Source organism: Rhipicephalus microplus, chromosome 6, assembly GCF_043290135.1.
Source record: "Rhipicephalus microplus isolate Deutch F79 chromosome 6, USDA_Rmic, whole genome shotgun sequence".
Taxonomy (NCBI): domain Eukaryota; kingdom Metazoa; phylum Arthropoda; class Arachnida; order Ixodida; family Ixodidae; genus Rhipicephalus; species Rhipicephalus microplus.
The window spans coordinates 14,999,650-15,143,828 of NC_134705.1; the positions used below are offsets into that span (position 1 = coordinate 14,999,650).

Consider the following 144,179-nt stretch of genomic DNA (forward strand, 5'->3'; position numbering starts at 1 on the left):
TTCAATAATGCCCTTCTGCAGCATGTCGTTGACCTGATCGGTGATCACTTTCCTCTCTGACGGGGATACACGATAGCGTTTCTGGCGTATCGGTGTAGTATCTCCTGTGTTGATGTGGTGGTGCATACGGGATTCGGCCCACTTGGAATAACGCTTGTCGTGAGCGGAATCAAAGACTCCCGCGTAGCGTGTAAGCACCTCCTCGAAGACATCCTGCTCTGAAGAAGGCAACGACTTGTTGATCATGCATTTCATCTCGACTGAGTAGTTGGGTGCCGTCTGACTGATGGCTGGAGACTCTTAGACCATTCTGACGTCAACTGTGGCCTGCTCTTCAAACGTTCCCAGTTTAAATCTGGTTGGTAGGACATGGGCTCTGATGCGGCCTTGAGTGCCCGCAAGTGCAGGGTCCTGAGCGGACATTAGAAGAGCACACTGGTAAAAACACTGCTGTCCGAACAGGGATCATTCCATCTTCAGACAACGAAAGCGCATCGATGGGCAGAGTCGGAAAATCGCCAACTATTGCAGCGGGCAACGTACTTTGTAGAAGAATCTCTCCAGTTCCACAGTCAAGCGTAGCGCCGCATTCATGAAGGAGGTCTATCCCTATAATGACGTCATGAGTTGCGCGAGCCAGTACAGTAAATTCAACTCGGAAATTTTGTCCACCAAACGTGAGTACAGCTGAACAAATACCAACAGGGCAAAACGCTTCGCCTCTAACTCCACGAAAAGTTTCTTTCCGATTCCACGCGAACATAACTTTGTGACCCAAGAAACGATGTCTGAAACGATTGCTCATAACCGACACAGCAGCACCAGTGTCTACAAGAGCAAGAGTATCTACGCCGTCTATACACACGCGCACTTTGTTCATCAACATCACAGCAGAAGGAGGAATTGGCGAAACTGACCATCCCGCGACCGCAACTCCATCGGTCGCACCAGTTAGTTTCCCTGATGATGCGGGGAAGGTGACCGACGACGCGAAGACGGCGACCAGTGGGACCGTGTCGGAGGCAGCGTCAGGCTTCGCTCGGAGGCGGGGGACTCACTGCGAAATTCGTTAGGCCATTGCTGTCGGGGACGGTGGTCGGCAGGGTGCGAGGTCCAGGTTTTGTGCATACGAGGTGGGTGCGTCGAAAAGCGTGGCGGCATAGGCGTTTCGTACATACGAGCCGAGTATGTCGAAAAACGTGGCGGTGCAGGTGGCCGTCTGGGACAGAAGCGCGAAAAATGTACTGGGAGACCACATGTGTAGCAAGCGGGGACTTGTCGGCTTACATTGGCAAGAGCTGAGGTGGCAGAAGTACGCGGAGACGGGTCGTGCTCAGCAGGAACATTTTGTGATGACGCATTGTAATCTTCTGGTAGAGGCCTGGTTGACGACGGTCGGAGGTCCGCAGCGGTACGTCGAGATGATAACATCCGGTGGTGGCTAGGGCCCGTCGGGGAAAACGGAAGCCGCGGGCTAAAATCTGCAGTTTCTGTGCGTGGTTGGTTTTCGACGTGGCGCTCTCGCGTCCAGTAGGGAGATAATTCGGGGAACGCGGCGAACGAGCATTGGTGGTGAACGTCACCTGCTTGAAGTCGTACGAGCTCTTCTCGAACTACCCGACGTCCTCGAAGATGCCTTTTAACAAATGACCGACTTTGTCTTCGTCAGACATATTTGCGTTGACAATCCCGCAAAGCTTCAATACTTGTTCAATGTAGGTTGTGCACGTCTCGCCGGGCAACTGAGCCCTACGTGACAGCGTTTGCTCAGCTTTCTTTTTCATGGAACTCGTGTCCCCAAAGCAGGCCTTCAGTTCCTTAACAAATATATCCCAAGTGGGGAGGATATGTTCATTGTTCTCAAACCAAAGCAAAGTGGTCCCGGCAAGGAAGAATACTACGTTCACAAGCTTCGCCGGTGCGCCCCAGTCGTAGTAGCGTCTCACTCTGTCGTAGTGTTTCAGCCAAGCATGCACGTCTTCGTCAGTTTTACCTGAGAATATCCGTGGTTCAGGAGCCCAGTAGTCTGGTTGTCGAAGTCGACGGCCACCTTTTGCCATGTCGGTGACACTGGCGGATGCAGCAGCGTAGTACGTCAACAGGATTGCTGTGTCATCGTTCATGCTCATGTCATCGTTCATGGACTATTGTGTGCTGAAACTTTCGTTGTGTGTGAATTACGCTCCTTTCTACACTATTAGAGCCTGCGTGATACTTTCTATAGCCCTTCACATATATATATATATATATATATATATATATATATATATATATATATATATATATATATTTTATGATATGGGTGACAGGTGTTTATTGTACCGGCGGGATGATAGATGGTTGCAGCCGTCACGCCTGGCACAGACCACATTCACTTCTTTCTCCTTTACCCCACTTCAACGAAAGTCCGGTATCGTTTCCGCCGTTGCAGACGATGCCCACTGAGCGAGTTATAGTTATGTGTGGTATGGCTTCAAACGGGTGACGTCTACGACGTCAGTTTTCCTGGAGTGATGGCCAGAAGATGTGAGGCGTGATATCACGTATGTAACGTCGCTAAGGCACGACAAAACTACGAAGGGACCTGTATAGCGGGCCAGAAACTTTTCATAAAAACCGATCTTGCGATTTGGAGTCCACAGCCACACCATATCACCTTCGCTCTACAACACATTTTGATGTCGCTTGTCGTGGCGAGCCTTTGCATGGTCTTGGGCTGCGAAAGTCCGGAGACTTGCGATGCGCCGTGCCTCTTTTGCGCGACAGAGTGTCTCTGCAAGTGATGGGTTTTCTTGCGCTGGAAACGGGAGAATTGTGTCGAGGGTAGTACGTGGCTCACGGATGTAGAGATGGTAAAACGGGCTAAAGCCGGTGGTCTCTTGTAGCGCAGTGTTGTAGGCGTAGGTCATAAACGGTAAAACTTCGTCCCAGTTTTTATGCTTCGAATCAACGTACATAGCGAGCATGTTAATGAGCATCCGGTTGACACGCTCAGGCGAACCGTTGGTCTGTGGATGGTATGAAGTGGCGTGACGAAACTGGGAAGCAGACTTGCGAATCAGCTCTTCCACGACGTCGGGGACAAACTCGGTCGCTGATCACGGTCGCTGATCAATGCACGAGGGGACCCATGCCGGAGGATGATGTAGCGTAGCAGGAAGTCACAAACGTGATCGGCTGTTGCGGCTGAGATCACTGTGGTTTCAGCATTCCTATGAGGTGGTCTACACAGATTATAGTCCAGCGATTCTCAGTGATATATTGTGGAAAAGGGCCCATCAAGCCAATACCGACGACCTCAAAGGGAAAAGGTGGAGGCGGTATGGGATAAAGAAATCCTGGCGGCGCACTCTTTGTACTCTTGTACCGTTGCTCTTGTACCGTTGCTCACAGCTGGTCACGTATTTAGCGGTAGCCTGACGCATGCAGGGCCAGTATAAGCGTTTAAGTGAGCGACGATAGGTCTTGGCGAATCCCATATGCCCAGAAGTTGGATCGTCGTGCATAGCTTGCACCACGTTGGGTCACAATGATTTAGGGACAACCAAAAGTAGGCGGGCCCCCTGTGCAGTGATATTTTGCTTGTAAAGAATGCCATCCTGCATGACGAATGGGCTCTGTTGTGGCTTATTGGCGGCAGGTGAGAAAAAAGGAGCCAGACTACGGTCTTGAAGTTGTTCTGTACGGAACGCTTCCAAATCTGGAAAACTTGAGTAAATAGCGGCCAGACAGTCGTCTAAATGATCAACATCGCATTCAGTCGTGGGAAAGGGAAGTCGCCATAGGCAGTCAGCGTCCGCGTGACAGCGGCCACTCTTGAAGTAAACAATAAAGTCATATTATTGCAAACGGAGCACCCATCGTGCCAGACGACCGGTTGTATTTCGTAGACCAGTGAGCCAACAAAGTGAGTGGTTGTCTGGGACGATGAAGAATCGGCGGCGATAGATGTACGGGTAAAACTTGTGCACGGCAAAGACAGCTGCCAGACATTCTTGCTCTGTAACATTGTAATTGTATTCAGCTTTGCTCAAAGAACGGCTCGCGTAGGCAATGACATACTCGGTGGCGCTGTGACGCTGAACTAATACTGCGCCAATACCAATTTTGCTCGCGTCGCTGTGAACCTCTGTTGGGGCTGATGCGTCAAAATGACGAAGAATTGGCCCAGAAGTGAGTAGAAGCTTCGGCTGCAAAAATGACGACTCGCACTCTTTCGTCAACTTGAAGGGTACATCTTTGTTGAGCAGATGAGTAAGAGGCTCAGCAACATCCGCGAAGCTAGGAACAAAGCGCCGGAAATACGAACACAGGCCCAGGATGCTTCTGAGTTCTCTTAATGAGCGTGGTTGAGGGAAAATGCTGACCGCGGTCATTTTGTGGGAGTCAGGCCGAACGCCGTGTTTGTCTACGAGATGGCCAAGAACCACACATTCACGATCACCAAAATGGCGCTTTTTTAAATTCGAGGTATTGGAGGAGGAGGATTGAAAGAGAAAGGACAGAGAGGTTAGCCTGTCCTTTCTCTTTGAATCCTCGTTCTCCACTTCGAGGTAAGTGCTGCTTTATCAAGGCACGGGAGAACGACCTCAAGTCGACGATTGTGTTCTTCAAACGTGCGGCCAAAGATTACAACGTCATCAAGATAGCAAAGACATACTTTTCATTTTAAGCCACGGAGAATTGTGTCCATAAAGCGCTAAACGTGGCTGGAGCGTTACATAGACTAAATGGCATGACGTTGAACTCAAATAAACTATCTGGAGGTATAAAAGCCGTTTTTCTTTATCGGCAGAGTCTATAGGGGTTTGCCAATATTCCGAACTTATGTCTATAGAAAAAAGTACGAAGAAGAGTGCAAACAATCGATAACGTCGTCGATGTGTGGCAGCGGATATGCGTCTTTTTTTTGTAACAGAGCTGAGCCGCCGGTAATCTACAAAGAATCTCCAGGACCCTTTCTTCTTTTTTACAAGTATAACTGGTGCTGCCCAGGAGCTATAGACGATTCTTGTATAACTTTCTTATACAGCATTTCTTCCACCTGCTCAGCAATAACTTTATGCTCTGACTGAGTTACTCTATATCGTCTCTGACGAATGGGATGGGTGGAAACAGTATCAATTGCATGACGAGTGCGTGAAAGTGTTGCAGAAAATCTACGGCTATTGAGTGCGAAATCAAAAACGGATGCATGGTTGGAGAAGACTCGAACTAACGCTTGTCTCTTCTCTGGCGATAGCGTCTTATTCACCTTATTTACTAATATGTAATCACTAGGACAAGCCACATCAGACGCATTTTTCTTTTTCCTGTCGTCGCTAATGACTGCAATGATAACGTTGCTCCTGACGTCGAACTCAACACAGCCAGCCTCATTCAACCAGGCAGTACAATCGGCTCGAAAGAGGAGTTGGCCACCCAGACTAAGGCTTTGCCACTGCTTTCAGAAATCACGCCGTGCGGCACAACCACATTCTTCTTCGCACAGTTCAGCTGAATTGGGTGAACTATAACGTCCACTTTATCCGCTGTGATACAACAAACATCCACAGGCACTTGAACTATGTCATCAACTACTGCGATAGTCTATTGACAGTCTGTTTGGTAGTAGCCGATTGGTGGCCAGCGATAGTTTCTCCGAGTACTTGCACGCGGCGAAAATGCCGGGGGTCATTGATAATGCGGCAGAGGTGACCAATGTCGCTCTGAGCAGAAGCGGGCTATATGTCCACGAACGCCGCAGTAAAAGCACACAGGTTCTTCACGCCCCACTCGCTGCTGAAGATGGTCAGCGGGATAATCCTGCCACGCTGCCCTATCGGGGGATGACCTTTGCGCGGAGTTGTTTCGCAGATCAGGCTTATAGGCATGACGACGCCAATGTACCGGCGTCCTTGATTTGACGAGGCCCGCAGCGTTTATGAACGCATGCGGAAGGCCGTATGGCGTATAAGAACCGTGGACATGTGCTATCGAATGCGCAGCAGTGTCCCGCCGATCAAAGTTTTCGCCAGTATCTCTCGTATTGTGGACGCCAGATTGCTGGGTGAAGGGACAATGTCGATGCTTGCGACCGTTGTGACGTTGGGGAGTCTACCAAACTTTGCTAAAATGCGCTGAGCTTTAAGGACCTCAAATGTTCGATAATGTCGGTTGATGTCGTTGGCCGACTGCAAGCCAACCTTTCCTATAAGGTAGTGATAGATATCCTCCGCAATGCCCCTAAGGAGATGCCCGACCTTATCCTATTCAGTCATTATTTGGTCCACACTCTTGCAAAGCTTTAGAACTCCTTCACTATACATCTTACATGTCTCCCCAGGGACTTGAGCACGTTGCCTGAGGGTCTGTTCAGCATGCTTTTTTGTCGTGGTCGGATCTCTAAAACACTTCTTGATTTCGTCCACAAAATTCGCCCACTTAGTCAAATTTTCCTCATGATTTTCGTACTACATAAACGCGGTTCCCCTAAGAAAAAGTAGTACGTAGTTGCGCTCGCCGGTAGTGTACCAGTGGTTATACAGACTTACCCGCCGATAGTGCTTGAGCCATTGATTGACGTCCTCTCCAGCTTTCCCAAAGAACGGGCGCGGTTCCCTGTACTGGTTTCCGTAGATGTTAAACGCAGCTGGTTGGATTTCGCCGTTCCTGATGACTGGTAGTGGCGCAAGTCCTGTGAGTCTGCGGCTCCGGCGAAGCTCCAGGGGTGTGTCTTTCGCCGTACTTGTCCAGTGCTCCAAGGCTTTACCCAGCACTCTCCACCAATTATGCTACGGGGCTTTCGTAGCCCAAGACCATTGAAAGGCTCGCTACAATGAGCGACATCGAAATGTGTTATGCAGCGAAGGTGATAAGGTATGGCTGTGGACTCCAAATCGCAAGAGCGGTTTGTATCAAAAGTTTCTGGCCCACTATTGAGGTCCCTTCGTAGTTTTGTCGCACCTTAGCAACGTTACCTTCGTGGGTCACGCCTCACATCTTCTGACCATCGCTCAAGAAAAACTCACGTCGTACATGTCGCCCGATTGAAGCCATACCACGCGCGACACTAACTCGCCCAGTGGGCATCGTCTGCAAGGTGGGAAATGATACGAGACTTTCGTTGAAGAGGATTGAAGAAGAAAGAAGTGAATGTGTTCTGTGTCAGGCCGGACGGCTGCAACCATGTTCCCTGGTCACAGCTGTGTGGGCCGTTCACGTTGGGTCGTCGCTCTGTTCCTTCAGACCTTTTCGAGTTCCTGTTCAGCTGTCTGCGGCGTCTGGGTACATCCTTCCGGGGTGTGCGGCCATTGCGGGCAGTGCTGACTTGAGCTCAGTTGACTGATGTCTGTCGCGTCTCCCGGCCAGCCAGACTCTGCCTGGTTGGCATCTCTCACTAATGAGAATTTACTCATTGATCTTTTCTTGCGCAGCAGTCTCAGCAGCATTCCGGTGGCTCTGGTCCCAACAAATGGGGATTCTATTCACATGAAAAAACCACAAGAGCATCCAGGAGGAGCTACGGAAGGTGACCGAACACTTCCAACTCATCACCGAGGTGCGGCAGTTTCGTCGTGGTGGTATTTTGTGCTGTTCCGTAGATCAAGCCAGTGTATTAGATCTGCTGAAATGCCATCGTTTGCCTCTCTCTTGGTGAGCCCTTTTGTTCCTCCTCACTTGGCCTGTGTGAAAGGTTTGGTTTGTGGGGTAGACTTGAGCCTGTCTCCGCCCGAAATTCTATAGATGTTTTCTGCTGCAGGCGCGGTGGCAGTTTTTCGCTGTTCACGTAGCGCTGACGAAAATGAGATCACGACAGAGTCAGTGATAGTTACCTTTTCTGTAACTACTAGGCTAACAGAGACAAAGCGTGGTCACTTATATATCGGGTCGAAGTGCTATCTCCTCGTCCACTGCAGTGGCATAGGTGCTGGCGTTTTGGGCATAGCATAAAGCGTTGCCGATCAGTAGAGCGGTGTCAAATGTGTGCAGGACAACACAACTCTAAAGAATGCACAACTCAGGAAAGGTCTTGCTGTCTCTGCGGTGGCCCTCACCCATCTGATGATGGCACATGCCCTGCGAGAGCTCAGGAGATTCAAATTATGGAAATAATTTAGGTAGAACGTTGTTCAAGACGCGAAGCTCAAATCGCCATTGCATTGCACTCTCGTGGGTGCGCAGTTGATGTTATTCGTAATAACCTTGTCATGAACTCGTCACTCTCAGACGTGATAGCCTCGACCGTTGAGAAAACAATGACAAAGCTATTGAACAACTTTTTTGTCACGCTGACGAAGTCATTTGCTCAAATAGTAAGCGCACAAATCGCTAAGGTCCTCACGAATGTTAATCATTCACATGCAGCCTGTACCCTTTCTTCAGCTAAAGAGGTGAATGCAAGATCTGTAGAAACAGGGCCTTCTGAACCAAGCCACTCGATAACAACACCTGTTGAAGAGTTATATTCATCAAAAGCTGGTCCGTCGAACTGTGGCCGTAAAATAACCCCCATCAAACATCTGGATTGTAGCTGTGATTTAGTTTCGCAGGACTCACAAATGGAATTCGACACACAAAATATGAAACGGTTGGTGTGGCCACAAAAAAATGAATTTTTTGTGGCGACACCCACCGTAAAAAGTTAAAAAATACCGGAAAAATAAGAAATTAAAAAAATATCAGTGATAATAAAAAAGTAAAAAAAAAATATTAGAAAGAATAAGCATCAAAACGGGATTTTTTGAAAGATAGCTTATTGCAGAAGGCAGTGAATGCTGCCGGCATATCCTTAAAATGGGTGGATTAAGAATCTTGCATTAAAATTGCCGGTCAGTTTTTTTTCGCAACCACTGATTTATTTTGCTTTTGTATTCAGCATTCCCCAGATGCTATAGTGTTGCAAAAAACTTGGCTTTCTAAAGAACAAACCTTTCATCTTAAAAATTACCGAACATTTCGCTTAGACCACCCCTCTCAAGGAGGTGGTTTAGCAGTATTCATCTCTTCAAAAATGTCACATCGGGTAAAAGTTACGGGTCGAATAATGAATTTAGAAAGTGAAATTTTAACATTATATATCGCTCTTCTAGGACACCTTCCCTTTTTGCTAGTAAACGCTTATTTTCCGTGAGGTGTTCAAAATTTTAGTGTTTTAGATACCGTAATTTCGTCTTGCAGAAAAGACTTAATAATGGTAGGAGACTGCCATTTTCGTCACACTTCGTGGGGATTCAGAAAAGATATGAGGGGGAAGCGCTTGTGGAATATTGTTGCTAAAAATAACTTCACATGCATTAACCAGCGAACCCCTACGTTTGTATGCAATCAGTCTCATTCTGCGATTGATCTGACTTTCTGTAGTCCTAGCCTCTGTATTTCTCCATGGTCTACTTTAAACTCGCGTACAAATAGCGATCATTTTCCCATATTGTTTGAGCCTGTATGTCTCGTGACTTCAAAATTCAAGCAGCCCACTTCTCACATCAACTTTAATACAATTGAACAGACACTACGTGTGGCTTTGTCAAAACGAACCGATGTAAATAAGGAGCGAATTGTTATCAACTTTCAGGATGTTATAAAACAATCTTTAAATAAAGTTAAATTCACATTTCAGGTCTCTGAACAACGCCCTTTGAATCATTGGTAGAACTCTGATTGTTGGCGTCATTACAGACTAAGAAAGGCAGCAAGGCGAAAACTGCAGCAAGGCGAAAACTGCTCCATTTTTTAGTGCCCTAAAAAATGGAGCAATTACAAATACGCGGCCGCAATTTTTAAGCGAAGAGTTGTCGCTGCGAAAGATAACTATGATAGCCAACATTCCGAGTTCCTTTCAAAGCCTGGTCACAGGAAATCTTTTTTTCAACTTCCTTAAAGCCCAAAAAGTAATCCCACCATCAACAAACCTCGAATCGATAGTTTCAACGCCACGTGAGTTGCCTACTTTTCTGGAAAATATTATTCAAGGGTTGGAAAGCCGCTTCATGGCTGCTAACTTTCACCACTCGCCATGCCCTGTTAACAGCGACGACTCTGAAAAGGTTACAGCATCGGAAATAGCACAAATAGTGGACATTTCGCCCGATTCTGCTCCAGGTCCCGATGGAATAACTGCATCGGTAATAAAAATAATGCATAAAGTATCACCTCAAGATTTACTTGCAATAGTTAACCACTCCATTAGACATTCGTGCATTCCGCCTGAGTGGAGAATCTCGAAAATGATTTCTTTATTAAAGAAACCTGGTACTGGGTTCACTTTGGATAACATTAGGCCTATTTCACTCACATCTAGTCTGCTAAAACTAAGCAAAAGACTCCTACACATTAGGATAGACAACTGGTTGGATGAAAATGCAATTTGAAGCCAATGCTAAATTGTATTCAGGCGTGGCTGCTCCATTTGGTGTGCCAATGTTGATCTGGAAAGCAGGATACAACGAGCTCATTCTAAGAAACAGGTTTCCGCCTTAGTAACTTCAGATATTGCAAACCCTTATGGCAGTGTGGAACACAATAAACTAATAAATTCGCTAACACACATCGGGTTACCAATTTATATCGTCGCATGAGTTTACTCCTGTCTAAACGATAGAGAATTCTATTGCTCTCAATCTAGCATGTCGTCTTGAAAGTATAAACAAACTAGAGGTCTCCCCCAAGGTTCGGTACTTTCAGCTTTATAGTTTATTATTTTATTGTGCACAATTTTAGTACAACATGATGTAAGGTGTATGTATGCGCTGATGACATCACTTTTGCTACAGCTACAGATATACATACATTATATCAGATGCTTCAGTTTTATATGAACGCTCTGGACACATGGTTAGACGACATTAATCTATCATTGAACATCAGAAAATGTGCAGTCGTAAATTTTTCTATAAGTTTTCCAGCGCAGGTTTCCGTACTTTAAAGATAGGACTTTATCCCGCAGGTAAAATTGATTAAATACTTAGGAGTTACTTTTACTGAAAACTTATATTGGAGTCCGCATATAGAAAATATGGCAGCTAAAGGTGCACAGGCGCTTGAGACGCTTCGTAGACTCAGCAATAAGCGTTGTGGTTTACGTCGTGATGTGCTAGTAATGATATATTGTATGTATCTTCACCCGATATTGCAGTTTGGCTGTGTCTTGTTTTCTGGAGCACCCGCCTACAAATTTAGACCTCTGGTAATAGTAGAATGCGACGCGTTACGTTTATGTCTTGAGCTCCCCAAATTTGTCACAATTAATATGTCACATAAGGAAGCGCGTCTGCCTTCTCCTTTCTTCGTGCTAGGTTCCAAATACTGGCAGTCCGTACCTTCCTAAAAATATACGAATCCCCACATAGGAGCTCTCAATATGTTTTCAATAATGAGCCGACGTACTTTTTTAACCAACAGTGGCCTATATTGAAGTGTCCACAAGTCATCTTCGTACAGACGTTCTTGAAAACATTACAAGTTAACCTTAGTGAAGTACGCGAACTAAGAACACCTATTCAAACAATGAAAATAGAGTTTGACAATATTTTTTTCTAATAATTGCAAAATTCTTCCCTGTAGATATCTAAATGCCATTCTGAAAGACCACCTGGGAAATTAGACATAAAGATTGTAATAGCAACTGATGCTTCAGTTCACGAAGAGGAGGCAGGAGTCGGAATTGCATCTTCAGTGTTGGATTGGTTTTTTTCGATTCGTTTACCCCATTTTAGACCTATTGATCAAGTGAAATTACTGGCAATTATTTTAGCGTTACTAAAATTACCTCAATCAATACGAGATGCTAATATTCTTTCAGACTGCTTGTCTGTGTGTAGTTCATTAACTGCGCCTAATGTGTCCAATGCTTTGAACGTATTTTACGACCTTGCCCCATGACATTTACGACTCATTCGCTTGGTTTGAATACCAGGACATAAAGGTTTAACCCTCAATAAATGTGCAGATGCCCTCGCAGTGACCTTACATAATTTTCCCATAATTTCTATATTGCCGACGCTAGCATTTATCGCCGCGGCACGCTTTGAAAAATTTGTCAGCTCTTTGTCCGGCATCGTCCGAGCTAAAGTTCAGCAGCCGCTACGAGAACCGTCTGGTAAGACAGAGCCGCGGTCCCTAAATGACTTCTCTCGCATGTCGTATGCGCAAACTCTGCTCCAGCCAGCACCACTTTGGGCTCCGCTTATCATCGCGGCTCCTGCCATGCTTCCGGCAGACCAAACTGTGCGCCAACCTGCACCAAATTTAACTCGGCCTTACACCACAGCCCCAGCCATGTTTCAGGCAGTTCAAGCGGGCCCGTACCTCAGCAACCACCTACCGATTGCGCGAAAGTCAGACGTGTGGCGGGCCCCCGATCGACGTGTGTTTTGCTATCACTGTGGCGAACCTGGGCACGTGTATCAACAGTGTACTAATCGAGAACTGGGACTTCGTGATATTTTTGGCCAACTCCCCACCTCCTATAATTGGCCAGCGGCCTCCGGAAATCACTGACTACGTTGCCCATCAGCGTGGATAGACATCTCGGCACCACTGTCCATCACCGCGGTAGTTCTCGCCGAATCATCGCATCTATTCGGGCGTGGCGCAGGGCCGGTCACCTAGCCCGCGTCGGGAAAACTAGCCTTAGTGACCTTCGGGGGCAAGACCACTCAGACTGGTCATGCTCAAGGCTCCCTGTCAATGCGGACTGAAGATATCGACGATACAACGAGAACGACCTCATTGGCTGATTGTGGAAGAGTTTCCTTAGATAACCCTGTTCTGCTAGTTGGTCGCGAAGTCAGCGCTTTAGTGGACACTGGTGTGGACTACTCCATAAGTAGCGAAAAACAGGCCGCCCCTCTGAAGAAAGTAGTGACGCCTTGGAACCGAACGCCAATTCGTACAGCTGGAGGCATATCGTCATGCCACTCGGTATGTGCATGGCAAGATTGCAAGTCCGCGGTTGTATATTTGTAGTGAGTTTGAGCGTTCTGTGGCAGTGTTCTTGAGACCTGATCATTGGCTTGGATTTTCTCAAGGAGCATGGTGCTATAACTGACATTCGATGACGGGTAGTCACTTTTGCGACCACAAATGCCACAACAGCTTACGCAGACCCCAGCCACTCACGAGTGTCTCTTCACGTCATCGACAACGCTGTCTCGTTACCACACCGTGCAACTGTGTTGGTCCAGTTGGCATGGGACGGAGTGATGGACGGTGAAACAGTCGCAGAAAGCAATCACTAGCTTCTGCTGTCTCAATATGTCTGCGTAGGGAGAAGTTTTGTTGACCTTCGTGATGATCACTGCGAGGTTTTCGTCACAAGCATCAGCTACGAGCACCGGCGCTTTTTCCCTGGAATTGTCACTGCCTACGCCGACCAAGTCGCTAATGTCACCGAGTGTTTTGCTTCCAATGCCATCGGTACCGCTGAAGCGCCTTTCCGAAGCGTCGACATCAATCCAACACTTTCTGAAGCGAAGAACAAGCAGCGTTTGAGCGAGCTGATGCTAGTGTTCCGCACATGCTTTGCACGTTCTTCGAAGATACGTCAAACACCGATAAGGAAACACCATATTATCACATATGATGACGCGCATTCCATACGGCAGCAGCCTTATCGTGTTTCGCCAACCAAACGGCTCGTGATTCAAATACAGGTCAAGGAAATGCTTGATCAATTTGATTGATATCTGTGGTTTGACGTCCCAAAATCACCTTATTATTATGAGAGACGCCGTATTGGAGGGCTCCGGAAATTTCGACCACCTGGGGTTCTTTACCGTGCACCCAAATCTGAGCACACGGGCCTACAACATTTTCGCCTCAATCGAAAATGCAGTCGCCGGAGCCGGTATTCTATCCCTCGACTTGCGGGTCAGCAGCCGAGTACCTTAGCCACTAGGCCACTGGGGTCAGCAAGGAAATGCTTCAGGATGACGTGATACAGCCTTCAAGCAGCCCTTGTTTATCACCAGTCGTTCTTGTGAAAAAGAAAGACGGCACGCTTCACGTTTGTGTCGACTACAGGAACTTGAACAATGTCATGAAGAAAAACGTGTAACCGTTGCCCAGAGTCGATGATTCTTTGGACAAGATGCGGTGCGCGAAGTATTTTTGTCCGTCGACTTGAAGAGCCGTTATTGGCAAATACAGGTCGATGAACGTGACCGGGAAAAGACCGCTTTTCTAATGCCGGATGTCCTTTACGAATTCAAAGTGCTCCTTTTCGGCATCTGTTCCGCTCCAACCACATTCCAGTGAATGATGGAAACCGTCCTGGCAGACTTCAAGTGGAAAAGCTGTCTCGTCTACCTCGATGATTTCGTTGTGTTTTCAGAAACGTTTGACGAGCATTCCGGGTTTGTGCCGCCATCGAAGATAGGACACGTTGTTGCTCCAGAACCAAGGAAAATTGCCAGCATCTGCGCAACCTGAAGAAAGACGAGCCGTTAGTGACTGACAGCCATGCCGGTGCCAGATCCCAAAGTGGGTGGTTGCAGTAGTCGCTTAAGTAGCCCTGCGCCGTCCTGTAGCGTCCCGGGTTGCCAGACGAAGTAACGGTAGCCGGACGGTGCCGACAGCGCTAGCACATCCAGCGGTGAGGAGCAATCCGACAGCAGTTGAAAAGCCGGGCAGATATCCGGGTTTGTGCCGCCATCGAAGATAGGACACGTTGTTGCTCCAGAACCAAGGAAAATTGCCAGCATCTGCGCAACCTGAAGAACGACGAGCCGTGAGTGACTGACAGCCATGCCGGTGCCAGACCCCGTAATGGGTCGGGAAAACCCTTTCTTTACGCACGCCATCACTGACCCTCCCGGCACTGCGGCGACAATCTTGGGTGGCCCGACACACGTCGAGAACTGAACAGCACGTGATAAGAAACGTATGTGGACGTACACGAACAGTTGGTTTCGTTCTCAGTGTTGACAGTGGTTATTCCTCTTGTTTACTTTCTTTCTTTTCTTTCTTTTTCTTTTTTCTCCCCCTTTTTGGTTTTTTGGTTTTCTTTCCCTTTTTTTAGTTTCCTCTCACTCTCGCAAACATGTTTCAAGGCGAGAGGGACGCGGCAGCAACGAAGTTTGGAAACTCATGTGAGTATAACTCATAACTCATCCCCTGATGAAGGGAGGACCCCTCCCGAAACTGTTGGGAAATAAATATATTTATCCTTGTTGACAACGCTCCCGTTGTGCCATATCCCATACCTTCACGAAGACTAACTGACCCATTGAATTATTACTCCCACTTTATATATATATATATATATCTATATATATATATATATATATATATATATATATATATTCACGGGGTTGTGACGTTGCCAAAGACAGGAAACTTTTTGTTGGGATTTAACTGTTTATTTGGGCGAACCTGTGCCCGGTAAACAGAAAGTCCAATTACAGCAGCAGTCTCGCACAGATAGCAGTCTCAGACTGATAGCGGCGAACGGAGCGTCGGCCTTCGATCAACAACTACTGACAAGTGGCGAAGCGCGTCGGCATTTATACTCTTGCCATCGAATGTTCTAGCGTTATCGCTGGCGGTGGTGTAGGTTCCAGAACAATCTCTACCGTTCGTACAGTGGGCGTGATCTTATCGAAATGATCTACTACAGTCCGGAACCTTCTGGAAAACTGCAGGCGCGGTTTGCGCGGAGAATCGTGTGGTGTTTTGGGACGATAACGAAAACTTGAGGAATGGAACGTGGCATTGCGCCCCTCTGAAAAAAGGCATCGTCCCGATGCTTTAACTAAAGATGAAGGTACAATAATAATGCAAAAAAGTACAATGAATAAATTACGATGGAACACTAATAAAAAAAACACTGTTTCAGTTTGTTAACGCGCATGAAACGGCTTGAGGCGCGCGACATGCACGACTTTAGGTCGTGATCGGCGTCGTTGAGAGTTCGTGATGCCGTCGGGGACAACCTCGTAATCAAGTGGGCCGAGACGTCGAACCACCCTGTACGGTCCGAAGTAGCGTCGCAGAAGCTTTTCACTTAGTCCACGTCGGCGTATCGGCGTCCACACCCAAACACGTTCACCAGGCTGGTATTCCACGAAGCGTCGTCGAAGGTTGTAACGGTGGCTGTCTATCGTCTGTTGATTCTTGATACGGAGACGCGCAAGTTGTCGGGCTTCTTCGGCACGTTGAAGGTACTCGCTCACATCGAGGCTTTCTTCGTCGGTGACGTTGGGTAACATGGCATCAAGCGTCGTTGCCGGGCTCCTTCCGTAGACCAATTTGTATGGAGATACCTGCGTCGTCTCCTGCACCGCCGTGTTGTATGCGAAGGTCACATACGGAAGATTGGCGTCCCACGTCTTGTGTTCGACATCGAAGTACATTGACAGCATGTCGGCGATCGTCTTGTTAAGCCGCTCGGTGAGGCCGTTGGTCTGTGGGTGGTACGCTGTCGTCCGGCGGTGGTTTGTTTGGCTGTATGCCAAGATCGCTTGAGCTAAGTCGGCAGTGAATGCCGTTCCTCTGTCGGTGATAAGGACCTCCGGAGCGCCGTGACGTAGGACGATATTTTCGATGAAGAACTTAGCTACCTCGGATGCACTGCCTTTTGGCAGGGCTTTTGTCTCGGCGTAGCGGGTGAGGTAGTCGGTAGCTACCACGATCCACTTGTTTCCGAAAGCCGACGTCGGGAACGGCCCTAGTAGGTCCATACCAATCTGCTGGAAAGGTCGACAAGGTGGATCAATTGGCTGCAGAAGTCCCGCTGGCCTTGTCGACGGTGTCTTGCGTCGCTGACAGTCCCGGCATGTCCTCACATAACGAGTGACGTCGGTGGTAAGACGTGGCTAGTAGTACCTTTCTTGTATCCTCGCGAGCGTGCGAGAAACACCGAGGTGCCCTGCCGTCGGATCGTCGTGTAGGGCCTGCAGGAGTTCTGGTCGCAGAGCTGAAGGCACCACAAGGAGGTACTTAGCTCGAAGCGGTGAAAAGTTTTTCTTTTGTAGAAGACCGTTTCGTAGGAAGAACGACGCAAGCGCGCGCTTGAATACCTTCGGGACTTCGGCGGTCCTGCCTTCGAGGTAATCTATTAGGGCCTTTAGTTCCGGGTCAGCCCGCTGTCGTTCAGCGAAGTCGTCTGCAGTTATCGTTCCCAAGAAGTAGTCGTCCTCCGGGTCGTCAGGTAGCGGTTGGTCGACAGGCGCACGAGAGAGACAGTCGGCGTCGGAGTGTTTTTTGCCGGACTTGTAAATGACAGTAATGTCATATTCTTGAAGTCTCAGGCTCCATCGTGCGAGGCGACCTGAAGGGTCCTTCAAGGTGGCTAGCCAACACAAGGCGTGGTGGTCGCTCACAACTTTAAAGAGCCTGCCGTAGAGGTAGGGGCGAAATTTCGACGTAGCCCAGATGATGGCGAGGCACTCCTTTTCTGTTGTGGAATAATATGCTTCTGCTTTGGATAGCGATCGGCTGGCGTAACCAATAACCCTTTCAAGTCCGTCAGCCCTCTGCACAAGACCGGCGCCAAGACCTACGCTGCTTGCGTCAGTATGTATTTCTGTCTCGGCGAATTTGTCGAAATGGGCAAGTAACGGAGGCGTCTGGAGGCGATGTTTAAGCTCCTGGAAAGCGTGTTCCTGTGGCGTTTCCCACTTGAATTCCACGTCGGCCTTGGTAAGGTTAGTGAGAGGGTCGGCGATGCGGGCGAAGGTTTTCACGAACCGCCTATAATAGGCGCACAGGCCCAGAAATCGGCGCACGGCCTTCTTGTCAGTGGGCGGCGGGAAGTTGGCGATGGCGGCTGTTTTCCGCGGATCGGGACGAACTCCAGACTTGCTGATAACGTGCCCCAGAAACAAGAGCTTCTCATACGCAAATCTGCACTTTTCTGGCTTCAGTGTAAGTCCGGACGTCTTGATGGCTTGAAGTACAGCTTCAAGGCGCCGAAGATGCTCGTCGAAACTCGAGAAAAACACGACGACGTCGTCCAAGTACACAAGGCAAGTCTGCCACTTCAATCCTGCCAGTACTGTATCCATAACGCGTTGAAAAGATGCAGGCGCTGAGCAAAGGCCGAAGGGCATCACCTTAAACTCGAAGAGGCCGTCCGGTGTTATAAACACCGTCTTCTCTCGGTCTCTTTCGTCGACTTCGATTTGCCAATAGCCAGTCTTGAGGTCCATTGACGAAAAGTACTTGGCGTTATGGAGCCGATCAAGTGCGTTGTCTATTCGTGGGAGAGGATACACGTAATTTCTTGTGATTTTGTTCAGGCGGCGATAATCGACGCAGAAACGTAGGGTCCTATCCTTTTTCTTCACTAACACCACGGGGGACGCCCATGGGCTCTTGGACGGCTGGATAATGTCATCCCGCAGCATTTCATCAACTTGTCTCTTCATGGCCTCACGTTCTCGTGTGAAAACCCTGTACGGACTCTGACGGAGTGGTCTGGCATTTTCCCCCGCAGGGGCGCCTGCGCAAGTAGGCGTTTGGTGTGTAGCGACACCACGGACCCGAGCTAACGGGGGAGTTTTGACTCCCTCCCACGCCTAGCCGTGCGTGGCTTTGCCGTGTCCGGGGAAAAGGGGATCCTGGGGGTTGAGCCGACGCTGGGTGATTGGACCTTTAAGGCCCCCCGGCAGAGGCAACACACCCCTTTGGCCCCGGCTTCACGTAGACGGCACCCCTGGGCTGACCCATCCAGGGGAAATCGGCAGTCGCCTTTTCCTATCTCTCTCTTCCTACATCTTCGTCTGTATCTCTCTCTTTTTATCTGTCCTGTCATCTTCTCTTTTCCGTTTACTTCCGAATTTCCTGGCGGCGAGGGTTAACCCTGTGTAGTTACCCAACCTTGGGTAGTTATATTCGGTTATAGCGGCGATGCATGGCTGGCGTCTCCAAGTGTTCACTAGTCAACCTTGTAGCGTCCCCTTGTTGGGCTCGGTGGTGGGTGGCCACCATCGCCGCCGAACTTTACAGTATTTTTATGGCAAAAGCTTTTCCCCTCCTTCCTGATCGCTCCCTAAAAAGGTGGCGCACCGATGATACCTTCCTGCTAAACACACCAAAGCCGACATTCCCAAAGTACCATGTAATCCACAGTCAAAATGAAAACAAGACAGTCCGAGCCATTTCACCTTTCCTCGTTTCCAAAACTCTCACAGAAGCAATAGGCCCAGGTTATAAAGTGACAAAGATGGGAAGTGGCGATCTTCTTTTGGAGGTACGTGACAAAGCCCAGTATGAAAAGCTGTCTAAGCTTGTAGCCTTTGGGGAAACCCCTGTTTCGGTGGGCCCACACAGGTCCATGAACACTGTCCTTGGCGTAGTTTCTGATGATGACCTTACTGAGCTTTCTGAAAGTGAGCTGCTCGAAGGTTGGTAGGACCAGAACGTGGTCAAAGTCCAACGAATAACAATAAGGTGCAACAACAAACTTACCCCTACAAAACACGTAATAATTACCTTCGGAACAAGTGACCTACCAGAATCAATCGAAACCGGCTATTGTAAGCTTCGTGTAAGACCATACATTCCCAACCCTCGTCGATGTTTCAAGTGCCAACGTTTCGGTCATGGATCGCAGAGTTGCAGAGGGCGTGCCACTTGCGCAAAGTGCGCATCCATTCAACATATATCAGACAACTGCACCTCAGAAACATCTCATTGTTCGAACTGTGAAGGAGATCACGCTGCCTACTCACGATCATGCCCCGCATGGAAAAAAGAAAAACAAATAGTAGAACTCAAGGTTAAATTCAATCTCACATTCCAAGAAGCACGCCAACGTTTCGCAATACACAACCCGTCTTATCCCTCCTTTGCAGATGTGACGCGCCGGGGCGCCGCGCCACATGCCTCGGCACCCGCGAATGTCACACAGTGTGTGGCCGCGGTCGTGCCGCCAGCGCCCCCGGCTGGAGCAGCCTGTACTGCTCCGGCACCTGACAAACAGGGCCGGCAGACCCCGGTGTCTGCCGAACCTGGGACCACTGCAGGCGCAGTTAGGTCCAAAAGTTCAGTGAATGTGCCTGCCCAGCAGGCACCATCCACCACCTCACAAGAGGTGATGGATACAAGTCCCACTCCTCCGGCGCCTCAGACGCCGAAGGATAGGCGCAACTCCTTAGAGCGCGCCAAAAAAGAAAAACCTCGAATCACGGGGCCCTCAAAAGGCCCTGTAAACTAACGCAACACCTCTGTACACACAGCACCACACTACATTAAAATGACACAAATACTACAGTGGAACGTCAGAGGACTGTTGAGAAACCTCGACGATATCCATGAACTTTTACACAAACATACACCTAAGGTGCTGTGCGTACAAGAGACACACCTGAAACCTAAACACACCAACTTTTTACGTCATTACGTTATCTTTCGGAAAGACCGGAAAAATGCCATTGTGCCATCCGGTGGTGTTGCCATTATAGTCAATCAAGGGATTGCATGCACACACCTACCACTACAAACATCCCTCGAGGCGGTGGCTGTTCGAGCAGTTCTTTTGAATAAGCTCGTCACCATCTGCTCTCTCTACTTACCTCCGCAACACCGTCTTGAAAAGCATGAACTCGAGTCCCTCATAGAGGAACTTCCAGAACCTTATATCCTCCTTGGAGATTTCAATGCACATAGCAATCTATGGGGTGACTCTCGCTGCGATGCTCGAGGTCGCCTGATTGAACAGGTCCTGTTTTCTTCCGGTGCGTGCCTGCTGAATCGGAAAGAGCCAACATATTGCAACATCGCTAACAATACGTACTCAGCAATAGACCTCAGCATAATATCCCCATCACTCCTGCCTCTACTTAAATGGGAAGTCATTAATGATCCATATGGTAGTGACCATTTTCCTATCGTTATTAGCACATCAATAACAAATACATGTCCTGCACAAGTTCCCAAATGGCTCACCGACAAAGCCAATTGGGAAAAGTTTCAAAAAATGACTTTATTATCTTGGACTGACATGGCGGCATTGAGCATAGAGGATGCTGTATGCTACTTCACAGCTTTCTTGGTTGATGCAGCAACAAAATGTATTCCCCAAACATGTGGACCGTCAAGCAAACGACGAATACCATGGTGGAATAATGAGTGCCGTGATGCTCGAAAAAAACAAAATAAGGCATGGAGGTTGCTTAGATACTCGCCCACAGCCGAGAATCTTGTAAACTTTAAAAACGTCAAGTCGCAAGCAAGGAGGACGCGCCGACGGGCGAAAAGAGAAAGTTGGCACAAATTTGTGTCGGGCATTAACTCATACACAGATGAGTCGAGAGTCTGGAGTATGGTTGGTAAGGTGGCAGGACGAGGATCACATTCGCTTCCTCTAGTGAACCCCCAAGGGGAGAGTTTGGAAGACCAGGCAAACACTCTCGGAGCACACTTTGAACAGGTCTCCAGCTCAACACACTATAGTGAAGCGTTCCGACGATATAAAACCGCAATAGAAAAACAGAGATTAGAGCGCAAGCCCAGAACACATGAGGCATACAACGAACCTTTCTGTTTGGCTGAACTGCAGGCCTCACTTGCCTGCTGCAATAAATCTGTCCCAGGCCCGGACCGTGTGGCATATGAAATGTTGAAACACCTGCCCACTGAAACCCAGAAAGCTCTCCTCTCTCTCTATAATGCGATATGGTCTTCTGGCGAGCTACCCTCAGCCTGGAAGGAAGCTATTATTATCCCGATTCTAAAACAAGGCAAGGACCCGGCCTCAGTTTCCAGCTACAGGCCAATTGCATTAACCAGCTGTATTTGCAAGGTCTTTGAAAAAATGATTAACAGGCGCCTGATGCACTTCCTTGAAATTAGTGGCCTACTTGACCCATACCAGTGTGGGTTTCGAGAGGCTCGGTCCACCACTGACCACCTTGTCCGTATCGAAGCACAAATTCGCGATGCTTTTGTTCATAAGCAATTTTTTCTGTCTGTGTTCCTCGATATGGAAAAGGCATATGACACTGCATGGCGCTTCGGCATATTGCGAGACCTGTCACATTTAGGTGTGCGGGGTAGAATGCTGACAGTTATCGAAAGCTACCTGTCCAACCGTACATTCCGTGTCCAAGTTGGCACCGTCTTATCTCGAGTATTTGTCCAAGAAACAGGAGTGCCACAAGGAGGTGTATTGAGCTGTACACTTTTCATAGTTAAGATGAATTCCTTGCACCTGTCTCTCCCACGAAATATTTTTTACTGCATATATGTCGATGATGTGCAGATTGGTTACAAATCGTGCAACATCTCAATGTGCCAACGTCAAGTTCAACTAGGGTTGAACAAGGTATCTCAATGGGCAAACGAGAATGGTTTTATACTCAACGCGCAAAAGAGCACTTGTGTCTTGTTCAGCCGAAAGAGGGGCCTCCATCCTGACCCCGACATTGACCTGCATGGTCAACCTCTGCCAGTGAAGACCGAGCACAAGTTTCTTGGTCTCATATTAGACACTAAGCTAACCTTCATCCCACACATCAAGTATTTAAGGGACAGGTGCTTAAAAACAATGAACATTTTGAAAGTGTTGTCACGCACTACATGGGGTAGCGACAGGAAATGTTTAATTAACTTATATAAAAGTCTCGTACGCACACGCCTAGATTACGGTGCTATAATTTATCAGTCGGCAACACCATCAGCCTTGAAAATTCTTGACCCTGTCCACCATCTAGGCATTCGCCTCTCTACGGGTGCTTTCCGCACCAGCCCTGTGGAGAGCCTGTACGTGGATTCGAATGAATGGTCGCTCCACCTACAAAGATGTTCCCTGTCCTTTTTGTACTTTTTGAAGGTGAAGGCAGACAAGAAACACCCTTCCCATTTCATAATTAATCATTTGTCTTGTTCTGGTTTGTTCGAGAACCGTCCTTCGTTTAGGCAGCCCTACGCGCTGCGTGTAAGGAGCCTGGCCGAAGAAACAGGTGTGCCTCTTCTTGAACCCAGTTTGATGGCTCCTGCAACATATCTGCCACCGTGGCAGTGGCAGCTTATAGACTGTGATATCTCTTTTGTTGATGTCACAAAGCACGCACCACTTGCACACATACATACATACTTCCTAGAACTACAACATAAATACACATGCCCTGAGTTCTTTACCGATGCGTCAAATTCAAACACTTCTGTGTCATATGCAGCGGTAGGCCAATCCTTTTCCGAGGCTGGCGTTCTTCATCCTAATGCAAGCATTTTCACAGGAGAAGCTTACGCAATACTGGCGGTCGTAAAACACATTAAACAGATAAAATTACAAAAGGCGGTAATATACACAGATTCCCTAAGCGTGGTCAAAGCCCTGAAAACTCCTAAAAAACACAAGAACCCCGTGCTGGTGTCACTCTACTCACTTCTGTGCACACTCTACACATCAAAACAGCATGTCGTTGTCTGCTGGGTTCCAGGGCACCGTGAAATACAAGGAAACGTTTTGGCCGACAATCTGGCTGCTTGCGCCAATGTCACTACTGCCAATGCATCAACACCAGTCCCTGCACTTGACCTAAAACCTTTTCTAAAACGAAAGCTCAGGGAGTATTGGCAGAAGATGTGGGATAAACACACAGATAATAAACTTCATGCTATTAAACCGCAACTAGGTTATTGGCCGCCACTATCAAAATCACGACACACAGAAGTAATACTAACAAGGCTTAGAACAGGACACACACATTCCACACACTCATTTCTTCTGTCTTCTGGTGATCCACCATATTGTGAGAGATGTGGAGACCCCCTTACGGTTCTCCACATTCTTGTCCAGTGCAATGAGCTAGATGCTCTTAGAAAAAAGCACTTTTTACTGCCCTACCGACAGCAGCTCCCTCTACACCCTGGGATGCTCATCGGTAGGGATCCGCTTTTTAAACCACAAACACTTTTTACGTTTTTAAAAGATGTGCAAAGCTTTCACCCGATATTTCGAGGTCACCCGTAGCACGACCTCTATAGTGTGGTCGTGGCTGCGGTGACTATATCTTCACCATAGTTTTATTATCATGACATTTTGCCATCAGCTATCACCACACATATGTCACGCCACTGTCATAATTTTATTACTTTCATGTTTTAACCCGCGTTAGAGCGAGGAATTTTAAGGCCCCTTTACAGCCACGCACCATATCATTGTTCATATCTGTAGTCAATTGAAATGGCGCTCTTTGGCCATCAATTGGCCCTTGCGCCACTAAACTCTACTCATCATCATCATCTGGCATTTTCTTCGGTTATGATGCGATGTTTCGTGATTGGGGTCTGCCGAATTTTTGATGACGACGAAAAGCAATCTTCGTATTGCAGAAGCAGGGCCTTGAGCTGTGCTTGCTTATCGTTCGGAAGTCTGGGATTGACGTCGAAAGCTATGGGAGGGGCTTGGTTCCTCTGAGCAGGTTCCGCAGAATCGGCGAGGGCGAAAGCACTGGTGGCTTCGACAATTTCTTCGATGTATGCGACCGTTGTTCCTTTGTTCACATGTTTGTACTCATTGCTGAAATTCGTGAGCATAACCGTTGCTTTGCCTCCCCGCAGCTCTGCAATTCCTCTTGCGACGCAAATATTTCGGGTGACCAACAGATGCTGACTGCCTTCAACGACGCCTTCCAAGTCAGGTGATTTAGGAGCGCCGACTGAAATAATGACGCTTGAGCGAGGCGGAATGGTGACTTGTTCTTCCAGCCCATTCAAGGCATGGTGTCCTGACGGCGTGCGCGGCGGTAGTGCTTCTTCTGTGGATAACGTTATCGACTTTGTTTTTAGGTTGATGACAGCACCAGGGAGGCATAAGAAGTCCATGCCAAGGATGACATCTCTCGAGCAACGCTGTAGGACTACGAAGTCTGTAGGATAAATACGGCCGTTAATGGTGACTCTCGCTGTGCAGATTCCTGCAGGCGTTACGAGATGACCTCCAGCTGTTCGGATTTCAGGGCCTTTCCAAGCTGTCCTAACTTTCTTTAACTTCGCGGCGATCGACCCACTGATGACAGAATAGTCAGCTCCAGTATCGACGAGAGCGGTCACACTGTGGCCGTCGATAAGAACGTCGAGGTCGCTAGTTCACCGTCTCGAATTACAGTTAGGGCGTGGCATCGGGTCACGGCTGCGTCGGCTTGTTCCGCTGCTTCCATGTTGCGTCGTCAGGCCACCTTCGGTAAGTAAGCTTTCGCCGTCAGGGCTTTGCCTGGTTGGCGTTGTGTTCGGAAAGCTCCGTCGCGGCGTCGTCGTCGTCGGAGGATCTTCGGTAGTTCGTCGCACAGCAACCGCACCTCCACCGGTTGCTGCCCTTAGTTTCCCGGATACGGGCTAGGAGACCGGCCCCGCGTTGGGCCGGAGTACTGCCGGGGGTGCGGTGACATGCGGCGGCTGGGCGACGGCGAACGGGAAGCACTTTGTGGTGTCCATTGAGTTTCTGTCAGGTAGTCGGCGATGTCACGTGGCCGTTCCCCTGGCTGCGGACGTGGTGCATCGACGGCGAAGCCACGCAGTCCCATCTGTCGGTACTGGCAACGGCGGTAAGTGTGCCCGGCCTCGCCGCAGTGGTAGCACAGTGGGCGGTGGTCAGGGGTGCGCCAGACGTCGGTTTTCCTCGGCGCACTGCGCTGGCCCGCTGGCGAACGGTAGGTCGTTGGTGGGGGTGGTGGCGGCGGTGGTGTCTGGCGACGGAAGTGCGACGGAGCGGCGTTTCGGCGTGGACGGGGAGGAGCGTTGTGGCGCACTGCAGTGGCGTAGCTCATAGTTTCTGGCTCGGGCAGTGGTGTTTGGGGAATTCGAAGCGATTGCCGAACTTCTCGCACAATGTCGGCGATCGAATCCACTTGAGGGTGCGCCGAAGGCAACAGTTTGCGCAGCTCTTCCCGCACGATCGCTCGGATCGTTTCACGCAGGTTGTCGGAGTCACTGGTTTGAGCAGCAGCGCATTCTGGAGTCAGGCGACGATTATACTGTCTGGTGCGCATGTCAAGGGTTTTTTCGATGGTGGTCGCCTCGGATACAAATTCTTGGACGGTGTTCGGTGGATTCCTCATTAGTCCGGCGAAGAGCTCCTGTTTGACCCTTCGCATGAGGAAACGAACTTTCTTCTCCTCAGGCATGTCTGGGTCAGCGTGACGAAATAGGCGGGTCATCTCCTCTGTGAAAATTCCAACCTTATCATTTGGTAGCTGAACCCGGGTCTCTAGTTGAGCAGCGGCCCTTTCTTTGCGAGCGACGCTCGTGAACGTTTGCAGAAATGCGCCGCAGAAGACATCCCACGTTCAGAGCGTGGACTCACGATTCTCTAGCCAGGTCCTTGCGGTGTCTTCCAGGTAGAAGTACACACGACGGAGCTTTTCTTCGTTGTCCCAGTGGTTGAGGGCGGCCACACGGTCGTATGTTTCTAGCCAGGATTCCGGGTCTTCGAACGACGACCCACGGAAAATTGGTGGTTCCCTGGGTTGATGCATGACCATCGTGGGCTGGGATGCGGCGGTTGTCATTGTCGCTGCAGTCGCGGTCATGGCCTTGGTCTTCCGCGCCTTGTCTTCTAGAAGCCCGTACTCCAGTGGTAGCCCTTGCTGTCGGCGGCTTGTTCGCTGCTCCTGGTTGGCGTCGGTGTCTTCTCCGCGACGAGGGCTGGGTTCACGGCTTGAAGGGGGCGTCCGGTACATGAACGAAGCAGCACTTCCACCAGATGTCACGGGGTCGTGACGTGGCCGAAGACAGGAAACGTTTTGTTAGGATTTAACTGTTTATTTGGGCGAACCTGTGCCCGGTAAACAGAAAGTCCAATTACAGCAGCAGTCTCGCACAGATAGCAGTCTCAGACTGATAGCGGCGAACGGAGCGTCGGCCTTCGATCAACAACTACTGACAAGTGGCGAAGTGCGTCGGCATTTATACTCTTGCCATCGAATGTTCTAGCGTTATCGCTGGCGGTGGTGTAGGTTCCAGAACAATCTGTACCGTTCGTACAGTGCGCGTGATCTTATCGAAATGATCTACTACAGTCAGGAACCTTCTGGAAAACTGCAGGCGCGGTTTGCGCTGAGAATCGTGTGGTGTTTTGGGACGATAACGAAAACTTGAGAAATGGAACGTGGCAATATATATATATATATATTTATTTATTTATTTATTTATATTTATATATATATATAAGGGAAAGAAGTGTATGCCTAAGGGCTCGTTTTTTTCGTCTTTTGACACAATATTATTGATATCTAACAGACAGTAATCCCAAAGAATGTATAGGGGAAGTTATTAGAACAAATGAAATGTAAATAGGAAGAAAAAAAGTGGGTGAAAGACTAACCAGGCGTGAGCAGGAATCGAACACACGACCTTCGAATAACGCGCTCGATGCTCTAACTACTGAGCTATCACAGTGGCCTCCCCTCCAGCCACTTTTTGGGTTTATATGTGAATTTAAAAGTAGGAGTGTCAGTCTTCACTATCTATAAGCCAAGCGGCGAGTGTGAAACACGCTTTTTTGTGCGCATGTGTGGCGTCACGTAGCACATGAACTTATTACGAGCGGGCAGCTGACCAATGCACCTGGTATACAATCTAATGACACCAAGTCTGCCCCCCGCAGGGGCGCCTGCGCAAGTAGGCGTTTGGTGTGTAGCGACACCACGGACCCGAGCTAACGGGGGAGTTTCTACTCCCTCCCACGCCTAGCCGTGCGTGGCTTTGCCGTGCCCGGGGAAAAGGGGATCCTGGGGGTTGAGCTGACGCTGGGTGATTGGACCTTTAAGGCCCCCCAGCAGAGGCAACACACCTCTTTGGCCCCGGCTTCACGTAGACGGCACCCCTGGGCTGACCCACCCAGGGGAAATCGGCAGTCGCCTTTTCCTATCTCTCTCTCCCTACATCTTCGTCTTTCTTACTTTTTTACCTTTCCTGTCTACTTCTCTCTTCTGTTTACTTCCAATTTTCCTGGCGGCAAGGGTTAACCCTGTGCAAATAGCCTACCTTGGTCTAGGCGCATTGGGTTATAGTGGCGTTGTACGGCTGGCGTCTGCAGTTTTCAGCATCTGTAAACTTGTAGCGTCCCCTCGTTGGGCTCCGTGGTGGGTGGCCGCCAACGCTGCCGAACAAAAATAAGACCGGCATGCATGGAGCATTCCCTCAACTGTCTGATCGTACCGGCCTAAAGCGGGTACGCACCGACGACATAAACTTCTTCAACCAGCCAGTAGAAACTTTTCCCCACTTCCACGTCATTCACTGCGAAAAAACCGGAAAGCAAGCCAGGACCGTATCTCCTTTCGTAGTTGCCAGGTGTCTTAATGAAACTCTCGGGGCTGGATACAAAGTAACCAAAATGGCTAGCGGAGACCTTCTTCTCGAAATTCGGGACAAAGCACAATTTGTAAAGCTAGACAGCCTCTCAACGTTTGGTGACGTGCCGATCACCGTAACACCACACAGATCCATGAACATCACTCGCGGAGTAGTATCTGATGCAGACTTACTTGAACTCACCGAAACTGAACTTTTGGAAGGGTGGAAGAGCCAAAATGTCAATAATGTACAGAGAATTATAATCAGAAGAGATAATAAGGAAATACCAACGAAACACTTGATACTCACGTTTGCATCCAGTAAACTACCAGATTCCATACAAACAGGGTACACAAAGACATCTATCAGACCGTATATACCAAACCCTCGTCGTTGCTTCCAATGCCAGAGGTATGGCCATGGCTCTAAAACCTGTCGTGGTCGCCAGACTTGTGCACAATGTGGAGTCCTAGGCCACGTGTCTGAGAACTGCAAACAACCGCCACACTGTGTAAACTGCGAAGGAAACCATGCCGCATATTCACGCTCCTGCACGTACTGGAAAAAAGAAAAAGAAATAATTACATTGAAGGTGAAGGAGAACATTACGTTTAAGGAAGCACGGCGAAGAGTCGCTCCATTCTATGGACCTACATACGCTGATGCGGCGCGTCAGGGGGCACCGCCGCACCAGCCCTCGCCACACCTTCGGCCCGCGCATACCGAGCCGGCGGTTGTGGCACCTGCCCCCAAGGCGGCTGTAGCCCAGGCTACACCGCCTGCTCCCAAACAGAGGCCGGAGACTCCAGAGTCTTCGGGTCTCAAGGCCTCCCCTCACCAGGCGAGGCCTAAAATCCGAACTAACAGCCCGCACGTGCGGGCATCCAGTGCCTCCGAGGAGGCAATGGATACGTCGGCACCCTTGGTGCCGAAAGAGCGGCGCGGCTCCTTGGAGCGCGCCAAGAAAACAAAAAAGCAAATAACAGGGCCTGGTGATGGCCCTGTTAAGTGAACCCAACTCCCCGTCTAAACAGCCACTCGCTCTTCGTACACACAGCATTATTTTACATTCACCATGAACACTCAAATTATACAATGGAACGTCAGGGGCCTTCTTAGAAACCTTGACGACATCCAAGAACTCTTACACGAACACACACCAAAAGTGCTGTGTGTACAAGAAACACACCTTAATTCAAAACACACAAATTTTCTTCGCAAACACGTTATTTTTCGAAAGGACCGTGATGATGCCATGACATCATCCGGAGGTGTTGCCATCATAGTGAAACAAGGAACTGCATGCACACACTTACAACTACAAACATCCCTTGAGGCAGTGGCTGTTCGAGCGGTTCTTTTTGATAAACTGATCACAATCTGCACTATCTACATTCCTCCTAGCTATCAGCTGCAAAAACGTGATTTACACTCTTTAATTGATCAACTTCCGGAACCTTATGTTCTCCTTGGAGACTTTAATGCGCATAGCAGGCTATGGGGTGACTCTCGGTATGACGCGCGAGGTCGGCTGATCGAACAGTTCCTTATCTCATCAAGCGCGTGTCTCCTAAATCGAAAAGAACCAACCTATTATAACCTCGCTAATAACACCTACTCCTCTATAGACCTGACCATAGTATCTCCATCTCTTGTGCCTTTACTACAGTGGAAAGTCGTCAGTAATCTGTACGGAAGTGACCACTTCCCCGTAGTTTTGAGCACAACGACAGTAACTGAGTGTCCACCACGCGTTCCCAAGTGGCTCATAAACAGAGCCGACTGGGAACAGTTTTATACTATCGCTTGTCTAGGTTGGAATGACATCTGTACTTTGAACATTGATGTTGCTGTGAACTACTTCACAGCGTTTTTGATTGATGCTGCAACAAAATGCATCCCACAAACAAATGGACACCCTGGAAAACGATGTGTGCCATGGTGGAACGATGAATGCCGAAACGCGCGCAAACAGCAAAACAGAGCTTGGAGGCTTCTTCGTAACTCACCGACAGCCGAAAATCTTGAAACCTTCAAGAAAATAAAGTCTCAAGGCAGGAGAACGCGTCGGCAGGCCAGAAGAGAAAGCTGGCAAAAGTTTTTATCAGGGGTTAATTCATACACACAGGAGGCTAAAGTATGGAACATGGTCAGTAGGATAGCAGGAAAACAAGTACATGCACTTCCACTCGTAAACACTCAGGGTGATACCTTGGAAGATCAGGCAAACTTCCTCGGTGCACACTTCGAACAGGTATCCAGCTCGTCCCACTATACTGACACTTTCCAAAAATACAGAACAAGAATAGAAAAGCAGAAACTCGAACACAAATCCACTAGATACGAGGCATATAACCAATCTTTCAGTCTAGCTGAGCTCCGAACATCTCTAAACTCCTGCAGTACTTCTGCCCCAGGCTCTGACCGTGTGATGTATGAAATGTTAAAAAACCTACCAAACGAAACCCGAAAAACCTTGCTTTGTTTGTACAATGCTATTTGGTCTTCTGGCACTATTCCTACCGCCTGGAAAGAGGCCATTGTTATTCCCATTTTGAAAGAGGGCAAGGACCCTTCTTTACCCTCGAGTTATAGGCCTATAGCACTTACAAGCTGCTTGTGCAAAGTCTTCGAAAAAATGATAAACTGCCGACTTGTACATTTTCTTGAAACAAATAATTTGCTCGACCCATTTCAGTGCGGGTTTCGAGAAAGTAGATCCACCACAGACCACCTTGTTCGTATCGAGGCACAGATCAGAGACGCCTTCGTTCATAAACAATATTTTCTCTCTGTGTTCCTCGATATCGAAAAGGCTTATGATACAACATGGCGTTTCGGAATTCTAAGAGACCTGTCACACCTTGGCGTGCGCGGAAGAATGTTTCATATAATCGAAAGTTACCTGTCAAACCGGACATTCCGTGTCCGTCTGGGCAGTGTGCTCTCTCAAACATTTATCCAGGAAACAGGCGTGCCACAAGGTGGTGTGCTTAGTTGCACACTTTTTATTATTAAAATGAATTCTTTGCACTTGTCCATTCCCCGCAATATGTTCTATTGTACATATGTCGACGACGCTCAGCTTGGCTTCAAGTCATGCAACTTGGCCATGTGTGAGCGGCAGGTTCAGCTGGGTTTAAATAAGGTCTCCAAATGGGCAGATGAAAACGGATTTCGGCTTAACCCACAAAAAAGCACGTGTGTCTTGTTTTCTCGAAAGAGAGGCATGCACTCGGAACCCGACATTCGGCTGAACGGGCAACGTCTGTCCGTCAAAGCCGAGCATAAATTCTTAGGCTTAATCGTGGACAACAAGTTGACCTTCGTACCCCACATAAAGTATTTAAAAACAAAATGTTTAAAAGCCATGAATGTTATAAAAGTGTTGTCGCATACTACGTGGGGTAGTGACAGGAAATGCCTCATGAACCTGTATAGAAGCCTAATTCGCACCCGCTTAGATTATGGGGCCATTGTTTATCAGTCTGCGACTCAAAGTGCTTTGAAGATGCTGGATCCCGTGCACCATTCGGGCATCCGCCTTTCTACGGGTGCTTTTCGCACCAGCCCCGTAGAAAGCCTTTACGTTGAGTCAAATGAGTGGTCGCTTCATCTGCAAAGAACCTACATGTCCTTTGTATATTTCCTTAAGGTGAAGGCAGACAAGAGGCACCCCTCATACTCTACTATTAATGACTTGTCGAGCTCCATTCTTTTCCAAAACAGGCCTTCGATGAGGCAGCCCTTCGCAGTTCGCCTGAAAAGTTTAGCTGAGGAAACTGGAGTCTCACTTGAACATAGTTTAATGGCTCCTGTAGCATATCTGCCACCGTGGCAATGGCAGACTATAGACTGTGATGTGTCCTTTCTTGAAGTTACAAAACATGCGCCTATTGCCCATATCCGAACATACTTCCTGGAACTTCAACACAAATACACACGTCCTGAGTTCTTTACAGATGCCTCCAAGTCTAACTCCTCTGTGTCCTACGCTGCTGTCGGCCCATCCTTTTCGGATGCTGGCCCTCTACATCCAGGCACAAGTATCTTCACAGCGGAAGCCTACGCGATACTTGTGGCGGCTAAACACATCAAGCAATTACAAATACAAAAAGCAGTAATTTATACAGACTCCCTCAGTGTAGTAACGGCTCTGCACACTCTTAAAAAACACAAAAACCCAGTCCTTGTCTCACTTTACTCCATTTTATGCACACTATACACACTCAAACAACATGTTGTAGTGTGCTGGGTGCCAGGGCACCGTGAGATCCAAGGCAACGTGAGGGCGGATCAGCTCGCTGCATCCGTCCATGAGAGCACCGCCATTACATCCATATCAATCCCGGCCTGTGATCTTAAGCCGTCTCTCAAACTAAACCTCAGGGACTACTGGCAGAGCAAGTGGGATACACAAACACAAAACAAACTACACATTGTTAAGCCACACCTTGGTCATTGGCTGCCCGTATCGAAATCGCGTCATACAGAGGTAATACTTACAAGACTCAGGATAGGACACACATACACGACACACACACATCTTTTGTCCGGTGGGGATCCACCATTGTGTGACAGATGTGGTGAAGGATTAACAGTCCTTCACATTTTAATTCAGTGCAAACAATTGGACGCTCTAAGAAAACAACACTTTCCGTTACCCTACCGACAACATATACCTTTACACCCTGCAATGTTCGTCGGTAGGGAACCGCTTTTTAGTCATAAGTCATTATTCGCGTTTTTAAGAGAAATTCATAGTTTTCATATCATATTCCCCGGCATTCCGTAGCACGACCTCTCCTGAGAGGTTTTCGCTGCGGTGGCTACACAAGAAAGCACTTGCCTCACCGCCCTTGGACGCAAGGGCATGAACGGGTGAGGCACTTGTGCTAATGCCATACATATCCACCATCGTCTTTTATTATCACCAACTTTCATCACCTATTCACACCACACACCTTTCACGGCATGGTCATGATTTTACTACTTGTATGTTTTTACCCGCCTTACCGCGAGGAATTTTATGGCCCTTATACAGCCGCTAATCACAATCATCGTCCACATTCCTTGTCCCATGAACTGGCGCTCTTTGGCCATCAAATGGCCCTTGCGCCAAAAAACGCCATATATCATCATCATCACCAAGTCTGCCAGTACGAGACTCTCGTTAATGAATAAGGGAAAGAAGTGTACCCTTAAGGGCTCGTTTTTTCCGTGCTTTAACACAATGATAGTGAAATTTAACAGACAGTAACAACAAGTATTGTATAGGGGAAGGTATTAGAAAAAAATGGAATGTAAATAAGAAAAAAGAAAAGTGAGCGAAAAAATAACCAGCCGTGAGCAGGAATCGAACCAGACCTTCGAATAACGCGTTCGATGCTCTAACCACTGAGCTTTCACAGCGGTCTTCCCTACATCCACTTTTTTGGTTTATATGTGAATTTAGAAGTAGGAGTGCCAGTCAGCGCCATCTATAAGCCATCCGGCCAGTGTGGAACACCCTTTTTTATGCGCATGTGTGGCGTCACGTAGCACGTGAACTTAATACGAGCGGGCAGCTGACCAATAGTCTTTCGTATACAACTAAAGACACCAAGCTTGCCAGTAGGAGACCCTCGTTAATAAATAAGGGAAAGAAGTGTATACCTATGGGCTTACGTTTTCTGTATTTTGACACAGTAATAATGAGATCTAACAGACAGTAATGTCAAGGAATGTATAGGGGAAGTTATTAGAACAATTGGGATGTAAATAAAAAGAAAGAAAAGTGCGTGAAAAAATAGTCAGCCGTGAAAAGGAATCAAACCTACGACCTTCGAATAACGCGTTCGACGCTCTAACCACTGAGCTATCACAGCACCCTTTCTACATCCACTTTTTGGGTTTATATGGGAATTTAGAAGTAGGAGTGTCCGTCAGCGCCAACTACAAGCCAAGTGGTGAGTGTGGAACACCCTTCTTTGTGCGCATACGTGGCGTCACGTAGCACATGAACTTACTACGAGCGGGCAGCTGACCAATAGACGTCGTATACAATCTAATGACACCAAGCTTGTCAGTACGAGACCTTCGTTAATGAATAAGGGAAAGAAGTGTATACCTAAGGGCTCATTTTTTTCTGTGTTTTGACACAATAATAATGATATCTAACGTATATTAACGCCAAGGAATGTATAGGGGAAGTTATTAGAACAAATGAAATGTAAATAAGGAGAAAAAAAGAGGGTGAAAAAATAATCAGCCGTGAAGAGGAATCGAACGTACGAACGCTCTAACCACTGAGCTATCACCGGCCTTCCCTCCATCCACTTTTTTGAGTTTATATGTGAATTTAGAAGTAGAAGTGTCAGTCAGCGCCATCAATAAGCCAAGCGGCGAGTGTGGAACACCATTTTTTATGCGCATGTGTGGCGTCGCGTAGCACGTGAGCTTATGAGCAGGCAGCTAACCAATAGTCCCTCGTATACAAGTCTGCCAATACGAGACACTCGTTATTGAGTAGGGGAAAGAGGTGTATACCTAAGAGATCGTTTTTCCGTGTTTTGACACAATAATAATATGTTCTAACACACACTAATGCCAAGGAATGTATACGGGAAGTTATTAGGAGAATTGAAATGTAAATATGAAGAAAGAAAACTGGGTGAAAAAATAACCAGCCGTGAGCAGGAATCGAGCCTACGACCTTCGAATAACGCGTCCGATGCTCTAACCAATGAGCTATCACAGCGGCCTTCCCTCCATCCACTTTTTTGGGTTTATATGTGAATTTAGAAGTAGGAGTGTCAGTCAGCACCATCTAGAAGGCCAAGTGGTGAGTGCGGAACACTCTTCTTTGTGCGCATGTGTGGCGTCACGTAGCACATGAACTTATTACGAGCGGGCAACTGACCAATAGACCTCGTATACAATCTAATGACACCAAGTCTGCCAGCACGAGAGAGAGAGAAATAACTACAAGGAAGAGACAGGGAGGTTAACCTAGACGAACTGGTTTGCTACCCTGCACGGGGCTGGAGAAAAGGGTAGGAAAAAGGATATATATAGAAAGATATAAAATACATTAGAAAAAAAAACACATGCGCACACATTCAGGGAGGTCTGATCACAGTCGTTTGGACAGGCCGGTTGAACGCAAGAAGGGCATGAGCGCCTTCACAGCCTTTTTCTTCAACATAAAGTCCTGTCGGCAGCGCAGGATTCTTTCTTCCGAAAGAGGCTGGTTGTCCAGTTCATCTAGTGCATTGCAGAGGGACTGTCTCTGCGAGCAGTATTGTGGGCATTCACACAGAATGTGCCAAGTTGTTTCACCACTGCCACAATGGTCTCATGCAGCAGTGTCAGCCATTCCTATGCGGAACGCGTACGCATTGGTAAATGCGACGCCCAACCATAATCTTCACAGCATAGTAGCGTCTTGTCGGCGTAACTTGGGAGGAATTCGATGACTGAGAGTTGGGTCTAAATACCTAACCATGCATGGAAGAACTGTGACTCGTTTCATTGTGACGTGGTGCGCTTGCGAGCAAGCATGTGGAGTTTCCGTGCAGCGTCAGTTCTGGAAAGCGGAATTGATATTTCATCGCTTTCAGTATGGGCAGAACGGGCAGCTCGATCGGCCCGTTCATTGCCAATTATTCCACAATGACTTGGCATTCATTGGAGGGCTATTTCATGTCCTTCTTTAATGAATTGGTGAGTCTTTTCTGCAATCTCAAGTACCAGCTGTTTACGGGCCATGGCGTAAAGGGGATAGAAGAGATTGCAGTGCTGCCTTTGAGTCACTGAAAATTGTCCATTTTTGTGGCTGTTGATTGCTGATAAATTGCAATGCGGCACGAAGAGCCGTGAGCTCTGCTCCCGTTGATGTCGGAAGGTGGGAAGTCTTGAATGTTCTTGTCGTGTCATTTATCGGTATAACAAATGATGCCGTTCAACTCTTCTGTAAAACAGAGCCGTCGGTGTATACGTGTATAAAGCCTTGATACGTCTCGTATAACAAGAGCAGAGCAAGCTGTCTAAGAGCAGGTGACGACATGTCTGCTTTTTTTTTGATGCCAGGTATAGTTAGCCTGATATTAGCCTCAGTCAGGCACCAGAGAGGAGTCGAAGGCCTCGCGGGCGGGTGTGAAGCATGTTGGCAAAGAATCGCGGATTGTGGTGACTGTTTGGCAAAAAGACGAACGTGGTCTGTCTGCTGGTAAAGAGGCTAGGTGGTGGCAGCGTGTCCGAGCAATATGCCTTATATGTGTCCGGAGTGCCTGAACGTCGATATGTGTCGTGATGAGGTGGTCACCGGCGATAGCTATAGTAGCCATTGTTGACGCACTACGAGGCAAGCCGAGGCAAATCCGGAGTGCCTGGGACTGAACACTCTGTAGCGTTTGAAGGCTTGTTTTGCTTGCATTGGTCAATGCCGGTAAACTGTACCACAGGAAACCGAGAAAAAGCACTCTGTGCAGCTGTAGAATTGCACTGGGAGACATTCCCCAAGTCTTCCCTGCAAAGAACTTCAGTATATTACAAATGTCCATTAACCGTTTCTTCATGTACGAAACGTGATCGCTCCATGATAAATTCCTGTCAATTATGACGCCCAAAAACTTGTGCGATTGAACGTATGGATGGTACAGTTTGACCATTGATGCTTATAGTGTACGTATCCGTAGGCTTTCGTGTAAAAGCTACAAGGGCGCATTTCTTGGAAGAAATTTCTAAGCCTCGATTTCGGAGGTAGCATAATGTTTCAGTGGCAGCTTTTTGAATTCTCCCTCGTAACTGCAAGCGTGTTACAGCCGATGCCCAAACGCAGATGTCATCTGCGTACAATGATAGCCTGACCGTGCTTGGAAGATGCTCAATGAGAGAAATTTACATAAGATTGAACAGCACAGGGCTGAGTACGCCACCCTTGGGGACGTCAGGGTGGCTGTAATGTGGAGAGGTTGGACCGTCTCCAGTGCTCACAAAGAAGGATCGCATTGACAAATAATTACGTATCCAGCGATACATCCGACCACCTACTCCTATATCTTCGAGAGCGGTGAGAACAGCTTCATGCGTAATGTTGTCATACGCCCCTTTGACGTCTAGGAACAAAGATGCGCAGAGACGCTTATGGCCTTTCTCGTGTTGGACATAAGTGACCAGGTCGACTACGTTGTCAATCGATGCTCGACCACGCCGAAATCTTGCCATGGCATCTCGGTAGATGTTGTTACACTCCAAGAACCACTCAAGGCGTCCCAGAATCATAGTCTGCATAACTTTGCCTACACAACTGGCCAATGCGATCGGACAATAAGATGAGAGGTCCAACGGTGACTTGCCTGGCTTCAGAAGTGGAACTAGGCGACTTGTCTTCCAGCTTGTCGGGAGCGTTTCATCTTGCCAGAATTTGTTGTACAACTCCAAAAGGAGGATTCTCGCGCGTTCACCCAGATGACACAAGGCCCTGTAAGAAATTTTATCGGGCCCTGGTGCTGACGTGCGTCCACACAAAGCTAGTGCTGCTCTGAGCTCCTCGATGGAAAAAGGCATATCCATGCGTGAATCCAGTGTTTTTAGACAGTTAGTCGAGGGTAATAGGCTATTGGGCACTGCGAGTGGCCCAGATACTCTGGCACAGAAGTCTTCTGCCACGTAAATGCTGCGTCTCTGTTCAAAAAGTGCGAGAGCCCTGAATGGGGACCACTGAGTAGGTTTTGTGCGGGGACCTCGCACCGTCTTCCACAATTGAGATTGAGGTTTTCGTGGGACAAGTGACTCACAAAAAGCTGTCCAACGTTGTGATTCGAGTTTACTTATCCGGCGCTGAATCTTATTTTGTATACGTCGAGCAATCCGTAAGTCTTTTATTGCCTCCGTGAGTCGGTATCTTCATTCAGCACGCCGTCGGATTGCTCGAAGTCGTTCTAGCTGGATGTCGAATTCCGTTACTTTCGGAGAGCAGGTGAGGGTACACGTAGTATTGTGTTTTGTGCTTTTAATTATCTCCTCTATGTCGAGGGATATGTTCGCTTCACATTGCTCTTCCATGCGAGACTGGAATTTCAACCAGTCCACTCTCTGAACACTGTCGCGTATCTTAGCATAGGAATATCCTTCGATTTTGACGTAAATGGGAATGTGGTCATTTCCATGCCTTTCTATGTCTGGAAACCACTCAGCATGCCTGACGAGGCCTCGTGAGACAAAGGCCAGGTAAAGGCACATGCTATACCTTGAACCACGTAGGAACGTTAGACTGCCATCATTTAGCAAGAAAAGTTGGTTGTCAGAGGCAAAGAACACTAACTTTCTCCCTTTAACATTGGTCTTCGAACTTCCCCAGATTGTATGATGGGCGTTGAAGTCGCCAATTATAATGCATGTGTGAGAAGTTGCTGACAGGATACCTTGTAGTCTTGTATGGTCGAAACGACTTGACGGAGAGAGGTAGGCACCCACAACCGTGATGGTAAGTCTCCTTTTCACTGTTATAATTATATATTGATTGTCGTCGTGGGGTGACACCGGATAATGAATATAGGTGAGGTCACGGCGAATAAACATCAGAACTTTGCTATTGTCCACAGTTGTAGATGACATGAATGACTCATAACCAGAAAGTCTGATTTCTTTCTGCAAATTTGGCTCGCAGATGACAATGATGGGGAACTTATTGGTGTGCACGAACCGACGGTAATCGGCGAAGCGTGACCTCAGTCTCCGGGCATTCCATTGAATAATCGCTGCTTTTCGGACCTCTTCTCTGAAAGACAGTGGCTGGTGAGCCATTATTTACTCAAGCGCTGCGAGTACTGGACTCAGAGCGTCCAGTAATTGCTATGCACTTCTTGCTGACGGGGTGTGCAAGTTGCTTAACAACAAGCGGATGGCGTTAATTAAGGGTCGCAAAATATCTATCACATGCTGATCTGTGTTCCGCAAGTCCTCCATTACAGCAGCTTGCTCTGAAGAAGACGGCTTCTGCTGCGGCTCTTGTGAGCGTTGTGTACGCGTACGTGGAGGCCACTCTTCTGTAGAGACTGGTCTGCCCCTTTGCTCTTTTACAACGTCTGCGTTTGCCGTGCTGTAAACTGCAGCTGGCGATCTTTCCTGATGCGTTGACTTATCGCCTGAAGTTGGCGCTCTCCGACGTGAAGACCTTCAACGGCGACGTCGTCCTCGCCGGATTTTCTCGGCAGCTTCTTTGTGGGTTGAGCTGTCTCGTACCATTTGCTTCAGAATAGAAAATTCTTTCTTTATGTGCGGACACTCTTTCGAAAAAGGCTTGTTAGCACCCTGACAGTTAGGACACTTCAGTGTGGTAGCGCTACAGTTGTCTTCCGCGTGTGGTTCGGCGCACCGGGGGCACGCTGCGGAGCTCCTGCAAACAGCCTTTACATGGCCGATCTTTTGACAATTGAAGCATTGCACGGGTTTAGGAATGAACGGTCGAACTTGTTGACGAAAGTGGCCAACATTCACGTATGCGGGAAGACAGTCACCTTTGAACGTTACTCTCACACAGCGTGAGATACCAAGCCATCCAATGCTGAAAATGACGGTCTCTTGACTCGCTGGTTTTATAAGTATTTGAAGGTCTGCGTTTGGGATTTTTGTATTAATGTCGTAAATGACTCCTGATGTGGTCGCACCATCGGCTGGTATGATGGACCTAACTGCAATGTTTCCCAGTTGTGTTACTTGTTGCAGCGTGCTCAGCGCACTCGGGTGCCGCACATCGACAGACAGGATGTTTCTTCTTGTATTAAGCCGTAGGTCTTTAATCTCGTTCGGCACAGTGTTCTCAAAAAAGAGCGAAAGCGCTTGCTTGTTCAGAACACGCAGACTATCGGTAGCGTTCTATGGCACAAACAGGATGAAATGGGGTCATCGCTGGGGTGCCGTCTTCACAGTGGCTGTACTTGACACCGGCGACGGATTGATGATTCGTCGCTTGGCCTTGCGGTGCAGGACAGGTTGAAAGCCGTCGTCTGAGGACTTGTCCCAAGAATCGGAGTACAGCTCAGTGTCATCGCTCTCACTGGATGTGTTTCCTCGCTTCCTCGAGGTTGTGGCCGCGGTCGAAACGAAGTCAGACGTTGCCTCGTGAGGTTGTACATCCATCACCGCAACCTACGGTGCAATACACCCCACAACTGCAGCAAAAGTCTAGAAAAACACTGAGACGAGGTAGATGTGTTCTACAAAGAATCACTTCGTCTTCCTTCCCCCTCAACCAATACGACACCCTCGTTAATGAATAGGGGAAAGAAGTGTATACCTAAGGGCTCGTTTTTTCACGTTTTGATGCAATAATAATAAGTTCTAACAGACAGTAATGCCAAGGAATATAAAGGAGAAGTTCTTAGAACAAATGGAATGTAAATAGGAAGAAAAAAAGTTGGTGAAAAAATAATCAGCCGTGGGACGGAGTCGAACCTACGACTCCTTCTGACGGCTGATTTTTCCACTTTTTTGGGTTTATATGTGAATGTAGAAGTAGGAGTGTCAGTCAGCGCCATCTATAAGCCAAGCGGGGAGTGTGGAACACTCTTTTTTATGCGCATGTGTGGCGTCACGTAGCACGTGAACTTATTACGAGCGGGCAGCTAACCAATAGTCCCTCGTATACAACCTAATGACACCAAGTCTGCCAATACGAGACCTTCGTTAATGAATAAGGGAAAGAAGTGTATGCCTATGGGCTCGTTTTCCTGTGTTTTGACACAATAATATTAAGATCTAACAGACAGTAATGCCAAAAAATGTATACGGAAAGTTATTAAAACAAATTAAATGTAAATAGGAAGAAAGAAAAAAGGGTGAAAAGATAACTAGCCGTGAGCAGGAATCGAACCTACGACCTTTGAATAACGCGTTCGATGCTGTAACCACTGAGCTATGACAGCATCCTTCCCTTCATCCACCTTTTTGGGTTTATATGTGATTTCAGAAGGAGTGTCAGTCAGCGCCATCTATAAGCCAAGAGGCGAGTGTGGAACACCCTCTCTTATGCGCTTCTGGGGCGCCACGTAGCACGTGAACTTAATAAGAGCAAGCAGCTGACCAATAGTCCCTCGTATACAACCAAAGACACCAAGCTTGCCATTACGAGACCCTCGTCAATGAATAAGAGAAGGAAGTGTATACCTAAGAGGTCATTTTTTCTGTGTTCTGACACAATAATAATGAGATCTAACATACAGTATTGTCAAGGAATGTATAGGGGAAGTTACTGGAACAAATGGAATGTAAATAAGAAGAAAAAAGTGGGTGCAAAAATAATCAGACGTGATGAAGAATCGAACGTATGAACGCTCTAACCACTGAGCTATCACAGCGGCCTTCCCTCCATCCAATTTTCTCGGTTCATATTTGAATTTGGAAGTAGGAGTGTCGATCAGCGCCATTCATAAGCCAAGCGGCGAGTGTGGAACAACGTTTTTTATGCGCATGTGTGGCTTCACGTAGGACGTGAACTTAATACAAGCGGGAAGGTGACCAATAGTTCCTCGTATACAACCTAATGACACCAAGTCTGCCAATACGAGACGCTGGGTAATGTATAAGGGAAAGACGTGTATACCTAGGGGCTCGTTTTTCCGTGTTTTGACACAATATTATTGAGATCTAACAGACAGTAATGCCAAGAAATGTATACGGCAAGGTTTTAGAACAAATGAAATGTAAATAAGAAGAAAGAAAATTGGGTGAAAAAATAACCAGCCGTGAGCAGGAATCAAGCCGACAACCTTCGAATAATGCGTCCGATGCTCTAACCACTGAGCTATCGGAGCGCCCTTCCCTTCATCCACTTTTTTAGGTTTTCATGTGATTTTAAAAGTAGGAGTGAAGGTCAACGCCATCTATAAGCCAAGCGGTGAGTGTGGAACACTCTTTTTTATGCGCATGTGCAGCGTCACGTAGCACGTGAACTTAATAAGAGCAAGCAGCTGACCAATAGTCCCTCGTATACAACGAAAGACACCAAGCTTGTCATTACGAAACCCTCGTTAATGAATAAGAGAAGGAAGTGTATACCTAAGAGGTCATTTTTTCTGTGTTCTGACACAATAATAATGAGATCTAACATACAGTATTGTCAAGGAATGTATAGGGGAAGTTACTGGAACAAATGGAATGTAAATAAGGAGAAAAAATTGGGTGAAAAAATAATCAGACGTGATGAAGAATCGAACGTATGAATGCTCTAACCACTGAGCTATCACAGCGGCCTTCCCTCCATCCACCTTTTTGGGTTTTTATGTGAATACAAAAGTAGAAGTGTCAGTTAGCGCCATCTATAAGCCAAGAGGCGAGTGTGAAACACACTTTTTCATGCGCATGTGTGGCGTCACGTAGCACGTGAACTTATTACAAGCGGGAAGCTGACCAATAGTTCCTCGTATACACCCTAATGACACCAAATTTGCCAGTACGAGACCCTCGTTAATGAATAAGAGAAACAAGTTTATACCTAAGGGCTGTTTTTTCTGTGCTTTGACAAAATAATATTGAGATCTAACGTATAGTAACGCCATGGAATGTATAGGGAAGGTTATTAGAACAAATGGAGTGTAAATAAGGATGATGATGATATATGGTGTTTTTTGGCGCAAGGGCCATTTGATGGCCAAAGAGCGCCAGTTCATGGGACAACGAATGTGGACAATGATTGTGATTAGCGGCTGAATAAGGGCCATAAAATTCCTCGCAGTAAGGCGGGTAAAAACATACAAGTAATAAAATCAAGACCATGCCGTGAAAGGTGTGGGTGGTGTGAATAGCTGACAAAAGTTGGTGATAATGAAAAACGATGGTGGACATGTATGGCATTAGCAAAAGTACCTCACTCGTTCATACCCTTGCGTCCAAGGGCCGTGAGGCAAGTGCTTTCCTGTGTAGCCATCACAGCAATAACCTCTCTGGAGAGGTTGTGCTACGGAATGCCCGGGTATATAATATGAAAAGTATGAATTTCTTTTAAAAACGCTAACAATGATTTATTACTAAAAAGCGGTTCCCTACCAACGAACATTGCAGGGTGTAGAGGTATATGTTGTCGATAGGGTAATGGAAAGTGTTGTCTTCTTAGAGTGTCTAACTGCTTACATTGAATTAAAACGTGAAGAACTGTTAACGCCTCACCACATTTATCACACAATGGTGGATCACCACCGGACAAAAGATGTGTGTGTGTCGTTTATGTGTGTCCTATCCTGAGTCTTGTTAGTGTTACCTCTGTTAGACGTGATTTTGATACTGGTGGCCAATGGCCAAGGTGTGGCTTGATAACGTGTAGTTTGTTTTGTGTGTGTATCCCACTTCCTCTGCCAGTAGTCCCTGAGGTTTCGTTCGAGAGACGGCTTAAGATCAAGGGCCGGGATTGATATCGATGTAATGGTGGTGCTCTCATGAACGGATGCAGCGAGCTGATCCGCCCTCACGTTGCCTTGGATCTCACGGTGCCCTGGCACCCAGCACACTACAACATGTTGTTTGAGTGTGTAGAGTGTGCACAAAATGGAGTAAGGTGAGACAAGGACCGGGTTCTTTTGTTTTTTAAGACTGTGCAGAGCCGTTACCACACTTAGGGAGTCTGTATATATTACTGCTTTTTGTATTTGTATTTGTTTGATGTGTTTAGCTGCCACAAGTATCGCGTAAGCTTCCGCTGTGAAGATACTTGTGCGTGGATTTAGAGGGCCAGCATCCGAAAGGATGGGCCGACAGCAGCGTAGGACACAGAGGACTTAGTCTTGGAGGCATCTGTGAAGAACTCAGGACGTGTGTATTTGTGTTTAAGTTCCAGAAATTATGTTCGGATATGGGCAATAGGTGCATGTTTTGTAACTTCTAGGAAAGACACATCGCCTTCTATAGTCTGCCACTGCCACGGTGGCGGGTATGTTACAGGAACCATTAGACTGTGTTCAAGGCACACTTCAGTTTCTTCAGCTAGACACTTCAGGCGAACTGAGAAGGGCTGCCTCATCGAAGGCCTGTTTTGAAACAGAGTTGACCTCGACAAATCATTAATTGTAGAGTATGAGGGGTGCTTCTTGTCTGCTTTCACCTTAAGGAAATAAACAAAGGACATGTAAGTTCTCTGCAGATGAAGTGACCACTCATTTGACTCAACATAAAGGCTTTCTACGGAGCTAGTGCGAAAAGCACCCGTAGAAAGGCGGATGCCCATATGGTGCACGGGGTCCAGCATCTTCAAGGCACTTTGAGTAGCAGACTGATAGACAACGGCCCCATAATCTAAGTGGGTGCGAATGAGGCTTCTATAGAGGTTCATGAGGCATTGCCTATCACTACTCCACGTAGTACGTGACAACACTTTTATAACATTCATGGCTTTTAAACATTTTGTTTTTAAATACTTGATATGCGGTACGAAGGTCAACTTGTTGTCCAAGATTAAGCCTAAGAATTTATGCTCGGCATTGACGGACAGACGTTGCCCGTTCAGTCGAATGTCAGGTTCCGAGGGCATGCCTCTCTTTCGAGAGAACAAGACACACGTGCTTTTTTGTGGGTTAAGTCGAAATCCAGTTTCATCTGCCCATTTGGAGACCTTATTTAAACCCAGCTGAACCTGCCGCTCACACATGGCCAAGTTGCATGACTTGAAGCCAAGCTGAACGTCGTCGACAAATGTACAATAGAGCATATTGCGGGGAATGGACAAGTGCAAAGAATTCATTTTGATAATAAAAAGTGTACAACTAAGCACACCACATTGTGGCACGCCTGTTTCCTGGACAAATGTTTGGAAGAGCACACCGCCCACACGGACACGGAATGTCCGGTTTGACAGGTACCTTTCGATTATGTGAAACATTCTTCCGCGCACAACAAGGTGGGACAGGTCTGTTAGAATTCCAAAACGCCATGTTGTATCATACGCCTTTTCGATATCGAGGAACACAAAGAGAAAATATTATTTATGGACGAAGGCATCTCTGATCTGTGCCTCGATACGAACAAGGTGGTCTGTCGTGAATCTACTCTCTCGAAACCCCCACTGAAATGGGTCGAGCAAATTGTTTGTTTCAAGAAAGTGTACAAGTCGGCAGTTTATTATTTTTTCGAAGACTTTGCACAAGCAGCTTGTAAGTGCAATAGGCCTATAACTCGAAGCTAAAGAAGGGTCCTTGCCCTCTTTCGAAATGGGAATAACAATAGCCTCTTTCCAGGAGGTAGGAATAGTGCGAGAAGACCAAATAGCATTGTACAAACAAAGTAAGGTTTTCCGTGTTTCGATTGGTAGGTTTTTCAACATTTCATACACCACACGGTCAGAACCTGGGGCAGAAGTACTGCATGAGTTTAGAGACGTTCGCAGCTCAGCTAGACTGAAAAGTCGGTTATATGCTTCGGATCTAGTGCATTTTTGTTCGAGTTTCTGTTTTTCTCTTCTTGTTCTGTATTTTTGGAAAGTGTCAGTATAGTGAGATGAGCTGGACACCTGTTCGAAGTGTGCACCAAGGAAGTTTGCCTGATCTTTCAAGGTATCACCCTGAGTGTTTACGAGTGGAAGTGTGTGTACTTGTTTTCCTGCTATCCTACCGACCATGTTCCAGACTTTAGCCTCCTGTGTGTATGAATTGATCCCTGACAAAAACTTCTGCCAGCTTTCTATTCTGGCCTGCCGACGCGTTCTCCTGCCTGGAGACTTTATTTTTTTGAAGATGTCAAGATTTTCGGCTGTCGGGGAGTTCCGAAGCAATCTCCAAGCTCTGTTTTGCTGTTTGCGCGCGTTTCGGCATTTAGAGTTCCACCATGGCACACGCCATTTTCCAGGGTGTCCATTTGTTTGTGGGATGCATTTTGTTGCAGCATCAATCTAAAACGCTGTGAAGTAGTCGACAGCAACATCAATGTTCAAAGTACATATGTTATTCCAACCTAGACGAGCGATGGTATAAAACTGTTCCCAGTCGGCTCTGTTTATGAGCCACTTGGGAACACGGGGTGGACACTCAGTTGCTGTAGTTGTGCTCAAACCTACGGGGAAGTGGTCACTTCCGTACAGATTACTGACAACTTTCCACTGGAGTAGAGGCACAAGAGATGGAGATACTATGCTTAGGTCTATGGAGGAGCAGGTGTTATGTGCGAGATTATAATAGGTTGGTTCTTTTCTATTTAGGAGACATGCGCTCGACGAGAGAACAAACTGTTCAATCAGTCGACCTCGCGCGTCGCAACGAGAGTCTCCCCATAGCCTGCTATGCGCATTGAAGTCCCCAAGGAGAACATAGGGCTCCGGAAGTTCATCAATTAGAGTATAAATCACGTTTTTGCAGCTGATAGCTAGGAGGAATGTAAATACTGCAGATTGTGATCAGTTTATCAAAAAGAACCGCTCGAACAGCCACTGCCTCAAGGGATGTTTGGAGTTGTAAGTGTGTGCATGCAATTTCTTGATTTACTATGATGGCAACACCTCCGGATGATGTCATGGCATCATCACGGTCCTTTCGAAAAATAACGTATTTACGAAGAAAATTTGTGTGTTTTGAATTAAGGTGTGTTTCTTGTACACACAGCACTTTTGGTGAGTGTTCGTGTAAGAGTTCTTGGATGTCGTCAAGGTTCCTGAGAAGGCCCCTGACGTTCCATTGTATAATTTGAGTGTTCATGGTGAAGTAAAATAGTGCTGTGTGTACGAAAAACGAGTGGCTGCTTAGACGGGGAATTTGAGTTCACTTAACAGGGCCGTCACCGGGCCCTGTTATTTGCTTTTTTGTTTTCTTGGCGCGCTCCAAGGAGCCACGCCACTCTTTCGGCACCAGAGATACCGACGTATTCATTGCCTCCTCAGAGGCACTGGATGCCCGCACATGCGGGCTGTTCGGATTACGGGCCTCTTCTGGTGAGGGGAGGCCTTGAGACCCGAGGACTCTGGAGTCTCCGGTCTCTGTTTGGGAGTAGGCGGTGTAGCCTGGGCTACAGCCGCCTTGGGGGCAGGTGCCACAACCGCCGGCTCGGTATGCGCGGGCCGAAGGAGTGGCGAAAGCTGGTGCGGCGGTGCCCCCTGACGCGCCGCATCAGCGTATGTAGGTCCATAGAATGGAGCGACTCTTCGCCGTGCTTCCTTAAATGTTATGTTCTCCTTTACCTTTAATGTAATTATTTCTTTTTCTTTTTTCCAGTATGTGCAGGAGCCTGAATATGCGGCATGGTCTCCTTCGCAGTTTGCACAGTGTGGCGGTTGTTTGCAGTTCTCAGACACGTGGCCTAGGACTCCATATTGTGCACAGGTCTGCCGACCACGACAGGTTTTAGAGCCATGGCCATACCTCTGGCATTGGAAGCAACGACGAGGGCTTGGTATATACGGCCTGATAGATGTCTTGGTGTACCCTGTTTGAATGGAGTCTGGTAGTTTACTGGATGCAAACGTGAGTATTAAGTGTTTCGTCGGTATTTTCTTATTATCTCTTCTGATGATAATTCTCTGTATATTAGTGACGTTTTGGCTCTTCCACCGTTCCAAAAGTTCAGTTTCGGTCAGGTCAAGTAAGTCTGCGTCAGATACCACTCCGCGAGTGATGTTCATAGATCTGTGTGGTGTTACGGTGATCGGTACGTCACCAAACATTTAGAGGCTGTCTAGCTTTACAAATTGTGTTTTGTCCCGAATTTCGAGAAGAAGGTCTCCGCTAGCCATTTTGGTTACTTTGTATCCAGCCCCGAGAGTTTCAGTAAGAAACCTCGCAACTACAAAATGAGATACGGTCCTGGCTTGCTTTCCGGTTTTTTCACAGTGAATGACGTGGAAGTGGGGAAAAGTTTCTATTGGCTGGTTAAAGAAATTTATGTCATCGGTGCGTACCCGCTTTAGGCCGGTACGATCAGACAGTAGAGGAAATGCTACATGCATGCCGGTCTTATTTTGTTCAGCGGCGTTGGCGGCCACCCACCACAAAGCCCAACAAGGGGACGCTGCAAGTTTGCAGGTGCTGAAAGCTTGCAGACGTCAGCCGTACAACACTGCCATAACCCAATGCGCCTAGACCAAGGTAGGCTATTTGCACAGGGTTAACCCTTGCCGCCAAGAAAATTGGAAGTAAACAGAAGAGAGTAGAAGACAGGACAGATAGATAGTGATAGATAAAGACGAAGATGTAGAAAGAAAAAGATAGGAAAAGGCGACTGCCGATTTCCCCTGGGTGGGTCAGCCCAGGGGTGCCGTCTACGTGAAGCCGGGGCCAAAGAGGTGTGTTGCCTCTGCCGGGGGGTCTGAAAGGTCCAATCACTCAGCATTCGTTCAACCCCCAGGATCCCCTTTTCCCCAGACACGGCAAAGCCACGCATGGCTAGGCGTGGGACGGAGTCAAGACTCCCCCGTTAGCTCGGGTCCGTGGTGTCGCTACACACGAAACGCCTACTTGCACAGGCGCCCCTGCGGGGAGTGTAAATAAGGAGTAAGAAAAGTGGGTGAAAAAATAATCAGCCGTGAGAAGAAATCGAACGTACGACTTTAGAAAAACGCGTTTCATGCTCTAACCACTGAGCTATTACAGCGGCCTTTCCTCCATCCACTTTTTGGGGTTTATATGTAAATTTAGAAGTAGGACTGTCAGTCAGCGCCATCTATAGGCCAAGCGGCGAGTGTGCAACACCCTATTTTATGCGCTTGTGTGGCGTCACGTAGCACGTGAACTTAATACGAGCAAGCAGCTGCCCAATAGTTTCTCGTATACAACGAAAGACACCAAGCTTGCCATTACGAGACCCTCGTTAATGAATAAGAGAAGGAAGTGTATACCTAATAGGTCATTTTTTCTGTGTTCCGACACAATAATAATAAGATATAACATACAGTATTGTCAAGGAATGTATAGGGGAAGTTACTGGAACAAATGAATTGTAAATCAGGAGAAAAAAGTGGGTGAAAAAATAATCAGACGTGATGAAGAATCGAACGTACGAACGCTCTAACCACTGAGCTATCACAGCAGCCTTCCCTCCATCGACTTTTCTCGGTTCGTATGTGAATTTGGAAGTAGGAGTGTCGGTCAGCGCCATTCATAAGCCAAGCGGATAGTGTGGGACAACATTTTTTATGCGCATGTGTGGCGTCACGTAGGACGTGAACTTAATACAACTGGGAAGGTGACCAATAGTTCCTCGTATACAACTTAATGACACCAAGTCAGCCAATACGAGACGCTCGGTAATGTATAAGGGAAACACGTGTATACCTAGAGGCTCGTTTTTCCGTGTTTTTACACAATATTATTGAGATCTAACAGACTGTAATGTCAAGAAATGTATACGGGAAGTTATTAGGACAAATGAATCGTAAATAATAAGAAAGAAAATTGGGTGAAAATTAACCAGCTGTGAGCAGGAGTCAAGCCTACGACCTTCGAATAATGCGTCCAAAGCTCTAACCACTGAGCTATCAGAGCGCCCTTCTCTCCATCCACTTTTTTAGGTTTTTATGTGAATTCAAAAGTAGGAGTGTCAGTCGGCGCCATCTATAAGCCAAGTGGTGAGTGTGGAACACGCTTCTTTGTGCGCATGTGTGGTGTCACGTAGCACATGAACTTATTACGAGCGGGCAGCTGACCAATATACCTCGTATACAATCTAATGACACCATGTCTGCCAGTACGAGACCCTCGTTAATGAATAAGGGAAAGAAGTGTATACCTAAGGGCTCGTGTTTTCTGTGTTTTGACACAATAATAATAAGATATAACAGACAGTAATGCCAAGGAATGTATAGGGGAAGTTATTAGAACAAATGAAATGTAAATAAAAAGAAAGAAAAGTGGGTGAAAAGATAACCAGCCGTGAGCAGGAATCGAGCCTACGACCTTCGAATAACGCGTCCGATGCCCTAACCACTGAGCTATAAGAGCGGCCTTCTCTCCATCCACTTTTTGGGGTTTTTATGTGAATTTAGAAGTAGGAGTGCCAGTCAGCGCCATCTATAAGCCTAGCGGTGAGTGTGGAACACTCTTTTTCATGCGCATGTGCAGCGTCACGTAGCACGTGAAACTATTACGAGCGGGTAGCTGACCAATAGACCTAGTATGCAATTTAACTACACCAAGTCTCCCAGTACGAGACATTCTTTAATGAATGGGGGAAAGAAGTGTATATCTAAGGGCTCGTTTTTTCCAGGTTTTGACACAATATTAAAATGTTCTAACAGACAGTAATGCCAAGGAATGTATACGGGAACTTATGAGAAAAAATGACTTGTAAATAAGAAGAAACAAATTTGGGTGAAAAAATAACCAGCCGTGAGCAGGAATCAAGCCTACGAGCTTCGATTAACGCGTCCGATGCTCTAACCATTGAGCTATCACAGCGGCCTTCTCTCCATCCACTTTTTTGGGTTTATATGTGAATTTATAAGTAGAAGTGTCAGTCAGCACCATCTATAAGCCAAGCGGTGAGTGTGGAACACGCTTCTTTGTGCGCATGTGTGGCGTCTCGTAGCACATGAACTTATTATGAGCGGGCAGCAGACCAATAGACATCGTATACAATCTAATGACACCAAGTCTGCCAGTACGAGACACTCTTTAATGAATGGGGGAAAGAAGTGTATATCTAAGGGCTCGTTTTTTCCAGGTTTTGACACAATATTAATAAGTTCTAACAGACAGTAATTGCAAGGAATATATATTGGAAGTTCTTAGAACAAATGGAATGTAAATAAGAAGGAAAGAAAGTGGGTGAAAAGATAACTAGCAGTGAGCAGGAATGAAACCTACGACCTTTGAATAACGCGTCCGATGCTCTAACCACTGAGCTATCACAGCGCCCTTCCCTCCATTCACCATTTTGGGTTTATATGTGAATTTATAAGTAGGAGTGTCAGTCAGCGCCATCCATAAGCCAAGCGGCGAGTGTGGAACACGCTTTTTTATGCGCATGTGTGGCGTCACGTAGCACGTGAACTCATTTCGAGTGGGCAGCTAACCAATAGTCCTTGGTATACAAGTCTGCCAATAAGAGACCCTCGGTAATGAATAGGGCAAAGAGGTGTATACCTAAGGGCTCATTTTTTCCGTGTTTTGACACAATAAGAATAAGTCTAACACACAGTAATGCCAGAGAATGTATACGGGAAGTTATTAGAAAAAATGAAATGTAAATAAGAAGAAAGAAATTTGGGTGAACAAATAACCAGCCGTGAGAAGGAATCAAGCCTACGAGCTTCGATTAACGTGTCCGATGCTCCAACCATTGAGCTATCACAGCGGCTTTCTCTCCATCCACTTTTTTGGTCTATATGTGAATTTATAAGTAGAAGTGTCAGTCAGCGCCATCTAAAAGCCAAGCGGTGAGTGTGGAACACGCTTCTTTGTGCGCATGTGTGGCGTCACGTAGCACATGAACTTATTACGAGCGGGCAGCTGACCAATAAACCTCGTATACAATCTAATGACTCCAAGTTTGCAAGTACGAGACACTCTTTAATGAATGGGGGAAAGAAGTGTATATCTAAGGGCTCGTTTTTTCCGTGTTTTAACACAATAATAGTAAGTTCTAACAGACAGTAATGCCAAGGAATGTATACGGGAAGTTATTAGAACAAATGAAATGCAAATAGGAAGAAAGAAAATTGGGTGAAAAGATAACCAGCCGTGAGCAGGTATAGAGCCTACGACCTTCAAATATCGCGTCCCATGCTCTAACCACTGAGCTATAAAAGCGGCCTTCTCTCCATCCACTTTTTGGGTTTATATGTGAATTTAGAAGTAGGAGTGTCAGTCAGCGCCATCTATAAGCCAAGCGGTGAGTGTGGAACACTCTTTTTTATGCGCATGTGCAGCGTCACTTAGCACGTGAAACTATTACGAGCGGGCAGCTGACCAATAGACCTAGTATACAATCTAATGACAGCAAGTCAGCCAGTACGAGACACTCGTTAATGAATAGGGGAAAAAAGAGTATATCTAAGGGCTTTTTCTTTCCGTGTTTTGGCACAATAATAATGAGATCTAACATACAGTAATGCCAAGGAATATATAAGGGAAGTTATTAGAACAAATGGAGTGTAAATAACGAGAAAGAAAAGTGGGTGAAAAAATAATCAGGCGTGAGAAGAAATCGAACCTACGACCTTCGAAAAACGCGTCTGATGCTCTAACCACTGAACTATCACAGCGGCCTTCCCTCCATCCACTTTTTTGTGTTTATATCTCAATTTAGAAGTAGAAGTGTCAGTCAGCGCCATCTAAAAGCCAAGCGGTGAGTGTGGAATACGCTTGTTTGTGCGCATGTGTGGCGTCACGTAGCACATGAACTCATTACGAGCGGGCAGCTGACCACTAGACCTCGTATACAATCTAAAGACACCAAGTCTGCCAGTACAAGACACTCGTTAAAGAATGGGGTAAAGAAGTGTATATCTAAGGGCTCGTTTTTTTCCGTGTTTTGACACAATAATAATAAGTTCTAACAGACAGTAATGCAGAGGAATATATAGGGGAAGTTCTTAGAACAAATGGAATGTAAATAATAAGGAAAAAAAGTGTGCGAAAAGATAACCAGCCGTGAGCAGGAATTGAGCCTACGACCTTCGAATAACGCGTCCGATGCTCCAACCACTGAGCTATAACAGCGGCCTTCTCTCAATCCACTTTTTGGGGCTTATATGTGAATTTAGAAGTAGGAGTGCCAGTCAGCGCCATCTATAAGCCAAGCGGTGAGTGTAGAACACTCTTTTTATGCGCATGTGCAGCGTCACATAGCACGTGAAACTATTACGAGCGGGCAGCTGACCAATAGACCTAGTATACAATTTAATGACACCAAGTCTACCAGTACGAGACCCTCGTAAATGTATAGGTGAAAGAAGTCTATACCTAAGGGCTCGTTTCTTCCGCGTTTTGACACAATATTAATAAGTTCTAACAGACAGTAACGCCAAGGAATATATAGGGGAAGTTCTTAGAACAAATAGAATGTAAATAAGAAGGAAAAAAAGTGGGAAAAAGATAACTAGGCGTGAGCAGGAATCAAACCTACGACCAGTGAATAACGCGTCCGATGATCTAACCACTGAGCTATCACAGCGGCCTTCCCTCCATTCACCTTTTTGGGTTTATATGTGAATTTAGAAGTAGGAGTGTCAGTCAGCGCCATCCATAAGCCAAGCGGCGAGTGTGGAACACGCTTTTTTATGCGCATGTGTGGCGTCACGTAGCACGTGAACTCATTTCGAGCGGGCAGCTAACCAATAGTCCTTCGTATACAAGTCTGCCAATACGAGACCCTCGGTAATGAATAGGGCAAAGAGGTGTATACCTAAGGGCTCATTTTTTCCATGTTTTGACACAATAACAATAAGTCTAACACACCGTGATAGCAAGGATTGTATACGGGAAGTTATTAAAAAAATGAAATATAAATAGGAAGAAAGAACATTGGGTGAAAAAATAACCCGCCGTGAGCAGGAATCAAGCCTACGAGCTTCGATTAACGCGTCCGATGCTCTAACCATTGAGCTATCACAGCGGCTTTCTCTCCATCCACTTTTTGGGGTTTATATGTGAATTTATAAGTAGAAGTGTCAGTCAGCGCCATCTAAAAGCCAAGCGGTGAGTGTGGAACACGCTTCTTTGTGCGCAAGTGTGGCGTCACGTAGCACATGAACTTATTACGAGCGGGCAGCTGACCAATAGACCTTGTATACAATCTAATGACACCAAGTCTGCCAGTACGAGACACTCTTTAATGAATGAGGGAAAGAAGTGCAATCTAACGGCTCGTTGTTTCCGTGTTTTGACACAATTATAATAAGTTCTAACAGACAGTAATGCAGAGGAATATATTGGGGAAGTTCTTAGAACAAATGGAATGTAAATAAGAAGAAAAAAAAGTTGGTGAAAAATAACCAGCCGTGAGCAGGAATCGAGCCTACGAATAACGCGTCCGATGCTCTAACCAGTGAGCTATAAAGTCGGCCTTCTTTCCATCCAGCTTTTGGGTTTATATGTGAATTTAGAAGTAGGAGTGTCAGTCAGCGCCATCTATAAGCCAAGCGGTTAGTGTGGAACACTCTTTTTTATGCGCATGTGCAGCGTCACGTAGCACGTGAAACTATTACGGACGGGCAGCTGACCAATAGACCTAGTATGCAATAAATGACACAAAGTCTACCAGTACGAGACCCTCGTAAATGAATAGGGGAAAGAAGTGTATACCTAAGGGTTCGTTTTTTCCGTGTTTTGACACAATATTAAAAAGTTCTAACAGACTATAATGCCAAGGAATGTATACGGGAACCTATTAGAAAAAATGAATTGTCAATAAGAAGAAAGAAATTTGGGTGAAAAAATAACCAGCCGTGAGCAGGAATCAAACCTACGAGCTTCGATTAACGCGTCCGATGCTCTAACCTTTGAGCTATCGCAGCGGCCTTCTCTCCATCCCTTTTTTGGGGTTTATATGTCAATTTAGAAGTAGGAGTGTCAGTCAGCGCCATCTATAAGCCAAGCGGTGAGTGTGAAACACTCTTTTTATGCGCATGTGCAGCGTCACGTAGCACGTGAAACTATTACGAGCGGGCAGCTAACCAATAGTCCTTCGTATACAAGTCTGCCAATACGAGACCTTCGGTAATGAATAGGGCAAAGAGGTGTATACCTAAGGGCTCATTTTTTCAGTGTTTTGACACAATAATAATAAGTCTAACACACAGTAATGCCAAGGAATGTATACGGGAAGTTATTAGAAAAAATGAAATGTAAATAGGAAGAAAGAAATTTGGGTGAAAAAACAACAAGCCGTGAGCAGGAATCAAGCCTACGAGCTTCGAATAACGCGTCCGATGCTCTAACCATTGAACTATCACAGCGGCCTTCTCTCCATCCACTTTGTGGGGTTTATATGTGAATTTATAAGTAGAAGTGTCAGTCAGCGCCATCTAAAAGCCAAGCGGTGAGTGTGGAACACGCTTCTTTGTGCGCATGTGTGGCGTCACTTAGCACATGAACTTATTACGAGTGGGCAGCTGACCAATAGACCTCGTATACAATCTAATGACACCAAGTCTGCCAGTACGAGACACTCGTTAATGAATGGGGGAAAGAAGTGTATATCTAAGGGCTCGTTTTTTCCGTGTTTTGACACAATAATAATAAGTTCTAACAGACAGTAATGCGAAGGAATATTAAGAGGAAGTTCTTAGAACAAATGAAATGTAAATACGAAGGAACAAAAGCGGGTGGAAAGATAACCAGCCGTGAGCAGGAATCGAGCCTACGACCTTCTAATAACGCGTCCGATACTGCAACCACTGAGCTACGTGTACTCAGATTTAGGTGCACGTGTAAGAACCCCAGGTGGTCAAAATTTCCGGAGCCCTCCACTACGGCGTCTCTCATAATCAAATGGTGGTTTTGGGACGTTAAACCCCACAAATCAATCAATCAATCAAGCAGTGAGCTATAAGAGCGGTCTTCTCTCCATCCACTTTTTGGGGTTTATATGTGAATTTAGAAGTAGGAGTGTCAGTCAGCGCCATCTATAAGCCAAGCGGTGAGTGTGGAACACTCTTTTTATGCGCAAATGCAGCGTCACGTAGCACGTGAAACTATTACGAGCGGGCAGCTAACCAATAGTCCTTCGTATACAAGTCTGCCAATACGAGACCCTCGGTAATGAATAGGGCAAAGAGGTGTATACCTAAGGGTTGAATTTTTCCGTGTTTTGACACAATAATAATAAGTCTAACACACAGTAATGCCAAGGAATGTATACGGGAAGTTATTAGAAAAAATGAAATGTAAATTGGAAGAAAGAAATTTGGGTGAAAAAATAACCTGCCGTGAGCAGGAATCAAGCCTACGAGCTTCGATTAACGCGTCCGATGCTCTAACCATTGAGCTCTAGCAGCGGCCTTCTCTTCATCCACTTTTTGGGGTTTATATGTGAATTTGTAAGTAGAAGTGTCAGTCAGCGCCATCTAAAAGCCAAGCGGTGAGTGTGGAACACGCTTCTTTGTGCGCATGTGTGGCGTCACTTAGCACATGAACTTATTATGAGCGGGCAGCTGACCAATAGACCTTGTATACAATCTAATGACACCAAGTCTGCCAGTACGAGACACTCGTTCACGAATGGGGGAAAGAAGTGTATATCTAAGGGCTCGTTTTTTCCGTGTTTTGACACAATAATAATAAGTTCTAACAGACAGTAATGCCAAGGAATATTTAGGGGAAGTTCTTAGAACAAATGGAATGTAAATAATAAGGAAAAAAAGTGGGTGAAAAGATAACCAGCCGTGAGCAGGAATCGAGCCTACGACCTTCGAATAACACGTCCGATGCTCCAACCACTGAACTATAAGAGCGGCCTTCTCTCCATGCACTTTTTGGGGTTCATATGTGAATTTAGAAGTAGGAGTGTCAGTCAGTGCCCTCTATAAGCCAAGCGGTGAGTGTGGAACACTCTTTTTATGCGCATGTGCAGCGTCACGGAGTACGTGAAACTATTACGAGCGGGCAGCTGACCAATAGACCTAGTATAAAATTTAATGACACCAAGTCTACCAGTACGAGACCCTCGTAAATGACTAGGGGAAAGAAGTGTATACATAAGGGTTCGTTTCTTCTGTGTTTTGACACAATATTAATAAGTTCTAACAGACAGTGATGCCAAGGAATATATAGGGGAAGTTCTTAGAACAAATGGAATGTAAATAAGAAGGAAAGAAAGTGGGTGAAAAGATAACTAGCCGTGAGCAGGAATCAAACCTACGACCTTTGAATAACGCGTCCGATGCTCTAACCACTGAGCTATCACAGCGGCCTTCCCTCCATTCACCTTTTTGGGTTTAGATGTGAATTTATAAGTAGAAGTGTCAGTCAGCGCCATCTAAAAGCCAAGCGGTGAGTGTGGAACACGCTTCTTTGTGCGCATGTGTGGCGTCACGTAGCACATGAACTTATTACGAGCGGGCAGCTGACCAATAGACCTCGTATACAATCTGATGACACAAAGTCTGCCAGTACGAGACACTCTTTAATGAATGGGTGAAAGAAGTGTATATCTAAGGGCTCGTTTTTTCCGTGTTTTGACACAATAAATATAAGCTCCAACAGACAGTAATGCCAAGGAATATATAGGGGAAGTTCTTAGAACAAATGGAATGTAAATAAGAAGAAAAAAAAGTGGGTGAAAAATAATCAGCCGTGAGCAGGAATCGAGCCTACGACATTCTAATAACGCGTCCGAAGCTCCAACCACTGAGCTATAAGAGCGGCCTTTTCTCCATCCACTTTTTGGGGTTTATATGTAAATTTAGAATTAGGAGTGTCTGTCAGCGCCATCTATAAGCCAAGCGGTGAGTGTGGAACACTGTTTTTATGCGCATGTGTGGCGTCACGTAGCACATAAACTTATTACAAGCGGGCAGCTGACCAATAGACCTCGTATACAATCTAATGGCACCATGTCTGCCAGTACGAGACACTCGTTAATGAATAGGGGAAAGAAGTGTATACCTAAGGGCTCGTTTTTTCCGTGTTTTGAAGCAATAATAGTATGTTCTAACAGACAGTAATGCCAAAAAATGTATACGGGAAGTTATTAGAACAAATGAAATGCAAATAGGAAGAAAGAAAATTGGGTGAAAAGATAACCAGCCGTGAGCAGGTATAGAGCCTACGACCTTCCAATAACGCGTCCGATGCTCTAACCACTGAGCTATAAAAGCGGCCTTCGCTCCATCCACTTTTTGGGTTTATATGTGAACTTAGAAGTAGGAGTGTCAGTCAGCGCCATCTATAAGCCAAGCGGTGAGTGTGGAACACTCTTTTTATGCGCATGTGCAGCGTCACGGAGTACGTGAAACTATTACGAGCGGGCAGCTAACCAATAGTCCTTCGTATACAAGTCTGCCAATACGAGATCCTCGGTAATGAATAGGGCAAAGAGGTGTATACCTAAGGGCTCATTTTTTCCGTGTTTTGACACAATAATAATAATTCTAACACACAGTAATGCCAAGGAATGTATACGGGAAGTTATTAAAAATAATGAAATAAAAATAAGAAGAAAGAAATTTAGGTGAAAAAATAACCAGCCGTGAGCAGGAATCAAGCCTACGAGCTTCGATTAACGCGTCCGATGCTCTAACCATTGAGCTATAAGAGCGGCCTTCTCTCCATCCACTTTTTGGGGTTCATATGTGAATTTATAAGTAGAAGTGTCAGTCAGCGCCATCTAATAGCCAAGCGGTGAGTGTAGAACACTCTTTTTATGCGCATGTGCAGCGTCACATAGCACGTGAAACTATTACGAGCGGGCAGCTGACCAATAGACCTAGTATACAATTTAATGACACCAAGTCTACCAGTACGAGACCCTCGTAAATGAATAGGGGAAAGAAGTGTATACCTAAGGGCTCGTTTCTTCCGTGTTTTGACACAATATTAATAAGTTCTAACAGACATGTTGTGAGAAGAGAAGAGCCTGCACCACTACTGTATCACAGACATTAATGCCAAGGAATATATAGGGGAAGGTATTAGAAAAAATGAAATTTAAATAAGACGAAAGAAATTTGGGTGAAAAATTAACCAGCCGTGAGCAGGAATCAAACCTACGAGCTTCGATTAACGCGTCCGATGCTCTAACCATTGAGCTATCGCCGCGGCCTTCTCTCCATCCACTTTTTGGGGTTTATATGTGAATTTATAAGTAGGAGTGTCAGTCAGCGCGATCTATAAGCCAAGCGGTGAGTGTGGAACACTCTTTTTATGCGCATGTGCAGCGTCACGTAGCACGTGAAACTATTACGAGCGGGCAGCTAACCAATAGTCCTTCGTATACAAGTGTGCCAATACGAAACCCTCGGTAATGAATAGGGCAAAGAGGTGTATACCTAAGGGCTCATTTTTTCCGTGTTTTGACACAATAATAATAAGTCTAACACACAGTAATGCCAAGGAATGTATACGGGAAGTTATTAGAAAAAATGAAATGTAAATAAGAAGAAAGAAATTTGGGTGAAAAAATAACCAGCCGTGAGCAGGAATCAAACCTTAGAGCTTCGATTAACGCGTCCGATGCTCTAACCTTTGAGCTATCGCAGCGGCCTTCTCTCCATCCACTTTTTGGGGTTTATATGTGAATTTATAAGTAGAAGTGTCAGTCAGCGCCATGTAAAAGCCAAGCGGTGAGTGTGGAACACGCTTCTTTGTGTGCATGTGTGGCGTCACGTAGCACATGAACTTATTACGAGCGGGCAGCTGACCAATGCACCTCGTATACAATCTAATGACACCAAGTCTGCCAGTACGAGACACTCGTTAATGAATGGGGGAAAGAAGTGTATATCTAAGGGCTCGTTGTTTCCATTTTTTGGCAAAATAATAATGAGATCTAACATACAGTAATGCCAAGGAATGTATAAGGGAAGTTATTAGAACAAAAGGAATGTAAATAAAGAGAAAGAAAAGTGGGTGAAAAAATAATCAGGCGTGAGAAGAAATCGAACGTACGACCTTCGAAAAACGCGTTTGATGCTCTAATCACTGAATTATCACAGCGGCCTTCCCTCCATTCACTTTTTTGGGTTTATATCTGAACTTAGAAGTAGAAGTGTCAGTCAGCGCCATCGAAAAGCCAAGCGGTGAGGGTGGAATACGCCGCTTTGTGCGCATGTGTGGCGTCACGTAGCACATGAACTTATTACGAGCGGGCAGCTGACCAATAGACCTCGAATACAATCTAAAGACACCAAGTTTTCCAGTACGAGACACTCGTTAAAGAATGGGGGAAAGAAGTGTATAACTAAGGGCTCATTTTTCTGTGCTTTGACACAATAATAATAAGTTCTAACAGACAGTAATGATAAGGAATATATAGGGGAAGTTCTTAGAACAAATGGATTGTAATTAACAAGGAAAAAAGTGGGTGAAAAGATAACAAGCCGTGAGCAGGAATCGAGCCTACGACCTTCGAATAACGCGTCCGATGCTCCAACCACTGAGCTATAAGAGCGGCCTTCTCTCCATCCACTTTTTGGGGTTTATATGTCAATTTAGAAGTAGGAGTGTCAGTCAGTGCCATCTATAAGCCAAGCGGTGAGTGTGGAACACTCTTTTTATGCGCATGTGCAGCGTCACGTAGCACGTGAAACTATTACGAGCGGGCAGCTAACCAATAGTCCTTCGTATACAAGTCTGCCAATAAAAGACCCTCGGTAATGAATAGGGCAAAGAGGTGTATTCTTAAGGGCTCATTTTTTCAGTGTTTTGACACAATAATAATACACCTAACACACAGTAATGCCAAGGAATGTATACGGGAAGTTATTAGAAAAAATGAAATGTAAATAGGAAGAAAGAAATTTGGGTGAAAAAATAACAAGCCGTGAGCAGGAATCAAGCCTACGAGCTTCGATTAACGCGTCCGATGCTCTAACCATTGAACTATCACAGCGGCCTTCTCTCCATCCACTTTGTGGGGTTTATATATGAATTTATAAGTAGAAGTGTCAGTCAGCGCCATCTAAAAGCCAAGCGGTGAGTGTGGAACACGCTTCTTTGTGCGCATGTGTGGCGTCACTTAGCACATGAACTTATTACGAGTGGGCAGCTGACCAATAGACCTCGTATACAATCTAATGACACCAAGTCTGCCAGGACGAGACACTCGTTAATGAATGGGGGAAAGAAGTGTATATCTAAGGGCTCGTTTTTTCCGTGTTTTGACACAATAATAATAAGTTCTAACAGACAGTAATGCGAAGGAATATTAAGGGGAAGTTCTTAGAACAAATGAAATGTAAATACGAAGGAACAAAAGTGGGTGGAAAGACAACCAGCCGTGAACAGGAATCGAGCCTACGACCTTCTAATAACGCGTCCGATGCTGCAACCACTGAGCTACGTGTACTCAGATTTGGGTGCACGTTAAAGAACCCCAGGTGGTCAAAATTTCCGGAGCCCTCCACTACGGCGTCTCTCATAATCAAATGGTGGTTTTGGAACGTTAAACCCCACAAATCAATCAATCAATCAACCAGTGAGCTATAAGAGCGGTCTTCTCTCCATCCACTTTTTGGGGTTTATATGTGAATTTGTAAGTAGAAGTGTCAGTCAGCGCCATCTAAAAGCCAAGCGGTGAGTGTGGAACACGCTTCTTTGTGCGCATGTGTGGCGTCACTTAGCACATGAACTTATTACGAGCGGGCAGCTGACCAATAGACCTTGTATACAATCTAATGACACCAAGTCTGCCAGTACGAGACACTCGTTCATGAATGGGGGAAAGAAGTGTATATCTAAGGGCTCGTTTTTTCTGTGTTTTGACACAATAATAATAAGTTCTAACAGACAGTAATGCCAAGGAATATATAGGGGAAGTTATTAGAGAAAATGAAATGTAAATAGGAAGAAAGAAATTTGGGTGAAAAAATACCCAGCCGTGAGCAGGAATCAAGCCTACGAGCTTCGATTAACGCGTCCGATGCTCTAACTATTGAGCTATAAGAGCGGCCTTCTCCCCATCCACTTTTTGGGGTTTATATGTGAACTTATAAGTAGAAGTGTCAGTCAGCGCCATCTAAAAGCCAAGCGGTGAGTATAGAACACTCTTTTTATGCGCATGTGCAGCGTCACATAGCACGTGAAACTATTACGAGCGGGCAGCTGACCAATAGACCTAGTATAGAATTTAATGACACCAAGTCTACCAGTACGACACCCTCGTAAATGAATAGGGGAAAGAAGTGTATACCTAAGGGCTCGTTTCTTCCGTGTTTTGACACAATATTAATAAGTTCTAACAGACAGTAATGCCAAGGAATATATAGAAAAATTCTTAGAACAAATGGAATGTAAATAAGAAGGAAAGAAAGTGGGTGAAAAGATAACTAGCCGTGAGCAGGAATCAAACCTACGACCTTTGAATAACGCGTCCGATGCTCTAACCACTGAGCTATCACAGCGGCCTTCCCTTCATTCACCTTTTTGGGTTTATATGTGAATTTATAAGTAGAAGTGTCAGTCAGCGCCATCTAAAAGCCAAGCGGAGAGTGTGGAACACGCTTCTTTGTGTGCATGTGTGGCGTCACGTAGCACATGAACTATTACGAGCGGGCAGCTGACCAATAGACCTAGTATAGAATTTAATGACACCAAGTCTACCAGTACGAGACCCTCGTAAATGAATAGGGGAAAGAAGTGTATACCTAAGGGCTCGTTTCTTCCGTGTTTTGACAACATATTAATAAGTTCTAACAGACAGTAATGCCAAGGAATATATAGGGGAAGTTCTTAGAACAAATGGAATGTAAATAAGAAGGAAAGAAAGTGGGTGAAAAGACAACTAGCCGTGAGCAGGAATCAAACCTACGACCTTTGAATAACGCGTCCGATGCTCTAACCACTGAGCTATCACAGCGGCCTTCCCTCCATTCACCTTTTTGGGTTTATATGTGAATTTAGAAGTAGGAGTGTCAGTCAGCGCCATCCATAAGCCAAGCGGCGAGTGTGGAACACGCTTTTTTATGCGCATGTGTGGCGTCACGTAGCACGTGAAACTATTACGAGCGGGCAGCTAACCAATAGTCCTTCGTATACAAGTCTGCCAATACGAGACCCTCGGTAATGAATAGGGCAAAGAGGTGTATACCTAAGGGCTCAATTTTTCCGTGTTTTGACACAATATTAATAAGTCTAACACACAGTAATGCCAAGGAATGTATACGGGAAGTTATTAGAAAAAATGAAATGTAAATAAGAAGAAAGAAATTTGGGTGAAAAAATAACCAGCCGTGAGCAGGAATCAAGCCTACGAGCTTCGATTAACGCGTCCGATGCTCTAACCATTGAGCTATAGCAGCGGCCTTCTCTTCATCCACTTTTTGGGGTTTATATGCGAATTTGTAAGTAGAAGTGTCAGTCAGCGCCATCTAAAAGCCAAGCGGTGAGTGTGGAACACGCTTCTTTGTACGCATGTGTGGCGTCACTTAGCACATGAACTTATTACGAGCGGGAAGCTGACCAATAGACCTTGTATACAATCTGACACCAAGTCTGCCAGTACGAGACACTCGTTCATGAATGGGGGAAATAAGTGTATATCTAAGGGCTCGTTTTTTCCGTGTTTTGACACAATAATAATAAGTTCTAACAGACAGTAATGCCAAGGAATATATAGGGGAAGTTATTAGAAAAAATGAAATGTAAATAGGAAGAAAGAAATTTGGGTGAAAAAATAACCAGCCGTGAGCAGGAATCAAGCCTACGAGCTTCGATTAACGCGTCCGATGCTCTAACTATTGAGCTATAAGAGCGGCCTTCTCTCCATCCACTTTTTGGGGTTTATATGTGAATTTATAAGTAGAAGTGTCAGTCAGCGCCATCTAAAAGCCAAGCGGCGTGTGTGGAACACGCTTTTTTATGCGCATGTGTGGCGTCACGTAGCACGTGAACTCATTTCGAGCGGGCAGCTAACCAATAGTCCTTCGTATACAAGTCTGCCAATACGAGACCCTCGGTAATGAATAGGGCAAAGAGGTGTATACCTAAGGGCTCATTTTTTCCGTGTTTTGACACAATAATATTAAGTCTAACACACAGTAATGCTAAGGAATGTATACGGGAAGTTATTAGAAAAAATGAAATGTAAATAGGAAGAAAGAAATTTGGGTGAAAAAATGACCTGCCTAGAGCAGGAATCAAGCCTACGAGCTTCGATTAACGCGTCCGATGCTCTAACCATTGAGCTATCACAGCGGCTTTCTCTCCATCCACTTTTTTGGGTTTATATGTGAATTTATAAGTAGAAGTGTCAGTCAGCGCCATCTAAAAGCCAAGCGGTGAGTGTGGAACACGCTTCTTTGTGCGCATGTGTGGCGTCACGTAGCACATGAACTTATTACGAGCGGGCAGCTGACCAATAGACCTCGTATACAATCTAATGACACCAAGTCTGCCAGTACGAGACACTCTTTAATGAATGGGGGAAAGAAGTGTATATCTAAGGGCTCGTTTTTTCCGTGTTTTGACACAATAATTATAAGTTCTAACAGACAGTAATGCCAAGGAATATATAGGGGAAGTTCTTAGAACAAATGGAATGTAAATAAGAAGAAAAAAAAGTGAGTGAAAAATAACCAGCCGTGAGCAGCAATCGAGCCTACGACATTCGAATAACGCGTCCGATGCTCCAACCACTGAGCTATAAGAGCGGCCTTCTCTCCATCCACTTTTTGGGGTTTATATGTAAATTTAGAAGTAGGAGTGTCTGTCAGCGCCATCTATAAGCCAAGCGGTGAGTGTGGAACACTGTTTTTATGCGCATGTGTGGCGTCACGTAGCACATAAACTTATTACAAGCGGGCAGCTGACCAATAGACCTCGTATACAATCTAATGACACCAAGTCTGCCAGTACGAGACACTCGTTAATGAATAGGGGAAAAAAGAGTGTATCTAAGGGCTTGTTTTTTCCGTGTTTTGGCACAATTATAATGAGATCTAACATACAGTAATGCCAAGAAATGTATAAGGGCAGTTATTAGAACAAATGGAATGTATATAAAGAGAAGAAAAAGTTCGTAAAAAAATAATCAGGCGTGAAAAGAAATCGAACGTACGACCTTCGAAAAACGCGTTTGATGCTCTAACCACTGAACTATCACAGCGGCCTTCCCTCCATCCACTTTTTGGGGTTTATATGTGAATTTATAAGTAGATGTGTCAGTCAGCGCCATCTAAAAGCCAAGCGGTGAGTGTGGAACACGCTTCTTTGTGAGCATGTGTGGCGTCACTTAGCACATGAACTTATTACGAGCGGGCAGCTGACCAATAGACCTCGTATACAATCTAATGACACCAAGTCTGCCAGTACGAGACACTCGTTAATGAATAGGGGAAAAAAGAGTGTATCTAAGGGCTTGTTTTTCCGTGTTTTGGCACAATTATAATGAGATCTAACATACTGTAATGCCAAGGAATGTATAAGGGCAGTTATTAGAACAAATGGAATGTAAATAAAGAGAAAAAAAAGTGGGTGAAAAAATAATCCGGCGTGAAAAGAAATCGAACGTACGACCTTCGAAAAACGCGTTTGATGCTCTAACCACTGATTTATCACAGCGGCCTTCCCTCCATCCACATTTGGGGTTTATATGTGAATTTATAAGTAGAAGTGTCAGTCAGCGCCATCTAAAAGCCAAGCGGTGAATGTGGAACACGCTTCTTTGTGAGCATGTGTGGCGTCACTTAGCACATGAACTTATTACGAGCGGGCAGCTGACCAATAGACCTCGTATACAATGTAATGACACCAAGTCTGCCAGTACGAGACACTCTTTAATGAATGGGGGAAAGAAGTGTATATCTAAGGGCTCGTTTTTTCCGTGTTTTGACACAATATTAATAAGTTCTAACAGACAGTAATGCCAAGGAATATATAGGGGAAGTTCTTAGAACAAATGGAATGTAAATAAGAAGGAAAGAAAGTTGGTGAAAAGATAACTAGCCGTGAGCAGGAATCAAACCTACGACCTTTGAATAACGCGTCCGATGCTCTAACCACTGAGCTATCACAGCGGCCTTCCCTCCATTTACCTTTTTGGGTTTATATGTGAATTTAGAAGTAGGAGTGTCAGTCAGCGCCATCCATAAGCCAAGCGGCGAGTGTGGAACACGCTTTTTTATGCGCATGTGTGGCGTCACGTAGCACGTGAACTCATTTCGAGCGGGCAGCTAACCAATAGTCCTTCGTATACAAGTCTGCCAATACGAGACCCTCGGTAATGAATAGGGCAAAGAGGTGTATACCTAAGGGCTCATTTTTTCCGTGTTTTGACACAATAATATTACGTCTAACACACAGTAATGCCAAGGAATGTATACGGGAAGTTATTAGAAAAAATGAAATGTAAATAAGAAGAAAGAAATTTGGGTGAAAAAATAACCAGCCGTGAGCAGGAATCAAGCCTACGAGCTTCGATTAACGCGTCCGATGCTCTAACCATTGAGCTATCACAGAGGCTTTCTCTCCATCCACTTTTTGGGGTTTATATGTGAATTTATAAGTAGAAGTGTCAGTCAGCGCCATCTAAAAGCCAAGCGGTGAGTGTGGAACACGCTTCTTTGTGCGCATGTGTGAAGTCACGTAGCACATGAACTTATTACGAGCGGGCAGCTGACCAATAGACCTCGTATACAATCTAATGACACCAAGTCTGCCAGTACGAGACACTCTTTAATGAATGGGGGAAAGAAGTGTATATCTAAGGGCTCGTTTTTTCCGTGTTTTGACAAAATAATTATAAGTTCTAACAGACAGTAATGCCAAGGAATATATAGGGGAAGTTCTTAGAACAAATGGAATGTAAATAAGAAGAAAAAAAAGTGGGTGAAAAAAAATAACCAGCCGTGAGCAGGAATCGAGCCTACGACATTCGAATAACGCGTCCGATGCTCCAACCACTGAGCTATAAGAGCGGCCTTCTCTCCATCCACTTTTTGGGGTTTATATGTAAATTTAGAAGAAGGAGTGTCTGTCAGCTCTATCTATAGGCCAAGCGGTGAGTGTGGAACACTGTTTTTATGCGCATGTGTGGCGTCACGTAGCACATAAACTTATTACAAGCGGGCAGCTGACCAATAGACCTCGTATACAATGTAATGACACCAAGTCTGCCAGTACGAGACCCTCGTAAATGAATAGGGGAAAGAAGTGTATACCTAAGGGCTCGTTTCTTCCGTGTTTTGACACAATATTAATAAGTTCTAACAGACAGTAATGCCAAGGAATGTATACGGGAAGTTATTAGAAAAAATGAAATGTAAATAGGAAGAAAGAAATTTGGGTGAAAAAATAACCTGCCTAGAGCAGGAATCAAGCCTACGAGCTTCGATTAACGCGTCCGATGCTCTAACCATTGAGCTATCACAGCGGCTTTCTCTCCATCCACTTTTTTGGGTTTATATGTGAATTTATAAGTAGAAGTGTCAGTCAGCGCCATCTAAAAGCCAAGCGGTGAGTGTGGAACACGCTTCTTTGTGCGCATGTGTGGCGTCACGTAGCACATGAACTTATTACGAGCGGGCAGCTGACCAATAGACCTCGTATACAATCTAATGACACCAAGTCTGCCAGTACGAGACACTCTTTAATGAATGGGGGAAAGAAGTGTATATCTAAGGGCTCGTTTTTTCCGTGTTTTGACACAATAATTATAAGTTCTAACAGACAGTAATGCCAAGGAATATATAGGGGAAGTTCTTAGAACAAATGGAATGTATATAAGAAGAAAAAAAAGTGAGTGAAAAATAACCAGCCGTGAGCAGCAATCGAGCCTACGACATTCGAATAACGCGTCCGATGCTCCAACCACTGAGCTATAAGAGCAGCCTTCTCTCCATCCACTTTTTGGGGTTTATATGTAAATTTAGAAGTAGGAGTGTCTGTCAGCGCCATCTATAAGCCAAGCGGTGAGTGTGGAACACTGTTTTTATGCGCATGTGTGGCGTCACGTAGCACATAAACTTATTACAAGCGGGCAGCTGACCAATAGACCTCGTATACAATCTAATGACACCAAGTCTGCCAGTACGAGACACTCGTTAATGAATAGGGGAAAAAAGATTGTATCTAAGGGCTTGTTTTTTCCGTGTTTTGGCACAATTATAATGAGATCTAACATACAGTAATGCCAAGGAATGTATAAGGGCAGTTATTAGAACAAATGGAATGTAAATAAAGAGAAAAAAAAGTGGGTGAAAAAATAATCAGGCGTGAAAAGAAATCGAACGTACGACCTTCGAAAAACGCGTTTGATGCTCTAACCACTGATTTATCACAGCGGCCTTCCCTCCATCCACATTTGGGGTTTATATGTGAATTTATAAGTAGAAGTGTCAGTCAGCGCCATCTAAAAGCCAAGCGGTGAGTGTGGAACACGCTTCTTTGTGAGCATGTGTGGCGTCACTTAGCACATGAACTTATTACGAGCGGGCAGCTGACCAATAGACCTCGTATACAATGTAATGACACCAAGTCTGCCAGTACGAGACACTCTTTAATGAATGGGGGAAAGAAGTGTATATCTAAGGGCTCGTTTTTTCCGTGTTTTGACACAATATTAATAAGTTCTAACAGACAGCAATGCCAAGGAATATATAGGGGAAGTTCTTAGAACAAATGGAATGTAAATAAGAAGGAAAGAAAGTTGGTGAAAAGATAACTAGCCGTGAGCAGGAATCAAACCTACGACCTTTGAATAACGCGTCCGATGCTCTAACCACTGAGCTATCACAGCGGCCTTCCCTCCATTTACCTTTTTGGGTTTATATGTGAATTTAGAAGTAGGAGTGTCAGTCAGCGCCATCCATAAGCCAAGCGGCGAGTGTGGAACACGCTTTTTATGCGCATGTGTGGCGTCACGTAGCACGTGAACTCATTTCGAGCGGGCAGCTAACCAATAGTCCTTCGTATACAAGTCTGCCAATACGAGACCCTCGGTAATGAATAGGGCAAAGAGGTGTATACCTAAGGGCTCATTTTTTCCGTGTTTTGACACAATAATATTAAGTCTAACACACAGTAATGCCAAGGAATGTATACGGGAAGTTATTAGAAAAAATGAAATGTAAATAAGAAGAAAGAAATTTGGGTGAAAAAATAACCAGCCGTGAGCAGGAATCAAGCCTACGAGCTTCGATTAACGCGTCCGATGCTCTAACCATTGAGCTATCACAGCGGCTTTCTCTCCATCCACTTTTTGGGGTTTATATGTGAATTTATAAGTAGAAGTGTCAGTCAGCGCCATCTAAAAGCCAAGCGGTGAGTGTGGAACACGCTTCTTTGTGCGCATGTGTGAAGTCACGTAGCACATGAACTTATTACGAGCGGGCAGCTGACCAATAGACCTCGTATACAATCTAAAGACACCAAGTCTGCCAGTACGAGACACTCTTTAATGAATGGGGGAAAGGAGTGTATATCTAAGGGCTCGTTTTTTCCGTGTTTTGACAAAATAATTATAAGTTCTAACAGACAGTAATGCCAAGGAATATATAGGGGAAGTTCTTAGAACAAATGGAATGTAAATAAGAAGAAAAAAAAGTGGGTGAAAAAAAATAACCAGCCGTGAGCAGGAATCGAGCCTTCGACATTCGAATAACGCGTCCGATGCTCCAACCACTGAGCTATAAAAGCGGCCTTCTCTCCATCCACTTTTTGGGGTTTGTATGCAAATTTAGAAGAAGGAGTGTCTGTCAGCGCCATCTATAGGCCAAGCGGTGAGTGTGGAACACTGTTTTTATGCGCATGTGTGGCGTCACGTAGCACATAAACTTATTACAAGCGGGCAGCTGACCAATAGACCTCGTATACAATGTAATGACACCAAGTCTGCCAGTACGAGACCCTCGTAAATGAATAGGGGAAAGAAGTGTATACCTAAGGGCTCGTTTCTTCCGTGTTTTGACACAATAATAATAAGTTCTAACAGACAGTAATGCCAAGGAATATATAGGGGAATTTCTTAGAACAAATGGAATGTAAATAAGAAGGAAAGAAAGTTGGTGAAAAGATAACTAGCCGTGAGCAGGAATCAAACCTACGACCTTTGAATAACGCGTCCGATGCTCTAACCACTGAGCTATCACAGCGGCCTTCCCTCCATTTACCTTTTTGGGTTTATATGTGAATTTAGAAGTAGGAGTGTCAGTCAGCGCCATCCATAAGCCAAGCGGCGAGTGTGGAACACGCTTTTTTATGCGCATGTGTGGCGTCACGTAGCACGTGAACTCATTTCGAGCGGGCAGCTAACCAATAGTCCTTCGTATACAAGTCTGCCAATACGAGACCCTCGGTAATGAATAGGGCAAAGAGGTGTATACCTAAGGGCTCATTTTTTCCGTGTTTTGACACAATAATATTAAGTCTAACACACAGTAATGCTAAAGAATGTATACGGGAAGTTATTAGAAAAAATGAAATGTAAATAGGAAGAAAGAAATTTGGGTGAAAAAATAACCAGCCGTGAGCAGGAATCGAGCCTACGACATTCGAATAACGCGTTCGATGGTCCATTACTGAGCTATAAGAGCGGCCTTCTCTCCATCCACTTTTTTGGGGTTTATATGTAAATTTAGAAGTAGGAGTGTCTGTCAGCGCCATCTATAGGCCAAGCGGTGAGTGTGGAACACGCTTCTTTGTGCGCATGTGTGAAGTCACGTAGCACATGAACTTATTACGAGCGGGCAGCTAACCAATAGACCTCGTATACAATCTAATGACACCAAGTCTGCCAGTACGAGACACTCTTTAATGAATGGGGGAAAGAAGTGTATATCTAAGGGCTCGTTTTTTCCGTGTTTTGACAAAATAATTATAAGTTCTAACAGACAGTAATGCCAAGGAATATATAGGGGAAGTTCTTAGAACAAATGGAATGTAAATAAGAAGAAAAAAAAGTGGGTGAAAAAAAATAACCAGCCGTGAGCAGGAATCGAGCCTACGACATTCGAATAACGCGTCCGATGCTCCAACCACTGAGCTATAAGAGCGGCCTTCTCTCCATCCACTTTTTGGGGTTTATATGTAAATTTAGAAGAAGGAGTGTCTGTCAGCGCCATCTATAGGCCAAGCGGTGAGTGTGGAACACTGTTTTTATGCGCATGTGTGGCGTCACATAGCACATAAACTTATTACAAGCGGGCAGCTGACCAATAGACCTCATATACAATGTAATGACACCAAGTCTGCCAGTATGAGACCCTCGTAAATGAATAGGGGAAAGAAGTGTATACCTAAGGGCTCGTTTCTTCCGTGTTTTGACACAATAATAATAAGTTCTAACAAAGAGTAATGCCAAGGAATGTATACGGGAAGTTATTAGAACAAATAAAATGCAAATAGGAAGAAAGAAAATTGGGTGAAAAGATAACCAGCCGTGAGCAGGTATAGAGCCTAGAACCTTCGAATAACGCGTCCGATGCTCCAACCACTGAGCTATAAGAGCGGCCTTCTCTATCCACTTTTTGGGGTTTATATGTAAATTTAGAAGTAGGAGTGTAAGTCAGCGCCATCTATAAGCCAAGCGGTGAGTGTGGAACACTCTTTTTATGCGCATGTGCAGCGTCACGTAGCACGTGAAACTATTACGAGCGGGCAGCTAACCAATAGTCCTTCGTATACAAGTCTGCCAATACGAGACCCTCGGTAATGAATAGGGCAAAGAGGTGTATACCTAAGGGCTCATTTTTTCCGTGTTTTGACACAATTAATAAGTCTAACACACAGTAATGCCAAGGAATGTATACGAGAAGTTATTAGAAAAAAAGAAATGTAAATAAGAAGATAGAAATTTGGGTGAAAAAATAACCAGCCGTGAGCAGGAATCAAGCCTACGAGCTTCGATTAACGCGTCCGATGCTCTAACCATTGAACTATCACAGCGGCCTTCTCTCCATCCACTTTTTGGGGTTTATATGTGAATTTATAAGTAGAAGTGTCAGTCAGCGCCATCTAAAAGCCAAGCGGTGAGTGTGGAACACGCTTCTTTGTGCGCATGTGTGGCGTCACTTAGCACATGAACTTATTACGAGCGGGCAGCTGACCAATAGACCTCGTATACAATCTAATGACACCAAGTCTGCCAGTACGAGACACTCGTTAATGAATAGGGGAAAAAATAGTGTATCTAAGGGCTTGTTTTTTCCGTGTTTTGGCACAATTATAATGAGATCTAACATACAGTAATGCCAAGGAATGTATAAGGGCAGTTATTAGAACAAATGGAATGTAAATAAAGAGAAAAAAAAGTGGGTGAAAAAATAATCAGGCGTGAAAAGAAATCGAACGTACGACCTTCGAAAAACGCGTTTGATGCTCTAACCACTGAACTATCACAGCGGCCTTCCCTCCATCCACTTTTGGGGTTTATATGTGAATTTATAAGTAGAAGTGTCAGTCAGCGCCATCTAAAAGCCAAGCGGTGAGTGTGGAACACGCTTCTTTGTGAGCATGTGTGGCGTCACTTAGCACACGAACTTATTACGAGCGGGCAGCTGACCAATAGACCTCGTATACAATGTAATGACTCCAAGTCTGCCAGTACGAGACACTCGTTAATGAATGGGGGAAAGAAGTGTATATCTAAGGGCTCGTTTTTTCCGTGTTTTGACACAATAATAATAAGTTCTAACAGACAGTAATGCCAAGGAATATATAGGGGAAGTTCTTACAACAAATGGAATGTAAATAATAAGAAAAAAAAGTGGGTGAAAAGATAACCAGCCGTGAGCAGGAATCGAGCCTACGACCTTCGAATGACGCGTCCGATGCTCCAACCACTGAGCTATAAGAGCGGCCTTCTCTCCATACACTTTTTGGGGTTTATATCTGAATTTAGAAGTAGGAGTGTCAGTCAGCGCCATCTATAAGCCAAGCGGTGAGTGTGGAACACTCTTTTTATGCGCATGTGCAGCGTCACGTATCACGTAAAACTATTACGAGCGGGCAGCTGACCAATAGACCTAGTATACAATTTAATGACACCAAGTCTACCAGTACGAGACCCTCGTAAATGAATAGGGGAAAGAAGTGTATACCTAAGGGCTCGTTTCTTCCGTGTTTTGACACAATATTAATAAGTTCTAACAGACAGTAATCCCAAGGAATATATCGGGGAAGTTCTTAGAAAAAATGGAACGTAAATAAGAAGAAAAAAAGTGGTTGAAAAGATAACTAGCCGTGAGCAGGAATCAAACCTACGACCTTTGAATAACGCGTCCGATGCTCTAACCACTGAGCTATCACAGCGGCCTTCCCTCCATTCACCTTTTTGGGTTTATATGTGAATTTAGAAGTAGGAGTGTCAGTCAGCGCCATCCATAAGCCAAGCGGCGAGTGTGGAACACGCTTTTTTATGCGCATGTGTGGCGTCACGTAGCACGTGAACTCGTTTCGCGTGGGCAGCTAACCAATAGTCCTTCGTATACAAGTCCGCCAATACGAGACCTTCGGTAATGAATAGGGCAAAGAGGTGTATACCTAAGGGCTCATTTTTTCCGTGTTTTGACACAATAATAATAAGTCTAACACACAGTGATGCCAAGGAATGTATACCGGAAGTTATTAGAAAAAATGAAATGTAAATAGGAAGAAAGAAATTTGGGTGAAAAAATAACCAGCCGTGAGCAGGAATCAAGCCTACGAGCTTCGATTAACGCGTCCGATGCTCTAACCATTGAACTATCACAGCGGCCTTCTCTCCATCCAACTTTTGGGGTTTATATGTGAATTTATAAGTAGAAGTGTCAATCAGCGCCATCTAAAAGCCAAGCGGTGAGTGTGGAACACGCTTCTTTGTGCGCATGTGTGGCGTCACTTAGCACATGAACTTATTACGAGCGGGCAGCTGACCAATAGACCTCGTATACAATCTAAAGACACCAAGTCTGCCAGTACGAGACACTCGTTAATGAATGGGGGAAAGTAATGTATATCTAAGGGCTCGTTTTTTTCGTGTTTTGACACAAAAATAATAAGTTCTAACAGACAGTAATGCCAAGGAATATATAGGGGAAGTTCTTAGATTAAATGGAATGTAAATAAGAAGGGAAAATAGTGGGTGAAAAGATAACCAGCCGTGAGCAGGAATCGAGTCTACGACCTTCGAATAACGCGTCCGATGCTCCAACCACTGAGCTATAAGAGCGGCCTTCTCTCCATCCACTTTTTGGTGTTTATATGTGAATTTAAAAGTAGAAGTGTCAGTCAGCGCCATCTATAAGCCAAGCGGTGAGTGTGGAACACTCTATTTATGCGCATGTGCAGCGTCACGTAATACGTGAAACTATTACGAGCGGGCAGCTGACCAATAGACCTAGTATACAATTTAATGACACCAAGTCTACCAGTACGAGACCCTCGTAAATGAATAGGGGAAAGAAGTATATACCTAAGGGCTCGTTTCTTCCGTGTTTTGACACAACATTAATAAGTTCTAACAGACAGTAATGCCAAGGAATATATCGAGGAAGTTCTTAGAACAAATGGAATGTAAATAAGAAGGAAAAAAGTTGGTGAAAAGATAACTAGCCGTGAGCAGGAATCAAACCTACGACCTTTGAATAACGCGTCCGATGCTCTAACCACTGAGCTATCACAGCGGCCTACCCTCCATTCACCTTTTTGGGATTATATGTGAATTTAGAAGTAGGAGTGCCAGTCAGCGCCAACCATAAGCCAAGCGGCGAGGGTGGAACACGCTTTTTTATGCGCATGTGTGGCGTCACGTGGCACGTGAACTCATTTCGCGCGGGAAGCTAACCAATAGTCCTTCGTATACAAGTCTGCACGAGACCCTCGGTAATGAATAGGGCAAAGAGGTGTATACCTAAGGGCTCATTTTTTCCGTGTTTTGACACAATAATAATAAGTCTAACACACAGTGATGCCAAGGAATGTATACCGGAAGTTATTAGAAAAAATGAAATGTAAATAGGAAGAAAGAAATTTGGGTGAAAAAATAACCAGCCGTGAGCAGGAATCAAGCCTACGAGCTTCGATTAACGCGTCCGATGCTCTAACCATTGAACTATCACAGCGGCCTTCTCTCCATCCAATTTTTGGGGTTTACATGTGAATTTATAAGTAGAAGTGTCAATCAGCGCCATCTAAAAGCCAAGCGGTGAGTGTGGAACACGCTTCTTTGTGCGCATGTGTGGCGTCACGTAGCACATGAACTTATTACGAGCGGGCAGCAGACCAATAGACATCGTATACTATCTAATGACACCAAGTCTGCCAGTACGAGACACTCGTTAATGAATGGGGGAAAGAAGTGTATATCTAAGGGCTCGTTTTTTCCGTGCTTTGACACAATAATAATGAGATCTGACATACAGTTGTGCCAAGGAATGTATAGGGGAAGTTATTAGAATAAATGGAATGTAAATAAAAAGAAAGAAAAGTGGGTGAAAAAAAATAACCAGCCGTGAGCAGGAATCGAGCCTTCGACATTCGAATAACGCGTCCGATGCTCCAACCACTGAGCTATAAAAGCGGCCTTCTCTCCATCCACTTTTTGGGGTTTGTATGCAAATTTAGAAGAAGGAGTGTCTGTCAGCGCCATCTATAGGCCAAGCGGTGAGTGTGGAACACTGTTTTTATGCGCATGTGTGGCGTCACGTAGCACATAAACTTATTACAAGCGGGCAGCTGACCAATAGACCTCGTATACAATGTAATGACACCAAGTCTGCCAGTACGAGACCCTCGTAAATGAATAGGGGAAAGAAGTGTATACCTAAGGGCTCGTTTCTTCCGTGTTTTGACACAATAATAATAAGTTCTAACAGACAGTAATGCCAAGGAATATATAGGGGAATTTCTTAGAACAAATGGAATGTAAATAAGAAGGAAAGAAAGTTGGTGAAAAGATAACTAGCCGTGAGCAGGAATCAAACCTACGACCTTTGAATAACGCGTCCGATGCTCTAACCACTGAGCTATCACAGCGGCCTTCCCTCCATTTACCTTTTTGGGTTTATATGTGAATTTAGAAGTAGGAGTGTCAGTCAGCGCCATCCATAAGCCAAGCGGCGAGTGTGGAACACGCTTTTTTATGCGCATGTGTGGCGTCACGTAGCACGTGAACTCATTTCGAGCGGGCAGCTAACCAATAGTCCTTCGTATACAAGTCTGCCAATACGAGACCCTCGGTAATGAATAGGGCAAAGAGGTGTATACCTAAGGGCTCATTTTTTCCGTGTTTTGACACAATAATATTAAGTCTAACACACAGTAATGCTAAAGAATGTATACGGGAAGTTATTAGAAAAAATGAAATGTAAATAGGAAGAAAGAAATTTGGGTGAAAAAATAACCAGCCGTGAGCAGGAATCGAGCCTACGACATTCGAATAACGCGTTCGATGGTCCATTACTGAGCTATAAGAGCGGCCTTCTCTCCATCCACTTTTTTGGGGTTTATATGTAAATTTAGAAGTAGGAGTGTCTGTCAGCGCCATCTATAGGCCAAGCGGTGAGTGTGGAACACGCTTCTTTGTGCGCATGTGTGAAGTCACGTAGCACATGAACTTATTACGAGCGGGCAGCTAACCAATAGACCTCGTATACAATCTAATGACACCAAGTCTGCCAGTACGAGACACTCTTTAATGAATGGGGGAAAGAAGTGTATATCTAAGGGCTCGTTTTTTCCGTGTTTTGACAAAATAATTATAAGTTCTAACAGACAGTAATGCCAAGGAATATATAGGGGAAGTTCTTAGAACAAATGGAATGTAAATAAGAAGAAAAAAAAGTGGGTGAAAAAAAATAACCAGCCGTGAGCAGGAATCGAGCCTACGACATTCGAATAACGCGTCCGATGCTCCAACCACTGAGCTATAAGAGCGGCCTTCTCTCCATCCACTTTTTGGGGTTTATATGTAAATTTAGAAGAAGGAGTGTCTGTCAGCGCCATCTATAGGCCAAGCGGTGAGTGTGGAACACTGTTTTTATGCGCATGTGTGGCGTCACATAGCACATAAACTTATTACAAGCGGGCAGCTGACCAATAGACCTCATATACAATGTAATGACACCAAGTCTGCCAGTATGAGACCCTCGTAAATGAATAGGGGAAAGAAGTGTATACCTAAGGGCTCGTTTCTTCCGTGTTTTGACACAATAATAATAAGTTCTAACAAAGAGTAATGCCAAGGAATGTATACGGGAAGTTATTAGAACAAATAAAATGCAAATAGGAAGAAAGAAAATTGGGTGAAAAGATAACCAGCCGTGAGCAGGTATAGAGCCTAGAACCTTCGAATAACGCGTCCGATGCTCCAACCACTGAGCTATAAGAGCGGCCTTCTCTATCCACTTTTTGGGGTTTATATGTAAATTTAGAAGTAGGAGTGTAAGTCAGCGCCATCTATAAGCCAAGCGGTGAGTGTGGAACACTCTTTTTATGCGCATGTGCAGCGTCACGTAGCACGTGAAACTATTACGAGCGGGCAGCTAACCAATAGTCCTTCGTATACAAGTCTGCCAATACGAGACCCTCGGTAATGAATAGGGCAAAGAGGTGTATACCTAAGGGCTCATTTTTTCCGTGTTTTGACACAATTAATAAGTCTAACACACAGTAATGCCAAGGAATGTATACGAGAAGTTATTAGAAAAAAAGAAATGTAAATAAGAAGATAGAAATTTGGGTGAAAAAATAACCAGCCGTGAGCAGGAATCAAGCCTACGAGCTTCGATTAACGCGTCCGATGCTCTAACCATTGAACTATCACAGCGGCCTTCTCTCCATCCACTTTTTGGGGTTTATATGTGAATTTATAAGTAGAAGTGTCAGTCAGCGCCATCTAAAAGCCAAGCGGTGAGTGTGGAACACGCTTCTTTGTGCGCATGTGTGGCGTCACTTAGCACATGAACTTATTACGAGCGGGCAGCTGACCAATAGACCTCGTATACAATCTAATGACACCAAGTCTGCCAGTACGAGACACTCGTTAATGAATAGGGGAAAAAATAGTGTATCTAAGGGCTTGTTTTTTCCGTGTTTTGGCACAATTATAATGAGATCTAACATACAGTAATGCCAAGGAATGTATAAGGGCAGTTATTAGAACAAATGGAATGTAAATAAAGAGAAAAAAAAGTGGGTGAAAAAATAATCAGGCGTGAAAAGAAATCGAACGTACGACCTTCGAAAAACGCGTTTGATGCTCTAACCACTGAACTATCACAGCGGCCTTCCCTCCATCCACTTTTGGGGTTTATATGTGAATTTATAAGTAGAAGTGTCAGTCAGCGCCATCTAAAAGCCAAGCGGTGAGTGTGGAACACGCTTCTTTGTGAGCATGTGTGGCGTCACTTAGCACACGAACTTATTACGAGCGGGCAGCTGACCAATAGACCTCGTATACAATGTAATGACTCCAAGTCTGCCAGTACGAGACACTCGTTAATGAATGGGGGAAAGAAGTGTATATCTAAGGGCTCGTTTTTTCCGTGTTTTGACACAATAATAATAAGTTCTAACAGACAGTAATGCCAAGGAATATATAGGGGAAGTTCTTACAACAAATGGAATGTAAATAATAAGAAAAAAAAGTGGGTGAAAAGATAACCAGCCGTGAGCAGGAATCGAGCCTACGACCTTCGAATGACGCGTCCGATGCTCCAACCACTGAGCTATAAGAGCGGCCTTCTCTCCATACACTTTTTGGGGTTTATATCTGAATTTAGAAGTAGGAGTGTCAGTCAGCGCCATCTATAAGCCAAGCGGTGAGTGTGGAACACTCTTTTTATGCGCATGTGCAGCGTCACGTATCACGTAAAACTATTACGAGCGGGCAGCTGACCAATAGACCTAGTATACAATTTAATGACACCAAGTCTACCAGTACGAGACCCTCGTAAATGAATAGGGGAAAGAAGTGTATACCTAAGGGCTCGTTTCTTCCGTGTTTTGACACAATATTAATAAGTTCTAACAGACAGTAATCCCAAGGAATATATCGGGGAAGTTCTTAGAAAAAATGGAACGTAAATAAGAAGAAAAAAAGTGGTTGAAAAGATAACTAGCCGTGAGCAGGAATCAAACCTACGACCTTTGAATAACGCGTCCGATGCTCTAACCACTGAGCTATCACAGCGGCCTTCCCTCCATTCACCTTTTTGGGTTTATATGTGAATTTAGAAGTAGGAGTGTCAGTCAGCGCCATCCATAAGCCAAGCGGCGAGTGTGGAACACGCTTTTTTATGCGCATGTGTGGCGTCACGTAGCACGTGAACTCGTTTCGCGTGGGCAGCTAACCAATAGTCCTTCGTATACAAGTCCGCCAATACGAGACCTTCGGTAATGAATAGGGCAAAGAGGTGTATACCTAAGGGCTCATTTTTTCCGTGTTTTGACACAATAATAATAAGTCTAACACACAGTGATGCCAAGGAATGTATACCGGAAGTTATTAGAAAAAATGAAATGTAAATAGGAAGAAAGAAATTTGGGTGAAAAAATAACCAGCCGTGAGCAGGAATCAAGCCTACGAGCTTCGATTAACGCGTCCGATGCTCTAACCATTGAACTATCACAGCGGCCTTCTCTCCATCCAACTTTTGGGGTTTATATGTGAATTTATAAGTAGAAGTGTCAATCAGCGCCATCTAAAAGCCAAGCGGTGAGTGTGGAACACGCTTCTTTGTGCGCATGTGTGGCGTCACTTAGCACATGAACTTATTACGAGCGGGCAGCTGACCAATAGACCTCGTATACAATCTAAAGACACCAAGTCTGCCAGTACGAGACACTCGTTAATGAATGGGGGAAAGTAATGTATATCTAAGGGCTCGTTTTTTTCGTGTTTTGACACAAAAATAATAAGTTCTAACAGACAGTAATGCCAAGGAATATATAGGGGAAGTTCTTAGATTAAATGGAATGTAAATAAGAAGGGAAAATAGTGGGTGAAAAGATAACCAGCCGTGAGCAGGAATCGAGTCTACGACCTTCGAATAACGCGTCCGATGCTCCAACCACTGAGCTATAAGAGCGGCCTTCTCTCCATCCACTTTTTGGTGTTTATATGTGAATTTAAAAGTAGAAGTGTCAGTCAGCGCCATCTATAAGCCAAGCGGTGAGTGTGGAACACTCTATTTATGCGCATGTGCAGCGTCACGTAATACGTGAAACTATTACGAGCGGGCAGCTGACCAATAGACCTAGTATACAATTTAATGACACCAAGTCTACCAGTACGAGACCCTCGTAAATGAATAGGGGAAAGAAGTATATACCTAAGGGCTCGTTTCTTCCGTGTTTTGACACAACATTAATAAGTTCTAACAGACAGTAATGCCAAGGAATATATCGAGGAAGTTCTTAGAACAAATGGAATGTAAATAAGAAGGAAAAAAGTTGGTGAAAAGATAACTAGCCGTGAGCAGGAATCAAACCTACGACCTTTGAATAACGCGTCCGATGCTCTAACCACTGAGCTATCACAGCGGCCTACCCTCCATTCACCTTTTTGGGATTATATGTGAATTTAGAAGTAGGAGTGCCAGTCAGCGCCAACCATAAGCCAAGCGGCGAGGGTGGAACACGCTTTTTTATGCGCATGTGTGGCGTCACGTGGCACGTGAACTCATTTCGCGCGGGAAGCTAACCAATAGTCCTTCGTATACAAGTCTGCACGAGACCCTCGGTAATGAATAGGGCAAAGAGGTGTATACCTAAGGGCTCATTTTTTCCGTGTTTTGACACAATAATAATAAGTCTAACACACAGTGATGCCAAGGAATGTATACCGGAAGTTATTAGAAAAAATGAAATGTAAATAGGAAGAAAGAAATTTGGGTGAAAAAATAACCAGCCGTGAGCAGGAATCAAGCCTACGAGCTTCGATTAACGCGTCCGATGCTCTAACCATTGAACTATCACAGCGGCCTTCTCTCCATCCAATTTTTGGGGTTTACATGTGAATTTATAAGTAGAAGTGTCAATCAGCGCCATCTAAAAGCCAAGCGGTGAGTGTGGAACACGCTTCTTTGTGCGCATGTGTGGCGTCACGTAGCACATGAACTTATTACGAGCGGGCAGCAGACCAATAGACATCGTATACTATCTAATGACACCAAGTCTGCCAGTACGAGACACTCGTTAATGAATGGGGGAAAGAAGTGTATATCTAAGGGCTCGTTTTTTCCGTGCTTTGACACAATAATAATGAGATCTGACATACAGTTGTGCCAAGGAATGTATAGGGGAAGTTATTAGAATAAATGGAATGTAAATAAAAAGAAAGAAAAGTGGGTGAAAAAAGAATCAGCCGTGAGAAGAAATCGAACGTACGACCTTCAAAAAACGCGTTCGATGTTTTAACCACTCAGCTATCACAGCTTTTTTTTTCTTTATTGCCTTGCATATCATGACTGTTCACATTTTAAATATTTACATATTGGTCCAAATTCAAGTGCGTCACAACTTCCGACCACAGAATTCATTGAGGTACCGTCAGCTTTTTGCTGACTATTAATCATTACTTGGGCATTCGTAATAATCGCTCAATGCACCCAATCCAGTCTGGCACATACTCTTGGCTTTTCAGCATTTCAAGGAAATGGCACACAGATATGCAAAAATATTGTCGCATAGCTAGCACTTCTACATCCGCGTTTTCAAAGGCACATCGGGTTTTCCATATACTGTGCAGGCCCAGAAGCATGATAAGGTCATAAGGTACACCTGCCTCGTTTTTAACCGAAAGAAAACGGATGCCATGTGGACCTAACGGTAAATCTTTTTTCGAGGTTCTTTGCAGTATGTTTCCTAAAAGACCCCGCTCCAGCAATCTATAAACACGTGTTCAATTGTTTCCGGTTTATTAGACAAGCGGCAATTTTGCTCCATGGCACGAATATTCCCTTACCCTGCAACCACGTTTTAACTGGTAAGGTACCAGTATGTAATTTAAAGAAAAATGTTTTGACCCCTGGTGCTACAAGCGTTCTTTTAACACGTTTCAGAACATCCTGTCCTGGGCCTGCACGATATAGCTGACGGTACAATGGTACAGGCTGTAAAACATCGACAAGGTCTTTATACAATTTTTTACGTGGTACTTCAGCGAGATACTCTAATGAAAATCTCACTGACAAAAAGCGGAAAGACAAAACAACTTCCTTTAAATACCCTTGTATGGGTCCTTGCATATTTGATGATGATACGAGAAATCCCGGCAGCACTCTAGATAACCTTAGTCGTATAACAGTTCTCAAAAATGGGTCATCTACATCATGCAGAAAAAGGAAACGATTGGCAAGTTGTCTTATATACAAATGAACTAATCCGAGCCCGCCATCTCTAACTTTTCTAAACAGGTTTGTTCGGCTTGATCTTTCCTATACAGAGCTCCATATGAAAATTGCAAATACTCTGTGTATTTTCTGTACACTTACTCTACTGCAATGCAAAACCTGCATTACGTACCAGAGCTTGCTCACCAGAAAAAAGTTGCACGTTGTGGCCCGTGCGAGTATGGAAATACCCCAACCTTTCCATTTTTCTACATCACTGCGCAATGCCTGTGTTTCTTTTTTCCAATACGGTTCACTCTCATGATAGAACTGCAGCGGCACTCCTAAATACTTCACTGGTGTTTCCTGCCATTTAATGTTTAGAAATACTCTTGGCGTGACGTCACATTCCCCATGCCAGAAGCCAAGGCACTTATCCCAGTTCACGTCACTACCATTCGCCTGGCAAAAGGTTTTTACGGCATTTACAGCATGCATTATACTCTCATAAATGTGTACAGAAAACGGCAATGTCGTCTGCGTATGCAAGGAGGCTAACCTCAGCTTCATGCAAATTAAAGCCGCTTATTGCAGGGTTAGTAATTACACTTAAACAGAAAGGTTCAATAAAAATAGCAAAAAGCAGAGGCGATAGCGGACACCCCTGTCTCACTGACGCAGCCCAGGTATACGCTCCCCACAGTTTTATTTATTACCAATCTCGTCGTGCATCCAGTGTAATTGATGCGCACTCCGTCGCTAATCAAACTCACCACGTTAATGTGTTCAAGTAATGAAAGGAGCAAGTCATGCGGCACGCGATCAAATGCCTTTTCGAGGTCAATTTAAAGCATGGCAACATTGAGATGCATAGCGTCACAATTTTCTAGGATTGATCGTGCTATGTTTATGTTGGTCATTATTTTCCTTTCCTTTATGCCACAAGTTTGGTGGGGCCCAATCAGTTTTGTCATAAATGTCTGCAGTCTTCTGGCCAATATTTTCATCAATATTTTATAGTACACATTAGTTAGGCTAATTGGTCTATATTGACGCGTGTGTACTGGTGGACCAAACGAAAATAAGGGGATTTGGCGGACACCAGGTAGTGGAGCTCTGGCTAATTGAAGATAAAGAAGGCGATCTTGCTATTCGGCTGCTGAGAGTCGCTGTGTCAACGTTTATCTGCCTTTGGTTCGCGCTGTACCGCGACAGTGGCGGAAGTGCTGGGACGCAACCCTACCTAATGCTCCATACTCCCACTGGGAGCAGATCATCTAGCTCAGACGCATTGTCACTCATTGCAACTCCCGTGCACCGGTTCAGTCGGCGGCTGATAGGCCTCGCTCCAGAGTTCACGCCTTCTATGGAACCTCGCAAGTGCCGATTACCTCTCCAAATGGCCAACGCCAGTCCGCAACCGCCACCCCAAGGCCCCCCGCCAACACAGCCTTCACAGGTAACCACCTTTCAACCGCTGGTTCCCTATCACTTTAGTGGCGGCGCCCATGAAGACGTGGACGACTGGCTTGAGCACTACGAGTGTGTCGCCAAGATTAATCTGTGGCCTGAACAAGAAAAGCTCTCACGCGCCTATTTCTACTTTGGCGGCGATGCGAAAATTTGGTATGAGAACAGAGAAGCTAGTCTGTTAACTTGGGGCGACTTCCGACAACAGCTTGTCGATACGTTCACCAATGTCGATCGACGCGACCGTGTGCAGCAGCTGTTGAAGCTACGGGTTCAAAAACCCAATGAAAGCGTTACTATGTTCGCTGAAGATATGACTCGTCTTTTTCGTCGAGCTGACCCGAACATGAGTGAAGATAGGAAGTTAACCTACCTCATGCGCGGCGTTAAGGAGCAACTTTTCGCCGTGCTACTGCGCCACCCTCCAAGTACCGTAGTTGACTTCATCAAGGAGGCTGCGGCTATCGAGCGGGCGCTCCATCAATGATGCAGGCAGTATCATCGAATGTCTAGCAGCACGCCAATCAATGATGCCGCCCTACCTGACGATCAAAGCTCCCTGCGAGACCTCATTAGCGAGATAGTTCGCGAAGAACTGCAAAAGTTCCGGAATTCAGTTGCTCAAACCCCCGTTGCGTCCGTCGCTGAACTTGTACGCGACGAAATTCGCCACGCATTTTCTACCGCTGGTCCTGGTGACGAGCACCGTCCCATGAGCTATGCCGATGCTCTGCGACGTCGACCTTCTGGTACATCGCCACCATATCACCCAGTGCCGACGGCCCCTAGGTCACCGCGGCAAGAGCAGACCCTGAGCCGACCGCCAAGCCAACCGAAGTACCACCAGGCGTCCACAGCAGCCCCATGGACATCGTCGCAGAAAGGGAGGCTCAGACGTCCACCCCTCCGAAGAACAGACGCATCATGGCGCACAATCGATCGACGTCCACTATGCTTTAACTGCGGAGGTGCTGGTTATATTGCCGGTCATTGCTGGCACCGCAGTGATTCGTCCCGCCCTCTTCGAACATGGTCTGACGATCGACGTGCGAACGAAGAATACATACCACGCCGGGAGGACGCCTCTTTCCATGGAGCCCGTTCTCACTTTTACGAATTCCGTACTTCTGACGAGGAGGCAATACCTACCCGCCAGCCAGGTTTGGGTCGTCAATCCCGCTCTCCTTCTCCTGCTCATTCACCTTCGTCACACCGACGTACCTCTGCGGACCTTAACGCAAGAAGGTCACCCAGCCCGCGACGGAGAAACTGAGGGCGGCGACCTCCGGGGGTAAGGTTGCAGGCCATGAAGATGACGACGAAAATCCCCCATTACACGACGCTGTAATTCCGACAAGACGTGAGAGCGATGACATTGTGACCGCTGACCTGAGTGTTTTTCTTGACGGCCAGAAAGTAACAGCCTTAGTCGACCCCGGTGCCGACTTTTCTATCATCAGTCAGGACCTCGCCATCCGCCTCAAGAAATTGGAGACACCGTGGACAGGCCCTCAAATAAGGACGGCAGGTGGTCAGTTATTGATGCCCTCTGGAAGATGCACAGCGAGAATTGACATAGAAGGTTCTTCTTTCGTCGCGTCGTTCGTCGTTCTCACCGCACGCTGCAAGGATCTAATTATTGGTATGGACTTTTTACGAGAGTACGGCGCCGTCATCAATATCCCAGACAGTTTGATTACATTCCGCAACAGTTCGGGCGCACCTGATTGTACACAGGCGTGACCAAATCAATTGCGTCTAACTGATGACGATGTGGTTCTCCCTGCTCGGTCATACACGCTTGTTTCTGTGGCAGCCGCTGTCCAGTTTGACGGCGAAGGAGTAGCAGACCGAATAACCTCGCTCCTCTTCACACACGGCATTTCCGTCACAAGAGGTATCGTCAGTGTCGCCGCTCAACGCACGGACTTGCTTCTGACAAATTTTAGTGATGAGCGCCGGCACCTTCCAAAAGGCATGGCCGTCGCTTACTTCTACAATATCACAGACGCAGAAGGCTGCTTGGCAGTAGCCGAAGAGGCGCCAAAACTTGATTCGACGCCAGTTCTTAACGTTAGCACTGCTTTGCCTAAGAACGAGCGAAAGAGGCTTCTTGAGCTACTGGCCGAATTCAAAGACTGCTTTTCGACAACATCAAGAGTTGGCCGCACGCCTCTCACCAAGCATCAAATAATTATCGAGGACATGGCGAGACCAATTCACCAAAAGCCCTATCGCGTGGCTGCAAAGGAACGCGAAGTGATACAAGAGCAAGTCGACAAAATGCTAGAAGATGACGTCATTCAGCCCTCAAAAAGCCCCTGGGCGTCACCTGTAGTCATCGTTAAAAAAAGATGGCAGCCTGCGCTTTTGTGTAGATTACCGAAAACTCAATCAGGTGACAAAGAGAGATGTGTATCCTCTTCCTCGTATAGATGAGTCTTTCGACAGACTTCGACATGCTCGTTAATTTTCATCGATGGACTTAAGGAGTGGGTATTGGCAAATCGAGGTAGACCCAAGAGACCGCGAGAAGACTGCTTTTGTGACACCGGATGGCTTATATGAATTTAAAGTCTTGCCCTTTGGTTTATGTTCAGCGCCTGCTACCTTTCAAAGACTTATGGATTCCGTACTTTCTGGGTTGAAGTCGAAAACCTGTTTGGTCTACCTTGAAGATGTCGTAGTTTTCGCCGCAACATTTGACCAGCACCTTAAAAGACTTGAGGCAGTTTTACAAGCCATACGGTCTGCGGGCTTGACGTTGAAGCCTGAAAAGTGCCACTTTTGCTATAAAGCGCTGCAATTGCTTGGCCACGTTGTCAGTCACGCAGGCGTTCGTCATGATCTTGAAAAGATCGCAGCTGTTGCGCAGTTCTCGGCGCCGACTGATAAGAAGGCTGTCCGACAATTCCTTGGACTATGTGTGTATTATAGGTGATTCATCGCAGACTTCGCACGCATCGCATCACCGTTGACCTGCCTCACGAGAGAAGACGTTGCTTTTCAATGGAGCAACAAAAAGGAAGCTGCTTTTAAGAACCTCCGCAAGCGACTACAGACGCCTCCAGTGCTTGCCCACTTTGATGAGAAAGCCCCAACGATGCTACACACTGATGCCATCAATATTGGTTTGGGAGCTGTGCTTGTGCCGCTGAAAAAGGGCCCAGAAAGAGTAATCGCCTATGCAAGCCGAACACTAACACATGCCGAGACCAATTACTCCACGACTGAGAAAGAATGCCTCGTCGCGGTATGGGCAGTCACAAAATTTCGCCCGTATTTATACGGCCGCCCTTTCAAAGTCATCAGCGACCACCACTCACTGTGTTGGTTGACAAATCTTAAAGATCCTACCGGGAGATTAGCGCGTTGGAGTCTCAGGCTGCAGGAGTACGACATGACTGCCGTACACAAGTCAGGAAAGCGCCACATAGACTCTGACTGTCTATCCCGCTCTCCCAATGAATCAGCAACTCTATCCTATGAGGAGGAAACAGCATTTCTCGGTGTGCTTGACTCAACCGCTATTGCACAGCAACAACGTGGCGACCCTGAGTTACTTGCCCTAATTAATTACCTGGAGCGAAGATCTCAGAAGGCCCAATCTGTTTTCGTAAGAGCGCTGTAATCATTTTGCTTACGGAGCGGAGTACTATACAAAAGAAACTTCTCTTTGACAGGATCTGCGTATTTGCTCGTCATCCCAGCAGCCCTTCGCTCCGAAGTACTCGAAGCATGCCACAACGAGGTGACTTCAGGCCACTTAGGTTACACATGAACGTTAGCCAGAGTACGGCAGCGCTACTTCTGGCCATGACTGACCATAGCCGTAAAACACCATGTTCGTACTTGCCTCGACTGCCAGCGACGGAAGTCACCGCCGACTAAACCAACTGGCCTCCTGCAGCCCGTGCAGGTCCCAAAAAACCATTCGACCAGATTGGCATGGATATTTTGGGCCCACTTCCTACTTCTATTGCTGGAACCCGCTGGGTTATTGTAGCGACTGATTACCTTACCCGTTATGCTGAAACAAAGGCTATCCAGAGAGGAGGTGGCACAATTTTTCATCGAGAACGTTGTCCTGCGGCATGGTGCACCAAGCGTCGTAATCACAGAGAGGGGAACCGCATTTACGGCAGCTCTTTTGGAACAAGTCCTCATGCTGAGTGGAACAACCAATCGTAAGACCACCGCTTACCTTCCGCAAACGAACGGGCTTGCAGAGCGTCTGAACAAAACAATTGAAGACATGCTTTCTATGTACGTAGACGCCGAACACAAAAAGTGGGACGAAATCTTGCCATATATCACGTTTGCATACAACACTGCCAAGCAAGAAACAACCCAGATGACCCCGTTCAGCCTACTTCACGGAAGGGAAGTACGAACCAAGTTATATTCGATGCTAGCGCACGAATGCGACGACATCGAACCGGACGCCATGATGTTTACAGAACGAGCAGAAGAAGCAAGACAACTAGCACGCCTGCGAATCTAGCAACAACAAGAGTACAACGCGAGCCGCTACAATTCTCGCCGCAGAACAGTCGTTTACCAGACCGGCGACAGAGTATGGGTTTGGACGCCCATACGGAAACGAGGACTCTCTGAAAAGCTCCTAAGGAGATACTTTGGGCCATATCTAGTACTGCGACGACTGAGTGATGTTACCTACGAGGTCGTCCCCGACAGTTCACATAGTACGAAGCTTCGCCAGCACCGTCCTGAACTAGTTCACGTTGTGCGCATGAAGTCTTATGAAAGGAAGTGACTGCGCAAGACACTTCTTAAAGAACAGAAAAAAAACTGCACTACTGGTTTAGCATCGGGGCGATGCTCATTAAGAGGGGGGGGGGGGCAAATGACGCGTGTGTACTGGTGGACCAAAACGACGATAAGGGGATTTGGCGGACACCAGGTAGTGGAGCTCTGGCTGATTGAAGATAAAGAAGGCGATCTTGCTGTTCGGCTGCTGAGGGTCGCTGTGTCAACGTTTATATGCCTTTGGTTCGCGCTGTACCGCGACAATATGCAGTAACGCTTCTTAACTTCGCGGGATCTTCCGTTTTAGGTATTAAGACCGTGTGGGCTGACAAAAACAATGGTGGAAGTTGTTTACACTTAAAAGCCTCGTTAAATACCTCCCTCAAAATAGGTGAAACTACGTGTTTGAATTCCTTGTACACTGCAGCACTCAGGCCATCAGGTCCTGGAGACTTACCATTGTTTAACTTATCAATTGCTTTTTCAACTTCTCGCTTTGTTATAGGCAATTCTAAAATTTCCTTTCTTTTATCATCAAGTCTTGGCATTAATGAAATGAAGTCGCTATTAAAACGTCCTGCGTGTACACTGGTTGGTGTGAATAACTCTTTGTATTATTCGAGAAAAGCACCGGATATTGCTTCTTTCGTATGGCACCTTGTTCCTTTCTATTCTAATTCTCTTATTTGATTTTTACAGGCATGTCTCTTCTCAGCTCCAAGAGCTCGTTTTGTTGGCATTTCTCCTGCTAAAATTTTTCTGCTCAAGCTCGGATCAACGCTCCACGATAACGTTCTTGGTCTATAAACTCTAGCTTCTGTTTAGTTATGTTTATCTCCTCTGAAAATTTTCTGGCCTGAGTACATTCATCCGCTACTAACTGTTGCAAGTTTTCACGCAAGCGCACTTCAAGTTCTTTTTCAGCATGTCTCAGGATACTGGCTCTCTCAAGTGCTTTCAGTTTAATGGTCTGTTTAAATATCTCCCACTTCTGTCCCCAGGATTCAAGTGTTCTAGCCGTGAGCAGGAATCTCCCACTTATGTCCCCAGGATTCAAGATAACTAGCCGTGAGCAGGAATCTAACCTACGACCTTCGAATAACACGTTCGATGCTCTAACCACTGAGCTATCACAGCAGCCTTCTCCCCATCCACATTTTTGGGTTTATATGTGAATTTAGAAATGAAAGTGTCAGTCAGCGCCATCTACAAGCCAAGCGGCGAGTGTGGAAGACCCTTTTTTATGCGCATGTGTGGCGTCACGTAGCACGTGAACTTATTACAAGCGGGAAGCTGACCAATTGTTCCTCATATACAACCTAATGACACCAAGTTTGCCAGTACGAGACCCTCGTTAAGGAGTAATGCAAAGAAGTGTATACCTAAGGGGATCGTTTTTTCCCTGTTTTGACACAATAATATTAGGATCTAACAGACAGTAATGCCGAGGAATGTATAGGGGAAGTTATTAGAACAAATGGAATGTAAGTATGAAGAAAGAAAAGTGGATGAAAAGATAACTAGCCATGAGCAGGAATCGAACCTACGACCTTTGAATAACGCGTTCGATGCTCTAAACACTGAGCTATCACAGCGGCTTTCCCTCCATCCACCTTTTTTGGATTTATATGTGAATATCAAAGTAGGAGTGACAGTCAGCGCCATCTATAACCAAGCGGTGAGTGTGGAACACGCTTCTTTGTGCGCATGTGTGGCGTCACGTAGCACATGAACTTATTACGAGCAGGCAGCCGACCAATAGACCTCGTATACAATCTAATGACACCAAGTCTGCCAGTACGAGACCCTTGAAATGAATAGGGGAAAGAAGTGTTTACCTAGGAACTCGTTTTTTCCGTGTTTTTACACAATATTAATAATATCTAACAGACAGTAATGCCAAAGAATATAGAGGGGAAGTTCATAGAACAAATAGAATGTAAATAAGAAGGAGGAAAAGCCGGCAAAAAGATAACTAGCCGTGCGAAGGAATCTAACCTATGACCTTCGAGTAACGCGTTCGATGCTCTAACCACTGAGCTATCACAGCGGCCTTCCCTCCATCCACTTTTTTGGGTTTATATGTGAATTTAGAAGTGGGAGTGTCAGTCAGCGCCATCTATAAGCCAAGCGGCGAGTCTGGAACACCCTTTTATATGCGCATGTGTGGCGTCACGTATCAAGTGAACTTATTACAAGGGGGAAGGTGACCAATAGTTCCTCGTATACAACCTAATGACACCAAGATTGCCAGTACGAGACCCTCGTTAATGAATAGGGGAAAGAAGTGTATACCTAAGAAATCGTTTTTTCTGTGTTTTGAAACAATATTAATGATATCTAACATACAATAATGGCAAGGATTGTATAGGGGAAGTTATTAGAAGAAATGGATTGTAAATAAGGAGAAAAAAAGTGGGTCAAACAATATTAAGCCGTGAGAATGAATCGAACCTACGACCTTCGAATAACTCGTTCGATGCTCTAACCACTGAACTATCACAGCGGCCTTCCCTACATCCAGTTTTTTTGGTTTAATTGTGAATATAAAAGTAGAAGTGTTAGTCAGTGCCATCTATAACCAAGCGGTGAGTGTGGAACACGCTTCTTTGTGCGCATGTGTGGCGTCACGTAGCACATGAACTTATTACGAGCTGGCAGCTGACCAATAGACCTCGTATACAATCTAAAGACACCAAGTCTGCCAGTTCGAGAGCCTCGTAAAGGAATAGGGGAAAGAAGTGTATACCTGAAAACTCGTTTTTTCCGTGTTTTGACACAATAATATTAAGATCTAACAGAGAGTAAGGCCGAGGAACGTATAGGGGAAGTTATTAGAACAAATGGAATGTAAATAAGAAGAAAGAAAAGCGGCTGAAATGATAAATAGCTGTGAGCAGGAATCGAACCTACGACCGTTCGATGCTCTAACTACTGATCTATCACAGCGGCCTTCCCTACATCCACTTTTTTGGGTATATATGTGAATTTAGAAGTTTCAGTGTCAGTCAGCGCCATCTATAACCAAGCGGTAAGTGTAAAACACCATTCTTTGTGCGCATGTGTGGCGTCACGTAGCACATGAATTTATACGAGCGGGCAGCTGACTAATAAACCTCGTATACAACCTAACGACACCAAGTTTGCCAGTACGAGACCCTCGTTAATGAATAAGGGAAAGAAGTGTATAACTAAGGGCTCGTTTTTGCTGTGTTTTGACGCAATAATAGTGAGATCTAACATACAGTATTTACAAGGAATGTATAGGGGAAGTTATTAGAAGAAATGGAATGTAAACATGGAGAAAAAAATGGGTGAAAAATAATCAGCCGTGAGAATGAATCGAACCTACGACCTCCGAATAACGCGTTCGATGCTCTTACCACTGAGCTATCACATCGGCCTTCCCTACATCCACTTTTTTCGGTTTATATGTTAATTTAGAAGTAGGAGTGTCAGTCAGCGTCATCTATAACCAAGCGGTGAGTGTGGAACACGCTTCTTTATGCGCATGTATGGCGTCACGTAGCACATGAACTTATTACGAGCGGGCAGCTGACCAATAGACCTCGTATACAATCTAATGACACCAAGTCTGCCAGTACGAGACCCTCGTTATTCAATAGGGGAAAGAAGTGTATACCTAAGGGCTCGTTTTTTCCGTGTTTTTGACACAATACTATTAGGTTCTAACAGACAGTAATGCCAAGCACTATATAGGGGTAGTTCTTAGAACAAATGGAATGTAAATAGGAAGACAGAAAAGTGGGCAAAAAGATAACTAGCCGTGAGAAGGAATCTAACTGACGACCTTCGAGTAACGCGTTCGAGGCTCTAACCACTGAGCTATCACAGTGGCCTTCCCTCCATCCACTTTTTTGGGTTTATCTGTGAATTTAGAAGTAGTAGTGTCAGTCAGCGCCATCTATAACCAAGCTTTGAGTGCGGAACACGCTTTTTTGTGTGCATGTGTGGTGTCACGTAGCACATGAACTTATTACGAGCGGGCAGCTGTCCAATAAACCTCGTATACAAATTAATGACACCAAGTATGCCAGTACGAGACCCTCGTAAATGAATAGGGGAAAGAAGTGTATACCTAAGAACTCGTTTTTTCCGTGTTTTGACACAATCATAATAATAATAATATCTAACAGACAGTAATGCCAAGGAATATATAGGGGAAGTTCATAGAACAAAGAAATGTAAATAAGAAGGAAGAAAAGCGGGCAAAAAGATAACTAGCCGTGAGAATGAATCGAACCTACGACCCCAGAATAACGCTTTCGATGCTCTAGCCACTGAGCTTTCACATCGGCCTTCCCTACATCCACTTTTTTGGGTTTATATGTGAATACAGAAGTAGGAGTGTCAGTCAGCGCAATCTATGACCAAGCGGTGAGTGTGGAACACGCTTTTTTGTGCGCATGTGTGGCGTCACATAGCACATGAACTTATTACGAGCTGGCAGCTGACCAATAGACCTCGTATACAATCTAATGGCATCAAGTCTGCCAGTTCGAGACCCTCGTAAAGGAATAGGGGAAATAAGTGTACACCTGAAAACTCGTTTTTTCCGTGTTTTGACACAATAATATTAAGATCTAACAGCTAGTAAGGCCGAGGAACGTATAGGGGAAGTTATTAGAACAAATGGACTGTAAATAAGAAGAAAGAAAACTGGCTGGAAAGATAACTAGCTGTGAGCAGGAATCGAACCTACGACCATTCGATGCTCTAACTACTGAGCTATCACAGCGGCATTCCCTACATCCACTTTTTTGGGTATATATGTGAATTTAGAAGTTTTAGTGTCAGTCATCGCCATCTATAACCAAGCGGTAAGTGTAAAACACGATTCTTTGTGCGCATGTGCAGCGTCACGTAGCACATGAACTTATACGAGCGGGCAGCTGACCAATAGACCTCGTATACGACCTAATGACACCAAGTTTGCCAGTACGAGACCCTCGTTAATGAATAAAGGAAAGAAGTGTATAACTAAGGGCTCGTTTTTGCTGTGTTTTGACGCAATAATAGTGAGATCTAACATACAGTATTGACAAGGAATGTATAGGGGAAGTTATTAGAAGAAATGGAATGTAAACATGGAGAAAAAAATGGGTGAAAAAAAATCAGCCGTGAGAATGAATCAAACCTACGACCTCCGAGTAACGCGTTCGATGCTCTTACCACTGAGCTATCACATCGGCCTTCCCTACATTCACTTTTTTCGGTTTATATGTTAATTTAGAAGTAGGAGTGTCAGTCAGCGCCTTCTATAACCAAGCGGTGAGTGTGGAACACGCTTCTTTATGCGCATGTGTGGCGTCACGTAGCACATGAACTTATTACGAGCGGGCAGCTGACCAATAGACCTCGTATTCAATCTAATGACACCAAGTCTGCCAGTACGAGACCCTCGTTACTCAATAGGGGAAAGAAGTGTATACCTAAGGGCTCGTTTTTTCCGTGTTTTTGACACAATAATATTAGGTTCTAACAGAAAGTAATGCCAAGTAATATATAGGGGTAGTTCTTAGAACAAACAGAATGTAAATAAGAAGGAAGAAATGTTGGTGAAAAAATAACTAGCCGTGTGCAGGAATCGAACCTACGACATTCGAATAACGCGTTCGATGCTCTAACCACTGAGCTATCACATCGGCCTTCCCTACATCCACTTTTTTCAGTTTATATGTTAATTTAGAAGTAGGAGTGTCAGTCAGCGCCATCTATAACCAAGCGGTGAGTGTGGAACACGCTTCTTTATGCGCATGTGTGGCGTCACGTAGCACATGAACTTATTACGAGCGGGCAGCTGACCAATAGACCTCGTATACAATCTAATGACACCAAGTCTGCCAGTACGAGACCCTCGTTATTCAATAGGGGAAAGAAGTGTATACCTAAGGGCTCGTTTTTTCCGTGTTTTGACACAATAATATTAAGTTCTAACAGACAGTAATGCCAAGTACTATATAGGGGTAGTTCTTAGAACAAATGGAATGTAAATAGGAAGACAGAAAAGTGGGCAAAAAGATAACTAGCCGTGAGAAGGAATCTAACTGACGACCTTCGAGTAACGCGTTCGAGGCTCTAACCACTGAGCTATCACAGTGGCCTTCCCTCCATCCACTTTTTTGGGTTTATCTGTGAATTTAGAAGTAGTAGTGTCAGTCAGCGCCATCTATAACCAAGCGTTGAGTGCGGAACACGCTTCTTTGTGCGCATGTGTGGTGTCACGTAGCACATGAACTTATTACGAGCGGGCAGCTGTCCAATAAACCTCGTATACAAATTAATGACACCAAGTATGCCAGTACGAGACCCTCGTAAATGAATAGGGGAAAGAAGTGTATACCTAAGAACTCGTTTTTTCCGTGTTTTGACACAATCATAATAATAATAATATCTAACAGACAGTAATGCCAAGGAATATATAGGGGAAGTTCATAGAACAAATGAAATGTAAATAAGAAGGAAGAAAAGCGGGCAAAAAGATAACTAGCCGTGAGAATGAATCGAACCTACGACCCCAGAATAACGCTTTCGATGCTCTAGCCACTGAGCTTTCACATCGGCCTTCCCTACATCCACTTTTTTGGGTTTATATGTGAATACAGAAGTAGGAGTGTCAGTCAGCGCAATCTATGACCAAGCGGTGAGTGTGGAACACGCATTTTGTGCGCATGTGTGGCGTCACGTAGCACATGAACTTATTACGAGCTGGCAGCTGACCAATAGACCTCGTATACAATCTAATCGCATCAAGTCTGCCAGTTCGAGACCCTCGTAAAGGAATAGGGGAAATAAGTGTATACCTGAAAACTCGTTTTTTCCGTGTTTTGATACAATAATATTAAGATCTAACAGCTAGTAAGGCCGAGGAACGTATAGGGGAAGTTATTAGAACAAATGGACTGTAAATAAGAAGAAAGAAAACTGGCTGAAAAGATAACTAGCTGTGAGCAGGAATCGAACCTACGACCATTCGATGCTCTAACTACTGAGCTATCACAGCGGCCTTCCCTACATCCACTTTTTTGGGTATATATGTGAATTTAGAAGTTTTAGTGTCAGTCAGCGCCATCTATAACCAAGCGGTAAGTGTAAAACACGATTCTTTGTGCGCATGTGCAGCGTCACGTAGCACATGAACTTATACGAGCGGGCAGCTGACCAATAGACCTCGTATACGACCTAATGACACCAAGTTTACCAGTACGAGACCCTCGTTAATGAATAAGGGAAAGAAGTGTATAACTAAGGGCTCGTTTTTGCTGTGTTTTGACGCAATAATAGTGAGATCTAACATACAGTATTGACAAGGAATGTATAGGGGAAGTTATTAGAAGAAATGGAATGTAAACATGGAGAAAAAAATGGGTGAAAAAAAATCAGCCGTGAGAATGAATCAAACCTACGACCTCCGAGTAACGCGTTCGATGCTCTTACCACTGAGCTATCACATCGGCCTTCCCTACATTCACTTTTTTCGGTTTATATGTGAATTTAGAAGTAGGAGTGTCAGTCTGCGCCTTCTATAACCAAGCGGTGAGTGTGGAACACGCTTCTTTATGCGCATGTGTGGCGTCACGTAGCACATGAACTTATTACGAGCGGGCAGCTGACCAATAGACCTCGTATACAATCTAATGACACCAAGTCTGCCAGTACGAGACCCTCGTTATTCAATAGGGGAAAGAAGTGTATACCTAAGGGCTCGTTTTTTCCGTGTTTTTGACACAATAATATTAAGTTCTAACAGACAGTAATGCCAAGTAAATATAGGGGTAGTTCTTAGAACAAACAGAATGTATATAAGAAGGAAGAAATGTTGGTGAAAAAATAACTAGCCGTGTGCAGGAATGGAACCTACGACCTTCGAATAATGCGTTCGATGCTCTAACCACTGAGATATTACTGCGAGCTTCCCTACATTCACTTTTTTTGGTTTTTATGTGAATTTAGAAGTAGGAATGTCAGTCAGCGCCGTCTATAAGCCAAGCGGCGAGTGTGAAACACATTTTATGCGCATGTGTGGCGTGACGTAGCACGTGAATTTATTAAGAGTGGGCAGCTGATCATTAGTCCCTCGTATGCAACCTAATGACACCAAGTTTGCCAGTACTAGACACTCATAAATGAATAAGGGAAAAAGGTGTACACCTAAGGGATCGTTTTTACCGTGTTTTGACAAAATATTATTAAAGTATAACAGACGGTAATGCCAAGGAATGTATAGGGGAAGTTATGAAAACAAATGAAATGTATATAAGAAGAAAGAAAAATGGGTGAAAAGATAACAAGCCGTGAGCAGGAATCAAACCTACGACCTTTGAATATCCCGTTCGATGCTCTAACCACTGAGCTATCACAGCGGCCTTTCCTCCATCCAACTTTTTGGGTTTATATGTAAATTTAAAAGTAGGAGTGTCAAACAGCGCCATCTATAAGCCAAAAGGCGAGTGTGAAACACACATATTTATGCGCATGTGTGGCGTCACGTAGCACGTCAACTTATTACGAGCGGGCAGCTGACCAATAGACCTCGTATACAATCTAATGACACCAAGTCAGCCAATTCGAGACCCTCGTAAAGGAATAGGGGAAAGAAGTGTATACCTAAGAACTCGTTTTTTCCGTGTTTTGACACAATAATAATAATATCTAACAGACGGTAATTCCAAGGAATATATAGGGGAAGTTCTTAGAACAAATGGAATGTAAATAGGAAGGAAGAAAAGTGGGCAAAAAGATAACTAGCCGTGAGAAGGAATCTAACCTACGACCTTGGAGTAACGCGTTCTATGCTCTAACCACTGAGCTATCACAGTGGCCTTCCCTCCATCCACTTTTTTTGGGTTTATCTGTGAATTTAGAAGTAGGAGTGTCAGTCAGCGCCATCTATGAGCCAAGAGGCGAGTGTGGAACCCCCTTCTCTATGCGCATGTGTGGCGTCACGTAGCACGTGAACTTATTACAAGCAGGAAGGTGACCAATAGTTCCTCGTATACAACCTAATGACACCAAGTTTGCCAGTACGAGACCCTCGTTAATGAATAAGGAAAAGAAGTGTATACCTAAGGGCTCGTTTTTTCTGTGTTTTGACACAATAATAATGAGATCTAACATACAATAATGCCAAGGAATGTATAGTGGAAGTTATTAGAAGAAATGGATTGTAAATAAAGAGAAAAAAAGTGGGTCAAACAATATTCAGCCGTGAGAATGAATCGAACCTACGACCTTCGAATAACTCGTTCGATGCTCTAACCACTGAACTATCACAGCGGCCTTCCCTACATCCAGTTTTTCTGGGTTTATTTGTGAATGTAAAAGTAGAAGTGTTAGTCAGCGCCATCTATTTTCTGAGCGGCGAGTGTGAAACACCTTTGTTTGCGCATGTGTGGCGTCACGTAGCAAGTAAACTTATTACAAGCGGGAAGCTGATCAATAGTTCCTCGTATACAACCTAATGACGCCAGCTTTGCCAGTACGAGACCCTCGTTAATGAATAAGGAAAAGAAGTGTATACCTAAGGGGATCGTTTTTTCCGTGTTTTGACACAATAATATTAAGATCTAACAGACAGTAATGCCGAGGAATGTATAGGGAAAGATATTAGAAGAAATGGAATTAAATGAGGAGAAAAAAAATGGGTGAAAAAATAATCAGCCGTGAGAATGAATTGAAACTACGACCTCCGAATAATGCTTTCGATGCTCTAACCACTGAGCTATCACATCGGCCTTCCCTACATCCACTTTTTGGGGCTTGTATGTGAATTTAGAAGTAGAAGTGTCAGTCAGCGCCATCTATAACCAAGCGTTGAGTGCGGAAAACGCTTCTTTGTGCGCATGTGTGGTGTCACGTAGCACATGAACTTATTACGAGCGGGCAGCTGACCAATAAACCTCGTATACAATTTATTGACACCAAGTATGCCAGTACGAGACCCTCGTAAATGAATAGGGGAAAGAAGTGTATACCTAAGAACTCGTTTTTTCCGTGTTTTGACACAATAATAATAATAATAATATCTAACAGACAGTAATGCCAAGGAATATATAGGGGAAGTTCATAGAACAAATGAAATGTAAATAAGAAGGAAGAAAAGCGGGCAAAAAGATAACTAGCCGTGAGAATGAATCGAACCTACGACCCCAGAATAACGCTTTCGATGCTCTAACCACTGAGCTATCACATCGGCCTTCCCTACATCCACTTTTCTGGGTTTATATGTGAATACAGAAGTAGGAGTGTGAGTCAGCGCAATCTATGACCAAGCGGTGAGTGTGGAACACGCTTCTTTGTGCGCATGTGTGGCGTCACGTAGCACATGAACTTATTACGAGCTGGCAGCTGACCAATAGACCTCGTATACAATCTAATGACACCAAGTCAGCCAGTTCGAGACCCTCGTAAAGGAATAGGGGAAAGAAGTGTATAGCTGAAAACATGTTTTTTCCCTGTTTTGACACAATATTATTAAGATCTAACAGACAGTAAGGCCGAGGAACGTATAGGGGAAGCTATTAGAACAAATGGACTGTAAATAAGAAGAAAGAAAAGTGGCTGAAAAGATAACTAGCTGTGAGCAGGAATCGAACCTACGACCGTTCGATGCTCTAACTACTGAGCTATCATAGCGGCCTTCCCTACATCTACTTTTTTGAGTATATATGTGAATTTAGAAGTTTTAGTGTCAGTCAGCGCCATCTATAACCAAGCGGTAAGTGTAAAACACGATATTCGTGCGCATGTGTGGCGTCACGTAGCACATGAACTTATACGAGCGGGCAGCTGACCAATAGACCTCGTATACAACCAAATGACACCAAGTTTGCCAGTACGAGACCCTCGTTAATGAATAAGGGAAAGAAGTGTATAACTAAGGGCTCGTTTTTGCTGTGTTTTGACGCAATAATAGTGAGATCTAACATACAGTAATGACAAGGAATGTATAGGGGAAGTTGTTAGAAGAAATGAAATGTAAACATAGAGAAAAAAGTGGGTGAAAAAATAATCAGTCGGGAGAATGAATCGAACCTACGCCCTCCGAATAACGCGTTCGATGCTCTAACCACTGAGCTATCACATCGGCCTTCCCTACATCCACTTTTTTTGGTTTATATGGTAATTTAGATGTAGGAGTGTCAGTCAGCGCCATCTATAACCAAGCGGTGAGTGTGGAACACGCTTCTTTATGCACATGTGTGGCGTCACGTAGCACATGAACTTATTACGAGCGGGCTGCTGACCAATAGACCTCGTATACAATCTAATGACACCAAGTCTGCCAGTACGAGACCCTCGTTATTCAATAGGGGAAAGAAGTGTATACCTAAGGGCTCGTTTTTGCCGTGTTTTTGACACAATAATATTAAGTTCTAACAGAAAGTAATGCCAAGTAATATATAGGGGTAGTTCTTAGAACAAACAGAATGTAAATAAGAAGGAAGAAATGTTGGTGAAAAAATAACTAGCCGTGTGCAGGAATCGAACCTACGACATTCGAATAACGCGTTCGATGCTCTAACTACTGAGATATCACTGCGAGCTTCCCTACATTCACTTTTTTCGGTTTTTATGTGAATTAAAAGTAGGAGTATCAGTCAGTGCCGTCTATAAGCCAAGCGGCGAGTGTTAAACACATTTTATGCGCATGTGTGGCATGACGTAGCACGTGAACTTATTAGGAGCGGGCAGCTGACTATTAGTCCCTCGTATGCAACCTAATGACACCATGTTTGCCAGTACTAGACACTCATTAATGCATAAGGGAAAAAGGTGTACACCTAAAGAATCGTTTTTTCCGTGTTTTGACAAAATAATAATAAAATATAACAGACAGTAAGGGCAAGGAATGTATAGGGGAAGTTATTAGAACAAATGAAATGTAAATAAGAAGAAAGAAAAATGGGTAAAAAATAACTAGCCATGAGCAGGAATCAAACCTACGACCTTTGAATATCGCGTTCGATGCTCTAACCACTGAGCTATCACAGCGGCCTTTCCTCCATCCAACTTTTTGGGTTTATTTGTAAATTTAAAAGTAGGAGTGTCAAACAGCGCCATCTATAAGCCAAAAGGCGAGTGTGAAACACACATATTTATGCGCATGTGTGGCGTCACGTAGCACGTCATAATATTACGAGCGGGCAGCTGACCAATAGACCTCATATACAATCTAATGACACCAAGTCTGCCAGTTCGAGACCCTCGTAAATGAATAGGGGAAAGAAGTGTATACCTAAGAACTCGTTTTTTCCGTGTTTTGACGCAATAATAATAATATCTAACAGACGGTATTGCCAAGGAATATATAGGGGAAGTTCTTAGAACAAATGGAATGTAAATAGGAAGGAAGAAAAGTGGGCAAAAAGATAACTAGCCGTGAGAAGGAATCTAACCTACGACCTTCGAGTAACGCGTTCGATGCTCTAACCACTGAGCTATCACAGTGGCCTTCCCTACATCCAGTTTTTCTGGGTTTATTTGTGAATGTAATAGTAGAAGTGTTAGTCAGCGCCATCTATTGTCCGAGCGGCGATTGTGAAACACCTTTGTTTGCGCATGTGTGGCGTCACGTAGCAAGTAAACTTATTACAAGCGGGAAGCTGATGAATAGTTCCTCGTATACAACCTAATGACGCCAGCTTTGCCAGTACGAGACCCTCGTTAATGAATAAGGAAAAGAAGTGTATACCTAAGGGGATCGTTTTTTCCGTGTTTTGACACAATAATATTAAGATCTAACAGACAGTAATGCCGAGGAATGTATAGGGAAAGTTATTAGAACAAATGGAATGTAATTAGGAAGAAACAAATGTGGCTGAAAAGATAACTAGCCCTGAGCAGGAATCGAACCTACGACCTTTTAATAACGCGTTCGATGCTCTAAACACTGAGCTATCACAGCGGCCTTCCCTACATCCACTTTGTCGGGTTTATATGTGAATTTAGAAGTAGGAGTGTCAGTCAGCGCCATCTATAACCAAGCGGTGAGTGTGGAACACGCTTCTTTGTGCGCATGTGTGGCGTCACGTAGCACATGAACTTATTACGAGCGGGCAGCTGACCAATAGACCTCGTATACAATTTAATGACACCAAGTCTACCAGTACGAGACCCTCATAAATGAATAGGGGAAAAAGTGTATACCTATGAACTCGTGGTTTCCGTGTTTTGACGCAATAATATTAATATCTAACAGACAGTGATGCCAAGAAATATATAGGGGAAGTTCATAGAGCAAATGGAATGTAAATAAGGAGGAAGAAAACTGGGCAAAAAGATAACTAGCCGTGAGCAGGAATCTAACCTACGACCTTCGAATAACGCGTTCGATGCTCTAACCATTGAGCTATCACAGCGGCCTTCCCTACATCCTCTTTTCTGGGTTTATATGTGAATGCAGAAGTAGGAGTGTGAGTCAGCGCAATCTATGACCAAGCGGTGAGTGTGGAACACGCTTCTTTGTGCGCATGTGTGGCGTCACGTAGCACATGAACTTATTACGAGCTGGCAGCTGACCAATAGACCTCGTATACAATCTAATGACACCAAGTCAGCCAGTTCGAGACCCTCGTAAAGGAATAGGGGAAAGAAGTGTATAGCTGAAAACACGTTTTTTCCCTGTTTTGACACAATATTATTAAGATTTAGCAGACAGTAAGGCCGAGGAACGTATAGGGGAAGCTATTAGAACAAATGGACTGTAAATAAGAAGAAAGAAAAGTGGCTGAAAAGATAACTAGCTGTGAGCAGGAATCGAACCTACGACCGTTCGATGCTCTAACTACTGAGCTATCACAGCGGCCTTCCCTACATCTACTTTTTTGAGTATATATGTGAATTTAGAAGTTTTAGTGTCAGTCAGCGCCATCTATAACCAAGCGGTAAGTGTAAAACACGATATTCGTGCGCATGTGTGGCGTCACGTAGCACATGAACTTATACGAGCGGGAAGCTGACCAATAGACCTCGTATACAAACTAATGACACCAAGTTTGCCAGTACGAGACCCTCGTTAATAAATAAGGGAAAGAAGTGTATAACTAAGGGCTCGTTTTTGCTGTGTTTTGACGCAATAATAGTGAGATCTAACATACAGTAACGACAAGGAATGTATAGGGGAAGTTATTAGAAAAAATGAAATGTAAACATAGAGAAAAAAGTGGGTGAAAAAATAATCAGTCGGGAGAGTGAATCGAACCTACGACCTCCGAATAACGCGTTCGATGCTCTAACCACTGAGCTATCACATCGGCCTTCCCTACATCCACTTTTTTTGGTTTATATGTTAATTTAGAAGTAGGAGTTTCAGTCAGCGCCATCTATAACCAAGCGGTGAGTGTGGAACACGCTTCTTTATGCACATGTGTGGCGTCACGTAGCACATAAACTTATTACGAGCGGGCTGCTGACCAATAGACCTCGTATACAATCTAATGACACCAAGTCTGCCAGTACGAGACCCTCGTTATTCAATAGGGGAAAGAAGTGTATACCTAAGGGCTCGTTTTTGCCGTGTTTTTGACACAATAATATTAAGTTCTAACAGAAAGTAATGCCAAGTAATATATAGGGGTAGTTCTTAGAACAAACAGAATGTAAATAAGAAGGAAGAAATGTTGGTGAAAAAATAACTAGCCGTGTGCAGGAATCGAACCTACGACATTCGAATAACGCGTTCGATGCTCTAACCACTGAGATATCACTGCGAGCTTCCCTACATTCACTTTTTTCGGTTTTTATGTGAATTTAGAAGTAGGAGTGTCAGTCAGCGCGGTCTATAAGCCAAGCGGCGAGTGTGAAACACATTTTATGCGCATGTGTGGCATGACGTAGCACGTGAACTTATTAGGAGCGGGCAGCTGACCATTAGTCCCTCGTATGCAACCTAATGACACCATGTTTGCCAGTACTAGACACTCATAATTGCATAAGGGAAAAAGGTGTACACCTAAAGAATCGTTTTTTCCGTGTTTTGACAAAATAATAATAAAATATAACAGACAGTAATGGCAAGGAATGTATAGGGGAAGTTATTAGAACAAATGAAATGTAAATAAGAAGAGAGAAAAATGGGTAAAAAAATAACTAGCCATGAGCAGGAATCAAACCTACGACCTTTGAATATCGCGTTCGATGCTCTAACCACTGAGCTATCACAGCGGCCTTTCCTCCATCCAACTTTTTGGGTTTATTTGTGAATGTAAAAGTAGAAGTGTTAGTCAGCGCCATCTATTGTCCGAGCGGCGATTGTGAAACACCTTTGTTTGCGCATGTGTGGCGTCACGTAGCAAGTAAACTTAGTACAAGCGGGAAGCTGATGAATAGTTCCTCGTATACAACCTAATGACGCCAGCTTTGCCAGTACGAGACCCTCGTTAATGAATAAGGAAAAGAAGTGTATACCTAAGGGGATCGTTTTTTCCGTGTTTTGACACAATAATATTAAGATCTAACAGACAGTAATGCCGAGGAATGTATAGGGAAAGTTATTAGAACAAATGGAATGTAATTAGGAAGAAACAAAAGTGGCTGAAAAGATAACTAGCCATGAGCAGGAATCGAACCTACGACCTTTTAATAACACGTTCGATGCTCTAAACACTGAGCTATCACAGCGGCCTTCCCTACATCCACTTTGTTGGGTTTATATGTGAATTTAGAAGTAGGAGTGTTAGTCAGCGCCATCTATAACCAAGCGGTGAGTGTGGAACACGCTTCTTTGTGCGCATGTGTGGCGTCACGTAGCACATGAACTTATTACGAGCGGGCAGCTGACCAATAGACCTCGTATACAATTTAATGACACCAAGTCTGCCAGTACGAGACCCTCGTAAAGAATAGGGGAAAGAAGTGCACACCTAAGAAATCGTTGTTTCCGTGTTTTGACACAATATTATTAATATCTAACAGACAGTGGTGCCAAGAAATATATAGGGGATGTTCATTGAACAAATGGAATGCAAATGAGAAGGAAGAAAAGTGGGCAAAAAGATAACTAGCCGTGAGCAGGCATCTAACCTACGACCTTCGAATAACGCGTTCGATGCTCTAACCACTGAGCTATCACAGCGGCCTCCCTCCATCCACATTTTTGGGTTTATATGTGAATTTAGAAATGGGAGTGTCAGTCAGCGCCATCTACAAGCCAAGCGGCGAGTGTGGAAGACCCTATTTTATGCGCTTGTGTGGCGTCACGTAGCACGTGAACTTATTACAAGCGGTAAGGTGACCAATAGTTTTTCGTATACAACCTAATGACATCAAGTTTGCCAGTACGAGACCCTCGTTAATGAATAAGGGAAAAAGTGTATACCTAAGGGCTCTTTTTTCTGTGTTTTGACACAATATTAGTGAGATCTAACATACAGTAATGACAAAGAATGTATAGGGGAAGTTATTAGAAGAAATGGATTGTAAATAAGGAAAAAAAAGTGGGTCAAACAATAATCAGCCGTGAGAATAAATCGAACCTACGACCTTCGAATAACTCGTTCGATGCTCTAACCCTTAACTATCACAGCGGCCTTCCCTACATCCAGTTTTTTTTTGTTTATTTGTGAATTTAAAAGTAGAAGTGTTAGGCAGCGCCATCTATTATCCAAGCGGCGAGTGTGAAACACCTTTGTTTGCGCATGTGTGGCTTCACGTAGCAAGTAAACTTATTACAAGCGGGAAGCTGACCAATAGTTCCTCGTATACAACGTAATGACGCCACCTTTGCCAGTACGAGACCCTCGTTAATGAATAAGGAAAAGAAGTGTATACCTAAGGGGATCGTTTTTTCCGTGTTTTGACACAATAATATTAAGATCTAACAGACAGTAATGCCGAGGAATGTATAGGGAAAGTTATTAGAACAAATGGAATGTATTTAGGAAGAAACAAAAGTGGCTGAAAAGATAACTAGCCATGAGCAGGAATCGAACCTACGACCTTTTAATAACGCGTTCGATGCTCTAAACACTGAGCTATCACAGCGGCCTTCCCTACATCCACTTTGTTGGGATTATATGTGAATTTAGAAGTAGGAGTGTCAGTCAGCGCCATCTATAACCAAGCGGTGAGTGTGGAACACGCTTCTTTGTGCGCATGTGTGGCGTCACGTAGCACATGAACTTATTACGAGCGGGCAGCTGACCAATAGACCTCGTATACAATTTAATGACACCAAGTCTGCCAGTACGAGACCCTCGTAAAGAATAGGGGAAAGAAGTGCATACCTAAGAAATCGTTGTTTCCGTGTTTTGACACAATAATATTAATATCTAACAGACAGTGGTGCCAAGAAATATATAGGGGATGTTCATTGAACAAATGGAATGCAAATGAGAAGGAAGAAAAGTGGGCAAAAAGATAACTAGCCGTGCGCAGGAATCTAACCTACGACCTTCGAATAACGCGTTCGATGCTCTAACCACTGAGCTATCACAGCGGCCTCCCTCCATCCATATTTTTGGGTTTATATGTGAATTTAGAAATGGGAGTGTCAGTCAGCGCCATCTACAAGCCAAGCGGCGAGTGTGGAAGACCCTATTTTATGCGCTTGTGTGGCGTCACGTAGCACGTGAACTTATTACAAGCGGTAAGGTGACCATTAGTTCCTCGTATACAACCTAATGACATCAAGTTTGCCAGTACGAGACCCTCGTTAATGAATAAGGGAAAAAGTGTATACCTAAGGGCTCTTTTTTCTGTGTTTTGACACAATATTAGTGAGATCTAACATACAGTAATGACAAAGAATGTATAGGGGAAGTTATTAGAAGAAATGGATTGTAAATAAGGAAAAAAAAAAGTGGGTCAAACGTTATTCAGCCGTGAGAATAAATCGAACCTACGACCTTCGAATAACTCGTTCGATGCTCTAACCACTGAACTATCACAGCGGCCTTCCCTACATCCAGTTTTTTTTGGTTTATTTGTGAATTTAAAAGTAGAAGTGTTAGGCAGCGCCATCTATTATCAAAGCGGCGAGTGTGAAACACCTTTGTTTGCGCATGTGTGGCTTCACGTAGCAAGTAAACTTATTACAAGCGGGAAGCTGACCAATAGTTCCTCGTATACAACGTAATGACGCCACCTTTGCCAGTACGAGACCCTCGTTAATGAATAAGGAAAAGAAGTATATACCTAAGGGGATCGTTTTTCTTTCGTGTTTTGACACAGTAATATTAGGATCTAACCGACAGTAATGCCGAGGAATGTATAGGGAAAGTTATTAGAACAAATGGAATGTAAATATGAAGAAAGAAAAGTGGCTGAAAAGATAACTAGCCGTGAGCAGGAATCGAACCTACAACCTTTGAATAATTTGCGTCTCTCATAATTAATTGGTGGTTTTGGGACGTTAAACCCCACAATTCAACCTTTGAATAACGCGTTCGATGCTCTAACCACTGAGCTATCATATCGGCATTCCCTACATCCACTTTTTTGGGTTTATATGTGAGTTTAGAAGTAGAAGTGTCAGTCAGCGCCATCTATAACCAAGCGGTGAGTGTGGAACACGCTTTTTTGTGCGCATGTGTGGCGTCACGTAGCACACGAACTGAATACGAGCGGGCAGCTGACCAATAGACCTCGTATACAATTTAATGACACCAAGTCTGCCAGTACGACACCCTCGTAAATGAATAGGGGAAAGAAGTGCATACCTAAGAAATTGTTGTTTCCGTGTTTTGACACAATAATATTAATATCTAACAGACAGTGGTGCCAAGAAATATATAGGGGAAGTTCATAGAACAAATGGAATGTAAATAAGAAGGAAGAAAAGTGGGCAAAAAGATAAATAGCCGTGAAAAGGAATCTAACCTACGACCTTCGAGTAACGCGTTCGATGCTCTAACCACTGAGCTATCACAGCGGCCTTCCCTACATCCACTTTTTTGGGTTTATATGTGAGTTTAGAAGTAGGAGTGTCAGTCAGCGCCATCTATAACCAAGCGGTGAGTGTGGAACACGCTTCTTTGTGCGCATGTGTGGCGTCACGTAGCACGTGAACTTATTACAAGCGGGAAGGTGACCAATAGTTCCTCATATACAACCTAATGACACCAAGTTTGCCAGTACGAGACCCTCGGAAAGGAATAGGGGAAACAAGTGTATACCTAATGGCTCTTTTTTCTGTGTTTTGACACAATAATAGTGAGATGTAACATACAGTAATGACAAGAAATATATAGGGAAAGTTATTAGAAGAAATGGATTGTAAATAAGGAAAAAAAATTGGGTCAAACAATATTCAGTCGTGAGAATAAATCGAGCCTACGGCCTTCGAATAACTCGTTCGATGCTCTAACCACTGAACTATCACAGCGGCCTTCCCTACATCCAGTTTTTTTTTATTTGTGAATTTAAAAGTAGAAGTGTTAGGCAGCGCCATCTATTATCCAAGCGGCGAGTGTGAAACACCTTTGTTTGCTCACGTGTGGCGTCACGTAGCAAGTAAACTTATTACAAGCGGGAAGCTGACCAATAGTTCCTCGTATACAACCTAATGACGCCACCCTTGCCAGTACGAGACCCTCGTTAATGAATAAGGAAAAGAAGTATATACCTAAGGGGATCGTTTTTTTTCGTGTTTTGACACAATTATATTAAGATCTAACAGACAGTAATGCCGAGGAATGTATAGGGAAAGTTATTAGAACAAATGGAATGTAAATATGAAGAAAGAAAAGTGGCTGGAAAGATAACTAGCCGTGAGCAGGAATCGAACCTACAACCTTTGAATAACGCGTTCGATGCTCTAACCACTGAGCTATCACAGCGACCTTCCCTCAATCCACTTTTTTGGGTTTATATGTGAATTTAGAAGTAGGAGTGTCAGTCAGCGCCATCTATAAGCCAAGCGGCGAGTGTGGAACACGCTTCTTTGTGCGCATGTGTGGCGTCACGTAGCACATGAACTTATTACGAGCGGGCAGCTGACCAATAGACCTCGTATACAATTTAATAACACGAAGTCTGCCAGTACGATACCCTCGTAAATGAATAGGGGAAAGAAGTGCATACCTAAAAAATCGTTGTTGCCGTGTTTTGATACAATAATAATAATATCTAAAAGACAGGGGTGCCAAGAAATATAAAGGGGAAGTTCATAGAACAAATGGAATGTAAATAAGAAGGAAGAAAGGTGGGCAAAAAGATAACTAGCCGTGAGCAGGAATCTAACCTAAGACCTTCGAATAACGCGTTCGATGCTCTACCCACTGAGCTATCACAGCGGCCTTCCCTCCATCCACATTTTTGGGTTTGAATGTGAATTTAGAAATGGCAGTGTCAGTCAGCGCCATCTACAAGCCAAGCGGCGAGTGTGGAAGACCCTTTTTTATGGGCATGTGTGGCGTCATGTAGCACGTGAACTTATTACAACCGGGAAGGTGACCAATAGTTCCTCGTATACAACCTAATGACACAAAGTTGCCAGTACGAGACCCTCGTAAAGGAATAGGGGAAAGAAGTTTATACCAAAGGGCTCTTTTTTCTGTGTTTTGACACAATAATAGTGAGATCTAACAAACAGTATTGACAAGGAATGTATAGGGGAAATTATTAGAAGAAATAGAAATAAATGAGGAGAAAAAAAGGGTGAAAAAATAATCAGCCGTGAGAATGAATCGAAACTACGACCTCCGAATAACGCTTTCGATGCTCTAACCACTAAGCTATCACTTCGGGCTTTCCTACATCCACTTTTTTGAGTTTATATGTGAGTTTAGAAGTAGGAGTGTCAGTCAGCGCCATCTATAACCAAGCGGTGAGTGTGGAACACGCTTCTTTGTGCGCATGTGTGGCGTCACGTAGCACATGAACTTATTACAAGCGGGAAGCTGACCAATAGTTCCTCGTATACAACCTAATGACGCCACCTTCGCCAGTACGAGACCCTCGTTAATGAATAAGGAAAAGAAGTATATACCTTAGGGGATCGTTTTTTTTCTGTGTTTTGACACAATATTAGTGAGATCTAACGTACAGTAATGACAAGTAATGTATAGGAGAAGTTATTAGAAGAAATGTAATCTAAATAGGAAGAAAAAAAGAGGGTGATAAAATATTCACCCGTGAGAATGAATCGAATCTACGACCTTCGAATAACGCGTTCGATGCTCTAACCACTGAGCTATCACAGCGGCCTTCCCTACATCCACTTTTTTGGGTTTATGTCTGAATTTGGAAGTAGGAGTGTCAGTCAGCGCCATCTATAGCGAAGCGGTGAGTGTGGAACACACTTCTTTGTGCGCACGTGTGGCGTCAGGTAGCACATGAACTTATTACGAGCGGGAATCTGACCAATTGTTCCTCGTATACAACCTAATGACACCAAATTTGCCAGTACGAGACCCTCGTTAATGAATAAGGGAAAGATGTGTACACCTAAGGGCTCTTTTTTCTGTGTTTTGACACAATAATTGTGAGATCTAACATACAGTAATGCAAGGAATGTATAGTGGAAGTTATTACAACAAATTGAATGTATATAAGAAGAAAAAAATGGGTGAAAAAATAATCAGCCGTGAGAATGAATCGAAACCACGACCTCCGAATAACGCTTTCGATGCTCTAACCACCGAGCTATCACATCGGCCTTCCCTACATCCACTTTTTGGGGTTTATATGTGAATTTAGATGTAGGAGTGTCAGTCAGCGCCATCTCTAACAAGCGGTGAGTTTGGAACACGCTTTTTTGTGCGCATGTGTGGCGTCACGTAGAACATGAATTTATTACGAGCAGGCAGCTGACCAATACACCTCTTATACAATCTAGTCAAACCAAGTCTGCCAGTAGGAGACACTCGTTATTGAATAAGGGAAAGAAGTGTATACCTAAGAACTCGTTTTTTCCGTGTTTTGACGCAATATTATTAATATCTAACAGACAGTAGTGCCACGTAATATATAGGGGAAGTTCATAGAACAAATGAAATGTAAATAGGAAGAAAGAAAAGCGGGCAAAAAGATAACTAGCCGTGAGAATGAATCGAACCTACGACCTCCGAATAACGCTTTCGATGCTCTAACTTCTGAGCTATCACATCGGCCTTCCCTACATCCACTTTTTTGTGTTTATATGTGAATTTAGATGTAGGAGTGTCAGTCAGCGCCATCTATAACCAAGCGGTGAGTGTGGAACACGCTTCTTTGTGCGCATGTGTGGCGTCACGCAGCACATGAACTTATTACGAGCGGGCAGCTGACCAATAGACCTCGTATACAATCTAATGACACCAAGTCTGCCAGTTCGGGACCCTCGTTAATGAATAAGGGAAAGAAGTGTATACCTAAGGACTCGTTTTTTCCGTGTTTTGACACAATAATATTAAGATCTAACAGAGAGTAAGGCCGAGGAATGTATAGGGGAAGTTGTTACAACAAATGGACTGTATATATGTAGAAAAAATGGGTGAAAAAATCATCAGCCGTGAGAATGAATCGAAACTACGACCTCCGAATAACGCGTTCGATGCTCTAACTACTGAGCTATTACATCGGCCTTCCCTACATCTACTTCTCTCGGTTTATATATTAATTTAGAAGTAGGAGTGTCCGTCAGTGCCATCTATAACCAAGCGGTGAGTGTAGAACACGCTTCTTTGTGCGCATGTGTGACGTCACGTAGCACATGAACATATTACGAGCGGGCAGCTGACCAATAGACCTCGTATACAATCTAATCACACCAAGTCTGCCAGTAGGAGACACTCGTTATTGAATAAGGGAAAGAAGTGTATACCTAAGAACTCGTTTTTTCCGTGTTTTGACGTAATATTATTAATATCTAACAGACAGTAATGCCACGGAATATATAGGGGAAGTTCATAGAACAAATGGAATGTAAATAAGAAGGAAGAAAAGCGGGCAAAAAGATAACTAGCCGTGAGAATGAATCGAACCTACGACCTCCGAATAACGCTTTCGATGCTCTAACTACTGAGATATCACAGCGGCCTTCCCTCAATCCACTTTTTTGGGTTTATATGTGAATTTAGAAGTAGGAGTGTCAGTCAGCGCCATCTATAACCAAGCGGTGAGTGTGGAACACGCTTCTTTGTGCGCATGTGTGGCGTCACGTAGCACATGAACTTATTACAAGCGGGAAGCTGACCAATAGTTCCTCGTATACAACCTAATGACGCCACCTTCGCCAGTACGAGACCCTCGTTAATGAATAAGGAAAAGAAGTATATAACTTAGGGAATCGTTTTTTTTCTGTGTTTTGACACAATATTAGTGAGATCTAACGTACAGTAATGACAAGTAATGTATAGGAGAAGTTATTAGAAGAAATGAAATCTAAATAGGAAGAAAAAAAGAGGGTGATAAAATATTCACCCGTGAGAATGAATCGAATCTACGACCTTCGAATAACGCGTTCGATGCTCTAACCACTGAGCTATCACAGCGGCCTTCCCTACATCCACTTTTTTGGGTTTATGTCTGAATTTGGAAGTAGGAGTGTCAGTCAGCGCCATCTATAGCGAAGCGGTGAGTGTGGAACACACTTCTTTGTGCGCACGTGTGGCGTCACGTAGCACATGAACCTAGTTCGAGCGGGCAGCTGACCAATAGACCTCGTAAACAATCTAATGACACCAAGTCTGCCAGTTCGAGACCCTCGTAAATGAATAGGGGAAAGAAGTGTATACCTAAGAACTCGTTTTTTCCGTGTTTTGACGCAATATTATTAATATCTAACACACAGTAATGCCACGGAATATATAGGGGAAGTTCATAAAACAAATGAAATGTAAATAAGAAGAAAGAAAAGCGGGCAAAAAGATAACTAGCCGTGAGAATGAATCGAACCTACGACCTCCGAATAACGCTTTCGATGCTCTAACTTCTGAGCTATCACATCGGCCTTCCCTACATCCACTTTTTTGTGTTTATATGTGAATTTAGATGTAGGAGTGTCAGTCAGCGCCATCTATAACCAAGCGGTGAGAGTGGAACACGCTTCTTTGTGCGCATGTGTGGCGTCACGCAGCACATGAACTTATTACGAGCGGGCAGCTGACCAATAGACCTCGTATACAATCTAATGACACCAAGTCTGCCAGTTCGGGACCCTCGTTAATGAATAAGGGAAAGAAGTGTATACCTAAGGACTCGTTTTTTCCGTGTTTTGACACAATAATATTAAGATCTAACAGAGAGTAAGGCCGAGGAATGTATAGGGGAAGTTGTTATAACAAATCGACTGTAAATATGTAGAAAAAATGGGTGAAAAAATCGTCAGCCGTGAGAATGAATCGAACCTACGACCTCCGAATAACGCGTTCGATGCTCTAACTACTGAGCTATTACATCGGCCTTCCCTACATCTACTTCTTTCGGTTTATATATTAATTTAGAAGTAGGAGTGTCCGTCAGTGCCATCTATAACCAAGCGGTGAGTGTAGAACACGCTTCTTTGTGCGCATGTGTGACGTCACGTAGCACATGAACATATTACGAGCGAGCAGCTGACCAATAGACCTCGTATACAATCTAATCACACCAAGTCTGCCAGTAGGAGACACTCGTTATTGAATAAGGGAAAGAAGTGTATACCTAAGAACTCGTTTTTTCCGTGTTTTGACGCAATATTATTAATATCTAACAGACAGTAATGCCACGGAATATATAGGGGAAGTTCATAGAACAAATGGAATGTAAATAAGAAGGAAGAAAAGCGGGCAAAAAGATAACTAGCCGTGAGAATGAATCGAACCTACGACCTCCGAATAACGCTTTCGATGCTCTAACTACTGAGATATCACAGCGGCCTTCCCTCAATCCACTTTTTTGGGTTTATATGTGAATTTAGAAGTAGGAGTGACAGTCAGCGCCATCTATAAGCCAAGCGGCGAGTGTGGAACACGCTTCTTTGTGCGCATGTGTGGCGTCACGTAGCACATGAACTTATTACGAGCGGGCAGCTGACCAATAGACCTCGTACACAAACCAATGACACCAAGTTTGCCAGTACGAGACCCTCGTTAATGAATAAGGAAATGAAGTTTATACCAAAGGGCTCTTTTTTCTGTGTTTTGACACAATAATAGTGAGATCTAACATACAGTAATGACAAGGAATGTATAGGGGAAGTTATTAGAAGAAATGGAAATAAATGAGCAGAAAAAAATTGGGGGAAAAAATAATCAGGCGTGAGAATGAATCGAAACTACGACCTCCGAATAACGCTTTCTATGCTCTAACCACTGAGCTATCACATAGGCCTGCCCTACATCCCCTTTTATGGGTTTATATGTGAGTTTAGAAGTAGGAGTGTCAGTCAGCGCCATCTATGACGAAGCGGTGAGTGTGGAACACGCTTCTTTGTGCGCATGTGTGGCGTCACGTAGCACACGAACTGATTACGAGCGGGCAGCTGACCAATAGACCTCGTATACAATTTAATGACACGAAGTCTGCCAGTACGAGACCCTCGTAAATGAATAGGGGAAAGAAGTGCATACCTAAAAAATCGTTGTTTCCGTGTTTTGATACAATAATATTAATATCTAAAAGACAGGGGTGCCAAGAAATATAAAGGGGAAGTTCATAGAACAAATGGAATGTAAATAAGAAGGAAGAAAGGTGGGCAAAAAGTTAACTAGCCGTGAGCAGGAATCTAACCTAAGACCTTCGAATAACGTGTTCGATGCTCTACCCACTGAGCTATCACAGCGGCCTTTCCTCCATCCACATTTTTGGGTTTATATGTGAATTTAGAAATGGGAGTGTCAGTCAGCGCCATCTACAAGCCAAGCGGCGAGTGTGGAAGACCCTTTTTTATGCGCATGTGTGGCATGACGTAGCACGTGAACTTATTACAAGCGGGAAGGTGACCAATAGTTCCTCGTATACAACCCAATGACACCAAGTTTGCCAGTACGAGACATTCGTTAATGAATAAGGGAAAAAGTGTATACCTAGGGGCTCTTTTTTCTGTGTTTTGACACGATAATAGTGAGATATAGCATACAGTAATGAGAAGGAATGTATAGGAAAAATTATTAGAAGAAATGGATTATAAATAAGGAAAAAAAAAGTTGGTGAAACAATATTCAGCCGTGAGAATAAATCGAACCTACGACCTTCGAATAACTCGTTCGATGCTCTAACCACTGAATTATCAAAGCGGCCTTCCCTACATCCAGTTTTTTTGGGTTTATTTGTGAATTTAAAAGTAGAAGTGTTAGGCAGCGCCATCTATTATCCAAGTGGCGAGTGTGAAACACCTTTGTTTGCGCATGTGTGGCGTCACGTAGCAAGTAAACTTACTACAAGCGGGAAGCTGACCAATAGTTCCTCGTATACAACCTAATGACGCCACCTTTGCCAGTACGAGACCCTCGTTAATGAATAAGAAAAAAAAGTATATACCTAAGGGGATCGTTTTTTTTCGTGTTTTGACACAATAATTTTAAGATCTAACATACAGTAATGCCGAGAAATGTATAGGGAAAGTTATTAGAACAAATGGAATGTAAATATGAAGAAAGAAAAGTGGCTGAAAAGATTACTAGCCGTGAGCAGGAATCAAACCTACAACCTTTGAATAACGCGTTCGATGTTCTAAACACTTAGCTATCTCAGCGGCCTTCCCTCCATCCACCTTTTTTGGGTTTATATCTGAATTTGGAAGTAGGAGTGTCAGTCAGCGCCATCTATACCCAAGCGGTGAGTGTGGAACACGCTTCTTTGTGCGCATGTGTGGCGTCACGTAGCACAAGAACTTATTACGAGCGGGCAGCTGACCAATAGACCTCGTATAGAATTTATTGACACCAAGTCTGCCAGTACGAGACCCTCGTAAATGAATAGGGGAAAGAAGTGTATTCCTAAGAACTCGTTGTTTCCGTGTTTGACACAATATTATTAATATCTAACAGACAGTGATGCCAAGAAATATATAGGGGAAGTTCATAGAACAAATGGAATGTAAATAAGAAGGAAGAAAAGTGGGCAAAAAGATAATTAGCCGTGAGCAGCAATCTAATCTACGACCTTCGAATAACGCGTTCGATGCTCTAACCACTGAGCTATCACAGCGGCCTTCCCTCCATCCACCTTTTTTGGGTTTATATCAGAATTTGAAAGTAGGAGTGTCAGTCAGCGCTATCTATACCCAAGCGGTGAGTGTGGAACACGCTTCTTTGTGCGCATGTGTGGCGTCACGTAGCACGTCAACTTATTACGAGCAGGCAGCTGACCAATAGACCTCGTATAAAATCTAAGGACACCAAGTAAGCCAGTTCAAGACCCTCGTAAAGGAATAGGGGAAAGAAGTTTATACCAAAGGGCTCTTTTTTCTGTGTTTTGACACAATAATAGTGAGATCTAACAGACAGTAAGGCCGAGGAATGTATAGGGGAAGTTTTTAGAACAAATGGACTGTAAATATGTAGAAAAAAATGGGTGAAAAAATCATCAGCCGTGAGAATGAATCGAACCTACGACCTCCGAATAACGCGTTCGATGCTCTAACTACTCAGCTATTACATCGGCCTTCCCTACATCCACTTCTTTCGGTTTATATATTAATTTAGAAGTAGGAGTGTCAGTCAGCGCCATCTATAACCAAGCGGTGAGTGTGGAACACGCTTCTTTGTGCGCATGTGTGGCGTCACGTAGCACATGAATATATTACGAGCGGGCAGCTGACCAATACACCTCTTATACAATCTAGTCACACCAAGTCTGCCAGTAGGAGACACTCGTTATTGAATAAGGGAAAGAAGTGTATACCTAAGAACTCGTTTTTTCCGTGTTTTGACGCAATATTATTAATATCTAACAGACAGTAGTGCCACGTAATAAATAGGGGAAGTTCATAGAACAAATGGAATGTAAATAAGAACAAAGAAAAGCGGGCAAAAAGATAACTAGCCGAGAGAATGAATCGAGCCTACGACCTCCGATTAACGCTTTCGATGCTCTAACTACTTAGCTATCATAGCGGCCTTCCCTCAATCCACTTTTTTGGGTTTATATGTGAATTTAGAAGTAGGAGTGTCAGTCAGCGCCATCTATAAGCCAAGCGGCGATTGTGAAACACGCTTCTTTGTGCGCATGTGTGGCGTCACGTAGCACATGAACTTATTACGAGCGGGCAGCTGACCAATAGACCTCGTATACAACCTAATGACACCAAGTTTGCCAGTACGAGACCCTCGTTAATGAATAAGGAAAAGAAGTTTATACCAAAGGGCTCTTTTTTCTGTGTTTTGACACAATAATAGTGAGATCTAGCATACAGTAATGACAAGGAATGTATAGGCGAAGTAATTAGAAGAAATGGAAATAAATGAGGAGAAAAAAATTGGGTGAAAAAATAATCAGCTGTGAGAATGAATCGAAACTACGACCTCCGAATAACGCCTTCGATGCTCTAACCACTCAGCTATTACATCAGCCTTCCCTACATCCCCTTTTATGGGTTTATATGTGAGTTTAGAAGTAGGAGTGTCACTCAGCGTCATCTATGACCAAGCGGTGAGTGTGGAACACGCTTCTTTGTGCGCATGTGTGGCGTCACGTAGCACACGAACTGATTAAGAGCGGGCAGCTGACCAATAGACCTCGTATACAATTTAATGACACGAAGTCTGCCAGTACGAGACCCTCGTAAATGAATAGGGGAAAGAAGTGCATACCTAAAAAATCGTTGTTTCCGTGTTTTGATACAATAATATTAATATCTAAAAGACAGGGGTGCCAAGAAATATAAAGGGGAAGTTCATAAAACAAATGGAATGTAAATAAGAAGGAAGAAAGGTGGGCAAAAAGATAACTAGCCGTGAGCAGGAATGTAACCTAAGACCTTCGAATAACGCGTTCGATGCTCTACCCACTGAGCTATCACAGCGGCCTTCCCTCCATCCACATTTTTGGGTTTATATGTGAATTTAGAAATGGGAGTGTCAGTCAGCGCCATCTACAAGCCAAGTGGCGAGTGTGGAAGACACTTTTTTTATGCGCATGTGTGGCGTCATGTAGCACGTGAACTTATTACAACCGGGAAGGTGACCAATAGTTCCTCGTATACAACCTAATGACACCAAGTTTGCCAGTACGAGACCCTCGTTAATGAATAAGGGATAAAGTGTATACCTAAGGGCTCTTTTTTCTGTGTTTTGACACAATAATAGTGAGATCTAACATACAGTAATGACAAGGAAGGTAAAGGGGAAGTTATTAGAAGAAATGGAATGTAAATAAGAAGAAAGAAAAGTGGCTGTAAAGATAACTAGCCGTGTCAGGAATCGAACCTACGACCTTCGTATAACGCGTTCGATGCTCTAGCCACTGATCTATCACAGCAGCCTTCCCTCCATCCACCTTTTTGGGTTTATATGTGACTTTAAAATAGGAGTGTCAGTCAGCGCCATCTATAAGCCAAGCAGCGAGTGTGAAACACTTTTTTATGCGCATGTGTGGCGTGACGTAGCACGTGAACTTATTACAAGCGGGAAGGTGACCAATAGTTCTTCGTATACAACCTAATGACACCAAGTTTGCCAGTACGAGACATTCTTTAATGAATAAGGGAAAAAGTGTATACCTAAGGGCTCTTTTTTCTTTGTTTTGACACGATAATAGCGAGATCTAACATACAGTAATGAGAAGGAATGTATAGGAAAAGTTATTAGAAGAAATGAATTGTAAATAAGGAAAAAAAAGTGGGTCAAACAATATTCAGCCGTGAGAATAAATCGAACCTACGACCTTCGAATAACTCGTTCGATGCTCTAACCACTGAACTATCACAGCGGCCTTCCCTACATCCAGTTTTTTTGGGTTTATTTGTGAATTTAAAAGTAGAAGTGTTAGGCAGCGCCATCTATTATCCAAGCGGCGAGTGTGAAACACCTTTGTTTGCGCATGTGTGGCGTCACGTAGCAAGTAAACTTATTACAAGCGGGAAGCCGACCAATAGACCTCGTATACAACCTAATGACACCAAGTTTGCCAGTACGAGACCCTCGTTAATGAATAAGGAAAAGAAGTTTATACCAAAGGGCTCTTTTTTCTGTGTTTTGACACAATAATAGTGAGATATAACATACAGTAATGACAAGGAATGTATAGGGGAAGTTATTAGAAGAAATGGAAATAAATGAGGAGAAAAAAATTGGGTGAAAAAATAATCAGCCGTGAGAATGAATCGAAACTACGACCTCCGAATAACGCTTTCGATGCTCTAACCACTGAGCTATCACATCGGCCTTCCCTACATCCCTTTTTATGGGTTTATATGTGAGTTTAGAAGTAGGAGTGTCAGTCAGCGCCATCTATGACCAAGCGGTGAGTGTGGAGCACGCTTCTTTGTGCGCATGTGTGGCGTCACGTAGCACACGAACTGATTACAAGCGGGCAGCTGACCAATAGACATCGTATACAATTTAATGACACGAAGTCTGCCAGTACGAGACCCTCGTAAATGAATAGGGGAAAAAAGTGCATACCTAAAAAATCGTTGTTTCCGTGTTTTGATACAATAATATTAATATCTAAAAGACAGAGGTGCCAAGAAATATAAAGGGGAAGTTCATAGAACAAATTGAATGTAAATAAGAAGGAAGAAAGGTGGGCAAAAAGATAACTAGCCGTGAGCAGGAATCTAACCTAAGACCTTCGAATAGCGCGTTCGATGCTCTACCCACTGAGCTATCACAGCGGCCTTCCCTCCATCCACATTTTTGGGTTTATATGTGAATTTAGAAATGGGAGTGTCAGTCAGTGCCATCTACAAGCCAAGCGGCGAGTGTGGAAGACCCTTTTTTATGCGCATGTGTGGCGTCATGTAGCACGTGAACTTATTACAACCGGGAAGGTGACCAATGGTTCCTTGTATACAACCTAATGACGCCACCTGTGCCAGTACGAGACCCTCGTTAATGAATAAGGAAAAGAAGTATATACCCAAGGGGATCGTTTTTTTTCGTGTTTTGACACAATATTATTAAGGTCTAACATACAGTAATGTCGAGGAATGTATAGGGAAAGTCATTAAAACAAATGGAATGTAAATATGAGGAAAGAAAAGTGGCTGAAAAGATTACTAGCCGTGAGCAGGAATCGAACCTACAACCTTTGAATAACGCGTTCGATGTTCTAAACACTTAGCTATCACAGCGGCCTTCCCTCCATCCACCTTTTTTGGATTTATATCTAAATTTGGAAGTAGGAGTGTCAGTCAGCGCCATCTATACCCAAGCGGTGAGTGTGGAACACGCTTCTTTGTGCGCATGTGTGGCGTCATGTAGCACATGAAATTATTACGAGCGGGCAGCTGACAAATAGACCTCGTATAGAATTTATTGACACCAAGTCTGCCAGTACGAGACCCTCGTAAATAAATAGGGGAAAGAAGTGTATTCCTAAGAACTCGTTGTTTCCGTGTTTGACACAATAATATTAATATCTAACAGACAGTGATGCCAAGAAATATATAGGGGAAGTTCATAGAACAAATGGAATGTAAATAAGAAGGAAGAAAAGTGGGCAAAAAGATAACTAGCCGTGAGCAGCAATCTAACCTACGACCTTCGAATAACGCGTTCGATGCTCTAACCACTGAGCTATCACAGCGGCCTTCTCTCCATCCACCTTTTTTGGGTTTATATCTCAATTTGGAAGTAGGAGTGTCAGTCAGCGCCATCTATACCCAAGCGGTGAGTGTGGAACACGCTTCTTTGTGCGCATGTGTGGCGTGACGTAGCACGTCAACTTATTACGAGCAGGCAGCTGACCAATAGACCTCGTATACAATCTAATGACACCAAGTCAGCCAGTTCGAGACCCTCGTAAAGGAATAGCGGAAAGAAGTTTATACCAAAGGGCTCTTTTTTCTGTGTTTTGACACAATAATATTGAGATCTAACATACAGTAATGACAAGGAATGTATAGAGGAAATTATTAGAAGAAATGGAATTAAATGAGGAGAAAAAAAAGGGTGAAAAAATAATCAGCCGTGAGAATGAATCAAAACTACGACCTCCGAATAACGCTTTCGATGCTCTAACCACTAAGCTATCACTTCGGGCTTCCCTACATCCACTTTTTTGGGTTTATATGTGAGTTTAGAAGTAGGAGTGTCAGTCAGCGCCATCTATAACCAAGTGGTGAGTGTGGAACAATCTTCTTTGTGCGCATGTGTGGCGTCACGTAGCACATAAACTTATTACAAGCGGGAAGCTGACCAATAGTTCCTCGTATACAACCTAATGACGCCACCTTCGCCAGGTCGAGACCCTCGTTAATGAATAAAGAAAAGAAGTGGGGGATCGTTTTTTTTCTGTGTTTTGACACAATATTAGTGAGATCTAACGTACAGTAATGACAAGTAATGTATAGGAGAAGTTATTAGAAGAAATGAAATCTAAATGGGAAGAAAAAATGTGGGTGATAAAATATTCACCCGTGAGAACGAATCGAATCTACGACCTTCGAATAACGCGTTCGATGCTCTAACCACTGAGCTATCACAGCGGCCTTCCCTACATCCACTTTTTTAGGTTTATATCTGAATTTGGAAGTAGGAGTGTCAGTCAGCGCCATCTATAGCCAAGCGGTGAGTGTGGAACACACTTCTTTGTGCGCACGTGTGGCGTCACGTAGCACATGAACTTATTACGAGCGGGAAGCTGACCAATTGTTCCTCGTATACAACCTAATGACACCAAATTTGCCAGTACGAGACCCTCGTTAATGAATAAGGGAAAGATGTGTACACCTAAGGGCTCTTTTTTCTGTGTTTTGACACAATAATTGTGAGATCTAACATACAGTAATGCAAGGAATGTATAGTGGAAGTTATTACAACAAATTGAATGTAAATAAGAAAAAAAAATGGGTGAAAAAATAATCAGCCGTGAGAATGAATCGAACCCACGACCTCCGAATAACGCTTTCGATGCTCTAACCACTGAGCTATCACATCGGCCTTCCCTACATCCACTTTTTTGGGTTTATATGTGAATTTAGAAGTAGGAGTGTCAGTCAGCGCCATCTATAACCAAGCGGTGAGTGTGGAACAGGCTTTTTTGTGCGCATGTTTGGCGTCACGTAGCACATGAACCTATTACGAGTGGGCAGCTGACCAATAGACCTCGTATACAATCTAATGACACCAAGTCTGCCAGTTCGAGACCCTCGTAAAGGAATAGGGGAAAGAAGTGTATACCTAAGAATTCGTTTTTTTCATGTTTGACACAATAATATTAAGATCTAACAGACAGTAAGGCCGAGGAATGTATAGCGGAAGTTATTAGAACAAATGGACTGTAAGTAAGAAGAAAGAAAAGTGGCTGAAAAGATAACTAGCTGTGAGCAGAAATCGAACCTACGACCGTTCGATGCTCTAAGTACTGAGCTATCACAGCGGCCTTCCCTACATACACTTTTTGGGTATTTATGTGAATTTAAAAGGTTAGTGTCAGTCAGCGCCATCTATAACCAAGCGGTAAGTGTGAAAAACGATTCTTTGTGCGCATGTGTGGCGTCACGTAGCACATGAACTTATACGAGCGGGCAGCTGACCAATAGACCTCGTATACAACCTAATGACACCAAGTTTGCCAGTACGAGACCCTCGTAAATGAATAGGGGAAAGAAGTGTATACCTAAGAACTCGTTTTTTCCGTGTTTTGACGCAATATTATTAATATCTAACAGACAGTAATGCCACGAAATATATAGGGGAAGTTCATAGAACAAATGGAATGTAAATAAGAAGGAAGAAAAACGGGCAAAAAGATAACTAGCCGTGAGAATGAATCGAACCTACGACCTCCGAATAACGCTTTCGATGCTCTAACTACTGAGCTATCACATCGGCCTTCCCTACATCCACTGTTTTGGGTTTATATGTGAATTTAGATGTAGGAGTGTCAGTCAGCGCCATCTATAACCAAGCGGTGAGTGTGGAACACGCTTCTTTGTGCGCATGTGTGGCGTCACGCAGCACATGAACTTATTACGAGCGGGCAGCTGACCAATAGACCTCGTATACAATCTAATGACACCAAGTCTGCCAGTTCGGGACCCTCGTTAATGAATAAGGGAAAGAAGTGTATACCTAAGGACTCGTTTTTTCCGTGTTTTTACAATATAATATTAAGATCTAACAGACAGTAAGGCCGAGGAATGTATAGGGGAAGTTGTTAGAACAAATGGACTGTAAATATGTAGAAAAAATGCGTGAAAAAATCATCAGCCGTGAGAATGAATCGAACCTACGACCTCCGAATAACGCGTTCGATGCTCTAACTACTGAGCTATTACATCGGCCTTCCCTACATCCACTTCTTTCGGTTTATACATTAATTTAGAAGTAGGAGTGTCAGTCACCGCCATCTATATCCAAGCGGTGAGTGTGGAACACGCTTCTTTGTGCGCATGTGTGGCGTCACGCAGCACATGAACTTATTACGTGCGGGCAGCTGACCAATAGACCTCGTATACAATCTAATGACACCAAGTCTGCCAGTTCGGGACCCTCGTTAATGAATAAGGAAAAGAAGTGTATACCTAAGGACTCGTTTTTTCCGTGTTTTTACACAATAATATTAAGATCTAACAGACAGTAATGCCAAGGAATATATAGGGGTAGTTCTTAGAACAAACAGAATGTAAATAAGAAGGAATAAAAGCTGGTGAAAAAATAACTAGCCGTGAGCAGGAATCGAACCTACGATCTTCGAATAACGCATTCGATGCTCTAACCACTGAGATATCACATCGGCCTTCCCTACATTCACTTTTTTCGGTTTTTTGTGAATTTAGAAGTAGGAGTGTCAGTCAACGCCGTCTATAAGCCAAGCGGCGAGTGTGAGACACATTTTATGCGCATGTGTGGTGTGACGTAGCACATGAATTTATTAGGAGCGGGCAGCTGACCATTAGTCCCTCGGATGCAACCTAATGACACCAAGTTTGTCAGTACGAGACACTCATAAATGAATAAGGGAAAAAGGTGTACACCTACGGGATCGTTTTTTCCGTGTTTTGACACAATAATAATAATATCTAACAGACAGTATTGCCAAGGAATATATAGGGGAATTTCTTAGAACAAATAGAATGTAAATAGGAAGGAAGAAAAGTGGGCAAAAAGATAACTAGCCGTGAGAATGAATCTAACCTACTACCTTTGAGTAACGCGTTCGATGCTCTAACCACTGAGCTATCACAGCGGCCTTCCCTTCATCCACTTTTTGAGTTTATATGTGAATTTAGAAGTAAGAGTGTCAGTCAGCGAAATCTATAAGCCAAGCGGCGAGTGTGGAACACCCTTTTTTATGCGCATGTGTGGCGTCACGTAGCACGTGATCTTATTACGAGCGGGAAGGTGACCAATTGTTCCTCGTATACAACCTAATGAATCCAAGTTTGCCAGTACGAGATATTCGTTAATGAATAAGGGAAAAAGTGTATACCTAAGGGCTCTTTTTTCTGTGTTTTGACACGATAATAGTGAGATCTAACATACAGTAATGAGAAGGAATGTATAGGAAAAGTTATTAGAAGAAATGGATTGTAAATAAGGAAAAAAAAGTGGGTCAAACAATATTCAGCCGTGAGAATAAATCGAACCTACGACCTTCGAATAACTCGTTCGATGCTCTAACCACTGAACTATCACAGCGGCCTTCCCTACATCCAGTTTTTTTTGGGTTTATTTGTGAATTTAAAAGTAGAAGTGTTAGGCAACGCCATCTATTATCCAAGCGGCGAGTGTGAAACAGCTTTGTTTGCGCATGTGTGGCGTCACGTAGCAAGTAAACTTATTACAAGCGGGAAGCTGACCAATAGTTCCTCGTATACAACCTAATGACGCCACCTTTGCCAGTACGAGACCCTCGTTAATGAATAAGGAAAAGAAGTATATACCTAAGGGGATCGTTTTTTTTTCGTGTTTTGACACAATAATATTAAGATCTAACATACAGTAATGCCGAGGAATGTATAGGGAAAGTTATTAAAACAAATGGAATGTAAATATGAAGAAAGAAAAGTTGCTGAAAAGATTACTAGCCGTGAGCAGGAATCGAACCTACAACCTTTGAATAACGCGTTCGATGTTCTAAACACTTAGCTATCACAGCGGCCTTCCCTCCATCCACCTTTTTTGGGTTTATATCTGAATTTGGAAGTAGGAGTGTCAGTCAGCGCCATCTATACCCAAGCGGTGAGTGTGGAACACGCTTCTTTGTGCGCATGTGTGGCGTCACGTAGCACATGAACTTATTACGAGCGGGCAGCTGACCAATAGACCTCGTATAGAATTTATTGACACCAAGTCTGCCAGTACGAGACCCTCGTAAATGAATAGGGGAAAGAAGTGTATTCCTAAGAACTCGTTGTTTCCGTGTTTGACACAATAATATTAATATCTAACAGACAGTGATGCCAAGAAATATAAGTTCATAGAACAAATGAAATGTAAATAAGAAGGAAGAAAAGTGGGCAAAAAGATAACTAGCCGTGAGCAGCAATCTAACCTACGACCTTCGAATAACGCGTTCGATGCTCTAACCACTGAGCTATCACAGCGGCCTTCTCTCCATCCACCTTTTTTGGGTTTATATCTGAATTTTGAATTAGGAGTGTCAGTCAGCGCCATCTATACCCAAGCGGTGAGTGTGGAACACGCTTCTTTGTGCGCATGTGTGGCGTGACGTAGCACGTCAACTTATTACGAGCAGGCAGCTGACCAATAGACCTCGTATACAATCTAATGACACCAAGTCAGCCAGTTCGAGACCCTCGTAAAGGAATAGGGGAAAGAAGTTTATACCAAAGGGCTCTTTTTTCTGTGTTTTGACACAATAATAGTGAGATCTAACATACAGTAATGACAAGCAATGTATAGGGGAAATTATTAGAAGAAATGGAATTAAATGAGGAGAAAAAAAAGGGTGAAAAAATAATCAGCCGTGAGAATGAATCGGAACTACGACCTCCGAATAACGCTTTCGATGCTCTAACCACTAAGCTATCACTTCGGGCTTCCCTACATCCACTTTTTTGGGTTTATATGTGAGTTTAGAAGTAGGAGTGTCAGTCAGCGCCATCTATAACCAAGCGGTGAGTGTGGAACAATCTTCTTTGTGCGCATGTGTAGCGTCACGTAGCACATGAACTTATTACGAGCGGGAAGCTGACCAATTGTTCCTCGTATACAACCTAATGACGCCCCCTTCGCCAGGTCGAGACCCTCGTTAATGAATAAGGAAAAGAAGTATATACCTTAGGGGATCGTTTTTTTTCTGTGTTTTGACACAATATTAGTGAGATCTAACGTACAGTAATGACAAGTAATGTATAGGAGAAGTTATTAGAAGAAATGAAATCTAAATAGGAAGAAAAAAAGTGGGTGATAAAATATTCACCCGTGAGAATGAATCGAATCTACGACCTTCGAATAACGCGTTCGATGCTCTAACCACTGAGCTATCACAGCGGCCTTCCCTACATCCACTTTTTTAGGTTTATATCTGAATTTGGAAGTAGGAGTGTCAGTCAGCGGCATCTATAGCCAAGCGGTGAGTGTGGAACACACTTCTTTGTGAGCACGTGTGGCGTCACGTAGCACATGAACTTATTACGAGCGGGAAGCTGACCAATTGTTCCTCGTATACAACCTAACGACACCAAATTTGCCAGTACGAGACCCTCGTTAATGAATAAGGGAAAGATGTGTACACCTAAGGGCTCTTTTTTCTGTGTTTTGACACAATAATTGTGAGATCTAACATACAGTAATGCAAGGAATGTATAGTGGAAGTTATTACAACAAATTGAATGTAAATAAGAAGAAAAAAATGGGTGAAAAATTAATCAGCCGTGAGAATGAATCGAACCCACGACGTCCGAATAACGCTTTCGATGCTCTAACCACTGAGCTATTACATCGGCCTTCCCTACATCCACTTTTTGGGGTTTATATGTGAATTTAGATGTAGGAGTGTCAGTCAACACCATCTCTAACAAGTGGTGAGTTTGGAACGCGCTTTTTTGTGTGCATGTGTGGCGTCACGTAGCACATGAACCTATTACGAGCAGGCAGCTGACCAATAGACCTCGTATACAATTTAATGACACCAAGTCTGCCAGTACGAGACCCTCGTAAATGAATAGGGGAAAGAAGTGTATACCTAAGAACTCGTTTTTTCCGTGTTTTGACACAATAATATTAATATCTAATGGACAGTAATGCCAAGAAATATATAGGGGAAGTTCATAGAACAAATGGAATGTGAATAAGAAGGAAGAAAAGCGGGCAAAAAGATAACTAGCCGTGAGAATGAATCAAACCTACGACCTCCGAATAACGCTTTCGATGCTCTAACCACTGAGCTATCACATCGGTCTTCCCTACATCCACTTTTTGGGTTTATATGTGAATTTAGAAGTAGGAGTGTCAGTCAGCGCCATCTATAACCAAGCGGTGAGTGTGGAACAGGCTTCTTTGTGCGCATGTTTGGCGTCACGTAGCACATGAACCTAATACGAGCGGGCAGCTGACAAATAGACCTCGTATACAATCTAATGACACCAAGTCTGCCAGTTCGAGACCCTCGTAAAGGAATAGGGGAAAGAAGTGTATACCTAAGAACTCGTTTTTTCCATGTTTGACACAATAATATTAAGATCTAACAGACAGTAAGGCCGAGGAATGTATAGGGGAAGTTATTAGAACAAATGAAGTGTAAGTAAGAAGAAAGAAAAGTGGCTGAAAAGATAACTAGCTGTGAGCAGAAATCGAACCTACGACCGTTCGATGCTCTAACTACTGAGCTATCACAGCGGCCTTCCCTACATACACTTTTTGGGTATTTACGTGAATTTAAAAGGTTAGTATCAGTCAGCGCCATCTATAACCAAGCGGTAAGTGTGAAAAACGATTCTTTGTGCGCATGTGTGGCGTCACGTAGCACATGAACTTATACGAGCGGGCAGCTGACCAATAGACCTCGTATACAACCTAATGACACCAATTTTGCCAGTACGAGACCCTCGTAAAGGAATAGGGGAAAGAAGTGTATACCTAAGAACTCGTTTTTTCCGTGTTTTGACGCAATATTATTAATATCTAACAGGCAGTAATGCCACGGAATATATAGGGGAAGTTCATAGAACAAATGGAATGTAAATAAGAAGGAAGAAAAACGGGCAAAAAGATAACTAGCCGTGAGAATGAATCGAACCTACGACCTCCGAATAACGCTTTCGATGCTCTAACTACTGAGCTATCACATCGGCCTTCCCTACATCCACTATTTTGGGTTTATATGTGAGTTTAAAGTAGGAGTGTAAGTCAGCGCCATCTATAACCAAGCGGTGAGTGTGGAACAATCTTCTTTGTGCGCATGTGTGGCGTCACGTAGCACATGAACTTATTACAAGCGGGAAGCTGACCAATAGTTCCTCGTATACAACCTAATGACGCCCCCTTCGCCAGGTCGAGACCCTCGTTAATGAATAAGGAAAAGAAGTATATACCTTAGGGGATCGTTTTTTTTCTGTGTTTTGACACAATATTAGTGAGATCTAACGCACAGTAATGACAAGTAATGTATAGGAGAAGTTATTAGAAGAAATGAAATCTAAATGGGAAGAAAAAAAGTGGGTGATAAAATATTCACCCGTGAGAATGAATCGAACCTACGACCTCCGAATAACGCTTTCGATACTCTAACTACTGAGCAATCACATCGGCCTTCCCTACATCCACTTTTGTGGGTTTATATGTGAATTTAGAAGTAGGAGTGTCAGTCAGCGCCATCTATAACCAAGCGGTGAGTGTGGAACGTGCTTCTTTGTGCGCATTTGTGGCGTCACGTTGCACATGAACATATTACGAGCGGGCAGCTGACCAATAGACCTCGTATACAATCTAATGACACCAAGTCTGCCAGTAGGAGACATTCGTTATTGAATAAGGGAAAGAAGTGTATACATAAGGGCTCGTTTTTCCCGTGTTTTTGACACAATAATATTAAGTTCTAACAGACAGTAATGCCAAGGAATATATAGGGGTAGTTCTTAGAACAAACGGAATGTAAACAAGAAGGAATAAATGTTGGTGAAAAAATAACTATCCGTGAGCAGGAATCGAACCTACGATCTTCGAATAACGCGTTCGATGCTCTAACCACTGAGATATCACAGCGGCCTTCCCTACATTCACTTTTTTCGGTGTTTTTGTGAATTTAGAAGTAGGAGTGTCAGTGAGCGCTGTCTATAAGCCAAGCGGCGAGTGTGAAACACATTTTATGCGCATGTGTGGTGTGATGTAGCACATGAACTTATTAGGAGCGGGCAGCTGACCATTAGTCCCTCGGATGCAACCTAATGACACCAAGTTTGTCAGTACGAGACACTCATTAATGAATAAGGAAAAAAGGTGTACACCTACGGGATCGTTTTTTCCGTGTTTTGACACAATAATAATAATATCTAACAGACAGTATTGCCAAGGAATATATAGGGAAATTTCTTAGAACAAATGGAATGTAAATAGGAAGGAAGAAAAGTGGGCAAAAAGATAACTAGCCGTGAGAAGGAATCTAACCTACTACCTTCGAGTAACGCGTTCGATGTATAACCACTGAGCTATCACAGCGGCCTTCCCTCCATCCACTTTTTTGGGTTTATATGTGAATTTAGAAGTAGGAGTGTCAGTCAGCGCCCTATATAAGCCAAGCGACGAGTGTGGAACACCCTTTTTTATGCGCATGTGTGGCGTCACGTAGCACGTGAACTTATTACGAGCGGGAAGGTGACCAATTGTTCCTCGTATACAACCTAATGAATCCAAGTTTGCCAGTACGAGACCCTCGTTAATGAATAGGGGAAAGAAGTGTATACCTAAGGGCTCGTTTTTTCTGTGTTTTGACACAATAGTAATGAGATCTAACATACAATAATGCCAAGGAATGTATAGGGGAGTTATTAAAAGAAATGGAATGTAAATAAGGAGAAAAAAAGTGGGTCAAACAATATTCAGCCGTGAAAATGAATCGAACCTACGACCATCAAATACTTCGTTCGATGCTCTAACCACTGAACTATCACAGCGGCCTTCCCTACATCCGTTTTTTTTGGATTATTTGTGAATTTAAAAGTAGAAGTGTTAGTCAGCGCCATCTATTATCCAAGTGGCGAGTGTGAAACACTCTTTGTTTGGGCATGTGTGGCGTCACGTAGCAAGTAAAGTTATTACAAGCGGGAAGCTGATCGATAGTTCCTCGTATACAACCTAATGACGCCACGTTTGCCAGTACGAGACCCTCGTTAATGAATAAGGGAAAAAAGTGTATACCTAAGGGCTCTTTTTTGTGTTTTTACACAATAATAATGAGATCTAACATACAGTAATGCCAAGGAATATATAGGGGAAGTTATCAGAACAAATAGAATAAATGGGGAGAAAAAAATTGGTGAAAAAATAATCAGCCGTGAGAATGAATCAAACCCACGACCTCCGAATAACGCTTTCGATGCTCTAACCACTGAGCTATCACATCGGCCTTCCCTACGGCCACTTTTTTGGGTTTATATGTGAATTTAGATGTAGGAATGTCAGTCAGTGCCATCTCTAACCAAGCGGTGAGTTTGGAACACGCTTTTTTGTGCGCATGTGTGGCGTCACGTAGCACATGAACTTATTACGAGCGGGCAGCTGACCAATAGACCTCGTATACAATTTATAGACACCAAGTCTGCCATTACGAGACCCTCGTAAATGAATAGGGGAAAGAAGTGTATACCTAAGAACTCGTTTTTTCCGTGTTTTGACACAATATTAATTATATCTAACGGACAGTAATGCCAAGGAATATATAGGGGAAGTTCATAGAACAAATGGAATGTGAATAAGATGGAAGAAAAGCGGGCAAAAAGATAACTAGCCGTGAGAATGAATCAAACCTACGACCTCCGAATAACGCGTTCGATGCTCTAACCACTGAGCTATCACATCGTCCTTCCCTACATCCACTTTTTGGGGTTTATATGTGAATTTAGAAGTAGGAGTGTCAGTCAGCGCCATCTATAACCAAGCGGTGAGTGTGGAACAGGCTTCTTTGTGCGCATGTGTGGCGTCACGTATCGCATGAACTTATTACGAGCGGGCCGCTGACCAATAGACATCGTATACAATCTAATGACACCAAGTCTGCCAGTTCGAGACCCTCGTAAAGGAATAGGGGAAACAAGTGTATACATAAGAACTCGTTTTTTCCATGTTTTGACACAATAATACTAAGATCTAACAGACAGTAAGGCCGAGGAATGTATAGGGGAAGTTATTAGAACAAATGGACTGTAAGTAAGAAGAAAAAAAAGTGGCTCAAAAGATAACTAGCTGTGAGCAGAAATCGAACCTACGACCGTTCGATGCTCTAACTACTGAGCTATCACAGCGGCCTTCCCTACATACACTTTTTGGGTATTTAAGTGAATTTAAAAGGTTAGTGTCAGTCAGCGCCATATATAACCAAGCTGTAAGTGTGAAACACGATTCTTTGTGCGCATGTGTGGCGTCACGTAGCACATGAACTTATACGAGCGGGCAACTGACCAATAGACCTCGTATACAACCTAATGACACCAAGTTTGTCAGTACGAGACCCTCGTAAATGAATAGGGGAAAGAAGTGTATACCTAAGAAATCGTTTTTTCCGTGTTTTGACACAATAATATTAATATCTAACAGACAGTAATGCCAAGGAATATATAGGGGAAGTTCATAGAACAAATGGAATGTAAATAAGAAGGAAGAAAAGCGGGCAAAAAGATAACTAGCCGTGAGAATGAATCGAACCTACGACCTCCGAATAACGCGTTCGATGCTCTAACCACTGAGCTATCACATCGGCCTTCCCTACATCCACTTTTTGGGGTTTATATGTGAATTTAGATGCAGGAATGTCAGTCAGCGCCATCTCTAACCAAGCGGTGAGTTTGGAACACGCTTTTTTGTGCGCATGTGTGGCGTCACGTAGCACATGAACTTATTACGAGCGCGCAGCTGACCAATAGACCTCGTATACAATCTAATGACACCAAGTCAGCCAGTTCGAGACCCTCGTAAAGGAATAGGGGAAAGAAGTTTATACCAAAGGGCTCTTTTTTCTGTGTTTTGACACAATAATAGTGAGATCTAACATACAGTAATGACAAGGAATGTATAGGGGAAATTATTAGAAGAAATGGAATTAAATGAGGAGAAAAAAAAGGGTGAAAAAATAATCAGCCGTGAGAATGAATCGGAACTACGACCTCCGAATAACGCTTTCGATGCTCTAACCACTAAGCTATCACTTCGGGCTTCCCTACATCCACTTTTTTGGGTTTATATGTGAGTTTAGAAGTAGGAGTGTCAGTCAGCGCCATCTATAACCAAGCGGTGAGTGTGGAACAATCTTCTTTGTGCGCATGTGTGGCGTCACGTAGCACATGAACTTATTACGAGCGGGAAGCTGACCAATTGTTCCTCGTATACAACCTAATGACGCCCCCTTCGCCAGGTCGAGACCCTCGTTAATGAATAAGGAAAAGAAGTATATACCTTAGGGGATCGTTTTTTTTCTGTGTTTTGACACAATATTAGTGAGATCTAACGTACAGTAATGACAAGTAATGTATAGGAGAAGTTATTAGAAGAAATGAAATCTAAATAGGAAGAAAAAAAGTGGGTGATAAAATATTCACCCGTGAGAATGAATCGAATCTACGACCTTCGAATAACGCGTTCGATGCTCTAACCACTGAGCTATCACAGCGGCCTTCCCTACATCCACTTTTTTAGGTTTATATCTGAATTTGGAAGTAGGAGTGTCAGTCAGCGGCATCTATAGCCAAGCGGTGAGTGTGGAACACACTTCTTTGTGAGCACGTGTGGCGTCACGTAGCACATGAACTTATTACGAGCGGGAAGCTGACCAATTGTTCCTCGTATACAACCTAACGACACCAAATTTGCCAGTACGAGACCCTCGTTAATGAATAAGGGAAAGATGTGTACACCTAAGGGCTCTTTTTTCTGTGTTTTGACACAATAATTGTGAGATCTAACATACAGTAATGCAAGGAATGTATAGTGGAAGTTATTACAACAAATTGAATGTAAATAAGAAGAAAAAAATGGGTGAAAAATTAATCAGCCGTGAGAATGAATCGAACCCACGACGTCCGAATAACGCTTTCGATGCTCTAACCACTGAGCTATTACATCGGCCTTCCCTACATCCACTTTTTGAGGTTTATATGTGAATTTAGATGTAGGAGTGTCAGTCAACACCATCTCTAACAAGTGGTGAGTTTGGAACGCGCTTTTTTGTGTGCATGTGTGGCGTCACGTAGCACATGAACCTATTACGAGCAGGCAGCTGACCAATAGACCTCGTATACAATTTAATGACACCAAGTCTGCCAGTACGAGACCCTCGTAAATGAATAGGGGAAAGAAGTGTATACCTAAGAACTCGTTTTTTCCGTGTTTTGACACAATAATATTAATATCTAATGGACAGTAATGCCAAGAAATATATAGGGGAAGTTCATAGAACAAATGGAATGTGAATAAGAAGGAAGAAAAGCGGGCAAAAAGATAACTAGCCGTGAGAATGAATCAAACCTACGACCTCCGAATAACGCTTTCGATGCTCTAACCACTGAGCTATCACATCGGTCTTCCCTACATCCACTTTTTTGGGTTTATATGTGAATTTAGAAGTAGGAGTGTCAGTCAGCGCCATCTATAACCAAGCGGTGAGTGTGGAACAGGCTTCTTTGTGCGCATGTTTGGCGTCACGTAGCACATGAACCTATTACGAGCGGGCAGCTGACCAATAGACCTCGTATACAATCTAATGACACCAAGTCTGCCAGTTCGAGACCCTCGTAAAGGAATAGGGGAAAGAAGTGTATACCTAAGAACTCGTTTTTTCCATGTTTGACACAATAATATTAAGATCTAACAGACAGTAAGGCCGAGGAATGTATAGGGGAAGTTATTAGAACAAATGAAGTGTAAGTAAGAAGAAAGAAAAGTGGCTGAAAAGATAACTAGCTGTGAGCAGAAATCGAACCTACGACCGTTCGATGCTCTAACTACTGAGCTATCACAGCGGCCTTCCCTACATACACTTTTTGGGTATTTACGTGAATTTAAAAGGTTAGTATCAGTCAGCGCCATCTATAACCAAGCGGTAAGTGTGAAAAACGATTCTTTGTGCGCATGTGTGGCGTCACGTAGCACATGAACTTATACGAGCGGGCAGCTGACCAATAGACCTCGTATACAACCTAATGACACCAATTTTGCCAGTACGAGACCCTCGTAAAGGAATAGGGGAAAGAAGTGTATACCTAAGAACTCGTTTTTTCCGTGTTTTGACGCAATATTATTAATATCTAACAGGCAGTAATGCCACGGAATATATAGGGGAAGTTCATAGAACAAATGGAATGTAAATAAGAAGGAAGAAAAACGGGCAAAAAGATAACTAGCCGTGAGAATGAATCGAACCTACGACCTCCGAATAACGCTTTCGATGCTGTAACTACTGAGCTATCACATCGGCCTTCCCTACATCCACTATTTTGGGTTTATATGTGAGTTTAGAAGTAGGAGTGTAAGTCAGCGCCATCTATAACCAAGCGGTGAGTGTGGAAGAATCTTCTTTGTGCGCATGTGTGGCGTCACGTAGCACATGAACTTATTACAAGCGGGAAGCTGACCAATAGTTCCTCGTATACAACCTAATGACGCCCCCTTCGCCAGGTCGAGACCCTCGTTAATGAATAAGGAAAAGAAGTATATACCTTAGGGGATCGTTTTTTTTCTGTGTTTTGACACAATATTAGTGAGATCTAACGCACAGTAATGACAAGTAATGTATAGGAGAAGTTATTAGAAGAAATGAAATCTAAATGGGAAGAAAAAAAGTGGGTGATAAAATATTCACCCGTGAGAATGAATCGAACCTACGACCTCCGAATAACGCTTTCGATACTCTAACTACTGAGCAATCACATCGGCCTTCCCTACATCCACTTTTGTGGGTTTATATGTGAATTTAGAAGTAGGAGTGTCAGTCAGCGCCATCTATAACCAAGCGGTGAGTGTGGAACGTGCTTCTTTGTGCGCATGTGTGGCGTCACGTTGCACATGAACATATTACGAGCGGGCAGCTGACCAATAGACCTCGTATACAATCTAATGACACCAAGTCTGCCAGTAGGAGACATTCGTTATTGAATAAGGGAAAGAAGTGTATACATAAGGGCTCGTTTTTCCCGTGTTTTTGACACAATAATATTAAGTTCTAACAGACAGTAATGCCAAGGAATATATAGGGGTAGTTCTTAGAACAAACGGAATGTAAACAAGAAGGAATAAAAGTTGGTGAAAAAATAACTATCCGTGAGCAGGAATCGAACCTACGATCTTCGAATAACGCGTTCGATGCTCTAACCACTGAGATATCACAGCGGCCTTCCCTACATTCACTTTTTTCGGTGTTTTTGTGAATTTAGAAGTAGGAGTGTCAGTCAGCGCCGTCTATAAGCCAAGCGGCGAGTGTGAAACACATTTTATGCGCATGTGTGGTGTGATGTAGCACATGAACTTATTAGGAGCGGGCAGCTGACCATTAGTCCCTCGGATGCAACCTAATGACACCAAGTTTGTCAGTACGAGACACTCATTAATGAATAAGGAAAAAAGGTGTACACCTACGGGATCGTTTTTTCCGTGTTTTGACACAATAATAATAATATCTAACAGACAGTATTGCCAAGGAATATATAGGGAAATTTCTTAGAACAAATGGAATGTAAATAGGAAGGAAGAAAAGTGGGCAAAAAGATAACTAGCCGTGAGAAGGAATCTAACCTACTACCTTCGAGTAACGCGTTCGATGTATAACCACTGAGCTATCACAGCGGCCTTCCCTCCATCCACTTTTTTGGGTTTATATGTGAATTTAGAAGTAGGAGTGTCAGTCAGCGCCCTATATAAGCCAAGCGACGAGTGTGGAACACCCTTTTTTATGCGCATGTGTGGCGTCACGTAGCACGTGAACTTATTACGAGCGGGAAGGTGACCAATTGTTCCTCGTATACAACCTAACGACACCAAATTTGCCAGTACGAGACCCTCGTTAATGAATAAGGGAAAGATGTGTACACCTAAGGGCTCTTTTTTCTGTGTTTTGACACAATAATTGTGAGATCTAACATACAGTAATGCAAGGAATGTATAGTGGAAGTTATTACAACAAATTGAATGTAAATAAGGAGAAAAAAAGTGGGTCAAACAATATTCAGCCGTGAAAATGAATCGAACCTACGACCATCAAATACTTCGTTCGATGCTCTAACCACTGAACTATCACAGCGGCCTTCCCTACATCCGTTTTTTTTTGGATTATTTGTGAATTTAAAAGTAGAAGTGTTAGTCAGCGCCATCTATTATCCAAGTGGCGAGTGTGAAACACTCTTTGTTTGGGCATGTGTGGCGTCACGTAGCAAGTAAAGTTATTACAAGCGGGAAGCTGATCGATAGTTCCTCGTATACAACCTAATGACGCCACGTTTGCCAGTACGAGACCCTCGTTAATGAATAAGGGAAAAAAGTGTATACCTAAGGGCTCTTTTTTGTGTTTTTACACAATAATAATGAGATCTAACATACAGTAATGCCAAGGAATATATAGGGGAAGTTATCAGAACAAATAGAATAAATGGGGAGAAAAAAATTGGTGAAAAAATAATCAGCCGTGAGAATGAATCAAACCCACGACCTCCGAATAACGCTTTGGATGCTCTAACCACTGAGCTATCACATCGGCCTTCCCTACGGCCACTTTTTTGGGTTTATATGTGAATTTAGATGTAGGAATGTCAGTCAGTGCCATCTCTAACCAAGCGGTGAGTTTGGAACACGCTTTTTTGTGCGCATGTGTGGCGTCACGTAGCACATGAACTTATTACGAGCGGGCAGCTGACCAATAGACCTCGTATACAATTTATAGACACCAAGTCTGCCAGTACGAGACCCTCGTAAATGAATAGGGGAAAGAAGTGTATACCTAAGAACTCGTTTTTTCCGTGTTTTGACACAATATTAATTATATCTAACGGACAGTAATGCCAAGGAATATATAGGGGAAGTTCATAGAACAAATGGAATGTGAATAAGATGGAAGAAAAGCGGGCAAAAAGATAACTAGCCGTGAGAATGAATCAAACCTACGACCTCCGAATAACGCGTTCGATGCTCTAACCACTGAGCTATCACATCGTCCTTCCCTACATCCACTTTTTGGGGTTTATATGTGAATTTAGAAGTAGGAGTGTCAGTCAGCGCCATCTATAACCAAGCGGTGAGTGTGGAACAGGCTTCTTTGTGCGCATGTGTGGCGTCACGTATCGCATGAACTTATTACGAGCGGGCCGCTGACCAATAGACATCGTATACAATCTAATGACACCAAGTCTGCCAGTTCGAGACCCTCGTAAAGGAATAGGGGAAACAAGTGTATACATAAGAACTCGTTTTTTCCATGTTTTGACACAATAATACTAAGATCTAACAGACAGTAAGGCCGAGGAATGTATAGGGGAAGTTATTAGAACAAATGGACTGTAAGTAAGAAGAAAAAAAAGTGGCTCAAAAGATAACTAGCTGTGAGCAGAAATCGAACCTACGACCGTTCGATGCTCTAACTACTGAGCTATCACAGCGGCCTTCCCTACATACACTTTTTGGGTATTTAAGTGAATTTAAAAGGTTAGTGTCAGTCAGCGCCATATATAACCAAGCTGTAAGTGTGAAACACGATTCTTTGTGCGCATGTGTGGCGTCACGTAGCACATGAACTTATACGAGCGGGCAACTGACCAATAGACCTCGTATACAACCTAATGACACCAAGTTTGTCAGTACGAGACCCTCGTAAATGAATAGGGGAAAGAAGTGTATACCTAAGAAATCGTTTTTTCCGTGTTTTGACACAATAATATTAATATCTAACAGACAGTAATGCCAAGGAATATATAGGGGAAGTTCATAGAACAAATGGAATGTAAATAAGAAGGAAGAAAAGCGGGCAAAAAGATAACTAGCCGTGAGAATGAATCGAACCTACGACCTCCGAATAACGCGTTCGATGCTCTAACCACTGAGCTATCACATCGGCCTTCCCTACATCCACTTTTTGGGGTTTATATGTGAATTTAGATGCAGGAATGTCAGTCAGCGCCATCTCTAACCAAGCGGTGAGTTTGGAACACGCTTTTTTGTGCGCATGTGTGGCGTCACGTAGCACATGAACTTATTACGAGCGCGCAGCTGACCAATAGACCTCGTATACAATCTAATGACACCAAGTCAGCCAGTTCGAGACCCTCGTAAAGGAATAGGGGAAAGAAGTTTATACCAAAGGGCTCTTTTTTCTGTGTTTTGACACAATAATAGTGAGATCTAACATACAGTAATGACAAGGAATGTATAGGGGAAATTATTAGAAGAAATGGAATTAAATGAGGAGAAAAAAAAGGGTGAAAAAATAATCAGCCGTGAGAATGAATCGGAACTACGACCTCCGAATAACGCTTTCGATGCTCTAACCACTAAGCTATCACTTCGGGCTTCCCTACATCCACTTTTTTGGGTTTATATGTGAGTTTAGAAGTAGGAGTGTCAGTCAGCGCCATCTATAACCAAGCGGTGAGTGTGGAACAATCTTCTTTGTGCGCATGTGTGGCGTCACGTAGCACATGAACTTATTACGAGCGGGAAGCTGACCAATTGTTCCTCTTATACAACCTAATGACGCCCCCTTCGCCAGGTCGAGACCCTCGTTAATGAATAAGGAAAAGAAGTATATACCTTAGGGGATCGTTTTTTTTCTGTGTTTTGACACAATATTAGTGAGATCTAACGTACAGTAATGACAAGTAATGTATAGGAGAAGTTATTAGAAGAAATGAAATCTAAATAGGAAGAAAAAAAGTGGGTGATAAAATATTCACCCGTGAGAATGAATCGAATCTACGACCTTCGAATAACGCGTTCGATGCTCTAACCACTGAGCTATCACAGCGGCCTTCCCTACATCCACTTTTTTAGGTTTATATCTGAATTTGGAAGTAGGAGTGTCAGTCAGCGGCATCTATAGCCAAGCGGTGAGTGTGGAACACACTTCTTTGTGAGCACGTGTGGCGTCACGTAGCACATGAACTTATTACGAGCGGGAAGCTGACCAATTGTTCCTCGTATACAACCTAACGACACCAAATTTGCCAGTACGAGACCCTCGTTAATGAATAAGGGAAAGATGTGTACACCTAAGGGCTCTTTTTTCTGTGTTTTGACACAATAATTGTGAGATCTAACATACAGTAATGCAAGGAATGTATAGTGGAAGTTATTACAACAAATTGAATGTAAATAAGAAGAAAAAAATGGGTGAAAAATTAATCAGCCGTGAGAATGAATCGAACCCACGACGTCCGAATAACGCTTTCGATGCTCTAACCACTGAGCTATTACATCGGCCTTCCCTACATCCACTTTTTGAGGTTTATATGTGAATTTAGATGTAGGAGTGTCAGTCAACACCATCTCTAACAAGTGGTGAGTTTGGAACGCGCTTTTTTGTGTGCATGTGTGGCGTCACGTAGCACATGAACCTATTACGAGCAGGCAGCTGATTAATAGACCTCGTATACAATTTAATGACACCAAGTCTGCCAGTACGAGACCCTCGTAAATGAATAGGGGAAAGAAGTGTATACCTAAGAACTCGTTTTTTCCGTGTTTTGACACAATAATATTAATATCTAATGGACAGTAATGCCAAGAAATATATAGGGGAAGTTCATAGAACAAATGGAATGTGAATAAGAAGGAAGAAAAGCGGGCAAAAAGATAACTAGCCGTGAGAATGAATCAAACCTACGACCTCCGAATAACGCTTTCGATGCTCTAACCACTGAGCTATCACATCGGTCTTCCCTACATCCACTTTTTTGGGTTTATATGTGAATTTAGAAGTAGGAGTGTCAGTCAGCGCCATCTATAACCAAGCGGTGAGTGTGGAACAGGCTTCTTTGTGCGCATGTTTGGCGTCACGTAGCACATGAACCTATTACGAGCGGGCAGCTGACCAATAGACCTCGTATACAATCTAATGACACCAAGTCTGCCAGTTCGAGACCCTCGTAAAGGAATAGGGGAAAGAAGTGTATACCTAAGAACTCGTTTTTTCCATGTTTGACACAATAATATTAAGATCTAACAGACAGTAAGGCCGAGGAATGTATAGGGGAAGTTATTAGAACAAATGAAGTGTAAGTAAGAAGAAAGAAAAGTGGCTGAAAAGATAACTAGCTGTGAGCAGAAATCGAACCTACGACCGTTCGATGCTCTAACTACTGAGCTATCACAGCGGCCTTCCCTACATACACTTTTTGGGTATTTACGTGAATTTAAAAGGTTAGTATCAGTCAGCGCCATCTATAACCAAGCGGTAAGTGTGAAAAACGATTCTTTGTGCGCATGTGTGGCGTCACGTAGCACATGAACTTATACGAGCGGGCAGCTGACCAATAGACCTCGTATACAACCTAATGACACCAATTTTGCCAGTACGAGACCCTCGTAAAGAAATAGGGGAAAGAAGTGTATACCTAAGAACTCGTTTTTTCCGTGTTTTGACGCAATATTATTAATATCTAACAGGCAGTAATGCCACGGAATATATAGGGGAAGTTCATAGAACAAATGGAATGTAAATAAGAAGGAAGAAAAACGGGCAAAAAGATAACTAGCCGTGAGAATGAATCGAACCTACGACCTCCGAATAACGCTTTCGATGCTCTAACTACTGAGCTATCACATCGGCCTTCCCTACATCCACTATTTTGGGTTTATATGTGAGTTTAGAAGTAGGAGTGTAAGTCAGCGCCATCTATAACCAAGCGGTGAGTGTGGAACAATCTTCTTTGTGCGCATGTGTGGCGTCACGTAGCACATGAACTTATTACAAGCGGGAAGCTGACCAATAGTTCCTCGTATACAACCTAATGACGCCCCCTTCGCCAGGTCGAGACCCTCGTTAATGAATAAGGAAAAGAAGTATATACCTTAGGGGATCGTTTTTTTTCTGTGTTTTGACACAATATTAGTGAGATCTAACGCACAGTAATGACAAGTAATGTATAGGAGAAGTTATTAGAAGAAATGAAATCTAAATGGGAAGAAAAAAAGTGGGTGATAAAATATTCACCCGTGAGAATGAATCGAACCTACGACCTCCGAATAACGCTTTCGATACTCTAACTACTGAGCAATCACATCGGCCTTCCCTACATCCACTTTTGTGGGTTTATATGTGAATTTAGAAGTAGGAGTGTCAGTCAGCGCCATCTATAACCAAGCGGTGAGTGTGGAACGTGCTTCTTTGTGCGCATGTGTGGCGTCACGTTGCACATGAACATATTACGAGCGGGCAGCTGACCAATAGACCTCGTATACAATCTAATGACACCAAGTCTGCCAGTAGGAGACATTCGTTATTGAATAAGGGAAAGAAGTGTATACATAAGGGCTCGTTTTTCCCGTGTTTTTGACACAATAATATTAAGTTCTAACAGACAGTAATGCCAAGGAATATTTAGGGGTAGTTCTTAGAACAAACGGAATGTAAACAAGAAGGAATAAAAGTTGGTGAAAAAATAACTATCCGTGAGCAGGAATCGAACCTACGATCTTCGAATAACGCGTTCGATGCTCTAACCACTGAGATATCACAGCGGCCTTCCCTACATTCACTTTTTTCGGTGTTTTTGTGAATTTAGAAGTAGGAGTGTCAGTCAGCGCCGTCTATAAGCCAAGCGGCGAGTGTGAAACACATTTTATGCGCATGTGTGGTGTGATGTAGCACATGAACTTATTAGGAGCGGGCAGCTGACCATTAGTCCCTCGGATGCAACCTAATGACACCAAGTTTGTCAGTACGAGACACTCATTAATGAATAAGGAAAAAAGGTGTACACCTACGGGATCGTTTTTTCCGTGTTTTGACACAATAATAATAATATCTAACAGACAGTATTGCCAAGGAATATATAGGGAAATTTCTTAGAACAAATGGAATGTAAATAGGAAGGAAGAAAAGTGGGCAAAAAGATAACTAGCCGTGAGAAGGAATCTAACCTACTACCTTCGAGTAACGCGTTCGATGTATAACCACTGAGCTATCACAGCGGCCTTCCCTCCATCCACTTTTTTGGGTTTATATGTGAATTTAGAAGTAGGAGTGTCAGTCAGCGCCCTATATAAGCCAAGCGACGAGTGTGGAACACCCTTTTTTATGCGCATGTGTGGCGTCACGTAGCACGTGAACTTATTACGAGCGGGAAGGTGACCAATTGTTCCTCGTATACAACCTAATGAATCCAAGTTTGCCAGTACGAGACCCTCGTTAATGAATAGGGGAAAGAAGTGTATACCTAAGGGCTCGTTTTTTCTGTGTTTTGACACAATAGTAATGAGATCTAACATACAATAATGCCAAGGAATGTATAGGGGAGTTATTAAAAGAAATGGAATGTAAATAAGGAGAAAAAAAGTGGGTCAAACAATATTAAGCCGTGAAAATGAATCGAACCTACGACCATCAAATACTTCGTTCGATGCTCTAACCACTGAACTATCACAGCGGCCTTCCCTACATCCGTTTTTTTTTGGATTATTTGTGAATTTAAAAGTAGAAGTGTTAGTCAGCGCCATCTATTATCCAAGTGGCGAGTGTGAAACACTCTTTGTTTGGGCATGTGTGGCGTCACGTAGCAAGTAAAGTTATTACAAGCGGGAAGCTGATCGATAGTTCCTCGTATACAACCTAATGACGCCACGTTTGCCAGTACGAGACCCTCGTTAATGAATAAGGGAAAAAAGTGTATACCTAAGGGCTCTTTTTTGTGTTTTTACACAATAATAATGAGATCTAACATACAGTAATGCCAAGGAATATATAGGGGAAGTTATCAGAACAAATAGAATAAATGGGGAGAAAAAAATTGGTGAAAAAATAATCAGCCGTGAGAATGAATCAAACCCACGACCTCCGAATAACGCTTTGGATGCTCTAACCACTGAGCTATCACATCGGCCTTCCCTACGGCCACTTTTTTGGGTTTATATGTGAATTTAGATGTAGGAATGTCAGTCAGTGCCATCTCTAACCAAGCGGTGAGTTTGGAACACGCTTTTTTGTGCGCATGTGTGGCGTCACGTAGCACATGAACTTATTACGAGCGGGCAGCTGACCAATAGACCTCGTATACAATTTATAGACACCAAGTCTGCCAGTACGAGACCCTCGTAAATGAATAGGGGAAAGAAGTGTATACCTAAGAACTCGTTTTTTCCGTGTTTTGACACAATATTAATTATATCTAACGGACAGTAATGCCAAGGAATATATAGGGGAAGTTCATAGAACAAATGGAATGTGAATAAGATGGAAGAAAAGCGGGCAAAAAGATAACTAGCCGTGAGAATGAATCAAACCTACGACCTCCGAATAACGCGTTCGATGCTCTAACCACTGAGCTATCGCATCGTCCTTCCCTACATCCACTTTTTGGGGTTTATATGTGAATTTAGAAGTAGGAGTGTCAGTCAGCGCCATCTATAACCAAGCGGTGAGTGTGGAACAGGCTTCTTTGTGCGCATGTGTGGCGTCACGTATCGCATGAACTTATTACGAGCGGGCCGCTGACCAATAGACCTCGTATACAATCTAATGACACCAAGTCTGCCAGTTCGAGACCCTCGTAAAGGAATAGGGGAAACAAGTGTATACATAAGAACTCGTTTGTTCCATGTTTTGACACAATAATACTAAGATCTAACAGACAGTAAGGCCGAGGAATGTATAGGGGAAGTTATTAGAACAAATGGACTGTAAGTAAGAAGAAAAAAAAGTGGCTCAAAAGATAACTAGCTGTGAGCAGAAATCGAACCTACGACCGTTCGATGCTCTAACTACTGAGCTATCACAGCGGCCTTCCCTACATACACTTTTTGGGTATTTAAGTGAATTTAAAAGGTTAGTGTCAGTCAGCGCCATATATAACCAAGCTGTAAGTGTGAAACACGATTCTTTGTGCGCATGTGTGGCGTCACGTAGCACATGAACTTATACGAGCGGGCAACTGACCAATAGACCTCGTATACAACCTAATGACACCAAGTTTGTCAGTACGAGACCCTCGTAAATGAATAGGGGAAAGAAGTGTATACCTAAGAAATCGTTTTTTCCGTGTTTTGACACAATAATATTAATATCTAACAGACAGTAATGCCAAGGAATATATAGGGGAAGTTCATAGAACAAATGGAATGTAAATAAGAAGGAAGAAAAGCGGGCAAAAAGATAACTAGCCGTGAGAATGAATCGAACCTACGACCTCCAAATAACGCGTTCGATGCTCTAACCACTGAGCTATCACATCGGCCTTCCCTACATCCACTTTTTGGGGTTTATATGTGAATTTAGATGCAGGAATGTCAGTCAGCGCCATCTCTAACCAAGCGGTGAGTTTGGAACACGCTTTTTTGTGCGCATGTGTGGCGTCACGTAGCACATGAACTTATTACGAGCGCGCAGCTGACCAATAGACCTCGTATACAATTTAATGACACCAAGTCTGCCAGTACGAGACCCTCGTAAATGAATAGGGGAAAAAGTGTATACCTAAGAACTCGTTTTTTCCGTGTTTTGACACAATATTATTAATATCTAACGGACAGTAATGCCAAGGAATATATAGGGGAAGTTCATAGAACAAATGGAATGTGGATAAGAA

The 144,179-nt window shown here is 44.1% G+C and overlaps 1 non-coding gene across 1 annotated transcript; it reads right to left on the reverse strand.

Annotated features, from left to right (window-relative positions):
- Positions 1 to 89,319: 89,319 nt before the first annotated feature.
- TRNAT-UGU (transfer RNA threonine (anticodon UGU)) lies at positions 89,320 to 89,392 on the reverse strand. The gene has a single exon. It is a non-coding gene; the product is annotated as a tRNA-Thr (tRNA).
- Positions 89,393 to 144,179: the final 54,787 nt, after the last annotated feature.